The 144,179-nt window shown below is 34.9% G+C and overlaps 2 protein-coding genes across 2 annotated transcripts; both read left to right on the top strand.

The window, feature by feature from the left end:
- The first annotated feature begins 22,084 nt into the window (after window positions 1–22,084).
- Window positions 22,085–61,443, top strand: LOC100930577 (short-chain dehydrogenase/reductase family 16C member 6-like). Its single transcript, XM_012541314.1, is given in 7 exon segments — window positions 22,085–22,405; window positions 43,987–44,118; window positions 45,184–45,283; window positions 47,351–47,495; window positions 50,260–50,385; window positions 61,322–61,405; window positions 61,407–61,443. Coding segments are annotated over 7 exon segments (945 nt in total).
- A 5,377-nt stretch (window positions 61,444–66,820) lies between these two features.
- LOC100927996 (epidermal retinol dehydrogenase 2) lies at window positions 66,821–92,617 on the top strand. The gene is made up of 7 exons (XM_003759763.4): window positions 66,821–66,912; window positions 75,657–76,003; window positions 79,789–79,920; window positions 81,704–81,803; window positions 84,531–84,675; window positions 88,762–88,887; window positions 91,991–92,617. Exons 2-7 carry the CDS (start codon window positions 75,683–75,685, stop codon window positions 92,082–92,084), a joined length of 918 nt encoding a protein of 305 aa, XP_003759811.1. The 5' UTR covers window positions 66,821–66,912; window positions 75,657–75,682; the 3' UTR covers window positions 92,085–92,617.
- The last annotated feature ends 51,562 nt before the right edge of the window (window positions 92,618–144,179 follow it).

Raw genomic sequence — 144,179 nt, forward strand, 5'->3', positions numbered from 1 at the left:
GCTTTTAGCAGATTCTCAAGTACTTTCACACATTCTGTCATTATTTTAAAGGGAATTTCTCTATCCCTTTTAGATGAGTTTTATTGATATTATGCAGAAATACTAATTATTTGCATGGATTTATAATGCATTTTACAACTTTTCCAAAGTTATTGTTCCAATTAATATATTTGACCCTGGGCTTTCTAAGGACAATATCTGAAAAAGTGATGACTAACATTTCTTCTTTATCTTTGTTTATTCTATAGATTCGTTTTTCTCCTCATATTGTTAAAATGAGCATGTCTAGTAGTACTATGTCTGATAGAAGTACTCAAAATGAACAGGCTCATTATACCCCTTGAACTATTTGGAAAGAATTCTCATTTATATGCAATGCATATAATGTTGGCTCTTGGTTTGAGATCTATGTTATCTATCATTTTAAGGAAGGGTCCGTTCATTCCTCTTTTCTAGTATTGTTAACAGTAGTTAACAGACATGGGTATCATATTTTGTCAAGAGCTTTTTTCTGTATCCATTAACATAATCACATTTTTGTTGTTTTGATTATTAACATGTAATTTAATTTATAGTTTTCCTAATATTAAATCAACTCTATAGTCCTGGGGGAAATTGGTGCCTAATAATACTGTATAATCTTTCTGATATGTTGCTATAATTTCTGCTTATATTTTATTTAAAATTTTTGTATCATTGTTCATTGAGGATATTGGCATGCCAGATAGAATGCTCTTTGAGGGTAGAGATTCTCTTTTGCCTCCTTTTATAATATTTAATGATTGATTGGTTATTTGATTGGAATCAGGAAGACCTGATTTGAACTTCCTTAGACACTTAAAGCTGTGTGACCAAAAGCATTTAATCTGTTTGCCTCAGTTTCCTCAACTGAGGATAATAATAAGCATATATCTCCTAGAGCTGTTGTAAGGATCAAATAAGATAATACTTATAAAGCATCTAATACAGGGCCTGGGGCATAATAAAACTATATATAATTTATTATGGTAATGATTATTTTGACTCATTAATATAGATACCAAAATCATATTTATGCCACAGAAAAAACTAGTAGCCACTCCTTTTTCAATGCTACATGTCAAATGATTCCAAGCCCAAAAAGATTTCTTAGAAGAACTTTAAAATGATTTAAAAAATCAAATAAGAGAGATCAAGGAAAAAATTAGAAAGAAGAATAAGAACAATCCAAGAAAATTATGAAAAGAAGTCAACCAACTTGAAACAGAACCAAAAATTTAGGAAATAAAATAATTTCTTGATAACTAGAATTAGGCAAAGGAAACTAATGACATTCTAATTCACAAAGAAATAATAAAATAAAATCAACAGAATGAAAAAAAGTATATGTTGTTGCTTTTTGTCCTTCATTCTTGAAGAGGACCATAACATCAGGGACTGAGTGCCATGACATGCAAGTGAATTGGATTTAAGTGCAAAAGGGCTCTGCAAGGTCACCAGTCTCACTTTCTTCTCCAGAGCTATCTGAGTCCACTGGCCAGATATAGATCAGGACTGGAGATTCTCCAATTGGAGTGCTCCAGTTTCCTTTTTGATAAAATTGAGTGAGTCCTTCATCAAAGGAGCAACATACTGTGAACCGAACCATGGGAAAGGAGCAATCTAAGGTAGCTGGTTCTAAAAACCTATATAGTATCCTGAATAGGCTAAAGAATTGGGATGAAATACAGTTGACCAAATGCAAAAGGAGGTTTTTAAAAAGCTAAATGACAAAAATAATTCAGGAAAAATTAGAATTGGAGAAATGGAAGTGAATGACTCAATGAGAAATATCAAGAATCAAACAAAACCCAAAAAGTGAAAAATATAGAAGAAAATGTAAAATATCTCACTGGATAAAAAACAATGACTTGGAAAACAGATCCAGGAGAGACAATGTATGAATTATTTAATTACCTTAAAACCACGATTAAAAAAAAAGAGCCTGGACAACACCTTTCTATTTTTTTTTTACTAAAGCTTTTTAATTTTCAAAACATATGCATAGATAATTTTCAACATTCACCCTTGCAAACCCTTGTGCTCCAAATTTTTCCCTCCAGCCCTTCCCTAGATGGCAAATAATCCAATAGATGTTAAACATATACAATTCTTCTATATATATTTCCACAAGCATCATGCTGCACAGAAGTCAGTTCAAAAAAGGGAAAAATGAGAAAAAACAAAATGCAAGCAAACAACAAAAAAAATGAAAATACTATGTTGTGAGCCACACTCAGTCCCCATGGTCCTTTCTCTCTAGGTATAGATGGCTATCTTCATCACAAGACCATTGGAACTGACTTGAATTACCTCATTGTTGAAAAGAGCCATGCTGGACAATATCTTTCAAGAAATCATTATGGAAAGCTACCCTAATATTCTAGAACCAGATGGTTAAAATAATCATTGAAAGAACCCATCAATCACCTGAAAGAGACACCAAATTGAAAACTTAAAGAAATATTGCAGTTAAATTCCAGAATTATCATATCAAAGAGAAAATACTGCAAACAGTCAGAAAGAAACAATTCAAGTACCAAGGAACCACAATCAAGATTACCCAGGACCTAGAAGCTTCCACATTGAAGAATTGAAGGGCCTGGAATATGATATTCTGGAAGGCAAAAAACAACCAAGAATCAACTACCCAGTAAAACTAATCAATATCTTTCAGGGGGAAAAGATGGACACTCACTGAAATAGGGGGTTTTCAGTCATTTTTGATGAAAAGACCAGAGCTGAACAGAAAATTTGATCTTCAAATACAAGACTCAAAAGAAGTATAAGAAGGTAAAAAGGGGAGGGAAAAAACTATGTTTTTTAAAGGTTAAAATGTTCCCTACATGGGAAGATGATACATGTAACTCTTGAGAACTGTCTTTTTCAGGGGTGTACTTAGAAGATGTAGGTATAAGTTCACTTTAACGTGATGATATAAAACAGAAACTAGAAGTGGAAAAGGGATTGTACTGAGAAAAGAGGAAAGAGGAGGTAAAATGGGGTAAATTATATCACATGAAAAGGGACAAAAGACCAATTACAAATGAGGGAAACAAGGAGGAAGATGAACATTGTTTGAACCTTAATCTCATTGGATTTGGCTCAGAGAAGGAATGTCATACATACTTAGTTTGGTATTGAAACTTGTCTCATCCTATAGGGAAGTAGTAGTGGAAAGAGAAAGGAAAGAAGAGGCTAATTGAAAGGAGGGGCAGAATTTGAAGGAAGAAGAGATAAGAAAGGGGGTAAGGGCTGAAAAAAGGAGGGCAGATTGAGGAAGGAGGTGGTTAGAAGCAAGGGTGAAAAGAGAGAGAAAAGTATAACTTGGGGAAAATAGCCTGATGGGAAATACAGAGTTAGTAATTTTAACCGGAAATGTGAATATTGATGAATTCTACTATAAGACAGAAGTGGATAGCAGAGTGAATTAAAGATCAGAATCCTTCAATATTTTGTTTACAAGAAAAACATTTGAAGTAGAGAGAGATATACAGAATCCACTATGGTTAAGCTGAAGTTTAAAAAAAAAAAAAAGAACAGATCTAATTAAAAGAGATAAAGAAGGAAACCACATCTTGCTAAAGGATACCATAGATAAGTAGGTAGTGTCAATACTAGATATAAATGCACCAAGTAATATAGCATCCAGATTCCTAGAGGAGAAGTTAAAAGAGTAGCAAGTAGAAATAGACAACAAAATTTTACTAGTGGGGTATCTCAACTTCCCTCTATCAGAAGAAGATAAATCTAACCACAAAATAAACAAGAAAGAAGATAAGAAAGTGAACAGCATTTTAGAAAAGTTAGAGATCATAGATCTTTGGAGAAATTTGAATGGGACTAGAAAGGAATATACCTTTTTCTCAGGGATACATGGCACCTACACCAAAATTGACCATGTATTAGATCATAAAAACTTCACAATAAAATGTAGAAAGGCAAAAATAGTAAATGCATTCTTTTCAGAGCAAGATGCAATAAAAATTATATGTTAAAAAGGTCCATGAAAAAATAGACTAAAAATCAATTGGAAACTAAATTACTTAACTCTAGAGAATGAAGGTCTGAAACAACAAACTATAGAAACAATCAATGATTTCATCCAAGAGAATGACAATAATTAGACATTAGACAACATACTGAAATTTATGGGATACAGCCAAAACACTTCTTAGGGGAAATTTTCTCTCTCTAAATGCTTACATGAATAAAATAGATAAAAGAGAAGATCAATGAATTGAGTATGAAATTAAAAATGCTAAAAATAAAAAATTCAAAACCCCACTTAAATACCAAATTTGAAATTATGAAAATAAAAACAGATTAATAAAATTGAAAGAAAGAAGATTATTGCACTAATAAATGAAACTAAGAATTGTTTTTATGAAAAAATAGATAAATCTTTGGTTAATTTGATTAGAAAAAGTAAAGAAGAAAACCAAATTACCAGTATCAAAAATGAAAAGGATGCTTACCAATAAAGAGAAAAGCAATAATTAGGAGCTATTTTGCCCAATTGTATGTTAATAAATCTAATAATCTAAGTGAAATGGATGAATACTTATAAAAATATAGATTGCCCAGATTAACAGATGAGGACATTAATTACTTAAATTATCCCATTTTAGAAAAAGAAAATTTTAAACAAGCTATTAATGAACTCCTTAAAAATGTGGCCGGGGCCAGATGGATTTACAAGTGAATTCTTTCAAGCATTTAAAGAATAATTAATTCCAATACTACATAAACTATTTAGAAAAGAAAAGGCATCCTATTAAATTCCTTTTATGGCACAGATTTGATGCTGATACCTAAACTAGAAAGATCAAAACAGAGAAAATAAATTGTAGAACAATTTCACTAATTAATATTGATGCAAAAATCTTAATTAGCATTAACAAGGGGATTACAGCAATTTATCACCAGGATAATACACTATGACCAATTAGGATTTATACCAGAAATGCAGGGTTGGTTCAATATCAGGAAAATTATTAGCATAATTGACTATATCAATAACCAAACTAATAGAAATATTATTATCTCAAGGGATGTAGAAAAAAAATTGATGAAATACAATACCCATTCCTAATTTTTTTTTTTGCTGAGGCTTCTTAAACATTAGTTCTGCTACAAATTGATAATACCCAGCCTCAACTGGGATAAAATTGTTTAATGCCAATATTCTTACTCATCTTTTATTGCCTCTCTCCACATATATCTCACTTCCAACAGAAGATTTCACCTCATATTTTGCTGGGAAAATGTAAAACTAAAACTATCTGTCAGGAATTCCCTCTCATGCCCTATTCCACATTTCAATTATCCTCTCAAAATTATCCCAAGTCATCTCTAGATTTGCTCCAGGCTCAGGAAATAAGGTATCTCTTCTCCTTTCCAGTGCAAATACCACTGTCTATGCCCTTGATGCCATCCCATCCCATTTCCAGAAGCTGGCCCTCTCAATCATTCCCCCTTGCTCACTAACTTTCAATCCCTCCTTATAAATTAGGTCCTTTTTACTATTTATAAATATGCCCCTATCCTTAAAACTCTTCAATTGGTTTTCTGATCCCCTGAACTATTTTCCTATATCTTTTCTCTCTTTCACAGTAAAATTTCTAGGGGAAAAATACACACACACACACACACACACACACACACACACACACAAATATATATGTGTGTATATATATATATATATATATATATATATATATATATATACTTATTGCTTTTTCTTTCTTAGATTTCACTTAATTCTAAAATTCTTACTATCTGGCTTTTATAACTCAACTGAAAATACTTTATCCATAGCCATTAATGACTTCATTTTGATAAATGCAATAGTCTTTTTTCAGTCTTCTTCATTCATGACCTTTTTATGAGTTTGAGACTATTGAAAACCCATTACTCTTAGATACACCCTCTTGCCTGGATTTTCCTAATACTAATGTATTATAGTTTTCCTTCTTAAAAGAGATCAGTCATTAGATGAATTATTTAATCAGTCCTTCTCTGTCTTCTTTACACATTCTTTCTCTATGTCCTGATCTCTTGTGTAGGTATATGAAAGACCTGTGTTGGGTCAAGTTAACAAGTTTATGTGTCAGACACAAAGACAGGAATATGCTGGGTCCAGCTCATATTGGCAGAAAAAAGCTGACTGTTAAATGTTCAGGGGGACCATTTTATACCTAAGAAACTGACAAATACTACAAGTCAAGACTTATTTTATTTGGTAAGAAAATTATGAAGAAAATGTTAATAATTCAGATTCAATTTAAAAGTGCATTTAGCAAATATGGAAAGGAGGAGGAGACCCAGGTGTTAAACATTTACTATGTTTACTATGATACATTTCTTACCTTCAAGAAACATATTCTAATGGAGGAATTCAACACATAAAGAGAAGCTGGGAAAAGATGAGGTGAAGGTATTGGAGTAAGAACATTATAGAGAAACTCTTAAGTCAGGATAGACTTTTTTTTGTTTTGTTTTGTTTTTGTAATATGATGCCCAGTTGCCTTGATTTGCAATTAGCACTTTCCTGCTGAGTACAAATAGAAACAGACGCTTCTCTGGTTGATTCTCAAGCAGGAATTCAGGAATTCAACTATCAACAAAGATCTGAAAATTAAATCTAATCACCTTACCTCACTTCTCTTTCCTCTAAAACTTGGATCCACTATGTTTCTCTGAGTGAAACTTAATTTCAATTAAAGTCAGAATGACAGGGGTACTAAGTAGCTATACTGGAATTAAAGCCCTAGCTTGCTTATTCCAAATCTAGCAATATATGATTCCATGAACAGGAAGGAAAGAAAGTAGTTAAATGAGGATAGAAGGATCAAGGGAAAGCTTTTTTTTTTAGAATTGTGAAGACCAGAACACATTATTAAGGCATGTGAAAAAGCTAGCAGAGAGGACAATATTAAAGATGCATGGAAGAGAGAAATAAACTAATGATGGCTATAGCAATATAGAATGGTATCAAAGAAACCTAAGATAGAAATCAGAGATGAATAGAGATTACTCCCTTCTCCATTTGTAAACCTGATTAGATTAGTAGCTGTCATACTTTCTAAATGATATATATATATATATATGTACATATACATATATACATATACATGTATATGTACTTGCACATATGTGTTTTTTCCTTAAAAGGAATTATTATTAGTAAGTGGACCAATATTATACTAATGCAGCTCTCATTCTAAATATTTACAGAATTCCTACTCTGGATATATGAACATATACACATATCTACACATGTATATGTACACACATACATATTCATATCATGTTTTGCAAAGTCTAAAATGCTATCTGAATAATTTATCATTGGAGCCCATTTGTAGTTCATTTTTATCACCCCCTCAAAAATTTTTACCCAGTTTAATCACTTCCTGTATTCACTAATATAACCTCCAAATAACATTTGTTGTTTTTGTTGGTTTTTTCCAAAAGTGAAATCCACCAAGATTTTACACAGTGAGGAATATCCACAGTAGGAGTTCCATAAATATTTAGAATGAGAGTAGCATCAGTACAATGTGGGCCCACATACCAACAATAATTCCTTTTAGGGAAAGAATATTTATTTATATCCATGGGTCCTAGTATATTTGTTTCAAAATAAAGAACATACAACACTTGTAAAAGAACTTCCTTTTTTACAACTATGAAGTGATTCATGCAAAAATATTCCACTTTTGCAGATTAAAAAATTGTGGCTCAAACTGTGGCTTAAATGATTTACCTGAAATTGGATTACATTTGACTAATAAAGGGATTTAAGAATTTCAACTAAGGTGATCTTAAATCCAAGCTTGTACTATACCTCTTGTTTTTATCCAGGAACAAGATTAGTCATAGAATTTAGTATGAGAAATTTGGTATAGGTCTTTCCTGATTCTTGATTCTTTATAGGTATTTATGGTTAGTTATTGACTCTCTCCATTGCCTCTGAAAAATGAGAGGAGGTAATGAAACTTTTTGTTTATTTGGATTTAAGGATAGATATTCCTTAAAAACCAAATAAGCAAAAAGTTTCACTACCTCCTCTCTATTCCTTAAAATCAAATAAGCAAAAAGTTTCACTACCTCCTCTCATTCTTGGTTCAACTGTTTCAGAAATCCTCCAATCTTCTTACTTCCCTGCATGAACTCTTTGAACCAGCTACCTTGGCCTTGTTGTTTCATACACACCATACTTTATCTCCTAATTCTATGCCTTTTTACTGACTTTCCCACACCTGGAATATTTTCTCTCCTCACCTCTGAATCCTTTTATCCTTGCCCTCCTTCAAATCTCAGCACAAATCCTACGTTCTGCAGGAGGACTTTCATGATCGTCCAGCTACTAGTGCTTTAGCCTCTGAGATTACCTTCTGTAATGGGCCAGAACTCTGGAGAAATATACTTGAGGCAAGGATTCTTACAAGGTCTTAACTCAGTGGAATTGATAATACAATGATTATCTAGTTTAGCATGGTGATTAATGGTTCTCTAGTGTAATGGACTGAGGCTTGAGTTGATGCACTGAGGTCCCAAGCACGTGAGGCTAAATAGTAATTGGACTATACTCTATTAATATATATGCTTGGAGAAAGAATAGCCCCCGCCCACTCTCTGTGCAAGTCCTGATGTGTTGTATAGGAAATGACATTTTTGGTGGGTGGAGGCAGAGGGGCAGGAAGAGAGGTGGAGAGAGACTGCTGGCTGGGTTCTGCTCTGGTGACTTCTGGTCTCGTGGATTCTGGTCTGGCTAGCTTCTTGACTCAGCTGCACACATTGCTATTGCCGATTCCCTTCTACCTCCAATCTTTCTTCATGTCTACTGAGAATAAAGATTGAATATTTTCCCCTAACCTGAATTCCTGACTCCGGCTGATTTTAAAATACACGGTCCTCACACTCTAGTTCAGTATGATTGATTTAATCTTACACAAATAATGGTTCCCTAGTGATATAATGACTGGCTTATACTCAGTGTGATGAATGGATTTAATTGTAATAGAGTATTTAAGAGGTCAGTCAGGCCTAGAGAACGACTTCAGTAGTCTTGAGGACAAAGACCTTGGTAGTGGCTGGCCTGCCCTCCTTCAAAGTCTGTCTCTTTCACCTGGGGCCAGGCTAGCTTAGTGAGGGACCTTCAGATGGGCCTTGGTCTTAGTGGAGAAATGAAGGAGAACAGACCAGCCACCACAAGGGTCTCTGTCTTCAAGTCTCTTCCAGTCTAGCCTCCAGTCCTCTGTCTTCTCTGTCTATCTCTGAGTCTGTCTTCCTTCCCAGATCTCTTAGGTCTTATATATTCTATTACAAGTACATCATCATAGGTGTTAATCTTGTAGAATAGATGTTAACTCGTAGAACTATACTAAGTACTAAATACATGTAAACTAGGTAATCATTATCTTAATTCTACTGAGTTAACATCTTGTTGTAAAATTACTTATTTCAAGTATACTTGGTCCTCTACATCTGCCACTTTCTCTTGGTTTAGAACATAGGTGGTCACACCCTCCCTGCCATCTAAGGAAGGGAGGTGAAAACACCAAAGGGAAATGGGGAGTCAAGCCAGATATTGTTAATGGGTTTCTGAAGGGTCTCACTTGAAACATAAATCCATCAGCATGGGAGGTATTACACAAGCACATAGTAATATAGTAGTGATGGCTCTAGCCACAGTTGGCACAGGCTCAGTGTGATGTAACAAACATGAATTGTACATGCAAGTAGTGCTATAGCAAACAATATGAATCAGCATGGTATTGTAAAAGATTTCAAGAAGTCCTAGAAAGAGGGTATGTAAACAACAATCACATATGCCTCCTTCAGCAGCCCAAAGATAGTCCAAAACCAATCTATTGTCCATTACTTCATGTGTCAGAGAATCCAATGATTCATGCAAGTTTTGAAGTCCTGCAACACTTTTATCAACTATTTTTAATCTCAGGGAATCCAATGATTCCTGTGAGTTTTGAAGTTCTTGTTTTGAGATTTTATCTTAATTCCACTGAGCTAACACCTTGTTGTAAGACTACTTGTTTCAAGTACACTTAGTTCTCTACAACCTTCCATCAATTCTGTTTATATATGATATGTACATGATTGTTTGCATCTTGCAAATAGTAGAATCCATTTGAATATGCACTCCTTGAAAACAAGTTCCACCATGTTCTTGTCCTTTTTTATATCCCTGGAACCTAGCACAGTATCAAGTAGCAAATAATAATAGCTTAATAAGTGTTCGTTGACTTAACAATAATATTAACAACAAAAAGAAAATAAAGACTATAGAATTATAAGGACTATCTTTGGCCCCAAAGACAAGATAAAAAATGTATATACTTTTGTAGAGATAAGGGACTATAGATATGGGATTGTACATATTGCAAGACTGGGTTAATGTGTTGGTTAGTTTTGCAAAATGGCTTTTTTTTCTTTCACTACTTTTTTTTATAATGAACGATTTTATGAGTAGGCAGAAAGAAAAATGCAAAATTAGAAATGAAAATAATTTTTGAAAGATATTCATTTTAAATAGTAGGTACAATAATAAGGAAAAATTTGAAACATTGTATCATCCAGTATTATTAAGTCATACATCAAGTAACAAATGCTTCAATAACCACAGAAACTAGATTTTATTATATCTGAAAATTATGCAGGAATGTGCTGGTTATAGAAAGAAATCATGTGAAGAAGTCCAGATGGTGAGCTGACAGTTTTAATTAAAAGCCCTGCTTTGAAAAATAAAAAATGAGCAATGTGATGGTAAAATACCAAAAGAGATTAAGAAAATGTGACATGTGAGGGTTAAAAAAGAGTGAAAGGAGTTTCACTTCTTTATGAGAAACATCTCATAAAACTAGATGTAAAACACTAATTCATACACTCAATTACTAACCCAACTAGCTTCCAAGTACTGTTGGCTAATCAATTAATGGATGGCATAGCAAACTAAAATCTATAAAGACTTCTGACCATATATCTCATAAAAATGGTATCTGTTAGTTTTAGATTAGATTAGTCTCTCTTAAATGAAACCTAGAATGCTCATTGAAATATGAACATATATAATTGATGGATAGAACAACAGAAAAGGTAGGGAGAAACACATATTACACCTTAAGCATTTATTGTATCAGAAAGTTTTCATATAAAGACAAAAATTCCATGATTTAATACTTTCTGTCTTAGGTCACCAATATCCATTCTTTCCAAAATAAAACCTCTTTTATCTTAAGTCTCATAGAGCCTGCAAGAAATTGTCTAATTCAGCCTTCTCTCTTCAGATAAATCAGAGTCTATAGTCTGTTTACTCTGTTTTTAAAGATCTATTGGAAGAAAATTCAACAAGGATAAATCCCAGGATGAATCAACATTGCAGGCAAAAAGTTCCTTCCTCATATATAACCACTTTCATTCCATATGATTTAAGTACATCTTCTCTTCTTCAGATCTATGTGGAGATAAAAAACTAATCTGCTTCATAATCATTATTCATACACTTGAATATAGTTGCCATTACCCTTTATCCTTACTGCATCTAGGATAAACACCACTAATCTTTCTTCATAAGACAAGTTATATATTTTTAATCATTTTTTCATCTCCAGACTGTTGAGTTTCTTTGAAATATTTTATTTTTAAGAGCATAGTTTAAACTTGGTCACAGAATTCTGATAAATTCTTCCCCAAGCAGAATATTACAACACAAAATATTCATTGCTTTTTAACAAACTCAACAGGACCTAGTCATATTCAGAAGATTCACTATGATTCTAGCTGTTTTTCCCTATCAGTTGAACCAACTGTCAATGTTACCCCATCCTGACCTGTGTAGTTTATTTTATTAAAAAGTTATATTGTCATATATTTGATCCAGAATCTCAGTCTGTTTTCAGCATATTCTCTAATTCTTTATCAAGTTCATTTTTCATCCTAAGCAGGAGCCCTGACAATATTAATTGTATTTATTTGCAAAAAAAAATTGTCATAACTGGAATATTTAGGAGCAGTTCTAAGAAGCTAGACTCCCAAGGGTAAATGAACCCTAAAGAACAAATCTGCCACTTCCAATCCAGAGGCTGTATCTGTGATGATGTAAGAAGTGAAAAGACCATATTAAGATAGTCATTTAATCAGGCCCTTTTAAATTATCAAGGCAAAGTATAAAGGAGCCTCACTACTATAAATCCTGAATATTTCCAACAAGAATAAAATTGGGATTCACTACACATAGTGAACAGTGAATAACACCAAAAAATGAAATTGGTTATATTTTAAGAGACAGAAAGCTATGGTGTTCTTTTCTATAATATAATAAGATTGTTCTCTGGGAGGAGGTTTTCTGGAGACAGCCTTAGTTTCAGTTCAGATCAATAATCACCTCAAACACAGTCAGCTGATAAAATCCAAATGTTTATTTTCTCCTTCCAAATCTTGTCTCTTTCCTTGGGTCCTGTTAGCTTTCTTAGAGGCCTCTCTCCCTCCTTGGTTCCAATAGCTCTTGCAGCTTGTCTTTTGGCTCTTTCACTGTCTGCCTCTAGCTCAACTCCGACTCAGTCTCCTCCACTGACTGATTGACTGACTAACTGACTGACTGACTGACAAGCTCTTTTTATGCTCTTTTAGAGGTGTAAACTCAGAGGTTAACTACTCCTCCGAGAGTGGGATTATGGGAGGTGTAAATTCATGAATCTCATACTGCATACTGACTTGTGAATCTCCCAAAAGTGTGAACTAATGTGTGTGAGCTAATGTGTGAACTCTCAAAGATGCAAACCCAAGCACACAAGCATTGCTTCCATCAATTCCAATGAGTTATCACCTTGTATCAAATTCTGGCTCATAACAGAAAGCTATTAGTAATCTATATGAAAGTCATTTCCATGCTCAGACCACTGACATGTTTAAGCAAAAATCAAAATCAATACTAAATTAGAAAAAAAATTATAAATAAGAAGAACCTATGAAACACAACTGAAGCAACTCCAATGTAGTGCTGCTAACCACTGGGGAAAGGACAAAAGAATAGACACAGAGTCTGTTACTACCTCCAAAACAAGTATAACCATGTAAACCAGTCACCACAGTGAGAAGAAGTCTAGAAAAACCCTTAATCAGCAGCCATTTAACTTCCTGGTTGACAGGAGCTTTGACAGTCAAGAAAAATATTATTTTTATATATAAAGTCATTTATAAACTCTTATGGAGGAAGATACTGGAAAAACTATGAGAATGAGGAGAAGAAAACAAGCTTGCAGAAAGCTTAGATTAGCCAGGCAGTTTTGTTATTATTATGAGTGCTGGCTTTGGAGTCAATACTCATCTTACTGAGTTCAAATCTCACTTCAGATACTTACTGGTTGTGTTACCCTCCCTCCTCACCTCAACTTATTGGGGATGATGAAATTAACAGACTTCTTGGTCTTCCCATTGCATGGTGTTTGTTGACATGTTTCCTACCCTTATCATAAAACCTATATTCAAAATTGGAAGAAAACTCTGCCTTTAGGGTTAACTCATTAAGCATGCGCTACCCACAACAATCTCATCTGGCCAAGTTCACTCTCATTTGCATGGGGGTCTGAATTTCTCTAGGTCCTTGTTATCATTCTCTTCTTTTTAATAAAATCTAGCTTGGGTGAAAATTTTGGTTTTCTTTATCCTGCCCTTGCTATGTTTCTTTTAGATACAAGCCAATTCAGATTGCATAATCTAAAGTATCACATACACATAAAATTGCAGTATGCCAAAGACCATGTAGAGTAAGAAGAAGTTTATATACACACTCATCTTTCTGAAAATATGCTCAAGGAATCAAAAGGTTGGTTTTTTATTCATGAAAGACTTTAAATAAAGTTTAAATAAGCCTTAAAGCCCCTGATCCCTGAAAACTTTCTGATTTAGGATTAGACTCAATTAGATTCTAGTTAGCATTAATTAGAATTAATTTTAAATCTATAACCCCTTGAATTACCCTAGCAACTCCACTCACAACAATGCAAAGGAATAAAGCTTCACTTAAACCACATTATAAACCAAACATGCAAATTAGCCTACAGGTATAAACAAAACCATCTAGGGCAACTGCATTCCAACTCTGTACTAAATATCTGTTGATTTAAAAACATCCAGAAAACAAAAAGACCAGAACAATGAATGTGAGCAGATCGTATCTCATTCTGAATCCTTAAATCTTTCATATTCAGCTTGGGGTTAGGTAAGAGTGTTGGACTTAGAGTCAGAAAGCTAAATTTAAATCTTGCCTCAAATATTTACCAGTTATATAACCCTAGCTAAGCCAGTTTTAAAAAAACAATAGGGTTGTGGCTAGTAGTATTAACTACCAACTTCAATCACAGTACTTTCTCTTAATAAAATATTCCAGTTACATAGCCAATCAGTAAATATGAGCAATTAAAGTTCAGATATTGCCATCTTCAATGCTTCCCAGCAGTGACTCTAACAATGATGAGATGTCAAGTTCATTTTCCTTAGATTAAAATTCAAAGTGACTACCAATATTCCACAAGTGATGTTTCTATTCATCATGCCTATGCTATTGAAGAAGACAAAGTAGAATAGTAACATTCTAAGCATGGAATCAGATGAACTCCATTTCAATTTCTTCATCTGTGGCATTGCGACTACAAGAAAGTCACTTTAACCTCTCTGACCCTCAGTTTCTTTATCTATAAAATAGGAGCAATAATAATAATAATAATACCCTCCTTACAAAGTCATTGTGAGGCTAAATAATATCATTTTTGCAAACCTTAAAATGCTATGTTCATACTCAAATGGGTCTATGAAATCAACAATGCAATTATTCCCTCCAAGAATACAAATCACAAACATTCATTTTTGTCCATTCTGTAGGAATTTTGCTTCTGTGTCCCTGTAAATTCACTGCAGAGGGCCCAAACATAATGTTGAAGATCTTCCATGTTGTCTGTTGGCATCATGAGAAAACCAATGGAGCATAAGGGTATCCTTTGTTTCCTTCACCTTTGTCACATATTAACCAATGTTTTTTCACTCCTACGTTTCAATTTGATTATATATTTCATCCTAGTTACCCTTAGTAATTTATTGTTTGTAATGTGTTACAGTCTTCTCACATTCACTTAATCCATTGTCCTCTAAGCAATACTTAATTCTTTAGAGATAAAGGGATTTTTTTGTGAGATGAAGCCATTTAAGAATGATTATAGAATATTAATACTAAAAACATAGGTCTTCATTTCATGAAGAAGTTTGGATCATTAAAGAAAAAAACAACCTTAAAATTTCCTAAAAAGCATTCTTGCTTACTTTCCTCACATTCAATGCTGCACCTAAAGTATTGTCCATTTGGACTGTCTATCCAAGGAAGATATTTTTCATTCACTTAAGACAGGGTAAGATTGTATCCACTTTGACAGAATGTGGATCTAATTTAACTTTTGCTGCAACCAGCACAATGTATTAATCTGCCAATAGGAACTTTTGGAGGACTTCATTATCAAGAAGGAAACCCTCTTAAATTTGTATTCTGGGCTGAAATTCTTCCATGCAAATGACAATCACCTTTCATGAGTCAGTTTTTTGCTTCACCTGATAATAAAGAAAAGAAGGATACCATATAAGGTTCTCTCTTGTCATAGTTTTCGAAAATTAGTATAATTTTGTTGGATGGACCTTATTATAGAGAGATCTTTAAGCAGTACATTGTGTTATCAAATCAATTTTTTTTCTGTCTAACAAGCAAACTCTAAACACAATAGTAACTTATGTTCACTATACCGTTAAGTCAACTGTACAGTGGTTAAAATGTGACCTATTGTGAAATATTACTTATTAAAGTCCACAAACCCCTTCTAATTCCCTATGTAAATTATTGTAATAAATATTTCAGATAAATAGCAAAGTAAGCATATAGGCCTGTTTATGTGGGAACAAGTAAAAAATCAAAAAAATTTCCACAGCTTTGGTACTTTCTCTTTCACATATTTCGAAAATCAGTTCTTCAGTCCCCTCATAATCATGGGAGCTTAGTCCTCCTCTATGTTTATTCTTTTAAGTTCGGGGGTTCATTCTATTTTTCTTCTCTTCAGTACTATTTTTATTCCTTTTCTAGGTATTCCTTCTCTATCTTCATTCCTTCTCATCAAAGGCTGTAAGGTTAAAGTTCAAGTGTGGGTTTTCCATTATCTTTGATGGTGAAACATTTTCTACAAAAGTTTGGTAAGTTTTTTCCATCTTTTTCTTTTTGTCCTCTGCTCAGTATCAATAGCAGTTATACCTATTATTATTTTTCTCTTCAGGAAATTGGGGTTAAGTGGCTTGCTCAGGGTTGCACAGCTGGGAAATGTTAACTGTCTGAGGCCAAATTTGAACTCAGGTCTTCCTGACTTCAGAGCTGGTACTCTATCCACTGCACCATCTAGCTGCCCCTATACCTATTATTTTCAAATGCCTATTAATTAGAGGTATAGAATTTTACCATTGAATCTATTGCATTTAATTATATACATATATTTACATATATATATATATATATATATATATATGTATGTGTGTATACATGAGTTTAATGTGCAACAAATTGAAACTGTCTCAGGCATACCAGAATAGCAACAATTGGAATTAACCAACATCACTCTGTGAGCCTGAAACTATCAAAAAAGACTCAATAATTTTCAGGACAAGTTTAGGTGAAAAAAATTGGAGTTAAGAATGCTCTTTATCCTTATCAAGAGCACCTGCAGTATAATTAATGACTCTATCAAAGGTATATTGGAAAGAGCAATGGATTTGGATTCAGGTGATCTGTGTGACTCAAGTCAATAAACTTTTCTGTCTCAGTTTCCTCAGTTGTTAGATAAGAAAGGAGCATGATCCTATTGTGATCAGAAACCTTTACTCTTCTCCTTACAAAATTGATGATAATCTTGCCTGAAAGCATGAATTGAAATTGGTAGGAATAGAAACTTGTGGATAATAGAAGAGAAAAAGAAGGGAGAATTGGAGAGTGGGAAATGTAGCAGCAAAAAGAGAAGACAAGTAGAAACTCATTTTGTACTGAGAAGAAGAAACCAAAAGTATGGATACTAACTTTCATTTGGTCTGAAAAACAAGGGAATTGTGGCTATCCTATGGAGCCTTGAAAGGCAAGAAATTCTTGAAGACTTCAGTCAGAGAACTATTTATATTTGTGTCTGTAAGAGGATGAGAATTTATATTCATCTTCAAAAATGCTGGTTGTTCACTTAAAGTTCTTTATTTTGATTACCTCTTTTTTTCCACAAAAAAAATTCTTTAATGATTTTATGATATTAAGCCATCAAGTGGGTGTGCACTTCATTATTAAAAGGGTCTCAGACTCTAGGATTGCAATAGTATTCTATACTGCTCCATTCACTGTTTCACCAATTTGACCAACTTCTATCTGTACCCACCTCCCTACATATTTTTAGAGCCTCCTAAGCATTACAGAGGACCCCCTTGAAAGACAAATGAGTTTGCAATGGGATGAAACTTAAGCATATGCTTCAATAACCAAGAACCTTATAGCAAGATGAAAATTGAGAGACCTTTTATTCCAAAAATTATCTTTGAATGAAGATTTTGGACTTTTGGAACTTCGGCATAATCATGAAGATATAGCAAATGAAAAATAAAGACCATAACCTTTTAAATAAAAACAAAACAAAAATAAAAAACAAACCAAAAACCACCCTACACTTGTTGATGCATCACATTTCAATCATTTTCACATGATCATAAATCTAAGGGATGTCAGAGACTAGTCTAACTCTTCATTTCACAAATAAGTAAAATGTTTATTGACTTGCTCAAGGTCAGAAGTAAGCAGACAAGGTAAGAAACAGGATTTGAATTTAGTACAAGTAAGACTGAAAGAAATGTGCAAAAAGTGAATAAAACGTGAACATTGTCTTTGGAGAATTTGAAATCTAGACTCTTCACTTAGAGTAATTTTCTAAGAGAACACAGTGTACACAAAGAAAAAGCAGGAAGGCCTTGACTTTTATTTGCATTGTTTGTTTTTTTTTAAATCTCACTATGTGAAAAGCACTTTGGAAAGTTATAAAGAACATTCCCTGAATGTAAGAAGATTTAGCTGAATGAGAAACATGGCCATAGAATTTTCCACTTGGATTTAGGAAATAACAATCAAATGCTCAAAATAGAAAAGAAAGAAACCTGTGACAGTGACAGTATCATCATTTACTGGGGTAAGTTAACTCCAGCTGTCTTTTATATAGTATCTTCTCCAATTGGAATGTAAGTTCCTTGAGAGTAGGAACTGTCTGTTTTGCTTATATTTGCAACCCCAGTATTTAGCATAGTACCTGGCACAAATTATGTGCTTAATAAATGCTCTGTCTACTTATGAAATTAAAAATGTTCTTTAATTTAAGAATGTGCATTTAATTAATCCTTTTTCCCCCTCTGGATCCATTTAGGAAATAGAGCAAGAACAGATAAGAAGTCCTTCATATTTGGCTGAATAGGAATGTATTCATAGGTAACACCTGGATATTCAATGTAACTCCCACATCAAGGCCACTCCCTTATTGGGTAGTCACATGGAAGAAAAAGAAGGAGGCAAAACTCACTGCCAAAATAAATTGTTCTCCCAAGCACATTATACTGAAGGCTCACAGCTGCCCAAAAATGCTTTAAGGAGATACCAGTTAACAGAGATTGTGCTGCAAAAATTGTGGACTTCACTGAGTGACTGCTGTGCCACACCAAAAAGTTATTGGTAAGATGGGTGGTTTGGCCAAGGGCAGGATGGGGAGAGAGAGAGATGTCCTGGGTTTGAACATTCAAGAGCAGCCTTCACTGGAATGTGTCACTGGGAATTCAAATGTGACAAAGAGTGGCTTCCAAAACAGGGTACTGGGACACTTTGTTGTATTGAAAAGAGCTCCTGCTGATTCATGATCCTCAGAGCATCTTATTTTCTGTCACCACTATTTGTTATTGTTTGTTTTTAACCAGAGGATGGAGATAATAACCCATCCATTGTAGGTAAAGAAGGTTCATATACATAATAGAGGAAAGGAGGGTGCTTATCATAAGCAATATTTATGTATATTAAAGGTATGTGTAGAGTATGTCTAGACCTATAAGTGGTTGGAATAAGATTAACTATTCAGATCTATACCCTTCCTTCCACTATGCTGTTTGTCCCAGAAAGTTTATATTCCTGCTTGCATAAGTAAAAAATATTTGTTTCTATTATATAAAACATACCTGCTGCTCAAATGCAAAGTGCAAGAAAACAGTCACTCATTCTACACAGCAGTTCTTAACCCTGGAACACTACACAGTACCTACCTGATTGACCAATAGGTCCACCTTTTCTATCTGACCATGACTCAGGAGTCCACTTAGATCAAGACTAAGAGTTAAGCCAGTTAAGCATAAAGCAGCATTCTATTCCAAAAAAAACCCACAATTTTTTATTGGCAAACTCAGTATGCATATATCATTTTCAGGATTAAAACATTATATATATATATATATATATATATATATATATATAAAACACAGTTATTACATATTAATTTTTACATATATTACTTGAAAGTTTACAAAAGGAGGTTTCCTGAGAACTTTTGAATTTGCATGTTTTCAGCGGCTAAAGTAGCTCTTTCCATTACTCAAGTAATGATTTATTACTGATTTATCAGTGGGATTTCAAACTTATTCTGTGTGTATATGTCTCAAAGAATAATTTAATCTCATTGCAGTCAATGAAGTATATATACAAAGGATCTGAAATTCTTATTCTTTTTTCATCAAAATACTAAATTGTGCACCTGAAAGCAAACTTTCTTCCACTTAATGCAAAAGGTGTTGACCCTTCCTGCTGAACTTGTAATCATGATTCCTGAGCTCGAATCCCAGCTCTGCTATTTACTACCAGTGTAACTTTGGACAAATCTGTTAGACTCTCCCTCGGCCTCAATTTCCTGATTTGTAAAAAGGGAAGTTTTGGACTAGGGAGGCTGGATGGCACAGAGGATAATGTGCTTGTCCTTAAGTCAGAAATGCCTAAATTCAAATCTGGTCTCACATACTTATTGGATATATGACCCTGAGCAAAAGACTTCATCTGTCTCAGTTTCTCAAATAGCATCTACCTGCCAGAGCTGTTGTGAGAATGAAATAAAGAACCACTTGTAAAGACACATAAAAGGTACTTAATAAATAGCTCTGTCTTCCTTCCAAATCTCAATTCAATCTCTACAATCTCTTCTTCCAGAAGCTTAAAGCCCCATGAATCACAACTCCTTCCCAAACCATAGTTGCAAGTGAAGACATCACTAATTAAAAGGGAGAGGGAAGAGAAGGAAGAATAAGCAGAGTAGTGGTTCTACTTTTCAAATTTTGATAAAATTCATAATAACAAAATATTGTTGAGCCAGATTACTCATATGGACATCTGCCTAGATTCTCCTAGAACCCTAGATGCTATCTAGGTATAAGTCTAAATTTTTTGGAAATTACATTAATTTTTACATGTCCCTTAACCATTTTTCCTCTGGAGTCACTGGCACCTTTAGTAGCTTGAAGTAGTAATGCTTGTCATGGAGTCAGTGGATCACCATATTAGTAGCCAACAGGTATATAGAACTTCATTGTAGTGCCTCATTTGGTGTCCCCTATGTTGATCATGGAAGACAGATGTTCATATGTTGTCTGACCCAGAGGAATGACTAATCGTGAGACTTTCAAACTAGGTCAGAAGTAAAGACAATACCACAAAAGGCTAGTGTGTGAGAAACTTTGGGACAGGTAGGTGTTTTTCAGATCTTTCAAGTAGTATCAATCAATCAGTCAATAGTCAACACATACTTATTAAGGATTTATTATGTTCTAGTCACTGTGCTAGGTGCTACAATTACAAGTAGAAAAATGGGAAAGAGCTTATATCCTAAAAGAGGAAGACAGCAAATAAAAGGAAGCCAAAAAGGAGGTGGGAGAGATACTAAAAGTGCCTAAAAAAGAGGCATGGTAGAGAAAGTTCTGAAAATATCAAGGAGTTAGATATGACTAGAGTGGTCACTTTCTTTAAATAAAGGTTCTGATAAGTCATTCAATCAGAGGAAAAGCCTCAGATATAGAGGGTATAGTTATCCCTTCCACATTACCAGGTTTAGGAAAGCAGCACCCAAAATCTGAAAAATTCATGTAAAAATTTTTGATTCTCCATCGGGAGAATGTACTAAAGAAACAATCTGAATTTTTTCTTTTTCTTCTATATAGTATTTACAGTAAATATTTACTTATTGTAATTTGAGTTTTTAGTCATAGGCTCTGGGTTCTCTGCTGGCCTTCTAGTGTTGTCTGCAGTTTCCATACCCTTCTACCCCCCCAAAAAAAATTTTCCTTTAATTTCTTATACTGACCTGAAATATATCAAAACTGAAATGGGGAAAGTCATGATGTGGAAGGGATAACTATTTTTCTCACCCAGCTCAAGAATCTCCTGAAATCTATGTGCAGAAGCTCTATAGACCCCAGGTTAAGAATTCTTCTTTTATATAATGATCACAGGCACTATAAAAGAATAGGAAAAGCACTGGACTAAAAGGGGAAAAGGTCCATATTCTAGGGTTCTGCAGTTTACTGATAATCTCACATCATCTTTGACTATTTTCATGAGTCTTTAATTTTTCATTTATAAAATGGATGAATAATACTTGCCCTGCCTACTTCCTAGAATTGTTATAAAAATTAAATGAGATGGAAGTACTTTTTAAATCCTTAAGTCCTGTGTAAATTAAAATAGAATTATTATTACTATTTGTGGGATTTCAAAATACAAGCAAAATTAATCTTAAGCAACTCACACTAACCCTGTGAAGTAATAACAAGTGATGATGTTTTCTTGATCCAATTAAAATAATCATCAAAATAAAGACATCTCATATGCCCATTTTGTAACTTCTTTTGCTCTAATAATGCATACTGACTTTTGCCTTTCTAATTATTAGGAAACATCTTTCTTCAAACAGCTGACATGAAAGACTTAGCTGATCTAGCCACATTTTTGGGGAAATTTTTCCATTACTTTGTTGAATCTCTACTCTTCCATATCATTCCAAAACCTAAAAAAAATGTTGCTGGTGAAATTGTGCTAATAACTGGAGCTGGAAGTGGCTTGGGAAGGTTATTGGCCTTAAAATTTGTCCGTCTTGGAGCAATTGTAGTTCTCTGGGACATTAATCAAGAAAATCTTGCTGAAACATGTAGGGTAGCTAAAGAACACAGTTCTGCAAGAGTATATGGCTACACATGTGACTGCAGCAAAAAACAGGAAATCTACAAAGTTGCAAAGCAGGTAAGACCTATTGTACCTCTTACCCACTAAATCATCATATCTGATCATATGATTGTATTGCTTGGAAAGAGGAGAAAGAGTTATCAAAAATCATCTAGGCTTTTTTCAGGTTGGGGAAAATTTGTGCCAGCTCCCTGGATATTATTGAGGTTTTTATAATGTTTTTAATATATATTTTAACATTATTTTTTTAAACTTTTAGTTCCAAATCTCCTCCTCCTTCCTATTCCTCCTCAACTCATTAAGAAAACAAGAAACATAATATATAGATTATACATGTGAAATCGTTTGAAACTTATTTCCATATTAGCCATGTTAAAATAAATAAATAGCAAGAAATTGAGAAAAGTTTGCTTCAATCTGTAATCAGGATTCACCAGATCTCTCTCTGGAAATGTGCAATGTTCAAAAGAACAATCCAAAAAATCTGACATATTTCAAAAAAGGAATTTATTAGGTCATTTGGTAAAGGAGAGAACCAGAAAGAAAGGTTGATTTCCTCTCCCAGATTCTGGAGGGTTTACATGATGTAGAATCTTGTCAAGTATCTCAGTACACAAGTCACACACAAATTATCTGACAGAGGTATCATATATGAGTCATTTATGAATTCATGAATGTTTTGGATGGATTCAAGATATGGGAGAACCCAAAATTACCTTAGCCATCACCAATATTCCTAGAGTAATACTTAGATCAGGATGATATTTTGAGTGTGATCTCCATTTAGATTTAAATAGTATAGTAATGAATAAGTTTCCCAAACAAAATAATAAAGCATTCTTTCCACGATAGCATTTTTCATCATGGGCCTTTTAGAATTGTCTCAGCTCATTGTACTGATCAGAGCATCTAAGTCTTTCACAACTGATCATGGTAGCAATATCGCTGGGTTTTTGTGCAAAATTTTTTGGATCCTGATCACTTCACTTTACATCAGTTCATATTAGTCTTTCCATGTTTTTCTGAAACCAGCCTGCTTGTCATTTCTTATAGCACAATAATATTCCATCACAATTTGTTCAGTTATTCTCCAATTGACAGACATTCCCTCAATTGTGAATTTTTTGTAATCACAAAAAAGAGTTGTAAATATTTTTGTACATATGGATCCTTTTCCCTTTTCTTTGATCCATTTGGGATATAGATCTTGTAATGGTATTGCTGGGCCAAAAGGTATACACAGTTTTACAATCCTTGGTGTATAGTTTCAAATTGTTCTCCAGAATGATTTTGATGAGGTTAATGGTAGTGAAGAGATGGGAGAATTGGGGTGGGAAATCCCCTCTGGTCGGGGAAGATACAATGAAAAATAATTCACAAACCCAAAATCTGTGTGACAGAAAAAAATTTTATTGTTCACTAAGAAGGAAACTTTCTTAGTGGGCAAAATTCCTGATTAGGAATTTGGCAAAGGTGGGTTAATAGACTCCTAGTTATATGGGTAAATGTTGGCCTGGGGCTAGGAGCTGTCTGGGCTAATCAATAAAGGACCATCAGACAGAGCTCTCCAATTGAATGAAATCACTTAACTGGGAGTTTGAAGGCTTTCCCCAGGGTCTGGAAACAAAGGAGATCCAGTTTCCTGGCCCCCCAAAAAAATATCAGTTGCATTCCCCCACTTGGGCCTCTTTCAGAGGAAAGTTGGGACAGTTTCAGGGTTCACCCCCATCATTTCCTCCCTCAAACAGTCCAAGCATTCTGTCCAAATTCATTTGGGGTAACAGGATGAAGTCTCATCTTCAGTGACTGCTTCAAGCTGACAAGGGTCGTAGAGCTGTCCCTAAGTTCACTGGGGGTTCAGGCCAGGAGGGGAAGTATGAAAATTGAAGATGCAGCAGCTCAGGCCAGGAGATGTGGAGTGTTCCAAGATCTTCAGGATGAAAGAGTAGTTAGAAGTTCATAGCTTGAAGCCTAGAGGAAACAAATCTCAGGAGCAGATTAAAGGTGGGATGTCATCCAGCGTGGAGATGGTGATGTTTGGGAATGGGGCCTTTGCAAAAAATGCATCAGGTCCCATCTGTGGGATGCCTTAAGGACGTTGATGGCCGGCCCAACAATGCTGAACACCCCCACTGCTTAGCTGAAAGGCTGAGAAGGAGTTAACTATTGGCAGGGGCTGTAGAATGCTAAGGAGTTAACTGCTGGCAGGGGCCATGGAATGGCAATCAAGAAAAGTAGGAGAGAAAATTCTAGGAGCAAAATTTTCATCTGTGGAGTGAGAAAAATTAGGTAGAAGAGGGAGAGAGAGAGAGAAAGAAGGACCCAGACAATTTCACCCTTCTTTCCCCAGAGTGCTCACAGGAGTACTCTGAAATACCTGAGAAGTAAAAAGTAGATTATTTGTCTTTTGGAAGGAGCTAGGCAGGCTTAGCAAGCACCTTGATGCATCCAGAGCCTTCTCAGTCCTGCAGGGAAAAACTTCTTCTACCCTGTTAGTAAAGGTGTCAACAAAACCGAAAGCGGTTTGAAATCCCCTGCAAGGAGGCGTGTGCTTAGAGTCTATTTGCCAATCTTCCCCTGGATTTGTGCTCCTTCTCTGAACAGGTTTCAGAGAGGTCTAACAGCTCCCTCGGGGTATTCACTCAGGCACAAACTGGGTAGGCCTGGCAAACCTGTCTGAGTGCTTCTCCCAGCTTGTTACCAGTGAAAATGCTGTTCACCAGGGATTGAAGAGCATTTCTTGCCAGGTGTGTGCCTGATGGAGACCAAAGGTTAGTTTCCACTGACTTGTCTCTGGGATCAAGAGTTGGTTTGAGGGTGTTTGAAACCAGTCAAAAAGAGAAAGGATGTTCCTCCTTTGTTCTGCAAGGGTTTTTTCCTATGACCTATAGGAAGGGGTATAAGAAGCCATGGTCAGGAATAAATGAGAAGCATCTTTAGCAACTAAATCTACAAACCTATTTCCCTTGCTCTAAAGTGAAGTGTCCTTTACAAAATGTGACTGAAATCTCCCTGGATTTGTGGACAGCTTGCAATAGCTGTAGAATTTCTCCTGCATGTTTAATGAAAGAGGTTTTTGTTGTCAAAAGACCCCCCCTTTTTCCAAATAGCCCTGTGAGCATGCAAAATATGAAAAGCGTATTTGGAGTCGGTATAGATGTTCACTCTCATTCCCTTGCCCAGTTCCAAAGCTAGGGGTGAGGACAATGAGTTCAGCCTTCTGGGCTTCTAGGATGCCATTGAGTCACCACAGAATAACCTACCTTTCTTTCCCCATTTTCAAGAAAGCTCGACCCATCTGTGCCCAGGAACGTGTGTAGCTGTTTCTTTGAGGCAGGATCTAGAAGGCCTAAAATGATCTGTTTTCTCTTTTCCGTTAGATAGCGAGAAGTAGGGGTAAGATTGTGGCCTAAATATGTGACATACTGGCAGGCAATGTGGACTTTAGGTAAGAGGACCCTGTAGCCTCAAGGCTAAGAAATTTAGGGTTTTCATGGCTGTATTTAGGGACTACTCTCTGGTAGTACTTCAGATTAAAATATCATCTATGTACTGGATGTGAAACAGCTCCAGCTCCCTTAAGAAATAGATGACCAATCTGGGATCACCCAAAGCATGATCCTGCCTATGGGAAGTGCACATCAACATAAGACTGCAGTTAAGAACTCCAAATCTCTTAACTCTCTAGTTTAAAGTTTGTGCTTAAGAAATCTCTCAATCGAGTAGTTTGGAACTATGCTCAAAAAGTTATCAAACTGTGCATACCCTTTGACCCAGCAGTGTTACTACTGGGATTATATCCCAAAGAGATTATAAAGAAGGGAAAGGGACCTGTATGTGCGAATGTTTGTGGCAGCCCTTTTTGTAGTGGCTAAAAACTGGAAACTGAATGGATGTCCATCAGTTGGAGAATGGTTGAATAAATTGTGGTATATGAAAATTATGGAATATTACTGTTCTGTAAGAAATGACCAACAGGATAATTTCAGAAAGGCCTGGAGAGACTTACATGAACTGATGCTGAGTGAAATGAGCAGGACCAGGAGATCATTATATACTTCAACAACAATACTATATGATGACCAGTTCTGATGGATCAGGCCATCCTCAGCAACGAGATCAACCAAATCATTTCTAATGGAGCAGTAATGAACTGAACTAGCTATGCCCAGAAAAAGAACTCTGGGAGATGACTAAAAACCATTACATTGAATTCCCAATCCCTATATTTATGCACACCTGCATTTTTGATTTCCTTCACAAGCTAATTGTACAATATTTCAGAGTCTGATTCTTTCTCTACAGCAAAATAACGTTTTGGTCAGGTATACTTATTGTGTATCTAATTTATATTTTAATATATCTAACATCTAATGGTCATCCTGCCATCTAGGGGAGGGGGTGGGGTGGGTAAGAGGTGAAAAATTGGAACAAGAGGTTTGGCAATTGTTAATGCTGTAAAGTTACCCATGTATATATCCTGTAAATAAAAGGCTATTAAATAAAAATTAAAAAAACTAATAAAAAAAAATCTCTCAATCTTGACTGTGGCCAGAACAGAGAAATCTATTTTCCCCCAGATTTCAGAGGAAATATAGGAGAGCTTTGGGAGCAGTACAAATAGACCATCTGGAGGTTGAGAAGAAAAAATTAGGTCCCCAATTTCACCATTAAATCATGTCCCAATAAGGGAGCTAGATGGAAAGAATAATAACAAACGAGCATTTAAATGACAGGTCACCAAGCTGGTGAAGCAGGAGAGGTCTCAAGGCAGCTTCTAAATTCCCCTGCAATCTCCACTCTATGGGGGGAGGGACAGGTGAGACCAGAGTGCCCTAGCAACAGTGAAGGAGAAGCCCCTCCCATAGCAAAGAGAAATTCAATGGTTTTACCAGCCACCAGGTGTTGGGCTGTCGTGGTGGAGCAAGGAGGCGCTTGACCAAGCCCCAAACTCCTACTAGAGGGCAGAGCATGGGGGGGAGAGGGTGCAGCTCGTCTCCGTAAGCAGTCTCCCCTCCAGTGTTGCTCCTGCTCAAACTCAGGACAAGGACTGAGGAGTCTCCACGGGCAGAGTCTATGACACCTAAAGCATGGACCCTTGTGATTCCTGGCAACGTCAGCAGCCAAGAGTAGGGACTTTTCTCCAAATTTTGATTTAATTCAGCAGCCTCTCTCCCCAGCTACGGTTTTATCCCTATCACTAAAGATTCCAACAGCTGCTTCTAACAGTGGGGTGGGAGAAATTTGAGGGCCCAAATCTGGGGCAGATTGTTCAATATTAACATCTCCCCAGGACAGATCAAGGAGGGCATTGGCTTTAGACTCCTCAAAAAGTTGGGTGGGGTCTTCAGAGTAATGGCCAGGTTTATCAGGCCAAACTTCCCCCAGCCCCCCGCCAAGATCTGTTGACTCACTTCTTTGCAAAATGTCCAAAGCAAGACTATGCCTTATCCCTTGGCATAGCTGCCTGTCAGGACCCCTGCCCTCTGTGAAGACATTCTCTTCTCATTGGAAAACCTTTTGTTATTTCTCTGCCACTGAGGAAGTCAGTCTCCTAGCAAAGCTGACCTCTGCAGTGCCAATAAAACTTCCTTTTTGCCATTAATATTTCAGATTCATGAATTCTTTCATGAAGGACCTGTGCCGATTAAAAGAGAATTCCCCCAACTCTCTGACTGCCACTAGAACCCTATCACAAGTAAATGCTGAATGATCATTTTGGGATATGCTAGGAAGGATTTATTTTATTATTATTATTGTTATTATTATTAGCAATAGGTCAGGTCAGGTAGGAGGCCCTGGTGGTCTCCCACCAAGCCACTGATGTCCTTTGGTTTCTAAAATGCTCTGGACCCGGTGGAGAGTTAAAACAGGTAATAGCTGTTCCAAAGTTAGTTGTGAGGCTTTTTTAATTAAAAAGGCTTTGGCAGCCACTGCTCTAAGGCAGAATGATCACACCAGAGAAACTGAGGCCAGTTTTAAAATGTATGGGATAAGCATGTTTTCTGAAAGGGCTGGCAGTTCCATTTCCGGGATGGGCATGGTCCTGACTGTCCCAACGGCAAATCAAGATAAGTCTGCCAGTAAGCTTCTCAAGATCTCCTAACTTTCTAAATAAAAGTTCCTTCATGAAAAATTTCTCTGGAGGTCTGGGAAGAGAAATATGGATAAATGAGCATTTAAATAACAGGTTACCAAGCTGGGAAGACAGAGGAGAGATCTCAAGACAGGTCCTGAGTTCTCCTGCAATCCCCACTCTCTATGGGGGGAGCGGTGCCAGAGCAAGAGTGAAGCAGAAAGAAATTCAATGGTCTTACTGGTCACTCTATCCTGGGATAGCAAGGATTCTGCTGTGGAAGTCATGTTGGGATTGGAGCAAGGGGGAGCTTGACCAAGCCCCAAACTCCTATCATAGGGCAGGGCACTGGGGGGATGGCTCCCGTGGGCACTCTCTCCTCCAGTGCTCCTCCTGCTTGAACTCAGGGGAAGTACTGGGGAGTTTAAAGCACAGACCTCCATAGTTCCCGGAAACAGCCAAGAGTAGGGACTTGTCTCCAGATCTCACTTTAATTCTGTGGTCTCTCTCCTCAGCTAAAGCCTGGTTCCTGTTATTAAAGATGCCAACAGCTGTTTTTAAGGGAGAAATTTGAGGGACCAAATCTGTCTTCTGCAGTTTCCTCCATATATCTGGGGCAGATCAAGGAGGGTGTTGGCCTTGGACCCTTCAAAAAGCTGGGCAAGGTGGCCAGATTTCTCCTCAGTCCAGGAGAGATTTGACATTGAAAGAGGCACCTCTGCTCTGAGTGTATCTCCTAGAGAATCAGCTGTTTCTGCCAGAGGACAGAGGATAGAGAAAAAAAAAAAAAAAAAAAAGGTCCCACTCCATGTGTTGAGGAGTGGGGTCTGGGAAGTTTCAGGATTTAGTTCAGGTTTTAGTATCTTCCTGATAAGGGCTATATAGAGATGCAAAGGGAGGCTCCTTTGTCCCTAGAGGGGCTTGAAGGAGGGAGTTTGATTTCCTTCCAACAGGTTTAAGCAGCATCTTACATTGCTGTTCTAGTTTAAGCTTTCCAGTTTTGAGATCTTTCAAGCTGAATTTGTCTCTCTATAGCTCCTCATCCATCTCTTGATGTCTCTAGAGATGGAAAGATAACAAAATGCTTTTTGTCAGAGGACACAGGTATTCTCAACCAGGCGTCCCTGAGAGAATACTACTTGAGCCTGGAGCTCCAATGGCTTAAATCTTCCCGGGTATTTGAGTGTCTAGCCATAGAATAAAACAACAAGAAAAGTCTTTACCTCGTCCAGGTTTTGGGGGGTTCCCGGTTGGTCAGGGAACCAAATGATGGAGTTCTAGTGGCAGTCAGAGAATTGTGGGAATCCCCTTTTGGTTGGGACAGGTCCTTCGTGAAAGAATTCATGAACCCGAAATATTACTGGTAAAAAGGAAGTTTTATTGGCACTGCGGAGGTTAGCTTTGCTAGAAGACTGACTTCCTCAGTGGCAGAAAAATAACAAAAGGTTTTTTGCTGAGAAGAGAATGTCTTGACAGGCAGCTATACCAAGGGACGAGGCATATTCTTGCTTTGGACATTCTGCAAAGAAGTGAGTGAACAGAAAACTACTTTATGAGCAGATCTTGGCAGGGGACGGGGGATGGGGGGGCAGTTTGACCTGATTATCAGATCAAGATCTTTTTCAAGAATCTGGAATTTCCTGAAGAAGTGGCACCCCAAAAAGATCAATGGGGTGCTTTTGACCAAGATTTCCAATTGAATAACGATGTTTAACTTGGCTGGGAAGATATGTTCTCTCTCAGACTCTATGGACTCTGGGAGGCCAGGAATCAAAGGGGACAGAATTTCAGTGTTAATTTTACAGATCAAAATGGAACACAGTTTTACACCCTGTCACTTGGATATCTCAAATGAAAGGAAAGACCACTCCCTCCAAAGGCAAAGAACTTTGGGAAAGTTCTAATTGTTATAAAGTTCTTCTTTATAGCCATTTTTTTTCAGCTTACACTTATCACTGCTGCTTCTGTCCTTTACAACCAAATATAACAATTCTTAATCTCCTTTTCATTGATAGTCCTTCCTCAATAGGTCTCCTCTTCTCTAAGTTAAATATTCTTTGTTTATTCAATTGATCTTCACTTAAAGTGGACCATCCATAGTTTCCCTCCTGCAGACACTCTCCAGCTGATCATGGTCTCTCCTAAAATGTGGGAACTAAAACCAAACACCATAACGCAGACATGGTTTAGCAAGGATATCATATTGCAGGATTATCATCTTCTTATGCTTTGCTTTTCTTATGCAGTCTAAAATATCAAGCTTCTCTTTCTGATGTCTCTTTTGTGTCCATACTACTTGAGACTGGGGTATTCGTGTGAGAATTGGATGAGCCCTTTTTCAAGGCTGCTCACCCAACTTTGATGTCCATCTTCCACCCAATTCTGGCCTGTGGCTCCAAGTGGCTACAACCTGGTAAAATCATCTCAGCAAAAGGGCTAAACCAGGTTGAATGTAATCAATAGGCCTCTTATTGGTAAGTTCGGGTAGAGTCATTGTATTGTAATTTTGGACCTGGGGGACCAGGAGAAGACATTCTTTAGTGTAGAATAGCAAAATTCTCGGGGTGAGAGGTGACTTAAAGTCCTAGAAGGATGAATATCCTATGTTTGAGATAGAAAAATAGGTATTTGTCAAATCTAAAGAGCAACAAATTAATGTGATTATGTATAATAGGCTATTTTCTAAAATGTTTTATGATTACAAAGCACTTAGAGGTAGTTGATAGAACACCAGGCCTGGAGTGAGAAAGACTTACATTCAAATCTGGCTTCAGACACTTAATGGCTATGTTACCCTAACATAACAGGTTACTTATCCTTCGTTTGCCTCAGTTTATTTAACTGAAGAATGGGAATATAAATAGCACTTATCTCTTTTGTGAAATATTAGCTTAGCATGATTAACAGTGCCTGGTACATAGTACCTACATAGTAGGTATTACATAAATGATTATTCTCTTCCTTCCCACTGTTATATTTGATTCTGCAAAACTATCCTGTAAGGTCTATAGTATAAGCATTATTTACATCTTACAGAAGTGAAAAGTGATATTCAATACAGATTAAATAACTTGTCCAAGGTCATAAAAATAATAAGTAGTAATGATCAGATTCAAACTCAGGTTCTTTGACTCTGTCAAACTACTTGCTGTACTCCTTTTTCCTTTTAATAAAATTTCTATATATTCTCTCACATTTTTCTCTCATGGGAATTTCTCTCTATTTTAGGAACTTATGAATCATAAAAAATGCAAATATCAGGACCAACACTATATCTCCTACTGTCTTTTCTTCTTGCCCTCCACCCTATGGGTAAACCTTTGGTGGATAATCTAAAATCTACAATCCTTCTGAAATCAAAATATTTGTCATTTTCATCCACTATCTTTCTTCCTTAGGTCAGATCCCTTCAAATCACAATAAACCTGGAAACCAAAGACATCTCAGTCAAAGAAATCACTGGCATTATCATAATAATAATAACAATACAATAATCAGAGTATATTAGAGTTAGATAGCTGGGCCTAGCAGAAGGAAAGCTTGGGTTCAAATCCTGATTTTGACATATTCAGACTTTGTGACCATTTGTAAATCACTGTTTTTTAAGGTTTCAGGCAAGTTTCAGGTTAAAAACTCCAGAGCATATATTAGCTTACATTGGAAGAGATTGCCTCTTTGAGAGTTTCCCATACTAATGAAATCACAAGTCTAGTCCAAAATCCATCATCAATAATAATAATCATTTATTGTTCAGTTATTTTCAGTCATGTCCAACTCTTCATGACCCCATTTGGGGTTTTCTTGGCAAAGATACTGGAGTGGTTTGCCTTCTTCTCCAGTTCATTTTACAGATGAGGAAACTGAGGCAAACAGACTTGCCCAAGGTCACATAACTAGTAAATATCTGAGGCTGGTCCTGAACTCGATCCTCCTGACTCCAGGCCCAGTACTCTATTGGACAATCATCTAGCTGCCCAATAATAATCATAATTAATAACTATAACCCAGTCATAAATATAGTTATATAATACTTTTAAGATTGTCAAAGAGGGCATTATTTAATGTTCTTGAGATAATAATCAGAAGATGTTAAATTGTAAAAATTTATTTCTGAAGGGGTATATGTGCAAATTTATGAATTGTGCATAATCCTGAAGAAACTTCTGGTCACTTAATAAACTATAGTAAAGAAACTTCACAGTCAACCAAATCTCAGAATTAGCATAATTAGGTTTGCTTTCATTCTCAATTAAATCTAACCTTTTTTTGAGGCAGTTGGAGTTAAGTGACTTGCCCAGTCATACAGCTAGGAAGTGGTAAGTGTCTGAGGTCAGATTTGAATTCAAGTCCTCCTGACTTAGGACTAGTGCTATATCCACTGCACCACCTAGCTGTCCCATAAGTCTAACTTTTAACATTTCTTCTGAGGTAATTCAATTCTGATTTGTTCATACAGCACAGTACTTCTCTGATGAGGGTATGCCATGCTTCGTGGTCCTATGCCAGCATCTCCTACTTCATACAATTGATTCTAAAGTTCTTGAGACCTTGAGATGGACAGAATTAGAGAAACTACCCCAAATGTTCACAGAATCTATTTATGTCTGACCTGTGTCAAAGCATTCTAAACTCGTTTTGGTCTGACACACTAGTGATGTCATTTTGGTCCTCTTTGAAAATGAGAACATTTATAGGGTAACACAGTCATAAGTCATTAGGATCAGAAGGGAAATTTAGGTGTCATCTAGTCCAAAGTTACCTCCCAAATAAGGTATTTTTATCCATAATAATAATTGTATATCAGTATGGCAATTTTTATATCTGTGTTATACAACCCCATACAATTATATTACTCTTAAATCCCAGATCTTCTTTCTTGACAGGCAGCTGGAAAAATGCCTCTAACTAATCCCTATGCTATCTCATAAAACAAGCTGGTTCTTTTCATTTTGTTTTCCCTGTGAGTCACAAATTATGGCTATGTTACCCTACATATTAGGTAAGATGTACTATGGGGATAGTTTGGTAATGTTTCTTAATCTTTTTTTTTTTGGTCAGGCTAATGAAGTCTCTGGGCTCCTCAGATAATGGTTTTAAAGTGCATAAAATAAAATACAGAGGTCTGCAATGAAAACCTATTAAACTGAAGTTGTAAAGGGCTGAAACTCTGAAAAAGTTGTGCTTGAATCAGGCAACCAAGCACTTAAGGCTAATTACCTATTCAATATAAGACAATGACTCTATTAGCATATGTTTGGGAAAATGGCCCTTCTCACCACTGGTGCTGGTCAATGTCTGGGGTTAAGATAATCATAGGCAAGGATTAGAGGGTGGGTGAGACAAGCCAGATTACTGGGTGGCAGGATGAGGAGGAAAAAGGTGGAGATTCTGGACTCCAGAATTGAGAAGAGATCTTTGGCAAAATTGGCAGTCTGCCTGCTTCTCCCCCTAAAGACCAAGGACTTTTACTTATCCTGACTCTGGCTGATCCTGAGGCCTCCAGGGAGCTAGTCAGGACTTAACAGGAAGTAGTCACCAAAATATTTTTTTTAAAAAGATATAACCCTAAGACTGGATGACATCTAGGGTTCCTTCCTGCTCTCACATTCTAATAGCTTAACAGCAGATTGACCTGCTGTCAAAAAAAGCAAGACAATAGAATCCTATCATCTGAGACTAAAAGAGGCAGATGATCAGTGTCACATAGTGACAGAGTTCTTGATAGATACAAATGATTCCCTGTCTGCTGATGGCCTTTAGCAATACCTCTAGGAGCCTTAGTGATGAACAATAATAGTTTGGATAGGTGATTGATTTATGAATAAATAAGAGATAACAAAATTAGGTATAACAATAAAGTATATTATGTATGTATATATATATAATATATATACATATAATGTATATATCCATTACATTAAATTAAAAAGGGGTTTTATAAATAAAATAAATATAGCCAAGACCAGAAGAAAAGCAGAAAATGGGGGGTTACAGGGTTTATAGACAATTTCTCAGAAAAATGTATCTCAAATACATAAAGAACTCTGTCAAATCTATAAGAATATTATTCATTCCCCAACTGAGAAATGATCAAAGAATACAAATAGGCAGTTTTCAATGAGTAAATCAAAGCAATTTATAATCATATGAAGAAATGCACAGTCATATGAACAAATGTTGGATGCATTATTTTATGAAATAATAATTGTCTTGTTAATTCATTTTCTAAGGAAAAACAGAAATAGGTCATTTTCATTTGATTTACTAACAATTTAGTTATATAATATTGGTTTTGTGTGTGTGTGTGTGTGTGCATGCATGTGTGTTTTGTTTATATTAGACCAGTGACTATTTCACTAGTATAGGGAACTCTCAGTGAGGAAAATGACTTTATGCAGATCTATCCATGCCCTGCGATTTTTAGTTCAAGAGTTTCCTAGGATATTGAGAAGGTAAGTAACCTGACAAAATCAATCATTAGGTTATCAGAGACAGGATTTAAACCCAGGTTTCCTTTTTTTTTTTTTTTTTTTTTTTTTTATTTAATAGCCTTTTCTTTACAGGATATATACATGGGTAACTTTACAGCATTAACAATTGCCAAACCTCTTGTTCCAATTTTCACCTCTTACCCCCCACCCCTCCCTAGATGGCAGGATGACCAGTAGATGTTAAATATATTAAAATATAACTTAGATACACAATAAGTATACATGACTAAAACATTATTTTGCTGTACAAAAAGAATCAGACTCTGAATTATTGTACAATTAGCTTGTGAAGGAAATCAAAATGCATGTGTGCATAAATATAGGGATTAGAATTTAATGTAATGGTTTTAGTCATCTCCCAGAGTTATTTTTCTGGGCATAGCTAGTTCAGTTCATTACTGCTCCATTAGAAATGATTTGGTTGATCTCGTTGCTGAGGATGGCCTGATCCATCAGAACTGGTCATCATCTAGTATTATTGTTGAAGTATATAATGATCTCCTGGTCCTGCTCATTTCACTCAGCATCAGTTCATGTAAGTCTCTCAGGCCTTTCTGAAATCATCCTGTTGGTCATTTCTTACAGAACAGTAATATTCCATAATTTTCATATACCACAATTTATTCAACCATTCTCCAACTGATGGACATCCATTCAGTTTCAGTCTCTAGACCACTACAAAAGGGCTCTACAAACATTCGTGCACATACAGGTCCCTTTCCCTTCTTTATAATCTCTTTGGGATATAATCCAGTAGTAACACTGCTGGATCAAAGGGTATGCACAGTTTGATAACTTTTTGAGCATAGTTCCAAACTACTCTCCAAAATGGTTGGATTCGTTCACAACTCCACCAACAATGCATCAATGTCCCAGTTTTCCGCATCCCCTCCAACAATCATCATTATTTTTCCTGTCATCTTAGCCAATCTGACAGGTGTGAGTAGTATCTTAGAGTTGTCTTAATTTGCATTTCTCTGATTAATAATGACTTGAAGCATCTTTTCATATGACTAGAAATAGTTTCAATTTCTTCATCTGAGAATTGTCTGTTCATATCCTTTGACCATTTTCAATTGGAGAATGGCTTGATTTTTATAAATTAGAGTTAATTCTCTATATATTTTGGAAATGAGGCCTTTATCAGAACCTTTGACTATAAAAATATTTTCCCAGTTTATTGCTTCCCTTCTAATCTTGTCTGCATTAGTTTGTGTTTCTACAAAACTTTTCAGTTTGGTATAATCGAGAATTTTCTATTTTGTGATCAGTAATGATCTCTAGTTCTGCTTTGAGTCCTAAAGACCTTCCCTTCCACAGGTCTGAGAGGTAAACTATCCTATGTTCCTCTCATTTATTAATAATTTCATTCTTTATGCCTAGGTCATGAATCCATTTTGACCTTATCTTGGTGTACGGCGTTAAGTATGGATCAATGCCTAGTTTCTGCCATATTAGTTTCCAATTTTCCCAGCAATTTTTATCAAACAGTAAGTTCTTATCCTAAAAGCTGGGATCTTTGGTTTTGTCAAAGACTAGGTTGCTATATTTGTTGACTGTTTTGTCCCTTGAACCTAATCTATTCCACTGATCAACTAATCTATTCCTTAGCCAATACCAAATAGTTTTGGTAACTGCTGCTCTATAATATAATTTTAGATCTGGTACAGCTAAGCCACCATCATTTGATTTTTTTTCATTAATTCCCTTGAAATTCTTGACCTTTTGTTTTCCATATGAACTTTGTTGTTATTTTTCTAGGTCATTAAAATAGTTTTTGGGAGTCTGAGTTGGTATAGCGCTAAATAAATAGATTAGTTTAGGTAATATTGTCATCTTTATTATATTTGCTCGCCCTATCCAAGAGCATTTAATATTTTTCAATTGGTTAGATCAGACTTAATTTGTGTGAAAAGTGGTCTGTAATTTTGCTCATAAAAGTTTCTGATTTTCCCTTGGCAGATAGATTCCTAAATATTTTATATTATCAGTAGTTACTTCAAATGGAATTTCTCTTTGTAACTCTGACTGTTGGATTTTTTAGTGATATATAAGAATGCTGATGACTTATGTGGGTTTATTTTATAACCAGCAACTTTGCTAAAGTTGTGGATTATTTCTAATAACTTTTTAGCAGAATCTCTGGGGTTCTCTAAGTATACCATCATGTCATCGGCAAGAGTGATAATTTGGCTTCCTCATTGCCTATTCTTATTCCTTTAATCTCTTTCTCAGCTCTTATTGCTATAGCTAGCGTTTCTAATACAATATTAAATAGTAACGGTGATAGTGGGCAACCTTGTTTCCTCAGATCTTATGTGGGAATGGTTGCAGTTTGTCTCCATTACATATGATGCTTACTGATGGTTTTAAATAGATGCTGCTGATTATTTTAAGGAAAAGTCCATTTATTCCTATACTCTCAAGTGTTTTTAATAGGAATGGATGTTGGATTTTATCAAATGCTTTTCTGCATCTATTGAGATGATCATATGGTTTTGTTAATTTGGTTATTAACATGGCCAATTATATTGATAGTTTTCTAATATTGAACCAGCCTGCATTCCTGGTATAAATCCTACTTGATCATAGTGTATTATCTTGGAGATGATTTTCTGTAGTCTTTTGCTAATATCTTATTTAAGATTTTAGCATCAATATTCATTAGGAGATTGGTCTATAATTTTCTTTCTCTGTTTTCAGCCTACCTGGTTTAGGTATCAGTACCATGTCTGTGTCATAGAAGGAATTTGGTAGGACTCCTTCATTCCCTATTTTATCAAATAATTTATATAGCATTGGGGCCAATTGTTCTTTAAATGTTTGGTAAAATTCACATGTAAATCCATCTGGTCCTGGGGATTTTTTCTTAGGGAGTTGTTTAATTGCATGTTCTATTTCTTTTTCTGAAATGGGACTATTCAACAATTTACTTCCTCCTCTGTTAGTCTGGGAAGTCTATATTTTTGGAGTAGTCATCCATTTCACTTAGGTTATCAAATTTATTGGCATAAAGTTGAGCAAAATAACTCCTTATTATTTCTCTAATTTCCTCTTCATTGGTGGAAAGTTCTCCTTTTCATTTTTAAGACTACTAATTTCATTTTCCTCCCTCCTTTTTCTAATCAGATTTACAAAGGCTTATCTATTTTATTGGCTTTTCATAGAACCAACTCTTAGTTTTATTAATTAGTTCAATAGTTTTTTTACTTTCAATATTTTTAATTTCTCCTTTTAATTTTAGAATTTCCAATTTAGTATTTGATTGGGGTTTTAATTTGGTCTTTTTTAGTTTTTTTAGTTGCAAGCCCAATTTATTAATCTTTTCTTTCTCTGTTTTATTCAAGTAAGCCTTTAAGGATATAAAATTCCCTCTTATTACCGCTTTGGCTGCATCCCACAAATTTTGGTACGATGTCTCATCATTGTTATTATCTTGAGTGAAATTATTAATTGTATCTATAATTTGCTGCTTCACCCAATCATTCTTTAAGATGAGATTGTTTAGTTTCCAATTACTTTTGGTCTATTTCCCCTAACTTTTTGTTGAATGTAGTTTTTATTTCATCATGATCTGAAAAGAAAGCATTTATTATTTCTGCTTTCTTGCATTTAATTTGAGGTCTTTATGTCTAATATATGGTCAATTTTTGAATAGGTTCCATGAACTGCTGAGGAGGAAAGTATATTCCTTCTATCTCCATTCAATTTTCTCCAAAGATACAACATACCTAATTTTTCTAATATTCTATTTACTTCTTTAATTTCTTTCTTATTTGTTTTGTGGTTTGATTTGTCTAATTCTGAGAGTGCAAGGTTGAGATCTCCTACTATTACAGTTTTGTTGTCTATTTCTTCTTGCAACTCTCTTAACTTCTCCTTTAGGAAGCTGAGTGGCATACCACTTGGTGCATATATGTTTAATATTGATATTGCTTCGTTGTTTATGCTACCCTTTAGCAGGATAGTTTCCTTTCTTATCTCTTTGGTAGTTTCCTTTCTTATCTCTTTTAATTAGATCAATTTTTACTTTTGCTTGATCTGAGATAAGGATGGCTACCCTTTTTTGACTTCACCTGAAGCATAATAGATTTTGCTCAGCCTTTTACCTTTACTCTATATGTATCCCCCTGCTTTAAATGTGTTTCTTGTAAACAACATATTGTAGGGTTCTGACTTTTGATCCAGTCTGCTATCTGCCTCCTCTTTATGGGGGAGTTCATCCCATTCACATTTACGGTTAGAATTACTAAATCTGTATTTCCTGCCATCCTAATAACCCCAGATTGTGCTTTACTTATTCTTGCCTCCCCAACCCTCTTTCCCCTTTTAAACTTATGTACCCCTCTTGTATCACGATCTTATCCTCTTTATAATCCCTCCCTCCCCTTTGAGTCTTTCCCCTTCCTTCCCTTATTACTCTTTTCTTTTCCTTTTCCTCTCCCCCGTTTTTAATGAGGCGAGAGAATTTTCTCTAAAACAAATGTCAATTATTTTTTCTTTGAGCCAACTCTGATGAGGTAAGATTCACACAATGTTCCTCCCCTCTCTAAATTCCCTCAGATATGATAAGTTTCCTTAGCCTCTTTGTGGGATGTGGTTCCCTCTTTTATCCCTCCTTCCCACCTTATTCTGCCATCATCCCTTTTCCATATCTACTTCCCTTTTTTATGTTATATCAGTACAATCAAATTTTACATGTATTCTTTTTGTATATCCACAACAGAAATACAATTCTCAAGAGTTATTTTTACCTTTTCTGCATCTCTTGAGTTCTATTCTTGGAGATCAAATTTTTGTTTAATTCTGGTTTTTTCTTCAGAAACAAATGGAATTCATTTGTTTCATTAAATGTCCATCTTCTTCCCTGGAAGAAAATGCTCAGCTTAGCTGGGTAGTTTATTCTTGGCTGCATCCCAAGTTCTTGTGCCTTTGAATATCATATTCAGGCCATTCTTTCCTTTAATGTAGAGGCAGCCAGATCTTGGGTGATCCTTATTGTGGCACCTCAGTATTTAAATGGGTTTTTGGCTGCTTGTAAAATTTTTTCCTTAATCTGATAGTTCTGAAATTTTGCCACAATATTCCTTGGGGTTTTATTTTAGGGTTTCTTTCAGAAGGTGTCAATGAATTCTTTCAATGCTATTTTACCTTCTGATTCTATTACATCTGGGCAGTTCTCTTTGATGATTTCTTGTAAAATAGTATCTAGGCTCTTTTTTTCATCATAGTTTTCGGAAAGTCCAATAATCCTCAGATTATTCTCCTAGATCTATTTTCCAACTCTGTCGTTTTTGCAAGTAGATAATTCATGGTTTTTTCCAGTTTGTCATTTTTTTGTTTTTGCTTGACTGATTCTTGCTGTCTCAATGAATCATTAGTTTCAATTTGTTCAGTTCTAATTTTTAAAGAATTATTTTCTTCATTAGCTTTTTTTCTTCTTTCTGTATATGTCAATTGAGTTTTTGAATGTATTGTTTTGGTCTGTGGAATTTTTTCCATTTCACTAATTTTTTTAGTGAATTATTTTCTTTTTCCAATTCACAGATCCTACTTTCTTGAGTGTTCTTTGTCTTTTCCAATTCACAAATCCTACTTTCTAGTGAATTCTTTATTTTTTCCAATTCATATTTCAGGAAGTTGTTGCTCTCTTGTAAGGCTTCTCTTTCCTTTCCCCATTTATCTTCTAACTCTCTTTTGAGACTTTTAATGGTTTCTTCTATGAGAGCATTATGTAAAGGAGGACAGTCTGATGCATTTTTGCTGTTTGAGGTCTCTTCAGGTTTGCTGACCTGCTCTTTTTCTGCATAGAAGCTGTCAATCGTTCTTTTCATCTTTTTATTCATGTTTTAAAGCCTTTAGGGTAGGTCTCCTAGGCAAGGGGGTTACCAGCTTCCTCTGCAGAGCAGGGAAAGATGAAACCGATTTCCGCTCGAGGTATGGGAGTGCTCTGGTGAGAGTTTTCCTTCCCCAACAGGAAGGGGATTCAGCACTGCCGAGCTATCAAACTGCTTAGTAGGGCTGAGTGGATTAGCGATTGCCCTCGGCTAGAGACTAAGAGGTGAAAGTGTCACTGCCCCAGGCCGGAGCCTCTTGTGGGACTGTGAGTTTTAGCAGCTGACTGCAGACCACAGACCGCAGACAGCAGACCGCAGACCGCAGACCACAGACAGCAGACCGCAGACTGCCACAGACTCTGCCCAGCGTCTCTGCCTGATGCAAATCGGCCCTGGAAAAGCTCTATGGCCCCAAGCCGAGCTCCCCACTGCGCAGATTGAGGCTAACCGGCTCGTCCTCCTGCTGTGCAGGATCACAACTGCCCAAGGAGAAGCCCCGTACTGCGGGTTGGGGCTGCGCGCTTGTGCTGAGATCTGTGCCTTCACCCTCGGTTTGAGACTCTCCTCGGAACCTAATTTCTCTCCCTGTCTGCGCCGATCTCCCCCCTGGCCCCGGAACCAACCTTTTTTGGCGAGACTGCAGATTTTCTTCGGCCGGTGAGTTGTTCTACTTCTTATCTTTACGAATTGTAGCAGTCAAGACTATTTTTGAGTCTCGATATAATATTGATAAAGAGGGTAAGAGAAGAGCTTAGAAAGTCGCGTGTGTCTTCTCCGCCATCTTGGCTCCGCCCCTAAACCCAGATTTCCTTAATGTGTTGTTCAGTCATTTTTCAGTTATGTATAACTTTTCATGACCCCATTTGGGATTTTCTTGGCAAAGATACTGGAATGGTTTGCCATTTTCTTCTCCAGATCATTTTACAGATGAGGAAACTGAGGAAAACAGGATTAAGTGACTTACTCAGGGTCAAACAGTGTCAAAAGCCATATTTAAACTCAGGAAAATTAGCCTTCCCGACTCTAATTCTGGTGGTCTATCCGCGGTGACCCCCTAGCTTGTTAAATTATTATATAAGAAATAGTTTATATAATTTTAGTTAATATATAATTAATATATAATTTTTCCTAAAGGTATAATTACAAATTACTAAATTGCTGTATTTTAAATAGACAATGGCATCTTCGTTTTCTAATTGGACTAATTAATTAGCATCTATGTCAGGCATTGATATTATGGGCTAGAGATACAAATACCAAAAAAACAAACAAACCAAGCAACCAACAGCAATACTTTGTATCAAAAGATACAAAGACCAAAAAAAAACCCACATTAAAACCTGCTTTCTTTTGAGGAAGCTAAGAAATATATGTGTACACACAAAATAAATATATACAGAAAAATTATAAAATAAACAAATGTATTTAGGAAGCTAGGGCACTAGCAGCTGGGGGAATCAATCAATCAATAAGAATTTATTAAGCTCTCATTACCTTCCAAAAACTGTGCTAAGCACTTAGAATTTTTTAAAAATACAATAAAAATAATCCCTGCCCAGGGTAGCTGTGGCACAATGGATAGAGCACTGACCCTGGATTCAGGAGGATGTGCTTTCAAATCCAGCCTTAGATACTACTTTCTGTGTGACTCAAAACAAGTTATTTAATCCTTTTTGTCTCCATTTCTTCATTTCTAAAATGAGCTGGAGAAGAACATGGCAAATAATTCTAGTATCTTTGCCAAGAAAACCCCCAAATGGGGTCACAAGGAGTTATATATACATAACCAAAAATGACTTTAAAACAACAAAATAGGATATGGAGTATCATGTTTGAGAAAAAAGATGCCAATTCAGGTGGGCCTAAGAGTAAAAAAAGATGAATAATGTATATTGAAGTTGGAAAGAGAGATTGGAGCCATAGTATGAAGAGCTTTAAAAGGCTGAAAGGAGAGTTCATCTTATATCCTGGAGACAATAGAGATTTTGATTTTATTGACTAGGCAAGTAGGATTGACTCTGACCTGCATTACTGTAAATCACTTTGGCAGCTCTATGGAATACAGACTGAAGTAAACAAGGAACTTGAGGCAAGCAGATAAATTAAGAAGTCATTGCACTTGTCAGAACAGTTGGTAGCATTCTCAGCTACTATAAGTATTCAATTCAATTTAATTCAATTCAATCTTATTATTCAGTGTACATCCATTAAGGCCACACTATATTAAGATTTAGAAATAAAATTATGAATTAAAAAATAAGTTATTTCAATAGTCTGGGTGTACTTGAACTAAAATGGTAGCTATACAAATAAAGAAAAGAAATAATATATGATAGAACATCTGTGGATAGACATAGCAAGCCTTATCAGTTGTTTAGACATATGGGATAGGAAAAGTAAGGAATTGGTATAACATTAAGATTACAAACCTGGGGGACTGGAAGATTTGTAATATTGCCAAAAGAAATAGGTGCACTAGGGAAAGGGAGAATTGATTAGGAGACTCCTGATTAATTCATTTTCTTCCATGTAATTGATAAAGTCAGTCAGTTAATAAACATTTATTAAACACCTACTATGCCACATGTTCTGTGCTAAGTATTAGGGATAGATGTACAAAAAAGAAATAACATTTCCTGACAAAGGGAAACTGGAAGTGGAGAGAAGGTAAAAAAGAAGGTATCTGGTTCAGAGGCATTATAATGGCAAAGTCCAAAAGAGAGACCGATTCTAGTCATAAAAAATATGACAGCCTAGATAATATACTTCGGGTGAATTCTCTTTTCCAACTGATGCTGTATTCAAGTTGGAAGAGAATGTGTCCTAGATTTACAGTGGGACTCTTTGGTTCTTATTGATCTCCCAACATCAGATCAGTTAACTCCTTTGCTATGAAAGTCTACTGGTTACCTAGGAAGGTAAGTAGATTACTGGGAATTTGTGAGCTCACTCTTTAAGAGCATAGACCCACTAAGTACCTTGATTCTAGGGATAACTCAGCCTTATGACCTTTGCCTTACAATTGTGAGTTGGAGAGATGGCTCAGAAGGATGGTATATCAGGGAACTTAGGAGAAGGGAGTCTTGGGGGAGAAAGTCTTGGGAGAAAGATCATGAATTCTGCATGCTAATCCTGAGATTATGGAAACTGTGTAGCAAGATGATAAAATCTTGAAACAACAAAATTCAAAGGCTACAATTTATATAAATTATTGGGGGATTTTCTCCTATTCAGGTTAAAAAAGAAGTTGGTGATGTTACCATCCTCATCAACAATGCTGGAGTTGTTACAGGAAAACAATTCCTTGAGACCTCAGATGAACATGTGGGAAAATCTTTTCTTGTAAACTGCTTTTCTCATATCTGGGTAAATTTCATATTTCTTTTTTAAGTTATAAAGATTGTATAGCTAAATGCATTTCTCCAAATATCTATTTATATCCATTCATGAAAAATCTAATAAGGTTACAATTAGTTAGATTGACAGACTAGTTACTAGTGATCTGGTTTGGCCACATCCTTATTCAATTTCATCTGACTCCTAAAGACTTTATTTCATCTTCCCAGTTCTAAACTCTTCTGGTCTAGTCCCAAATATGATCCCCTTTCCCAAATCCCTGTAATCAAGTTATAATTTTTCTTAGACTAGCTAGAAATTCCCTGGCAAAAAAAAGATGTATCTATTTTATAATAGTTATTGTATGAAAGATATAAAATATCTCAGAGATTTTATTAAATGATAAGGAAATAGATGCTAGCAGTAAGTTAGTAACAGTACAAAAGAGATAATGTATATACACGTGCACATATAATGAACATATATCTAAATTATACACATAATACTCTTTTGTATGGAATAGAAATAATGAAAACAAAGAATAAATATTTGCAAAGTGAAAAGATATCACCATAATTTTAAATGAAAGAATGAATAAACTGCTTTAAAATAGCTAAAAATATTTTGTATGCAACTATTCCAAATCATTTGACCAAATGGCCAAGTCATTTTTCTCCCTGAAAGTTACCTTCCTCAAGTGTGCTTTCCTTCATTTTGCCTACATAGCTATCTATTTTTATGGTGTCTTTGGTCAGATTTGGGGAGCCCAGGAGTAGAATTAAATGTCATAAGAGTATCTGAAGTCCAAATGAAAAGATATGCGTTAGCATATTAGAAAATTAAGTCACTTTCTAAAAACACAAACTTAAAATGTTCCATTGATTCAATTAGTAAAAATTTCATTTTTTATTATTGTTGTTGCACTTACTTAATGAACATTTGACTAAACTGAAAGTTTTTTGAGGGAAAGGTCCACAACTTACATTTCTTAGCACCTGCCATGGTGCCTAGCATAGATCTTAACACACAATGAGAATTCAATAATATCAATGAAATACTCATAAAATGTTGGGGTTGTCTATTTATGTTTCTTAGACTTACATAGCCTTCCTTCCTAGCATGATAGCTAATAATCATGGTCACTTGGTCTGTATTTCAAGTGCAGCTGGACAGATTGGCATGAATGGACTAGCAGGTAAATATTTTATGTTTTTGACTTGATCCAGGGTGAAATGGACCCTGTAGTTTGGGTCCTGCCTAAATTTATGAGAAAATCTCTTTAATGAATTTTAATTAGTCTCCATTCAGTATAGATTAAGCCTTCTCTGTCTTCTCTTTTGTTAACATGGGATTGCTTAAAAAGAAAAGATTAAACTTACACACTTGGTTTTATAAAAAAAAATTTTTTCTCAAACTTTAGGGAAAGGTTTGGTTATTTGGGTTTTAATATTCCCCTCATATTGGAAGTTTCTAGAGGGATAAGGACAAATAAATAAATTTGAAAGTGTATATTCTAATATGGATTAATGGTACTTTTCAGAGAGAACAGAAGGTAAGAAACAGTGTGATATGAATTAGGGAAGAAGGTTCAGAACTGGTGCAAATAAGGTTGCCAGTTCAAATTGGAGATAATGAACAGAGAGAAGGCACGACTAACATTAAAGGTAATTGGAAAAGGTTTCTTGTAGAAAGATCTTACCTGAGATTTGAAGGAAACTAGGGAAGCCAGGAAATAGAGATGAGAGAATTCTAGGCAGGGGACAGTCAGTGAAAATGTCTAAAGTCAGGAGTATCTTGTTTGAGAAGCAGCAAGGAGGCCAGTGTCACTGAATTGCAAATCTGTAGACTACATCATGGGCAAAGAATAGGAGATAGGACTGGAGAAGTAAAATATTAAAAAAAAATGGAACAGTAGAAAAGACCAGGTTATGAGAGGTTTCAAGAGAGACAGACAGACAGACAGATATAGATACCGAAACAGAGAAAAAGACAAAAACAGAAAGAGGACAGAGACAGAGTAAAACAAAAAAGTTAGAAGAGAGGGAGAGGGAGATGTCAAATGAGAGAGACACAGACACAGAGAGACGTACCAAGAGAGAAAAAGAAAGAGATTTATATTTTATTCTGGATGGAATAGGGAGTTATTGAATAGGAGAGTTATGTAATCAGACTTATGCTCTTAGAAGATCAATTTGGTAGCTGAATGATTGGAGTAGTGGGGAGAGACTAGGCAGAAAGACCAAAGAGAAAGCTTTTACAGCCAGTCCTGTAATGAAATGATTAAGACCTGGACCAAGTAGTATTAGTAGGTCTTCCTATGGCTTGACTATTCCATCCTTATGCATTACTGTGGAAATGAGAGACAGACTGACGGACAGACGGAGAGAGACAGAGAAAAAGAAAGAGACAGAGATTTTGGAGGCAATAAGGAGTTATTGAATAAAACTTACTCTCTTGGAAGATCATTTTGGTAGCTGAATGATTAGAGTGGGGATTAGGGAGACCAAAGAGAAAGCTTTTGCAGATAGTCCTGTAATGAAATGATTAAGACCTGGACTAAAGTTGTGGTGGTATTAGAAGGAAAAAAGGAGGCATATAAGACAGATATTATAAAGACACAATTGACAGAATTTGGCAATGAATTAGATGTGAGAGTAGGAGCAAAGAGGGAAAAAAAGTGAAGAGTAAAGAATGGTGCCTAAATTATAAGCCTGGATGACTGGGGAAATGGTGGCACTTTTGACAATAACAGGAAAGTTAGGAAGAGGGGAGGGTTTGGAGAAAAAGATGCCCCAATTTGGGGCATGCTAAATTTAAGATGTCTATGAAACATCTTATTAAGAAGTTCTTGGATTCTTCTTGGCTTCAGAAGACAGAACTAGGAGCAATGGGTGAAAGTTACTGAGAAGCAGCTTTCAGTTTGATACAAAAGAAACGTTCAAACAGAAATATCTGAAATTGAAATAAGAATACTTCTGGAGATAGTGGATTTCAAATTTCAAGAAATTTTCAAGAAGAAATTGGAAAGCCACTTGCTGGAGTTTTTGTAGAGGAGGGAAGAATACTTGTATGGCTTGTAGGAGAGGATCTTTGAGGTTCCATCCAACTCTGAAATTCTGTGATTCTTCATTCCATGGTTGTTATGTAATACACCTAGAGAAGATCCACTCCCTAAAGTAATCTTTGAGTTAAAAAAAAAGTTTCTAGGAAATAATTTTTAATTTCTATCAACAATATTGTTGTCATCTCTTCTATATTTCAGATTATTCAGCAAGCAAATTTGCATCATTTGGATTTGCAGAATCCATTTACTTTGAATTGAGACATTTAAAGAAACATGGAATTAAAACCACTATTGTCTGCCCATATTTCATCAAAACTGGAATGTTTAATGGTTGTTTAAGCAAGTAAGAAACTGATTTTATTTTCATAAGAGTCTTTATATATTCCAGATACTACAAAAACTAAGGCAAGCTAGTGCGCTCTAAAGAGAAATGGGTGAATAGATAGCCTGAATTAGAATCCCTATTCTTCAGTAATTAGCTGAGTGACCCTCAGCACGTCAATGCACCTCTATAGACATGTTTCTTCATCTGCGAAATAAAAAAAGTTGAACCAAATGATCTTCAAGGTTTCTTCCAGCTCTAGGATTCTTGATGAAAAATAATCATCTAGACTTCTTTAATGCTTCAAGTATCCATAATTTTATCAGAATGGGTACTCCTATCATTCCAACTACTCCATGCCTTATCCTTCATGAATTACAACTGGAAAAAATGCCATCTATTAGCCAACCTTCTGCAGATGCACTTTTCAGGGTGCTACCTTAGGATTGATCATAGAATCATATACTGGGAACTGGAAAGGACTTTGGGAGTTATAGAGTCCAACCCACTTGTTTCTAAACTGAGAAAACTCATTTAATCCAAAGTGACACAGACACTACATGGGAGAAGTGGGATATGAGCCCAATTCCTCCTTAGACAATTGATCTGTATTCTGTCACCAAGTCCATACTACAAGCCTTTGCTCATCATACTGAAAATATCTCAGATATAATAAAGTATTTCATTTCATTATCATCAGTGTCCATCACAAATGGACATTAAATGAGGACTTTAGAAAGAAAGGGAAATTCTGGATCTCCCTTAATCATTGGTTATTAATAATCATTTCTTTCACTCCAAAGCCAAGAAAGATAGTTTGGACCTAGGATGTAAAGGACTACAAAAGCAAAAAAGAAAAGTTTGTATTTGACCCTAAAAGCAATAGGAAGCCACTGAAGTTTATTTTGTCCTAGTCAAACCACATATGGAATGATATGTTCAATTCTAGGTGCAACATTTTCAAAAGGTGATTGATAAATTTGAGAGTAACCAGATAAGGGCCATTAAAATGATCATATCACACAAGAATAAAGGGGGAAAAAAATCAGCCTTCAGGAATTTTGATTCTAAAGGGGGGAGGGAATTCAACATATAAAAACTGTTAAGGCTCAAATTGGGGAGAGAAAGAATGAAGAGGTACCCACAGGAGCATAGTAGAGAAGGTCTAAGAATCAGGGGCATAGCCTGAAGAAACAGGATGACAAGGCTAGCTAAAATATCCCTTTTGAAATGAAGGTTCTGGGAGGAATCAGTTAATCCTAGGGAAAGGTTACAGAAAAGTTCAGGGGTGTGTTCAAACTTCCGGGATCAAGCAATATCTGGGGACATAATAGAGAAAGTCCAGCAAGTAAGGAGGGCAGCCTACAAAGAAATAAAGACATCAAATGAAAGGAGGAATAATGCCTTCAGTGAATTCAAGAATACATACACACACACACACACACACACACACACACACACACATACACACACACACATACACATACTTAAATGTGTTTGAAGAAGATCTGGAAAGAAGAGACAGACCCAGAGAAGCAAGAAATGCATACAGGAACAAGATTTTTCATTAAGTTTCTCACTTATCCAGAATTTATTCATTTTTAAATAATACATTTTTCAATTTTTGTTTTAAAAGAGATATTTCAAGCTGAGAGGCTTCAAGAAATGACATGCTTAATTTCTACTAAGAACCAACCTTATTAAATTTCCAAGGTTCATCTCTCTGTGTCTCTGTCTCTCTCTTTCCCTCTTTCTTTTCCTTCTTCTTTCCCCCTCTCTCTCTTTCTCTCTCCCTCTCTGTCTCTCTCCATCTCTGTGTGTTTCTGTCTCTGTCTTTCTGTCTCCCTCTGTGTCTTTCTCTCTGTCTCCCTCTTTCCCTTTTTCTGCCCTCCCTCCTTCTCTCTCCCTCCCTCTCTGTCTTTCTCTGTCTCTATGTGTGTCTCTCTTTCTGTGTCTCTGTGTTTCTGTGGGTCTGTCTGTCTCTGTATGTGCGTGTCTATCTGCCTTTCTCTCTCTTTGTCTCTGTCTCTCTCTCCTCATTTGCACAATAATGCATGAAGATGGCAAAGCCAAGCCATAAAAAGAACTTCAATCTGTATCAATATAGGAAATGCTTATTTTAAGGAAACCAAAATACTTGAAATATTGATGACATGATAGAAAATTAGTGATAGATGCTGAGATAATAGCAAGTGGTTGAAAGATAATCAAAGTAGAAGGAGACAAGTAATAAAGAAATGTAAGGAAGACACTGCTTTGGTACTTTTGTGGCACTTTATTTACATTCTCACCAGGGTTCAAGTTCTCCTGATTTGATTGAACTCATTTCATTATCATGTTAGTTCTTCTCAGTACTCCCAGTGCTTTGTGAATGCACTATCTAAAATGAAGTCATGCTTCACATGGATTCCCCAGAGAGACCTTTCTCTCTTGAACATTACTTTTATGCTTTCGGAAAGGATTATTTATTGAAGCTGTTTGCTGGGCAAACAGGAAACTATAACACAACCAATAGGGAAATGTTTCTCCCATTGACCTCAACACCTTCATAATCAGAAATCATAAAACCAAGTCAGGAAATGTGTTATACGAAAATGAGACATGAAAATGAGTCCAATACTGGTAGAGGTAAAGGAGGAAGTAAATTGACTTCTACTTTCCTCTTCTTTTAATGTGCATGACTATTTAAAGCAGTATGTGTTATTAGCATGTCTGAAATAACCAATGAGTCATCAAGAAAATGATTATTTTTTTTTATTTTGTGTTGTTTTGTACTGTTTTACAGGTATCCAACCTTATTGCCTATTCTGGAGCCCGAATACGCAGCCAGTAAAATCATAAAAGCTATTCTGGAAAATCAGGTTTATCTGATAACCCCCAAATCAATAGCCATTGCATTGGTGTTGAAACAGTAAGTTAGTGTGCATTTTTAAAACTTTCTATATCCCTGGTTACATGTCAACAAAATAAGCCTTCTACTTAAGTCCTGCTCCAAGGGATTGTGGTGATATGAACAGGACCTTGAGTTCTCAAAAACTATACCAGCCAATTTCAAAGTCTGATAGGTCCCAAAAATGTGGATAAGCCTGACTAAACACACAAAAAAGCTTGCCATCAGAAAGCTGGCCACTAGATTACTAGGATTTTGAGGTTTGGATTTCGGTTGCTTTATTTTGGCTATAGCAACTCATGAAAATATGTACTATACAGTATAGAGGGAATTTCAATTTGTATTAGTAGAAGGAGAATTCACATCAATAAAATCAAATTCCTTTAAATATTACTTAGAGGGCGGATCCAAGATGGCGGAGAAGACACACGCGACTTTCTAAGCTCTTCTCTTACCCTCTTTATCAATATTATATCGAGCCTCAAAAATAGTCTTGACTGCTACAATTCGTAAAGATAAGAAGTAGAACAACTCACCGGCCGAAGAAAATCTGCAGTCTCGCCAAAAAAGGTTGGTTCCGGGGCCAGGAGGGAGATCGGCTCAGACGGGGAGAGAAATTAGGTTCCGAGGAGAGTCTCAAACCGAGGGTGAAGGCACAGATCTCAGCACAAGCGCGAAGCCCCAACCCGCAGTACGGGCTTTTCCTTGGGGCAGTTGTGATCCTGCACGGCAGGAGGACGCAGCCCGGGTTAGCCTCCAATCTGCCCAGTGGGGAGCTCGGCTTGGGGCCATAGAGCTTTTCCAGGGCCGATTTGCATTGGGCAGAGACACTGGGGCAGAGTTCGGGGCGGTCTGCTGTCTGTGGTCTGCGGTCAGCTGCTAAAACTCACAGTCCCACAAGAGGCTCCGGCCTGGGGCAGTGACACTTTCACCCCTTAGTCTCTCTAGCCGAGGGCAATCGCTAACCCACTCAGCCCTACTAAGCACTTTGATAGCTAGGCCAGTGCTGAATCCACTTCCTGTTGGGGAAGGGAAAACTCTCACTCAGAGCACTCCCATACCTCGGAGCCGGAAATCGGTTTACATCTTTCCCTGCTCTGCAGAGGAAGCTGGTAACCCCCTTGCCTAGGAGACCTACCCTAAAGGCTTTAAAACATGAATAAAAAGATGAAAAGAACGATCGACAGCTTCTATGCAGAAAAAGAGCAGGTCAGCAAACCTGAAGAGACCTCAAACAGCAAAATGCATCAGACTGTCCTCCTTACATGATGTCTCATAGAAGAGACCATTAAAAGTCTCAAAAGAGAGTTAGAAGATAAATGTGGGAAAGGAAAGAGAAGCCTTTACAAGAGAGCAACAACTTCCTGAAATACGAATTGAAAAGTTAAAAATTCCCAGGAAGTGCAGGGAAACAAAATTGGTGAATTGGAAAAAAAAAAAATCTCAGGAAAGTAAGAATTGTGAATTGGAAAAAATAAAGAATTCACTAGAAAGTAGGATTTGTGAATTGAAAAAGACACAGAACTCTGAAGAAAGTAGGATCCTGAATTGGAAAAGACAAAGAATAGCAAGAAAGTAGGATCTGTGAATTGGAAAGAAAAATAATTCACTAAAAAAAAAATTAGTGAAATGGAAAAAATTCCACAGACCAAACAAATACATTCAAAACTCAATTGACATATACAGAAAGAAGTAAAAAGCTAATGAAGAAAATAATTCTTTAAAAATTAGAACTGAACAAATAGAAACTAATGATTCATTGAGACAGCAAGAATCAGTCAAGCAAAAACAAAAAATGACAAACTGGAAAAACCATGAATTATCTACTTGCAAAACAACAGACTTGGAAAATAGATCTAGGAGAGATAATCTGAGGATTATTGGACTTTCTGAAAACTATGATGAAAAAAAGAGCCTAGATACTATTTTACAAGAAATCATCAAAGAGAACTCCCCAGATGTAATAGAATCAGAAGGTAAAATAGGCATTGAAAGAATTCATCGAACACCTTCTGAAAGAAACCCTAAAATAAAAACCCCAAGGAATATTGTGGCCAAATTTCAAAACTATTAGATTAAGGAAAAAATTTTACAAGCAGCCAACAAAAAACCATTTAAATACCGAGGTGCCACAATAAGGATCACCCAAGATCTGGCTGCCTCTACATTAAAGGAAAGAAGGGCCTGGAATATGATATTCCGAAAGGCACAAGAACTTGAGATGCAGCCAAGAATAAACTACCCAGCTAAGCTGAGCATTTTCTTCCAGGGAAGAAGATGGACATTTAATGAAACAAATGAATTCCATTTGTTTCTGAAGAAAAAACCAGAACTAAACAAAAAATTTGATCTCCAAGCATAGAACTCAAGAGATGCAGAAAAGGTAAAAATAACACTTGAGAATTGTATTTTTGTTGTGGATATACAAAAAGAATACATGTAAAATTTGATTGTACTGATATAACATAAAAAAGGAAGTAGATATGGAAAAGGGATGATGGCAGAATAAGGTGGGAAGGAGGGATAAAAAGAGGGAAACCACATCCCACAAAGAGGCTAAGGAAACTTATCATATCTGAGGGAATTTAAAGAGGGGGAGGAACATTGTGTGAATATTACTCTCATCAGAGTTGGCTCAAAGAAAAAATAATTGACATTTGTTTTAGAGAAAATTCTCTTTGCCTCATTAAAAACGGGGGAGAGGAAAAGGGAAAAAGAAAAAGAGTAATAAGGGAAGGAAGGGGAAAGACTCAAAGGGGGAGGGAGGGATTATAAAGAGGATAAGTATCGTGATACAAGAGGGGTACATAAGTTTAAAAGGGGAAAGAGGGTTGGGGAGGCAAGAATAAGTAAAGCACAATCTGGGGATTAGGATGGCAGGAAATACAGATTTAGTAATTCTAACTCGTAAATATGAATGGGATGAATCCATAAAGAGGAGGCAGATAGCAGACTGGATCAAAAGTCAGAACCTCACAATATGTTGTTTACAAGAAACACATTTAAAAGCAGGGGATACTATAGAGTAAAGGTAAAAGGCTGGAGCAAAATCTATTATGCTTCAGGTGAAGTCAAAAGCAGGGTAGCCATCCTTATCTCAGATCAAGCAAAGTAAAATTGATCTAATTAAAAGAGATAAGGAAGGAAACTACATCCTGCTAAAGGGTAGCATAAACAATGAAGCAATATCAATATTAAACATATATGCACCAAGTGGTATGGCACTCAACTTCCTAAAGGAGAAGTTAAGAGAGTTGCAAGAAGAAATAGACAACAAAACTGTAATAGTAGGAGATCTCAACCTTGCACTCTCAGAATTAGACAAATCAAACCAAAAACAAATAAGAAAGAAATTAAAGAAGTAAATAGAATATTAGAAAAATTAGGTATGTTGGATCTTTGGAGAAAATTGAATGGAGATAGAAGGGAATATACTTTCTTCCTCAGCAGTTCATGGAACCTATTCAAAACTGACCATATATAGGACATAAAGACCTCAAATTAAATGCAAGAAAGCAGAAATAATAAATGCTTTCTTTTCAGATCATGATGAAATAAAAACTACATTCAACAAAAAGTTAGGGGAAATAGACCAAAAGTAATTGGAAACTAAACAATCTCATCTTAAAGAATGATTGAGTGAAACAGCAAATTATAGATACAATAATAATTTCACTCAAGATAATGACAATGATGAGACATCATACCAAAATTTGTGGGATGCAGCCAAAGCGGTAATAAGAGGGAATTTTATATCCTTAGAGGCTTACTTGAATAAAACAGAAAGAAAAGATTAATGAATTGGGCTTGCAAACTAAAAAACTAAAAAAGACCAAAACCCCAATCAAATACTAAATTGGAAATTCTAAAATTAAAAGGAGAAATTAAAAATATTGAAAGTAAAAAACTATTGAACTAATTAATAAAACTAAGAGTTGGTTCTATGAAAAAGCTAATAAAATAGATAAGCCTTTGGTAAATCTGATTAGAAAAAGGAGGGAGGAAAATGAAAATTAGTAGTCTTAAAATGAAAAGGGAGAACTTTCCACCAATGAAGAGGAAATTAGAGAAATAATAAGGAGTTATTTTGCTCAACTTTATGCCAATAAATTTGATAACCTATGAAATGGATGACTACCTCCAAAAATATAGACTTCCCAGACTAACAGAGGAGGAAGTAAATTGTTGAATAGTCCCATTTCAGAAAAAGAAATAGAACAGGCAATTAAACAACTCCCTAAGAAAAAATCCCCAGGACCAGATGGATTTACATGTAATTTTACCAAACATTTAAAGAACAATTGGCCCCAATGCTATATAAATTATTTGATAAAATAGGGAATGAAGGAGTCCACCAAATTCTTCTATGACACAGACATGGTATTGATACGAAACCAGGTAGGCTAAAAACAGAGAAAGAAAATTATAGACCAATCTCCTAATGAATATTGATGCTAAAATCTTAAATAAGATATTAGCAAAAAGACTACAGAAAATCATCTCCAAGGTAATACACTATGATCAAGTAGGATTTATACTAGGAATGCAGGGCTGGTTCAATATTAGGAAAACTATCAATATAATTGGCCATGTTAATAACCAAATTAACAAAAACCATATGATCATCTCAATAGATGCAGAAAAGCATTTGATAAAATCCAACATCCATTCCTATTAAAACACTTGAGAGTAGGAATAAATGGACTTTCCTTAAAATAATCAGCAGCATCTATTTAAAACCATCAGTAAGCATCATATGTAATGGAGACAAACTGCAACCATTCCAATAAGATCTGAGTGAAACAAGGCTTCCTACATCACCGTTACATTTAATATTGTATTAGAAACGCTAGCTATAGCAATAAGAGCTGAGAAAGAGATTAAAGGAATAAGAATAGGCAATGAGGAAGCCAAATTATCACTCTTGCCGATGACATGATGGTATACTTTAGAGAACCCCAGAGATTCTGCAAAAAGTTATTAGAAATAATCCACAACTTTAGCAAAGTTGTGGTTAAAAATAAACCCACATAAGTCATCAGATTCTTTATATATCACTAACAAAATCCAACAGTCAGAGTTACAAAGAGAAATTCCATTTAAAGTAACTACTGATAATATAAAATATTTAGGAATCTATCTGCCAAGGGAAAATCAGAAACTTTATGAGCAAAATTACAGACCACTTTTCACACAAATTAAGTCTGATCTAACCAATTGAAAAATATTAAATGCTCTTGGATAGGGCGAGCAAATATAATAAAGATGACAATATTACCTAAACTAATCTATTTATTTAGCGCTATACCAATCAGACTCCCAAAAACTATTTTAATGACCTAGAAAAATAACAACAAAGTTCATATGGAAAAACAAAAGGTCAAGAATTTCAAGGGAATTAATGAAAAAAAATCAAATGATGGTGGCTTAGTGTACCAGATCTAAAATTATATTATAGAGCAGCAGTTACCAAAACTATTTGGTATTGGCTAAGGAATAGATTAGTTGATCAGTGGAATAGATTAGGTTCAAGGGACAAAACAGTCAACAAATATAGCAACCTAGTCTTTGACAAACCAAAGATCCCAGCTTTAGGATAAGAACTTACCGTTTGATAAAAATTGCTGGGAAAAATTGGAAACTAATATGGCAGAAACTAGGCATTGATCCATACTTAACGCAGACACCAAGATAAGGTCAAAATGGATTCATGACCTAGGCATAAAGAATGAAATTATTAATAAATAGAGGAAATAGGATAGTTTACCTCTCAGACCTGTGAAGGGGAAGGTCTTATGACCAAAGCAGAACTAGAGATCATTACTGATCACAAAATAGAAAATTTCGATTATACCAAACTGAAAAGTTTTTGCACAAACAAAACTAATGCAGACAAGATTAGAAGGGAAGCAATAAACTGGGAAAATATTTTTACAGTCAAAGGTTCTGATAAAGGCCCTATTTCCAAAATATATAGAGAATTAACTAATTTAAAAAATCAGCTCATTCTCCAATTGAAAATGGTCAAAGGATATGAACAGACAATTCTCAGATGAAGAAATTGAAACTATTTCTAGTCATATGAAAAGATGCTCCAAGTCATTATTAATCAGAGAAATGCAAATTAAGACAACTCTAAGATACCACTACACACCTGTCAGATTGGCTAAGATGACAGGAAAAATAATGATGATTTTTGAGGGGATGGGAAAACTGGGACATTGATGCATTGTTGGTGGAGTTGTGAACGAATCCAACCATTTTGAGAGTAGTTTGGAACTATGCTCAAAAAGTTATCAAACCTGCATACCCTTTGATCCAGCAGTGTTACTTACTGAGCTTATATCCCAAAGAGATTATAAAGAAGGGAAAGGGACCTGTATGTGCACGAATGTTTGTGGCAGCCCTTTTTGTAGTGGCTAGAAACTGGAAACTGAATGGATGTCCATCAGTTGTAGAATGGCTGAATAAATTGTGGTATATGAAAATTATGGAAAATTACTGTTCTGTAAGAAATGACCAACAGGATGATTTCAGAAAGGCCTGGAGAGACTTACACGAACTGATGCTGAGTGAAATGAGCAGGACCAGGAGATCATTATATACTATACACAACTAGATGATGACCAGTTCTGATGGATCAGGCCATCCTCAGCAACGAGATCAACCAAATCATTTCTAATGGAGCAGTAATGAACTGAACTAGCTATGCCCAGAAAAAGAACTCTGGGAGATGACTAAAACCATTACATTGAATTCTAATCCCTATATTTATGACACATGCATTTTTTATTTCCTTCACAAGCTAATTGTACAATAATTCAGAGTCTGATTCTTTTGTACAGCAAAATAATGTTTTGGTCATGTATACTTATTGTGTATCTAAGTTATATTTTAATATATTTAACATCTACTGGTCATCCTGCCATCTAGTGGAGGGGTGGGGGGGTAAGAGGTGAAAAATTGGAACAAGAGGTTTGGCAATTGTTAATGCTGTAAAGTTACCCATGTATATATCCTGTAAATAAAAGGCTATTAAATAAAAAATAAATAAAATAAAAAAATAAAGTAACTACTGATAATATAAAATATTTAGGAATCTATCTGCCAAGGGAAAATCAGAAACTTTATGAGCAAAATTACAGACCACTTTTCACACAAATTAAGTCTGATCTAACCAATTGGAAAAATATTAAATGCTCTTGGATAGGGCGAGCAAATATAATAAAGATGACAATATTACCTAAACTAATCTATTTATTTAGCGCCATACCAATCAGACTCAAAAACTATTTTAATGACCTAGAAAAATAACAACAAAGTTCATATGGAAAAACAAAAAGGTCAAGAATTTCAAGGAATTAACGAAAAAAAATCAAATGATGGTGGCTTAGCTGTACCAGATCTAAAATTATATTATAGAGCAGCAGTTACCAAAACTATTTGGTATTGGCTAAGGAATAGATTAGTTGATCAGTGGAATAGATTAGGTTCAAGGGATAAAACAGTCAACAAATATAGCAACCTAGTCTTTGACAAACCCAAAGATCCCAGCTTTTGGGATAAGAACTTACTGTTTGATAAAAATTGCTGGGAAAATTGGAAACTAATATGGCAGAAACTAGGCATTGATCCATACTTAACGCCGTACACCAAGATAAGGTCAAAATGGGTTCATGACCTAGGCATAAAGAATGAAATTATTAATAAATTAGAGTAACATAGAATAGTTTACCTCTCAGACTTGTGGAAGGGGAAGGTCTTTATGACCAAAGCAGAACTAGAGATCATTACTGATCACAAAATAGAAAATTTTGATTATACCAAACTGAAAAGTTTTTGTACAAACAAAACTAATGCAGACAAGATTAGAAGGGAAGCAATAAACTGGGAAAAATATTTTTACAGTCAAAGGTTCTGATAAAGGCCTCATTTCCAAAATATATAGAGAATTAACTCTAATTTATAAAAAATCAAGCCATTCTCCAATTGAAAAATGGTCAAAGGATATGAACAGACAATTCTCAGATGAAGAAATTGAAACTATTTCTAGTCATATGAAAAGATGCTCCAAGTCATTATTAATCAGAGAAATGCAAATTAAGACAACTCTAAGATACCACCACATCTGTCAGATTGGCTAAGATGACAGGAAAAATAATGATGATTGTTGAGGGATGCGGGAAAACTGGGACATTGATGCATTGTTGGTGGAGTTGTGAACAAATCCAACCATTTTGGAGAGTAGTTTGGAACTATGCTCAAAAAGTTACAAAACTGTGCATACCCTTTGATCCAGCAGTGTTACTACTGGGATTATATCCCAAAGAGATTATAAAGAAGGGAAAGGGACCTGTATGTGCACGAATGTTTGTGGCAGCCCTTTTTGTAGTGGCTAGAAACTGGAAACTGAATGGATGTCCATCAGTTGGAGAATGGTTGAATAAATTGTGGTATATGAAAATTATGGAATATTACTGTTCTGTAAGAAATGACCAACAGGATAATTTCAGAAAGGCCTGGAGAGACTTACACGAACTGATGTTGAGTGAAATGAGCAGGACCAGGAGATCATTATATACTTCAACAACAATACTAGATGATGACCAGTTCTGATGGATCAGGCCATCCTCAGCAACGAGATCAACCAAATCATTTCTAATGGAGCCGTAATGAACTGAACTAGCTATGCCCAGAAAAAGAACTCTGGGAGATGACTAAAAACCATTACATTGAATTCCCAATCCCTATATTTATGCACACCTGCATTTTTGATTTCCTTCACAAGCTAATTGTACAATATATCAGAGTCTGATTCTTTTTCTACAGCAAAATAATGTTTTGGTCGGGTATACTTATTGTGTATCTAATTTATATTTTAATATATTTAACATCTACTGGTCATCCTGCCATCTAGGGGAGGGGGTGGGGGGGGGGTAAGAAGTGAAAAATTGGAACAAGAGGTTTGGCAATTGTTAATGCTGTAAAATTACCCATGTATATATCATGTAAATAAAAGGCTATTAAATTAAAATAAATAAATAAATAAATATTACTTAGAAAGTAGCTTCCTATTTGATGGAGAAAACTGTATTAAATGAATACATTTTGCAATGTAATAAAAATTTATAATACCTTTACGAAACAATAAGACATAGTGGAAAAAACACTGGAATTAGAAGGCAAAACGGGGTAGATTTCAACCCCAGTTCCACCAGGAGTTAGCTCTATAACTTAGTTTTCTCATCAATAAAATGACAATAATAGTTGTGCTACTTTTCTTACAAAGAAACCTTGAGAATTAAATGATGTGACATATGAAAATCATTTTATGACAGAAAATAATGAATAAATATATTTATTAACTTGTTTTTATTTAGAGTTGTTGCTGTTTTTCTCATATGCTTTCTTATGCTCAAGTAAACTCATCTAGAGTGAATTAAATATAAAATGTCATCTTTTAAAAATCTTGATTTTCATTGAATTATTTAGGTAATTTAACTGAAGTAAGGTTATGATAGGAATATTTAAGGACAAAAACCCTCAATATTTTGCTGAAAAACTATAAAATATAGTTGATGGATAAACTTTCTTTTACAATTACAATTCTGCCTATCTATTTTTGTGACATAAGTGATTTCATAGGATCATAGATTTGGGACTTAAAGACTCTTAGAAGCCCTACATTTTACAATTGAGTTAACTGACAGGTTAATTCATTTCCCCAGAGTCAAACATATGGTAAACATCTAAGGCAGGATAGAAACTCAAATCTTCCCAATTCCAATCCTATCACTCTGTTGGGCCATCTATCTGCCTTACTTTTTTCCCCATGAGAAATAATCAAGTTTACATATTTACATGGTATTTTAGGCTAGTTTTCAAAACGCTTTTCTCATAAGAAGTCTAAGTTAAGAAGTCTCACAATATATTTATACCCATTTTACAGGTGGGGAAATTAAGTTCAACGTGACTAAATATCTTTTGTCTATAATCACATAGTTTGTCAATATTGGTACCTGGTCTCAAACCTATATTTCCTAGAACTAAGTCCAAGGTTCTTTTAATTGCAATTCCCTGTCTCTACATGTCCCTATTAACTTTCCTTTCATCACATAAATATATTCTTTTATAGTTGTCCCTAATCAAAAAACAATTCCTAGGCCTTTCCTTCAAGGATCTGTGATTTTATCAGGGTATCTACTATTCTTCAGTATCTTAGTAGGGGATTTAATGAGTTTCCATGGAGATAACAATTCATCTCCTGATGATGGCCTCTGAGTTGATGATAGGTCCCTCTCAGACTAGCTAGACTGGTCCTCAGACTGCATTAATTGTGCATCAATAAGCCTATACAAAAGGCTTAATGTGAAAAACTGAAAGGATCAGTAGGATCTGTTATAGTTTAAATCTCATAGGCATAGCCTATGGACAGTCATGTCCAACTCTTCACAATTCCACTTGGATTTTTCTTGGCAAATACTAGAGTAGTATTTTCCTTCTTTAATTCATTTGAAAGATGAGGAAACAAAAAAAAAAAAAAAGAGTTAAATGACTTGCTCCAAGTCACAAAGCTATTAAGTGTCTGAGTCAGATAAATCTTCCTTACTCCAGGTCTGGCACTTTGTGCACAATGGTGGCACCTAATGGCCTCATATAAGCATATTTTTTAAGATTTGCCAAATGGATGAGTTTGGTGAAAAAGCACACTCTCTCTGCAATCAGAGGACCTGACTTCCCCTGAGTAATTCACTGGCCCTTCCTAAATCTCAATTTGTTCATATGTAAAATGGCCTCTAAGATCCATTCAAGGTCCAGATCTATAATTTTATTATGATCCAGATTGTTACCTACAACTGTGATTAATAGTTAATAGATTTAATAGATTTTTCTCACAAGAATAGTAGGGAACTCTAAATTGCTGTTGTAAACAATATTATTTCTTTGTTTTCTTTAGAATAATATCTGCAAAAATGAGTCTGGCACTCGGTGATTTCCTTGGAGCTTTCAATTCTATGGACACTTTCCAAGGTAGAAAAGAGAGAGAAAATTCAAACTGTGTCAATGATTCACCAATAGCTCAAATGCAACAGGATAAGGAATACAGCAAACAATGAAGAACAATTCTGCAAGAGAGCTATTGGCTATTTCGTAGGTGCCTACTTTATTCCCAGAAGTTTCTATGTTCATTTCTATAGGTATTCAGAATTTCATTATATGTCTTATTACTTCCCATGCTATAGCCTAACTACCTAATTACTACTTCCATTATCTTAGTGAATTATGTTAAATCCTAAAAAGTAAAATAAAACGTTTTAATTATTTTCATTCACTTTGATTTTTTTTAACACAAGACATGGAAAAAGGAAGGAGATGCCACAAAAGCAAACAAATTATGTCATAATTTTAAACTATTCTAGATAGAATTCCTAATAAAGTAAAATTCTTTATGAATCAATGCCAGAGAAGTCTAATACTTAACCTATTCTAATTCTTAAAGTAATTCTAATACTTAGAATATTCAGTGCTCCTCCCCAACTAGCCTCCCTGCAGCAAATCAGGAGACATTTCCTAAGCTTGTTTAAGGCCTGACCCTAGAGGAGAAACCCCCAAAGGCTGAAGTGACTAACACTAATCATCTTCCATCTACTCAGTAAGTAGCAGAAGGGACTGATTCTGCACAGTCACCTGAAGGAAAGGATGAGAAAGGAGGGAGAAACCAGAAAGGGTGTCAGCATGGGTGATTAAACTGGACCTAAAGGAAAAGTGGAGTATGTGTTTAAAAGGAATCAGTCTTATCAAGACATAAACCCTGACTAGCAAAGGTTACATCTTCTAATGATAGGAGAATGAGGCAGCCTCAGGGACCTTCTCACCAGAAAAAAAAAGTGGGATCACAAAAGTGAAATTATTAGTGAAATGTTTTTAAGTTGAAAATATCAAAAATATCAAGAAAAGCCCAGGAAAAGTGCAGTATGCCAACAGATAAGGAGAAAGGACACTAAACCAGCTGGAAGAATGATTAAAAGACAAAACAAGAAATATAAAGTTCTCTTCACAAATATAATACAAAGGGAAGTGACTTGATGCCTAATGAAAATCAAAATCCTGTGAGCGCCTTACAAAATACAAAATAACAAAATAGTAGTAGAATATTTGAAAAGAAAATTAAATTCATTTAAAAATGTAGGTCAGAAATTACAGTTCTCAACATAAAATGTAAAATCACAATTAGAGGATTAAAAATAATAACTTCATGATAGATAATCTTCTTAACAATGAGAAGTTATATATTTTGACAAAAAAATATTTATGGAAGAAAATGTTGGTAGAAAAGAAGCCAAAGATAACAATGTTAAAAGAACACATAAATTCTAGACAAATCAAAGTGACAATTCTTGAAGATGGAATGCACGGAGAACTTAGAATTTAAATACACACAGGTGTATATTTAATTTTTAAAGTTTATATGTAATTGGGAATATTTAATGATATAAATAATTTTAAAAACAAGTAATTCAAGGTGATCTTAAAACTTGAATAGATCATCTTGATTACATGAAATTGAGAAAATTTTTTTTCATGAACAAAACTAATGCAATTAGAAAAGGAACAGGAACTAGAAATAGAATAGGAAGGTAAAAAGTTTTGCATCAAATTTCTTCAAAGGGCTTCATATCCAAGATATGGAAGGAACTAAAATAAATGACTTAGACTAAAAGTGGCAAAAAGTTATGGACAAAGAGTTCCCAAAAAAATTTTAACTATTTGCAATCCTATAAAAGAATGTTGCAATTATTAATAATAAGAAATGAAAATCAAAACAAATCTGATGTTCTACCTTACACCTGATTGATGCTGGTAGACAAAGTCTGAATTTTTTAAGTAAATGGCCTTTTGCAGGGACCATTTAGTATTGTTCTTTGTTTCACCACTGGCAAAGAATCCATCATCAGTTGGTTAACCTCTGAACTTAGGTTGATTCTCAAAAAAGCACTCAATTAAACAATTAATGATAACATATTATAGTCAGGTGTGAAATGGAACCCCCCCTTTTTTTCCTTTGCATTTCTTTTTGTTATTAACAACTGGAGCATTATTTTATATGATTGCTAATAGGAAGCAATTAATTTTTTTAGCAATTCTTTTTTGAGAAGTATTTGATCATACCTTTTGACCACTTTTGGTCTATTGCACTTGCTTTAATTACATATCTGCATATCTTAAGAATTTCCTTTCTATTCTATAGAAATGGCGGCAGATAGGTAGGGAAAAAAGATAGAGGTTACTAAAATCACACAAATTTTAAATCATTTATAAACATCAATTGAGTTTTTGGAACTATAAATGTGAAATCTTTGTCCAGTGAAAAATACATTTAAATATTATTGGAGGAACTGAATTATATTAATCTTGATTTTCTCTCTACAAATTAAAAGACAAAAAAAAAGACATAGCTAAATGGAAGGATGAATCAGTTTTTCCTTAGTGAGATAAATAAAAGAGTTGGTTTTATTGTGTTTTCAAAGATAATATCAATCATCATTTCATGGGACTTTGGTTATTTCCTATTGCAACTGGTGATTTCCATATTTGCAAGACTACTAAAATAATCACAACTCAAACTCTATTATCTGCTGCCAGAAATGAAGTAGAGAAATCCTATGAGGAAGTTGATTAGATACTTCAAATTAAATTTACATATATTTTGAGTTCTGATGATTTTAATACAAAGATGAGAATAGGTAAGGACAGTGAATGCTGAAAAATATAAATCAGGAATAAGAACTCAGGCAGCTGAAGGATACAGAAAAGATAAAGAAAGTGCACAGGTAAAGATAATATTAAAATGTATTAAGGATTACATATTTTAATGCCTACTTTTTAAGTTCATAATAAAAAGAAAATTTACATTTAAAAAATATATAATATATAAAAATTAATATAACATGTAATACATTACAAATACTACATGTTGCATATTACATCATAATATGCAAAAATCTAAAAAATCCTATGTACATTGTAGATACAATTTCCTCTTTTCATGAAGGAAAACAAAAGTCAATTGGCTTTTTAATATAAAGAATGAGAGAAGTCACATGAAGACACATACTAAATGCCATTATGAGAAATATTATTGTTCTAAAAAAAAAATTATGAACAGAATGCTATCAGAAAATCCTGGAAAATCCTCCACGAACCCAAGCAAAGTGAAATGTACTGTATACATAGTAATAGTAAACTTGTGGAGTGTTCAGCTGTGAATGACAGCTATTCTCAGCAATACAATGATCTAAGACTACTCTAAAGGATTTATGATAAAAAATGCAAAACATAGAAAGACACTGAGAAAGAACTGATTGTATGTGAATGCAGACTGAAGCATATTTTTTTAACTTTCTTTTTTTTCCTTGAAGATTTTTTTAAGGGGGGTCTGAGCTATGTTTTCTTTTCCAGCATGCCTTTTATGGAAATGTTTTGCATAACTTCAGATGGGCCTTCTCAATGGGGAGGATATGGGGAGGAAGAGAGAGAATCTGGAAGAGAGAGAATCTAGATCTCAAATTTTAAAAAACAAATGTAAAAAAAATCGTTTACATGTAACTGGAGAAAATAAAAAGTAAAACAGGCAAAAAAGAAAGGATGAAAAGAAAGACACATATCAAAACTTAGGAAGGAAGGAAGGAAAGAAGGAAGGAGGAAAGGAGGGGGGAAGGAGGGAGGAAGGAAGGAAGGAAGGAAGGAAGGAAGGAAGGAAGGAAGGAAGGAAGGAAGGAAGGAGGGAAGGAAGGGGGAAGGAGGAAGGAAGGAAGGAAGGAGGGAAGGAGGGGGGAAGGAGGGAGGAAGGAAGGAAGGAAGGGAAGGAGGGAAAGAGGGAAAGAAGGGAGGGAGAGAGGGAAGGAAAGAAGGGAGAGAGGGAAGGAGGGAGGAAGGTTTTAAAAAAATTTCACAAACAAATCATCATGGGAATAAGAAAGTACTCTTCCTTTAATGTCACCCAAGATTTTCTACAGGACTCAAAGATTGCTACAGCATCTCTAAAGTCACATTATGTCAACTTTTCCAGGAAAAAAATACTCAGAAATAAAATATCTCAAATTATTTCATGCATATGGAGGGTGATTCTGTTTAGAGGAATGTCAGCCTGATTTTTAAAAACACCTAGACAAAGAGGGTATGGGGAGGGGAGGGGAGAGGGAAGACGATTTGGTTTTCAGACTGTTGATGAATTTTTAAGATATACATTTTTGTAAATCCAGAGACTTCAGGGTTTTTTTTTCCTTCACTGAAGCATTCAAGACATAATTATCCCATAGTCTAACTTCCTTACCAATGAAAGAAAAGTATGGTTCAGTGAAAAGACTGAGAGGATTACAAAAGAGTTCGATGGTCTGGATTAAGATTCTGGCTCTAAATCTTGGTTCTAAATCACTAATTACTTGTATGCTCTTCGACAAGTCACTCCCTTTCTGGGATTCTGTTAAAAGACAGTTATTTTTTTAAACTATCGATGAAACATTAAAAGAGTAGGCTTAGTGAATGACAAGAAGAAACATGCAATGATACAATGTAGTTGGAGAGTGAAATTTCAATCTCTTACTTTTTTAAAGGTGGCATAATTCCTATAGATGATGAGATCTAAAGTATAGCCATGTTAAAGTCCTTATTCTTGCCTACACAGAAACTCATTCATCTCTCGTAGGTGTTTAAATGTCAGTGTTTCTCTTGAAGTGTAAGGTCTCCAAAATAAGTAATTCAAATCATAGGTTAATGTTTGCAACAATCACTCCCTTTTCCTTCTCTAATTCAGAAACAACAAGCGTTAGCAACACAAATGAGTCCTGAGACTCTTCTAGCTGATCTTCCATCTCTCTCGCCACGGGTACCACTTTATTTTCTCTTTCCTCTCCCCTGTCTTCCTTTTTTCTTCTGGTTCTGGTTTCTTTTTTCTCTTCTCCCCTAAAGCCTTAGGCCAGCCAGTGCCACCCAGTGGCTCTTAGGGGCACTGCGTGGCCCCACAGGTGATAACGCAGAACTGAGGATTTCCTCCATAGACGTCTAGGCTTTGTCTGTTTTGAACGATATTTACGGGCGGATGGGGGTGGGGGGCGAGGAGACTTGAAGGAAACTCCCTCGTGCTGGCTGGATGTGACCCAAACCTGCCCAGTTCTACCTTTCCATTGAGTTCTTGTCTGCCCCACCCAAAGAACCAAATTGCTTGTTTTCAAAGATCCTTGGGGTGAGGGGGGAGAGAGAGGAAGAGGAAGGAAGAGGGAGAGAGATGGGGACGCAGGAGATGCTAAAAAGAGGTTTTTGGCAGTTCAGACGGTGCGCGCCCTCTGCTGCTAGCCCAGCCTGGGGAACTCACATGACCAATAGTTCCCAAGTCCAAGACCAACAACTTTAGGGCGCCGATTCCAAGGCAACGTTCCAAAGCTAAAGCGCAGGCGCAGGGCGTCACAGCTTGGGGTGTATACAGTCTGAGTTTTGCTTCCACTGGGAGGGCTTCGGGAACAGTGCGTCCAGAACTTCCAAGAGCTGCAAGTAAGTGGCATTAAGTGGATGTGGTGGAGAAGGTAATGAGCAGCCGGGACTAGCTTCTCTTGAATCGTGTGCCGTGTATTTGTAGACAAAATTAATGATCTTAATGCCTCTATTCAGCTAATTTGGGGTTTCTGGGCTGAGGGAAGAACTCTTTGACCATATGCAAAGGAAAAACGGAGAAGGGGAAGGGAAAGAACAGAAGTGGGAAATTCCTGTTCTGCTTTTTCTTCTACAAATCTGAAGTTCTTCACTTCAGGGATTGGTTTCACGGTTAAATTCTCAAAGCTGCTTGGATTAAAGACAGAATGGGAGTTGCCCAGTCCTCCAAACTTTTAGTTTTGCTAGTTATGCCGGTTTCAGAATCGCTGTTTGCTGAAAATGTCACCCAAGCATATTGAGTGAAAGCAGAAATAACCAGGAGATAATTTAGTGAGTGTGTCAGGGAGAGGTAGCTAAACAAATGACGAGAAATAAACTTGAGTGATGTGGAGAGGCTAGTCTTTAAACTTCAGTGCTACACACACATACACCTCCCTTGTATATCTTCTTTAATTTTGAAAGCTTATAGTGCTTTCCCTACAGTTTAGTTAGGTGGAGGCAACAAAGGAATGCTGTAGAGAAAAATTTCCCAACTAAGATGACCTTAAAGAAAAAAAAATCTCCCTGTGCTGCAGATGGGCAGAATGAGTTGAAAATTCTATCTTTGGAACGAGTTCTTTGCTTCCCCAAATTTTCTTCTCTATCCCCTACCCACACACCTACTATCTCCTTCACTCACAGAATGGGTGGCTTAGAGCCTGAATTTTCTTTTCTTTTTAAATTTCTTTTCTTGTTTGTTTTCTTTTTTCATTTAACAAGCATTTATTTTCCTTCCCTTCTTACCTCTCCCTTCTTCAGGTCTCCCCCTTTTTCTTCCTTTCTTTGTGTCCCCATCTACTATCCCATTCTCTTATGGCTTTCTGCAAAGGTGCTTAGAGGGATTGTAAATCATCCACTAATTATGATAGCAAAGTAGTTGAAAATTTGGCAAAGAACCCTGTTCTGTTCCTAACCAGAGCATACAGAGTAACCGGTGGGGATGGAGACTAACTGATAAAGCTGAAATTTCAATGGACAAATAGCTGAGATTTAGCTTTAAGGAAGTCAATTTTGGGGCCTGTGTTCCTTCTGTAAAATGAGAGGATTTATTCAAAAAGTGTTGCCTCAATCTGCACTTAGATGTCATAATATAATTGGGGGACTATAAATATAAAAAAAATTTTAAGACTATTGTGGGACAAAAAGAAAGAAAATTAAGTATTAAACCCATACTTTGTACCATATCTGCATTACACTAGTTTGCTAGGTTCTGTGATTATACAGACAAAATCAGGACAATCCCCAACCTGTATTTTATTAGAGGAGTACAGTATGTATTAGTAAGGAAGAGGTTACACTGATAACTGGGAGGAAATGAAAAACACTTCTAGAAGAAAGCATTGAACTGTCTTAGAAGGAGCTAGAAGAGGCAAAGTTTGGAGGGAGAACATTCCAAACATACAGAAGAGTTTGCAAAAAGCACAGAATTAGGATATGCTAGGTCATGTTTGGAGACTCAACAACAAGCATTTGTTGAGCACCTACTAGATCCTAATCTTTGTAGATTCAAAATCAGACCTTGCCCTTGGATGCCCTTGCATCAATTCAGGAGAGTAAATATATGTGTATGTAAATAGGTAAAAAAAAAAATCAAAGTGTCCATGAAAGGCTTCATATAGAATGTATCACTTAAACTGAATCTTGAAGGAAGCTAAGGATTCTAACAGGCAAAGGTGCAACAATGAATCTCAAGCTTGGGACACTGACAGAGAAAAGGGCTGGAGATAGGAGACAGAGAATATAAGTAACAGTAAGACAGTTTTGTGTGTGCATGAATGGGAATAATGTGTGCTAGAAAGACAGGTTGGATCCAGGTTGTAAAATACTTTAAACACCTAACAGAGCAGTTCCTAACCAAACCAGAGGGGTTTCTCTTTTATCCTGTAAGCAATAAGGAACCCTGAAGCTTCTTGAACAAAGAACTGAGAGACAGGATTGCATCTCTAATTTGTCTACACCCAAATGAACAGATTTAAAAGATGCTGAGATGATAGCAATGAACTCTATCCTCTTTCTTTTCAAGCTCCCTAAGTATATTGCTACATCCCACTCAGATACATAAAGACAATAATCCTACTCTTCTTCTACCTACTTCCTATATTAGGCTATTTCTACCTATTGTCTTCTGGATGCCCAAAAATCACCCTGGATTCCTCAAGACACTTTAGCTATCCCTGCCATATGGAAGCAACATTTGAAGATCTCTATACTAGTAATTGCTAATTCAGTGGTAGCTAGGTGGCACAGTGGATGGAGTGCCTGGCCATCTCATTTTCCTGAATTCAAATCGGGCCTCAGATATGTACTATCTGTGTAAGCCTTGGCAAATCACTTAATCCTATTTGCCTCAGTTTCCTCATCTATAAAATGAGTTGGAGGGGGAAAAAATGGCAAACCATTCCAATATCTGTGAGCCAAATAGGCTCACAAAGTGTTAGGCATGATTGAAAAGACTAAACAGTTCCCAATACAGCTCAACCAGGGATTAGAAAAGCATCTGAAAATGTGTGAAAGTTTGTAAAACTAATAGCAGTCAGTCAACAAACATTTATTAAGTTCCTGCTATGAGAAATTCTGCTATGAAAATGTAACATGGATCCTTTCATTTTTTGTGTTCTAACTCATCAACTACTTCATAGTAGTACATGAAGACATTGCAACAAGAAGTGAACATCCTATTAAAAAAAAAAGTATAGTTTTCCTCAAACCACAATGTGGTAATAAAGCTTGGTTACCAAATTTGGAGCTAAACATCTATGAAACCTTTGACCTATAACTTCTGATTTTATGTGGGCACTATGGTGTGGGAACTGTCTCCACCAGGACATGTCATAACATGTGTTTATGTATTTCCAGGGTTTTCTGGAAGTAATGGGAGGTTAAATGATTTGTAGAGAGTAGACAAATAGCAAGTATGTGTCTTAGATCAAATTTGAAGGCTAGCTAACCCTTTATCCACTCCACCATTTTGCCCTCTTTTGAAGCAACAGTTAATCATTATTAATAATAGTTAAATCCCTTTCTTAAATTATATCTGATTCTGATTCGCAAAGCCTGACATATAATATGCAAATTCAATGATAGATTATTTTATTCTAAATCCATTTTATTACTTTCACAGAAGGTTCTCTGACTTGTTTCATGCTATCTTGTGAAATCTTCCTGAAATTAATTCCCAAGGACTAGTTCTTTAGGGGAAAAAAGCAACTATAACCTATACTATTTTTTCCTTCTAGATGATTTACAGAGTAATTAATATTACTAACACCAAAAGATGTATAAAGAACCTCTATTGTTTTACATTTACTCATTCTCAAAAGTATTATTCTCCATAGTTTTGGGTTTCCTATTTTTGAGTCATTTACCTCTCCAAATTAGCCCCTACAATTTCATGTTAATTTGATTTTCATTAATTAATATAGCCTTGTCAAAAAACATTTGTAAAAACTTAAATTACTATTCAGTAATTTACCATTACCCTGCTCCTAAGAAAATGTGACACCCTTTCAGAAAAAAAAAGGAAAATATGACTTGATAATGTACTTGCATTAAATCTTGATTATTCTGCGATTCATTCAATAATTCACTTTTTTCTCATCTTAAAATACATTTTTGAGCATACCTCACTCTAGATACATTCTTTATTGAATTAGTACATTTTCACATTTTATTTTAATTTATACAGGAAATATATTTCATATACAGTAAAAACCACTCAATTCAATGTAAAGGAATTGTTTTGTTTTTAATTTTAAGAAATGCAATTATGTTACTTTCAGGCACGTACAAATAAATGAAATTCTAAAAAGTATACCTGAACCTGTTCTTATTTGGTGTTAAAGGGGGAGGGGAATAAGTTTAATGTCATTAGCAACAGCATTTCTATAGGCTCTAAGATACCAAAATTCTTTAAATAAGTTGTTTCTCCCTTGTGTTGGTGGAAGATGTTCCTTGGAATTTTGCTTGTCTATCACAGGATCTGGAGAAATTTCAAAAGGCTACTACAGGCATCCTTTCTATACCACTTTTGATAGATGGTCCATCTAGAAGGACTTCTAGCGGGAGTCTATTATACTTTTGAGTATCTTCAATTGTTAGGAATTTTTAAAATAATTTTGAAAACCTAAATTTGCCTCTTTGCAATATACACCTATACACTTACATATTATTCATTCTACATCCAGAATCCTGAGGCAATATAGTATTTTTATCAATTTAATTTTCTTCCTCATTGAAACTTATTTTTTTATTGAAATTATTTCATATTAGTTCTTATTGGAAATATATTCCCCAATTGGTAATAGCACACATTCCTGCCTTAGTAGAATGTGTCTAATCCTAGAATCAACATTTGCTTCAAACCTCAGCATGGCCTGGTTATTTGACTTTAGGCAAGTCATTACTAGTATGTTATTATGAATAAGTATATTAGTCAGGTGACTCCTCTTTTGTCTCTTATCTATTTTTCTCCCTTGATTTCTATGTGCTGTTCTTCCACTATTTCCATACTCTCCTTTTTCTCCTGTCCTTTCCTTTCTTCTTCTTTCCTCTCCTTGCCAAAAATATTCAATCAGGAAGCAAACATTCACTAAGCACTTAGCATGAATTAGACACTGTGGCTAGAAATGTAAAGACAGAAAGTCCCATCTATCAAAGATTTTACATTCTTATGAGTGAGACAACCTGTAAATCACTAGTCACATTTAAGTTCTAAATGAAGGAAATGAAAGATTCACACTCTGAACTTGATGTGTTTTTTTTTTTCATTCATTCTCAAGACTATCCTATGACAAATGTGTTATTTGTGGATCCCAATTAGTTGGGTCCCAAGTAATTGAAATCTCCCTCAAATTTTATTGGCAAATTCTTTCTGTGCTCTTTTAGAGTGGGAAAAAGAAAAGAAGGAAAGAATGGAAGATCCCTCAGATTACTGAAGAAAAGATTGTGGCTGAAAAATAGAGTTTGAGAAATTAAATTCCTGTTGACAGGGGCAGGTATTTATAAGACTTCATAAAGAGGTCCTTTTATTAGAAAATAATCTAAGAAAGAAACAGAAATGAGCAACAAAACAATAAACAGGTAAAAAACAAAAGTAGAAGAAAGTTATAGCATTGGAGGTAAAGGAAGAGAGGATGCTAAGCTTAAAGGACAGAAAAGTAAATCCCCATAAAGACATAAATATTAGAAAGGTGATAGAATATCTAAGGTCAAACAGAAACTTTGACAGTTAACCTATGCTGAATATATTATCAAGAAATCATCCGGAAAACCATGAACTTCAATATGTTGGGCTGAAGTTTTGACAAAAAATCTAAACTACTTATGTTTCCTGATAACTGGTAATAACCTTTTGTGCACATCCTATCTAGAAGCCATGGAGTAGTGAATAGAGATTTGGAGTCAGTATGGCCTGAGTGCAGACACTTGGGTTCAGTGTGACACTGTGAAACTTACTTAAAGTCTCTAAACCTCAGTCTCCTTTCTGAGTAGAAGGTAATGTATAATACTTCCTTCACAAGATGGTTATGGAGAAAGCACGTTTGTAAACCATAAAAAAGAAATGTAAGTGGGATTGAAAAAGCAAATCATTGATACACAATTCTTGCTGTGTTGACTGGCTTCTTTGTGCACATGTCACTATGTGGTCAAGATTGTTTCTCAAAAATGTGATTTGTGAAAACTTCCTGTAGGAACCTTATCCCCATTTTGTGTAATAGAGTATAAACATAGCTACTATCAAAGCTACCCCTTCAAGATTTCTAGTTTTCTTACACCTTACTCTCTGCCACATAATCTGATTTGAGAACTCAGATCTCCTGGCTGTTTCACTAGACACAATCTTTCAGCTCCAGACATTTTCATTGGCTGTTGCCGAGACCTGAAATATTCTCCTTCGAAATCTTTCCCTACAGCCTTATCTAGATTTTTTTCAAGTCCCGATTAAAATTTCATCTTCTATAGGAAGCCTTTCTCAGTCACTCTTAATTCTAGCATCTTCACTCTGTTAATGATTTACTATATATCCGGAATATAATTTGTATATGTTTGTTTGTTGCCTTCCTTGTTTGATAGTGAGCTCCTTTGAGGCCTTTTGCCTCTTTTTGCATCCCTATGTTCAGCATGGGGCAGATAGGTGGTGAAGTAGACAGAGAGCCAGGCCTGGAATCACGAAGTCTCATCTTTTCTGAGTTCAAATCTGGCCTCAGACACTTAACAGCTGTCTGATTCTGTACAGGTCACTTAACCCTGTTTGTCAGTTTTCTCATCTGTACATGGAGCAGGAGAAGGAAATGGCAAATCTTACCAAGTAAACCCCAAATGGGGTCAGGAAGAGTTGGACATGATGAAAAACAAAAGTATTTAGCAGAGTGCCTGGCACATAATAGGCATTTATTAAATGTTTATTGAGTGAGTGAGTGGAACCACAAAAAACAAATAAGCCTGAAACATCCTGAAAGGCAAAATATTAAGTTTCTGATTATTTAAAAATTTTGCTAATATTGAAAGGAATATTTGATGATTCATTCAACTCCCCTTTAGCAAGAAATATGTACAAAAATATGTACAAAAAGAAATATGTACAAAATATGTATTAGGCACTGAAAAATAAAAAAGATAGTTTAAAATCTAGTAACAAATTATATTTATGTGGATGAAAATAGCTCATATGGTATATATGGAAATCAGCACTTGGGTAAAACAAACAATCATGTGCTAGATAAAGGTTAATTTTAAATGGGTGGTGACCATTACTCAGGACTAAAGAAAGAAAAAGAAAGCAATCTCCAAGAGTATATTCTGTGTGAGATGGGGGAAACTAATGAGTAACATGGCATATAGGTCATTATTTTGTGCTAAATCAAGTCATTTGTGTACACAGAAGATTAATTGCCTCCTATAATGCTCCCAGAGTGTGCAACTTTCTCACCTAGAACATAGGAGTGCCTTACTCAAATCTGACTGATCCAACTCAGACTCAAAGAGAAATATTTTTTTAAGCTAGAGAATTTTCACATATTTTCTGGAGATTACAAATTTCCACTTTCCACACTTTTCTGGAGATATGAATAGGCTATGGATATAGTGCATCATTGAAGTCCCTTTATAAAGTTCTCTATACTGTGAATTAGTAGCCTCATTGTATGTATAAAATTAATGCAAAAAGCTATAGAGATCTTGAAAATTTCGGCTCTACTTTTAAAAGAGGATAAAGGAAAGGAGAATGTACAACTTAGTGAAGCATACCAGCTCAGTCCTTTTGACTTCAGCAAAAATATCTATCAACTTTTTTCTGAATAACCTGCTCCATTCTGAAACAAATTTACTATGCTCATTTATAAATATTAAATGTATGGTATTAAATAAGTTTTGTGTAAATTTTTGTTACATGACATTGTTTTCCCTTTGAGCTAATTTTCTTATTCCTCAAATTTGCCACTTTATAATAGTATGCCCAACTCCAGAGAAAGTTAGGACAATACTAAAGCACTCTCAATGCTTTAATGATACATAATGACTTTCTCCCCTTAACCTATGCATAGCCCCAGCCCTGCAACAATTCTAAGCCTCAATTGCTCCTATCCCATCTCCAAGAGTACTTTTTAATATATTTCTATTGGACCATGTTCTCCAAGAAAGACTAAAATTAAGGACTTAATTATTGTCATCAGCTACAAAGAGGGTAAAAGCCAGACATAATTTTGTTCAGAGAGGTTGACCAATAAACTTAATTTCTCATTGGTTCAAGTGGTTCTGCTCTTCATATCCATCATGAATCCTCAAATTTCTGACTTGGAAAAGGACCTCAACAGTTTTTCAATACCTAAGTAAGAATCCTCCTGATGTTGTTCAGTCATATCCAACTCTGTGACCCAATTTGGGGTTTTCTTGGGATAGATACTGGAATTGTTTGCCATTTACTTATCTTGGAAGAGGATATGAAGAAAGAGGGGCACATAGAGTTAAATGACTTCTCAAGATGACAGCTAATGACTGAGGCCAGATTTGAGCTCAGGAAGATGACTCTTCCTAACTCCAGGCCCAGCACCTCTAATCCACTGTACCCAGAATCCCTTATACAACAAATTTGGCAAGCAATTATTCAGCCTTCTTTTAAAGCTCTCTCATCTAAACCAAAACAATAAGCAAAACTTACTGTTATAAAAACAAATAACAAATAACTGGTCCTATTATGTAAGAGGGAATCCAATATCTCCTTAGTCAATACTTTGGGATAGCTTTAATTATTAGAAAAATTTCCCTTACATATGAGATTAAAATTTGTCTCTTTGCAACTGCTACTCATTGCCTTACTTCTGCTTTCAGAAATCAGAACAATCTCTAAATCTTCTGTATGTCACTTGAAGACAGCATTCAGGTTACCTCCAGGGCCTTCTCTTCTTCTAGATAAATATCCCTAGTTGTTTCACCTACTATATAAATAGCATGATCTCCTAATCCTTCATCATTCTGGCCACTCATCTTTGGAAACTTTACAATTTGCCCAGTCTGTCAATGTCTTTTCCAAAATGTGACACTCAGTTCCAGTTTGTCAATCAATGGCTTTCCTAAAATATGGTGCCCAGTAAATTCATCTCTCTTTGTAGGTGTTTGCTGAAATATCTCTTCTAAAATGAAAGCCATGGTGGATCTGCTCACTTTTTTTGGCAAATTTATATGTGGCCTTTTGGAGGCTTTGTTTTACTTCATAGTTCCAAGGCCAAAGAAAAATGTTGAAGGTGAAATAGTCCTTATAACAGGAGCTGGAAGTGGAATCGGACGATTATTAGCCTTAAGATTTGCCCGTCTCAAAGTTATCCTCGTTCTTTGGGATATCAACTCAGAAAGCAATCAAGAAACTTGTGAATTGGCCAAAAAAGCTGGTGCATCAAACGTGTATACATATACCTGTAATTGTGGTGAAAGGCAAGATATCTACCGAGTAGCAGATCAGGTAAGTCCCATATATTGTTCAGTTTCTTTATCTAATAAAATTCTATCAATCACCCAGTCTTTGAGTTAGTGATTTACTCAAAATTTGCATTGAGATAGTTCTCTATAATGTGGTAATCTAGTTTGGCAAACATTAAGTTAACTATATGTGAGGCACTATATAGTTATCCCTTCCACATAAGACTTTCCCCATCATGTTATATCTCAGGTCAGCATAAGAAATTAAATGGGAAGTTTTGGGAAATTTTGCAGAATTTGCAAACAACATGCAAAAGCCAGCAGACAACATAGAAAAGATTTAGAAATTCAGAAATGCATAAGTATTATATAATATAAACATCTTGTGTCTTTTAATAGCATAATAATTCAGACTTCTCTGGTATGAAAGGAATAACAAAAAATTTTACTAGGATTTTTCAGATTATGGGGGTGCTACACCTCTAACCCTCAAGATGTAAAAGGGATAATTGTATGAGGTGATGGGTATACAGTTAGATAGTGAATGATACAAGCGATGTCCTCAACTTATAGCTAATTCATACTTATTATCCTTCTGCCTTTAGTTTCTAAAATTATTTAAATTCTTTTGTTACCACATGGGTATTAATATCTTTAATCAAATCTGAATAATTCTTTTAGTCAAAAATCTCCTAAACCACTTTTATTTCTAGACAAGTCATTTACAGGAAAGGAGAATATCCCTGTAGAACAGGGACATAATTAGGTAAAGCACTTTGCTCTCTTCCTTTCTCATAGCTCCATTTATCATTATCCTATACCTTCCTCCTGTATACCCAGTTATAATTAAAAGTGCAAAGCTGTGTGAAATGTTATTTTACCTAATCACATGGGTGCTCAGTTATAGTGAAAAGAAAAGAAGCTAACAGGACATAATTCCAACTGTGCAAGATCTCTTCTTTCCAACCCTATGCTGGACTTCTTTGCTACTTCCTTCTATTTCCAGTGGGAAGAAATCAAGTAGCTAACTAGTCCCATTGCTATTTAAGTTTTGTCTTTAATTCAAATGTTTTATATTATATATTTCTAATATATCTATCTAATCTAATATCTAATCTAATTATCTAATATATAATCTAATAATATATATTATATATTTCTAATAGTCAAATTTAACTATAGAGCTCAATATAGTACCTAACATATACATAGTGGTCAGTGCTTAATGCAGGTTCTTTGACTAACTAAATATAGATCAGGATTGAGCATCTGAAAGGCACTTGAATTGTATCAGCAACAGTTTTCCTTAAAAATTAAGCTGTTTCTACTTTGTATGTCTCCTAGACTTTTGTTCATACTGGAAATCAGAGGTTTGAACAATGGATGTATGACACTATTGATGATAACCTCTATATTCTTGATTCACATATAAATACTACCAGTAGTCAGATGTATTACAGAAACTGGCATAAGTTGTAAGGTTTGGGGTTTTTGTAATATTTCTTATTTCACTTTATGTATTCAAAATTATATTTATGCTTCGCTTAGAAAACAATTAAATATAATACAGTTCTTTTTATTTTTTTTAAACACACATTCTTTTCTTCTTTGGAACCTAGGAAAAAATCAGCTATGTTTTTACATCAATTGTCTATTTAAACGTGTCTCTTCCTCCCATCTCCATGCTATCCCTGGGCAATTGACTATGTTGTCCTACAAAAGGACCTTATAATTTTATCCAGTTGAGAACTTTTTATATTTTAATGTAAATTTCTCTGCCATCTTTAGCATGCTCTGTTGGAATCTTTACAAAGTGTTAAGACATTGGAGTTGATAGAAACAATAGTTATCTGATTTGGCATGGTTCGGTGTGATTGATTTGATCTTAGAAAGAGATATTTTGGGCCAGAACTTGAAACTAGGTACTAAGTGGAACTGATAGAACAATGCTTGTGTTCACACCTTTAGAGAGCTCATAAGTATCTAAGTATTCAATGGAGTTCACACGTTTGGGAGGGTGCAGGGCTTAGTAGGGCTTAGTCCAAATTCATACCTCCCTTAGGGCCAGAGAGCACTCTGGGAGATAACCCAGAATCCCTCTCCCTCCAGAAGGCGGAGTTAACCTTTGGGAGATCACATATATAGGGAGCTTTTGAAGCTTGAGCTTAGTTCTTCTTGTGGGACTGACTGGAGTTAGTTACTTGAGGAGTTACTAGAAACTCTGGGAGCTCGAGAGAAATTTACCTGGAGTTGGAGAGAGCTCTTGGAACCCACAAGCCCTATCTTTGAGGCAAGAGATTCATTGCATCTTCTACCTTGGTGCTGGCTGGAAGCTGAAGAAAGCAGAGGCAGAAGCCAAGGACAAAGCTGCAAGATCTCTTGGAGCCAGGCAGAGAGACTGGCCTCAACTAACCGGGCTAATTTGGAAGGAGAAATAAACGTTTGCATTTTTACCAGCTGGCTGCGATTTTGGAGTAATTATTTATTTCAACTAAGACTAAAGCTGCCTCCAGAAAATCTCCATAATGCTCATTTGATAATCATGTCTTCTTTTTCTTCATCCAAGTTATTCATAAAAATGGTGAACACAATAAAGCCCTGTGACCAAGCACTAGAGATTTGCCTCCAGGCTAACATCAGTTCATTAATCAAAACTCTTTTAAAATGATCATTTAACTAGTTACACATTTACCTAAACTATTATCTAGAAGAACATTATAGTTATGTTCCTTTCTAAAATCCAATTATTTTATATCCATAAGCTTTTAAACCCTGTTCTGTCAATATAGTTAATATACCAAAAAGGAATTTAGGTTAGTTTAGAATGATTTCTTCATAGAGAAGCCAATATAGCTAGTGATGATTGCTTCTTTTTCTGTGTGCTTATGAATCATAACTCTGATTTTCAAGTCTAAAATTTTTATCAAGATGATTGTGAAGGTTGTGCATTGATCTGCTTTTCAGAATTGATCATTTATTTCTTTCTGAAAAGTAAGAATGTTTTCCTTTGTCCCATTTTCCAAAACTTTAACCATTCCCCACCAATTCCTCAAAGATTACTTAAAATATCTCTTCAATGGATTCCTTTTTTGTCCTGGGTTGCTACCTCTTATATTTGAGTACTACAAAATTCTTGCAGCACAAAAGTAAAGAGAGATCTTTCACTTTTTTTTTCTTTTTAACAGATTCTTTTCTAAGTAATATTTCAAGGATCTGTGATTTTACCTATATGATTACTCGTTCTACCAATGCAGGCTGCCAGCATGGTTCAGTGAAGAGAAAAGTAGTTCTGGAATCAGAAGATGAGTTCATATTCAGTTTCTGATGATTACTACATGTGACCTTAAATAACTCATCTTGGGCTTCAGTTTGCTCTAAAATGAAGGGATTAGATTAGATATAGCTTCTGAGAATCCTCCCAGCTCAAGTTCTAAGACTTTGTGATACTATGAATTCCATCTCCAATGCCATAGTAAACGTTTTCATGAGTTACCATAAACAGAAAAATTCATCTGCTAGTAGCCACCCTCTTGATACTGAGACTCTGGATTCAACTAAACTAATCCTTAGACAGCATATCTCTTATCTACTATGGGGCCTATACTCAGGACCTTTCAGGTTTAGTAGGCTCTGCCAGAGAATTCATGCTCAAATAATAACCTTTAAAAACCAGAGTCATCTCAAATCCATGATAAAACATCAGAATAAGAATTGAGTGGAGGGCATTCAATTCTATTCTACTTCACTAGATAATGAAATCATAAAAGACTAAGAAAATGAAACTCATATTGTATAACAAATTGCTTCTTTTTGTTTTCTCCTATCCAGGTTAAAAAAGAAGTTGGTGATGTCACCATTCTTATTAATAATGCTGGAGTTGTAACAGGAAAAGATTTCCTTGAGATTCCAGATGAATGTGTGGAAAGATCATTTGATGTGAACGCTAAAGCACATATCTGGGTGATTTTCTTCATGTTCTCAATTTTTACAAAATTATCTTAGAATTCAAGTTCCCTTTTATAAATTAGATTAGTCAGGTTGTTTTAAGCAAATAATGATTTGTTTTCTGGCATTTGGAAATAGTTTCAACACTCTGAAGATGGCATAACTTTTTAAATTAAGGATTGGTTCTAAATTATAGCATTACCTCATCTCAGGTACCATTTAAACCTCTTTGAGTTTTTTTTTTAATGTTTTGTGTTTTAGTTTTGGTTGTTTTTTTTTTTTTAACCAGAACTATGATTTCACTGGTATAGAGAACTTGTAGTGACAAAATATTATTCTGTTAATTCAAATGCTTTACTAACCCATGTTTTACAATTTGTAAAACCTACTGGGGCAGTGGGAGAGTAAGTCACTTAATTGGGGCTATATAATCAGAGTGTGTCAGAGGTAGGACTTGGATCCCAGTCAAAGGTAGTCTTATCCTTTATAAAGCTGGGTGCTAGCTTTGGTCTTAGAGTCAGAATGACCTCAGACTCTTCTTAACTGCATGACTCTGGACAACTTATTTAACCACATTCAGCCTCAATTTTCTCATCAGTAAAATAATAATACTGCTTACTTTACAAGATTGTTCTAAAGCTCAAATGAGATTAAAGAGAAAAGGGGGAGCAAGACAGAGAGACAGAGACAGGGTGAAAGAAAGAGACACAGAGAGACAGAGAGAGAATATATGTATAAATCTAGTATCTTACAAACCCTTAATCAATAAGAATAATAAATCATATCTGCATTGGCACTTTATAGCTTTCACAGGATTTTCCCATATTATCTATCTGAGATTTTTTTCTGGTTCCCCCACTTCTTCCCATCTTTCAAGTCTCTGTTCACCTGGATAATAATGTAGTAAAACAGATAAGTATCATAGAAAGAACTCTGGAGTCAAGAAACAATCATAATCTTTACCCTTCATAAATAGACCATGACTTTAGGCAAATTATATAATCTTTTTCAATCTCAGTTTCCTCATCTATAACAATAAGAAGTTTAGACTAAATGATCTCTAAGATTCCTTTTTTAAGATTCCTTCTGTTCTAAGATTTCATTTTAAAGCTGCCCTCTTTTTATCATTTCCTAAACCATATCATCTTATTGTCATTAAGACTCAATTCATCCAATCCCTGCCAGAAAACCCTCTCACTATATAACCAGTTTGAAATGTCACTTTATTATAATTTAAACATCTAAGTTATTTGTGTGATTGCTTTATGAGGGAAACTAAATTATTTGCAGACTGAGCCTACCCAAGTATAGAGAAGAGATTAATTTTTTTAAGTGCATTAACATGCTGAATTAAAAATGAAAACTTATTGTTAAAGTTCATATATCTATATCATTAGCTCAATTATTTCTGGATATGATATCTTCAATTTGGTTTAAAAATAGGTAGCATTTCTCATTTTTAAGTCTTAAACAAAATTTTTCTCTGTACTTTTGTTAAATTCTCTTTTCTCAATTTGCTAATGGGGTGATCCATTTGTGTGTATATACATACATACGTATATTATGTATTTTTAATACATGCTTATGTGAATCCACAAGCATACTTGTTTTCTAGTTGTTCTTAATCATAAATTCTTCCATGGAAAAGACTGTAATTTGATCTATACTTTGTAAACTCAGGAACATCTTTTGATACCTTTTTTCATTTTTAGCATAATAGAAATATAACCAACTAAGGGAAAAGGAATACTATATTTAACTAAACATTTATGATATTTTATTTTATCTTGCCTAACAGACTTACAAAGCCTTCCTTCCTAGTATGATTGCTAATAACCATGGACACTTGGTGTGTATTTCAAGTTCAGCTGGATTAGTTGGTGTAAGTAGGTTATCAGGTAAGTATTATATAGATTTAAATAATCAATGTTAAGTAATATTTTGTCTTGCAGAGCCTTTTACAAACTTTAACTTAGTTACATAATAGCCTTGTGTAAATATTGACCTAATTTCACAAGGAAAGCAAATTAAGAAATGTAGTTAATGGCAAAATTGGAATTAGAAATCTATTCCCAGTTCTTCAAGCTTTCAGTTGGCAAATACCATCTATTAGATATGTTTGCATAACTTAGATTAATCTTTATCCTCTCACATGATTGCCTTGACAAGAAACCAATATATAATCTACACAGTTTTTTGTCTTCCCAATTAGTGAAATTTCCTAATGATTATAACCATCCAAAAATGGCACTGAGTACTCTTCACTAAAGGTTTTCAAGCAAAAACCAGATGACTACTTGTCAAATGTATGGCAAAAATGAATCTTGCTCAAGAGCAGTTTGAATTACAAAGCTTTAGGGTGGCCTTTCAGACTGAGATTCTCGGTCAGTTTCTTATCATTCTCCAGAGATGTTTATCACTATTAACAGACTGTGAAGATTTGTTGGGAAATGTTTTGTTTTGTTTGTTTAATGAGCTATATATGTTTACCAGAACTATAATATCTTCCTTTCTCCTTTCCCTTAAATAAATAAATTAGCACATAACCTCACAATAAATAAACAATGAGCTCTTGAATATTAAACTGTATTTACATCACAGAATAAATAATATTAATCTAAAATTTCAGTGGTCCCTCATTGTAATAAGAGTGACAGGAATCCCCTATCCCAAGTAGCATAATAATCACTGCCCTATTACCACTGTGTAGCAAATCTTCCAGGATCCTCAGAGAAGTATGTCTCTGCTTCAGGCCTACCTCCCTATAAAGCAGAGGTTCTTAACCTTGTGTGTGCCATAGACCCCATTAGCCATCTGGTAAATCCCGTGGGTCCCTTCTCATAAAAATGTTTTTAAATACATAAAATAATATGCATGGCATTACAAAGAAAAGCAATTATATTAAAATGGAGTCATCAACTATGTTCAGTGATCCCTTAAAATCTACATACAGGTCCATGGATCTGAACCTCTGACTTAAGAGGAAGAAGAATAAAGGAGAAAGGATCCCTCCTATCACTAAGGCACCCTTCCAAATATACCATATCATTTTGCACAGGTTTCAGTAAATTATCATTGATTCTGTAGCTATACCAATGATAAATTATCAAATAACTTAATACCTATAGAACTTTATAATTCCATCACCTATAATGCATTCCTGTACTGTTTTATTCTAGTACACTCATAATGAGATTTTTCCAAACCTCCCGCACTACCAAAAATGAGACCATTTTAAACAAGCATTCAATGACCATCTCCTGCTAGCTGCTCTTCATCTTCTCTGTTATCACATATCTCTTCTCTCGCTAAACTCCAGTTGCTGATAATCCTTTTTCACCAATTCATCTATTCACATCTCTCTTGGTATACTCTATAAGCAAAACCATTCCCTTTTCACTCTAGAAGCGCAGCATTTTGAAAAGCTATGAAAACTACCTTAGCTGTTCTCTTTGTAATCTTTCCCATCAAATGAATTGCGATTTCACATATTTATAACAAAGGGAACCCTGACAATAGGAAAGAGTGTTTGGAGCATCGTAGGTAATCCATTCTGCAAAAGAAATGAGAGGTGCTATGGCTTGTAAATGAAAAGGTGACTAAGAGCCAGGAAGGTTTAAGTCTTGTCCCTACCAGAAACTGCCTTTGCTACTCTGGGGAAGTGACATTTCTGGTGTAAAGCCCCTTTTGGGGATTGTTAATCCACTTTTGGTGGCCACCTTCACTCAACTCTCACTTGTGGTCCCAAGAAACTATTAAATGTGCAAGGGTAAAATCCTCTTGGCAGACAGGTTAAACTAGGTTGAGGGTAACTGACAGGCCTCAAACCCATCAGTGAGTTAGGAGAATGTCTATTCCAACCATATGAATACATCATGGTCAACTACTGCATCTTGGCTTTTGTCTTGTCACTATACTTCAATGACTCTGGAAGAGAGAGTGAAGTTGAAGACTTTGTTCAACTCTGGTTCACTTAAATCCAATTCATGTTCAAGTCAGCTACTCCATGATGTCATTGATGCTCTTCAAAAATTAAAGTCAAACAACAACAGCAGCTCTAGGCATCTCTCTAAGTCTATATATTGTAGAGGAGATGCTTGACTACAGTGGTAGAAGGACTTCATTCACCTGGAAGTTCTTTATATCTATGAAATCACAGGTTCAATTTCTATCTCTTACAAAACATTTTTAGAAGACCATCAAGCCAAGTTAAACCAAGAGATTGACATGACTAGAAAGGATACCATTTTGGTGTGGACTGTTTAGAATGCAAAGTATTTAGGGCCTGGACCAATAAATTAAAGGTGTCCAGAAAAGATGGACAATTGGTGGGATAAATCTAGAGCTTTGCTGACACTTTTCCCATCCAGGAATCTGCAAGCATCCTATCCCTTATTCATTCACCAAAACACTACTTTTTATCTACTAGTATCCCTTCCTCCTTATTCCTTCTTATTTCCCCAGTGAAGACATGCTGATTCATTGATTGATATAATATCTTAGATATAAAAACATTTGAAAAACAAAGAACACACCCTGTGAGTTTTAACATTTAAAGTGAACTTTTATTTTGTACGTTTAAAATATTCTTTTAAGTACATTTGTGTTGGATTTTCTTCTCACAGAATATTGTGCAAGTAAATTTGCAGCCTTTGGATTTGCTGAATCCATATTTTTAGAAACATTTGCCCAAGGAAACACTGGGATTAAAACAACCATTGTTTGCCCATTTTTTGTAAAAACTGGAATGTTTGAAGGTTGTTCTACTAGGTAAGTATTTTCATTTTAAAGGAAATGTTAATTTTATGAATGAGGAGCATTGGGCTAGGAATGTTTCTCCTTCCTTCTTAGGCTCTCTTTCCTCCTTTCCTAATTCTGGTTTTGTATATGTTTAGCGATGGCTTAGAGATGCTTCGAGATACTTAATGTCATGGAGGAACCAGAAGGGAATTTGACTTTTGTCCCATTTTCTTTTCTCTCTCTCCCTTCTTTCCTTCTTTCCTTCCTCCTTTCCTTCTTTCCTTCTTTCTTTGCTTCCTTCCTTCCTCCCTCCCTCCCTCCCTTCCTTTTTTCCTTCCTTCCTTTTAATCTTAATGTTCACTATGAGTCAAGTAGCCTGCCAAAAAAAATTAATGTGTTAACTTCTAGAAAAAGAAAGGCAGTATTTCTTTGGTGCTCTGTACTGAGTTCTATTTGTATTTTTATTTTTTCCCGAATGTCATTAATATAGGAGGTTCCAAGCAGGAAAGTCCCTCTATTAATGCCAATTAACAATGGCTTTTACAAGTTATGGTTTTTACAAGTTATGGTCTTAGAAAGTACATTGAGACATTAAGCCATCAAGGGACATACATAGAGCCAGAAAACAAGTATATTTCATAAATCAATGTTTTGAATTTAGGTCTTCCTGACTCTAAGGCTGCCTCTCTGTGCACTGGTTATTGTGCAAAATTCTAGATGCTATATTTTATGATGGACTTCAATAAAATGGAATTAATCTATATACTATAATCAGGATCATAATATCATAGATATAGAGCTGAAAGAGACCTCCAAAGTCATCTAGTCCAACTTTCTTATTTTGTAGATGAGGAAAATAAAGCCCAAAGAGAGGTGACTTGCTCAGTATCATACAGGTAATAAGCAAAGGAAATTAGTTTGGAACCCAGATCCTCTGAATCCAAAGCCAGAGTGCTTTTTCTCCTCTAGAGATGAAGATCCATTGAAGGCACTAGAGAAGATTAGCTTAGAAATAATGTCAAAGGAGACATGACAGCTATCTTTGAAGTACTGTCATATCAAAATAAAACAAATTACATATTCTGCAAAGTTCCAGAAGGCAGTACTAGTGAATGTGTGGATGTCATAAAATGATTTAAACTCAATATGAAAAGAATTCTCTAACTATTAGAACTTTCCAATAATGGAAATGGCTGCGTTGTGAGATTGTGAATTCCCTCACTGCAAGTTTTCAAGGGGCAATTAAAGGAACATCTGTCGAGGATATTACAGAAATGACTCATACATTAAGTAAGAAGCTACAATGGATGATCTATCAGTCTCTTCCATCTCTAAGATTATGAATATCTTTGAAATTTAATGTTTAAACCTTAGAGAAGCTTTCATCTAACTATCAACTATCCATTGGGACTTCTGTAATTCTTGTAATTTCACTTACTTTCTTTTTTTCTGCACTCAAAAAATCTTTTGTTTTAATGTACTTTATTTTAATTCTTTTATTTCTTTTTTCTATTTCCCACTCCAACACACACACACACACACACACACACACACACACACACACACACAAACACACACAAGAAAAAAAAAAGAAAAACCCTTGGAACAATATATATATAGCCAAGCAAAACAAATTCTTATATTGTCCATGGAGAAAAAAATCTTCTTCTGGACTATCACATCTCTATCAGGAGGTCATTAGCATGTTTCATAATCTATCTTCTGGAATCATTAATCAGTTCCCAGTTGCTTTAAAGTTTTTTTTATTTACTCTGTTATTATTGCTATATAAATTGTTCTACTGGTTCTGCTCACTTCACTCTTCTACAATTCCCAGATTTGTCTGAAACCATTCTTTTCATCATGTCTTGTGGCACAATAGTATTCCATAACACTCATATGCCATAATTTGTTCAGCCAATTGCCAATTTAGAGACATGTCCTTAGTTTCCAGTTCTTTGCCACTGCAGAAAGAGCTGCTACAAATATTTCAGTTCATATTTTCATTGAACTTTCATAGAATCCCATCCCCTTATTTTCATCTCAGCATTCCACCCTACCTTTTACTTTTTACTCCCACCCACAAGAATATTTTTCTCTCTCTTTACCCTCTCACTTAGTGATGCCATTCTCTCCTATGTAGTTCAATTATCATCTCTCTGCATCTCTGCAATCATCATCTCCAAGTCTATATATTCAGTGTGAATATCTGTCCCAAAGTCTAGTCTTATATCACTAACTGCCTATTTTGAACTAGATACCTTAAAGGCATCTAAAACTCAATCATTATTTTCTATTCCTTCATCCTTCCTCTAATTTATACCATTTCTATTTCAGTCAAGTACACCACCATCCTGTTACCTTAGTCCACAAACTCAGAATGATCCCTAATTACTCATTTCCTCTGTCTCTATAGATCATCAAGCCAGTTACCAAGTCTTTGCAGTTCCATTTTCACATCTCCACCACTATCTCCTTAATTTAAAGCTACCACTTTACTTCAGATTTTCATTGATGATCCTTGAGATGATTACAGTCACTCCTTAATTGGTTTCCCTTTCTGAAGTCTCTTCTTTCTCTAACCCATCCTCCAGATAGCTGCTGCAGTGATATTTCTAAAGCATAGGCTGACAACAACAACTATTGATAATTTATTTTGCATTTGCTTGTCTTTGTACATGTTATTTCCTCCCTCCCCCAATAGAATTAAACTCCTTCATTTTGTCCCTGCATATCCAGCATTTAGCACAGTTCCTGGCATGTATAATTTGTGTTCATAAATGCTTATTAAATGAACTGGATAAGAATAACATAAATATTCAATTGTCAGATCTATAGAAGTACTAGGCACCACTTTCAGTTAATAATTTTAGCCATCTCTGAGTTAAAGAATCTGGTTTACTGACTTAATTCTGTTTTTATTTTCTAATTTCCCAAGATCTGGCTATTGACCTAGAATTTTTATTTTTCCATTTCAAATTCTGCTTTATCATATTTTTTGTTGAGAATAAACAAAGAAATGGAAGAAATGGGGACATCCGTTTACCAACAAACATTTACCAAGTATTTGCTATATGCCAAATATTGTGCTAAGTGGTAGACAAAAATATTCCAAATGCCTTCTCTCAAGAGGTTTATACTTTATCAGGAAGATAATATATATATATATATATATATATACAAAATAAATGCAAGTTAATTTGGGGGGAAGGTTCTGGCAGCTGGAGGGGTGGTATCTAGCAAGGCATCTCTTAGGAGATAGCACTTGATCTGAAATTTGAAAGTAATTAGGGATTCTAAAAAGCAGCAATAAGAAGGAAATGGGTTCTAGGCAGGGGAAACAGACTGTATGAAGGATTAAGTAATAGGTATAGAGGAAGACATCTTGAGTTCAAATGAGTTCAAATCTGGCCTAGGGTACACAGCTGTGTGATCCTAGGAAAGTCATTTTTGTCTCATTCTTCATCTATAAAACGATCTGGAGAATGAAATGGCAAACCCTAAATGGAATCATTAAGATTTAAACACATCTAAAAGCAATTAAATAACAACAATAAATATTGAGTGTCAGGTTGTGAGAATGAAAAGATCATTTTGACTAGACTTTAATAGCTATAGAAAGGAGTGATATATCATAAGCTTAGGAATGTAATTTGGAGTGAGATTTTAATCTTTAAATGGTCATTTAAAATTAAATTGAACTCTTTAAATACCAAACAGAAGTTTATATTTGATCCTAGGAGCAATAGAGAACTACTTGACATTAATGAATAGGGGAGTGATATGGTCAGATCAGATTTTAGGGATATCACCTTGGCAACTGTATAGAAGATAAATTTAAAAGAGGAGAGGCTTGGAGCAAATACTAAGTGATGTTGGCTAAGTCACTTAACTATTGTTGTTCTAAGACTCAAACGAGGTAATATTTGAAAAGCACTTAGCACAGTACCTGGAACATAGTAAGCACTATATAAATGCTAGTTTTTATTCTTGCTATTGTTATTGTTAGTGTTATTAACAAGGATTCTTTTCTTAATCTAACGTAAAAAGCAGTTTGTCTCTAAACTACCATTACTGATTCTTATGTTAGACTAAATTGTTATTTCTGTTTTCCAGAAATCCTTTAGTGTTGCCAATTCTAGAGCCAGACTATGTAGTCAATAAGATAATTAATGCAATTCTAGAAGAACAAGTTTACCTGTTTTTACCACGATTTTTATATTTTGTATTATTTTTAAAAAGGTAAGCCTATCTCTGTTTTCCCCTTTTTATGTCTTTAATTCTGCTAATATATCACTTGCCCACTTCATGTTTGTATCTTACTGGTTACCAAATATTAGAGTTTGTCAATAAGATCCACTAATGCAATGCTTTTTATTATAATTATTTCTTGTATTAAGAACAAGAGGTTTTGCCTATGAGCAAGGGGTTTGTGAAATAACAATGCATTTCCTCCAGGATGTTAGCTGGAACTTTCTCTTCTATAACTGCTCAGTGTTTCAGTATCATGGAGGTGAACTAAGGGTTAAGTGATGAAAGTTGACTGATCCATTCACACATAGCAGTAAAGTTTCCAAAGGAGTAATTTTCTTTCAAACAATGATGACAGACAAGTTAAAATGCAAATTAGATATTGGGGTCCTGAGTAAATTATTAAGTATCCCTTAAATTTTCTCAGGAACATCTGCCTTAAACAAAAGGAGCTATGTTCTCTAGGATTTCTGAGATAATGTTAAATAATAACAAATAATAATAAATAAATAGGTACTTAGAGAGTGACATGTAAAGGAAAAAATGATTAAAAACTTGAAATTCTAAACAGATAAGTTTCTCTTCTTCAAAAATAATTACCTTTTAAGGCATCTAGAAAGCTAAAAGACCTGTACTCATTCCTTTCCTTCTTGGATTTGTCTATTGAAGGACTAACAACTACAGTATGGCACTTTCCTTAAACCTAGGGCTTCTTAAACGTTTTCCACTCATGACTTGTTTATGCCTAAGAAATCTTTACATGACCCCAGGTATATAGGTATATAAAATAAGTATACAAGTCACATATTTACTGAATTTTGTAACCACATTCAGTTATGAGATCCCATATGGATTGCAAACCATAGTTTAAAAAGCTGAGCCTTAAAGGATATCAATAAAGTCCATTAATGCAATGCATTTTATTATTTTTATTACTTCTAGTATTAAGAACAAAAGTACAGAAGATAATAGGCTGAAGATCATAAAAGGGATTTAATAAGTCATCTTTTTTCAATATCCCTATTTCATAATGAGGAAACTGAGGCCATATATAGTTTAATTAACTTGTCCAAAGTCACCTAGATTGTAAGTAATATAGTGGGGATTCAAACTCATCTTTTATAATTTCAAATTCAGAAATCTTCCTGTATTACTGTTTCCTTAATTTTTTGCCCTCAATTTTTATTTTTGTAGAACCATTAAATACACAGTAGCAATGGTCTAAACAGCTGTTCTACAAACATGTAGAAGTTGGAACAACTACCATCTTTGGAGTTCTTTTTGACGGGAACTACAATTGATAGTTTCTATCTCTGTACCTTCAAATGTTAGATATTGCTGAGAAAGCCAACCACCATAATAATAGTGATGGTAATAATATCTCCTATCTGAAGTATTTTGGTTCATAAAACATCTTATAATCATTTCCCTTTGTTCCCAAAAACAATGACTTACACTGGACAGATAAGTCTTATCCATCTCCATTTTAGAGATGCTAAAACTGAATTTTTGAGATATTATGGCTTGCCAATGGTTATACAGCTTGTGACTAGTAGACCTGAAACGTTCTCCAAGTTATTGTTCTTTCTGCCATATGAAACATCCATTCTTGGTTTGACCTACTCTTCTTTCTTATTTGTTTAGGCTTTAATAATACTTTATCATGCCCCAAATACTTATAAAAACAATTTTAACATATTTTTAAAGTTTTGAGTTCTAAATTGTGTCCTTTCTCTCTCCTTCTTCCTCACTAAGATGGTAAGCAATTTAATATAAATTATATGTGTATAATCATGTAACACATTTCCATATTAGTCATTTTATGCAAAAAAAAAAACTAAAAGGAAAAGGGGGCGAAAGGAAAGGAGAGATGGAAACATGGAGGGAAGGAGGGAAGTGAGAAGAAAAGAAAGGAGTCTTTCTGCCCTACACTCTTTCCTTAATTATTTTCCTTTCTATCTGTGTTTGTGAAAGGAGTTATTTATACTCACAAAGTAGTTCAATGATTTTTCTTGCCTTCTTAGAATTTAGAAGGATTTTTATTGGTAATAATTTAGATAGAACAAATTTCTCTTAAGAAGTTGTATAAGGAAAATAGAATTGGTGTCTTTTTTTTTCTTTTCCTTTTAAATGTACCTCTTTGTAAGTGTATTTAAAATATATCTATTGACCTTAAAGCAAGTTGTGCTTTGAAAAAATAGCCTGCAGCTCCATTCCCTGTGACCACCAGATGGTGTAGTCATGTATAGTGAGTGTGGAAAGAGGGATTCAAGGCACAAACATAAAGATACAGTTCTCATTAAAGCAGCTTAATGAATGGTGTGGTATATTGAGATTTTGTAATAATAATATTAGAACTAGTAATAGTTGCTTTTAATTTCACAAAGTGCTTCACATGCATTAATTCATTTGAAACTCCTAAGAAGCCCATGACCTTATGAAGGGAATATTTACTTATATTATTACCTCATCTTACAGAGAAGGAAAATGAATTTCAGAGAGATCTTTAAGTCTTGCCCATGGTCATATCTCTAATGAGTGTCAAAGGTGGGACTCCTGACTTCAAGTGCAGAACTCTATGCACTATACTGTAATACAGCCTCTGACATAACACAATGATTGGCTTGGCTTGTTATTTTTGTTCTTGTTGAGTAGTTTCAGTCATGCCCAACTCTTCATGACCCCCCATTTAGTGTTGTCTTGGCAAAGATACTGGAATTTTTTGCCATTTCCTTCTCCAATACAGTTTTACAGACAAGAAAACTGAGGCAAACAGAGATAAGTGATTTGCCCAGGGTCATACAGCTAATAAGTGTCTGTGGATGGATTTGGATTCATTCCAGGCCCAGCACTCTATCCACTGTACCATTATCTGCCTGATGGCCTGGCCTACTAATCCAGAAATCCTTGGTAGATCTGAGATATGTGAGAAGACCAGTTCTAAGAAGCTCCCCAGAGGGAAATTTCACAATATGTATGTGCCTGAATTAAGCAAAGTAGGAGTTCAGAAAATGACATTTATATTCATCTGATCTGATTAAAAGTATCATGTTGAGATATAACAAGAAATTTTTTCTTTGTATATCCCCTTTAGCTTTTTACCAACCAAGTCAGGATTGGCTCTGTGTGAATACATGAGAATTTTTGATGTAATGAATAAGTTCAAAGGACAAGTAAAGAAGGACTGAAAATCAAATTCTAAAGAAGATATAAGTAATCCATATCCAGTGCTGCCAAATATTTATTATTTCAATGAATAAGTGACTAATGCTATTTGACACAATTTCTGAATACTTATGAAATACACATGTTACTACTTAGACTAATACTTAATTTTACCTAATCATTCTACTACCTACCTATCCTGAAATATATATATATATATATACATATGTTATATGATATTTTTTCTGTTCTAGGAATGGGTTAATATTCTTCTTTTCAAAGATCTAAGCCCAATCTTGATATGCCACTTGTACTCTGTTTTGGGGAGGAAGGAGAAAAAGAGGATATCACATAGATATCAGATAGCCTATTCTTAGTGATTCTTTCCCTCATCCCAATGTTTGAGTGACTTGAAGGAGGATTCCATGTGAACCAGCCTGCATCTGGCTACAGTGGGGTTAACTAAGATCCAAAATGTATTTACATAGGTGAGACCACGCTTGCTCCCCTAACCACTTTTCCTTTTTCAGCATGCTTAACCTAGAACATTTTGAAACAGAAAGTTGGTCTTTCATCTTCTCCTCCTAAAACATTAACACAAGGATGCCGTCTATTTGCCCATCACTATAACCTAGTCACCTGAGGAACCAAATGAGTAAATTTCAAATATATCCAACCAAACAATTCAAAGCTACCTCACATTAAATACATTTGCATAATTTTAGAAAGGTCTCTTAGGTAAAAATACCTTTTATTCTTCTAGAAAAGGGATCAGAAAGAATAACTACCTCCCACTCCAGAAATAAACCTCACAATAAGATTCAGGCCTTTCTATAGGGCAGTTTCAGAATAGTTATTTTTTTTTTTTGCTATTTTAAAATGATCCCAAATTATTCTGTGGCATTTAGTTTAGTATTTAAGCTACTAGATCAATCTAGTGTTTGTAATTTAAAATTTTCTCAATTTTTTACAGAGAATAAAAAAATTGTATATATTCATAATCTTCAATAGTGTTATGCTGTCCAATTGATTTATTTTTATGCCAGTTTGAAACTGCTCTTCATCTCTATAAAACTCTTTACCATCAGGAAAACTTTACAGCTCAGCTATTTATTGATGGCATCTTCAAGACAAACTATACAAGACCTATTTTAAGTTCCTTCCATTCCTTTCCCCTGCCCTGACATTTTTGGTAGAAAGAAATAAAGAATATCATAGAAGATCCTTAGTAAAATGACAAGATTTGAAAATCAATGGTCTTCCATCAGTGGTATGGAAGTGTTTGGATGATTAGGAAGTAAACTGTTCCCTGCCTGTGATTTGTAAAGCCTTAGTCTTTTGCAGCTTGTATAACTAACCTTTATCTTCATTTACTTGTATTTTTCTCTGTTCTATCATCTCCTTTACATTGTGTTCATTGTGTAACTTGGGATCTTGATTAATAACTGTTGAGAATCTGAGAAAATAAAGGTAATATACAATACAAAACAGGAAGGGGTCTCTTTTGTGCCAAAATATAAAAAAGTGTTTTATTTCACAAGAAACCTTCAGTCATTCACTCAAGAAACATTTTCTAAGTGCCTTATTTTTGCCAAGTACTAAGCTAGATGCTATAGAGACAAGGTCATTTTCAGTCAAATCTGACTCTTCAAGACTCCATTGGGGTTTTCTTGGCAAAGATACTGGAGTGATTTGCCATTTCCTTCTCCAACTCATTTTGCAAATGAGGAAACAGGCAAATAGAATTAAGTGACTTGCCCAGGATCACACTGCTAATAAGAGTCTGAAGATAGATTTAAAGTCAGGAATATGAGTCTTCCTGATTCCATGGACCATCATGATTCTGTCTACTGCACCATCCAGCTGCCCAGAACAAACAATATTATAGTGTAAAACAACAACAACAAAAATCAGTTGCCCTTTCCAAAAAATAATGTGGGGGTGGGCTGACTAATGTTCCAATTTCTTCAGTTGCAAAGTTAATTAAAAACAAACCATAATATCACTCCTATATTACAGTCATTTATTATGCTACTCTTAGGACCTATTTATTTAGTTAAGGAATGAAGGCAGAAACTAAAGAAATGGAAGCTAACAAAAGGCTAGGGAACATAGTAGGCATCCACTACATCATAGCACAGCTTACAACAATTATTTCTAATTAGAATTGCTGCAACAAAATCGCACAATTCAATTGCAGCTTCACAGTGCCTATAAAATTGTCTAAACAAATTCAGATCCTACTTTAGAAAGCTCATATTCAAAAGTGAGAGACTACATGTCACATACAAAGATTGACCAAATCATAAATATTGAGGTAATTTAGTGCCACTGGCTACCAAATGAACTTGGCTTGTGTTTTACATTTTCCATCCACGGGCTCATTCAAAATGAGTAGGGATAACACTTATACACATACACCACACTTCCCAGAAAGGAATAAGGCAATGGGACTCAACAGTAAAACTTCGTACTTAAGTGACACCCTTTCTAGTTCCGAAATATGTATCATCAACAGACATTGTCCTTTCCTTCCAGAACCACACCATACAATGGTGACAGAAAAAGCAAGATACTTTCTTCCTGATATAGTATTATTGATTGTAGGTGAGAAATTGGACAGAAGTGGTATGACCTAGTGGTTTTGGGGTTTTTTATTTTTTCCACCTCAAAGAAAAGCCCCAAAAAACACAGGGAAAACTTGTCAACAATCCGCTTTTCATTTCCCCAGAGTCTAGCAACCAGTATGCTATCTGGCACTGAGAGGACCTCATTCTGAAAATTGGAGAGAGTGTGGATGGACAAAAGTTGCAGAGAGTTAGAGCCTGAGAGAGTGAAAACCATGTATCAGAAGGACAGAAAAGCAGAGGAATGAGAAAGGACAGCAAAAAGTTCTTTGAAAATGATAATTTCCTTTCCCACGGAATGGGAATTCTATAAGCATACATGCTGTAGATAAATCTGAGTATAACAAATAGACAGGCAGTTTAAGTCTTTTCCAGCATTTTCTTGGCATTTCCAGCCAAATAATAGGAAAGGATTTCCCTAAGCTGAGCTAATTTGTCCCAATCATTAGAGAAGGGAAAGAAGATGGATATTTGTTCCCAAACTTGTATTCTTAAAAAAAAAAAAAAAAAGTAAATAGTCCTCTTTAAAAAATTAGTAGGGAGAGAAGGGGGGAGTGAATAATGCTGGCATATGGAAGATAATTTAGCCTTATTTCTTGGTTCATAAATGCTGCCATCCTGGGTAAAACAAGTGATCCTTCCAGTATACTATTCTGTTTTTGACAGAATATTCTGGAGGAATATTTTGTGGGAGATTATGATCTATCATGGACAACTAAGTGGTACAGTAAGTCATGTTCCTGAGTTAAAATCTAGCTTCACGTGACTCTGGGCAAGTCATTTAACCCTGTTTGCCTCTGTTTCCTCATGTCTAAAATTTGCTGGAGAAGGAATAGCAAATCACTCCCTAATGGGATCACAAAAAGTTGGATATGACTGAAATGACGACAACAATTCTTCATGGTTCTTCAAGACACTGTGCTAAGTATTGGACCAAAGATTCTTACTGATAATATCTAAATGTATCTGTAATGTCATTGCCATGAGAATCACTTCTAGGAGACCAGCTCCTATCTAGCAGATTCTCTAATGGCTAATAGAGTGTACAGGGACTTGTACTTGAAGACTAGATTTATTGTCTTATGTTAGACAATAGTTTTGTCACCCTCAGTAAGTCACTAAAACGCTCCATGCCTCAATTTCCTTATCAGTAAAAGTAAGCATTTGAACTTTATGGGCTCTAAAGTCCCTTCCAGTTCTAAATCTATGATCCTGTGATTTAAGTCTTCATCCTGTGATATAAGTTGTTTCAGCTTATACAATGTCTTGGGGTGCTTCTTTCCATATATGTGTTTTAAGCAGTGTAAATGTCACAAAATTGCCTTTGAGAAAGTCCCTAATTTTTGAGCAACCCTTCCTGCCCTTCCAATATTTTCAGAGTGAAAAACCAACAGCTCTTCAGATTTTGCTTGGAGAATAATGTACAATTTAAGAGGGATATCAGCCAATTGAAGAAAAGACAGAGAATGATGACAAGAATGTTGAGGTATCTGAAAAAAAAAAAGTCATATGGGGAATATTTGAAGGCAGTTATTATGTTGAACCAGGAGAAGCACAGACTTAGGAGGCAAAGGTTGTTAGACTTTGGGCAGCTACAGAGGACAGAATGAAGACAAATGGATGGAGATTGAAGGAGACAGGTGGCAGATTCCATAGAATCTTTAGATTCTGTGGAATCCATAGAAAGAATTTTCTTAAAAAATAAAAAGGAATGTCCTGTCTTTTAAGACAAAACAGCAAGATTATGGGATTATCAACTAAATTAGTTAAATAAACTAGCCTTAGTTCTCAGCCATGAGAAAAAGTGGTCAGATAGATTTTTGTAGGCAGAGAGCCTGCATCAGTTTGGAAATTGATTTGGAAAATCTCCATGGTCCCTTTCAACACATTCTAAAGAGGAACACCTATGCCCTGCCCCATAGCTGGGCATATCCCCAAAAATTAAATCATGGGTTTTTCTATATGTCCCCTATTTTGGTAATTTCATCAACTATCACTGGCTTAAGAGGAGGCACACATTTATTAAGCACCCATTATATGCTAGGCACTGTGCTAAACTCCTTGCAAATATATCATTTGACCTTTTCAACAACAAAGTAAAAGCTATTATTAGCCTTGTTTTACAGTTGAGAAAACAGGTGGTTCGACATCAAGTGACTTGCCCAGGATCATGCAGTCCTACATTACCAGCTAGAAACCAGTTAGACATGTCCAAATGGACACTCCACAGATTGCAAACATAATATGTACAGAATGAAATTTATTATTCCCTCCCTAAAACTCCTTTTTCAAACTTTCCTATTTCTATTGAGGTCACATCCTTCTAGTCACCCATCACTCAATCAGTGAGGATTGATTTAGCTCTTGTTTTGTGCCAAACACTGTTCTAGGCACAAGGAAACAAAATATACAAAAGAGAGCCTCTATTCTCAGGTATATTACATTCTTCTAGAGGAATACAACACATAATTAACTAATTGTTCTCAAAAAATAGTAAGGGTTACCATAAAAGGGGATGTTACTGGCCTCCTATGTGTCAAGTGCTAAGCTAAATCCTTGAGATAAAAATATAAAAGCAAAGGCAGTCCGTCCCTCAGAGCTTATACATTTGTAAGTTTGTACAACATTATTTTTCATTATTAATGATTTAAAAGAAAGAGTGTTTATGAGTGATGATTAATTGGTGAGGTGGTTAGTATTTTATTACGATTTAACTGCCAACATTGAATTAAAATTAAATTCACCCTTGTTACAATCCCAGGTATTTTGGAGTTGGGAGAAGGAAAAAGAGGAAGGGGGAAAAAGAGGATGAATGAGAAGAAGGCATATTTATTGTTGTACTAGTTTGTTGTTGTTTTGTTAGGGTAATGGTGATGATGGTTGTGATTATGATTATTGAAGTTATTTTCTCATGCAAAGGGACAGAAAGAGTAAATGATGATTAGAGAGAGAGGTAGGGAAAGGGAGAGTGACTGGGGAGGGAGAAGTATAGTAGAAAGAAAAATGTGCTCTGACAATGGATTTGGGATCTAGGAGCCCCTAATTTAATGCCACATTTGCCACTGAGTTCACTTGGGCAAGTAAAAAAAATCTCTCTGATCTTCCATTTTCCTCATCTGTAAAATGACCCCAAAGGTCCTTTCCAGCTTTAGAACTATGATTCTGTGATCTTCATTTTAAACTAATAAAGTTATTAAGTCCTTGTCAGAAGGTGCTGTTTCATTATGTTGTTTAGAAGTAAAAACAGTGCTCCTAAAATACAGTTTCTGTGTTTTTTCTGTGTTTTGTTTGTTTAACATAATGTAATTGGGGAAAGGCCTAGTGAGTATGGGGAATCGCCAAACCTGAGTCATATCCTACAATGTGCATTAAATGGCCACATTTTGTTGTACTTACTGGATGTTTTACATACTACTGTATGTTACTCACAAGGTCTTGCACAGTGAAATGCTCTGGCCAGTAATGAGGATGACTAATTCATTAACCTTAATGTAGAGGCTGAATTCTTTTGAGAAACTTTGCTAAATAAACACAAATGAGTTTGCAGGGACATGTACAGTGTGGGTGAGTTCGGGGTGTGTGCCTTTCTCCTTCCATGGATGTTGTTTAATATTGTGAAACCTGTTTTGAGGAGAGGTATTCCAGCTTCCCCAGGCAATCATTTCAATAAAGATTTAATCCAATCAGGCCTCTGATTCTTAAAAAGAACAAAAGCTCCACTCTTAAGTTGTGAAACAGAAAACTTTTGTTTCAAATTTAGGAACCATGGAACTAGTACAGAAAAGTCAGTTGTAAGATTATTAATTTCTACCCATAAGAGAAAAAAAAAGTGGTTTTTTTTTTTTTAGCCCCAGAATAAGACTATCATTTAAATTTTAAAAAAAGGAAGAAACAAATTAAGGACCTAAAAATTAGATTCTCTTTTGTTAATACACATGGACCTTTTCCCTTAAGAAATGTATTGCTGAAAGGATGGTGTTTTAATACAAGGGGTTTTAACCCTTTTTGTGTCATAGACATCTTTGGCAATCTGGTGATGCCTTCTCAGAATAATGATTTCAAATGTATAAAACAAAAATATATGGAGTTACAAAGGAAACCAATCATATTGATACACAATTATTCCAAAAGGCTAAAAAAAAAACCCAAGCAACTTCATAGAGCCCCGGGATAAAAACCCCTGCTTTAATAATTCTTAAGAGAGAGAACTTCATTTCTAAATAAAAACTATCACAAACCTTTTTTTTTTTCAGCTAGAGGGTCACCTTTTTTCACCTATTCTCCCTTTCCTGAGCTTAGAATTAAGTTTACTGTATCATGCTTCCTTATATAGTGACACCTTTGGTGTCTCCTCATTTTGTTTAGTATAGGGTCTCCCTAAACCCTAAGGAAGTATGCTACAATTGATAGAAAAACAAGTGCCTTGAGCCACATCTACAAGGAAAACATTACCTTCTTCCTTCTTCTTTCTCAGGGATACACGAAACCATATTTTACCCTATATATGCCTGAGTCATCAGGCCAACGTTTGCCAAGTACCTATTTCTAGAAAGCACAAGGTCACAAACCAGAAAGGAGCTGTAGCCCCAAGTGTGCCAGATGGAGATCAAGGATACTTACCCATAGTAAAGCTGCAATGATTCTGTTAAGTGACTCCTCTCTAGGGCAAGAAGACCCTGGACCTGAGGTTTCAGGGATTCTGAACCTTATTTATGCCCTGGACTCCTTTAGCTTTTCTACTGAAGCCTATAGATGATACCTTGTCTGCCTGAAGGTTTTAAGATTACAAGATTACAAAGGAAAGTTACTGAAATATAGTTATCAAAATATTTTTTTAAAGTTCATGACAGGCAGTTTTCAAATGAAAAAATTAAAGCTACCCTATAGTCATATGAAAAAATGATCCAATTCACTATTGATTAGAGAAATGAAAAACTAAAATAACTCTGAAGTACCACCTCAGATTGGCTAAAATGACAGGACAAGATAATGATAAATGTTAAAGGAGATGTGGGAAAACTGGGAAACTAATGAATTGGTGGTGGAGTTGAGAACTGTTCCATCCATTATGAAAAGCAATTTGTTTCTCAAAATGTTATAAAACTGTGAATACCCTTTGATCCAGCAGTGGCTCTACTGGATCTGTATCCCAAAGAGATCATAAAAGAAGAAAAAGGACCCACATGTGCAAAAATGTTTATAGCAGTTCTTTTTGTGGTACCAAAGAAGTGAAAAATGAGTAGATGTCCTTTAATTGGGGAATGGCTGAATAAGTAGTGATTTATGAAGGTAAAAGAATATTATTGTTCTATAAAAAATGATGACCAAGCTGATTTCAGAAAAACCTGATAAGGCTTATGTGAATTGATGTTATTAGATAATATCATATGTTTGTGATCTTTACTTAAGTAAAGTGAGCAGAACCAAGAGAACACTGTATACAATAACACTGAATGATCAACTATGATAGATTTAGCTCTTCTCAGCATCACAGTGATCCAAGACAATTCCAATAAACTTGGGATAAAAAATGCTATCTGCAGACAGAGAAAGAACTATGGAAACCAAATGTAAATTGAAGTATATTTTTTTCACTTTATTTTCGCATTTTTTCCTTTTGTTTTGATTTTTCTTTCACAACATAACTAATGTGGAAATATACTTTAAATTATTGCACATATGTTGTAATATGGAAAAAACTGAGGCAAGCATGAGATTAGAGAGTTTTCAATCTTTTATTGGAAAGGGAGAGATTGTGCCGAGGGCATGTTGCCCCCAGGGCTGATGTCCAAAGCATCCAGCCACTAATATGTGCTTCCCATGAAGAATATATACATGTGGCTCCAAGCTACCAGAGAGTAGACCGAGGCAGGGGCAGAGTCAGAGCACTGAGATCAGGAATGGACTATCAATCCGGTTCTGACCCGGGGAGGGGGAGGGGGGGGTAGAGGAAGAGAGGCACTGGACATTCTGATATTATGGAATCAAGAAGACAATGACAGGATGAGGGAAGGCAAAAGGTTTTTCTCCTTATCTAGATCGTGATGATTATGAAGGAGGGGTGGTGTTGCAGAATTGAGCAGAATAAATTAGGAACTGAGGCCAAACAATTCAGGAAAACTGAGGCAGGGCAATTTAGGGAAACTGAGGCAGGACAATAAAAGGGAACTGTGGCACAACATTTTACACTCTCTCTTCTGAACTTTCAAATCATTGAATTACCTTCCTCTGGATACCTGGAAGGTTTTAGCACCATAATTTTGACCAATCCTATGTGAAGCAAATAAACCAAAATAAAACTAGAAAAATGCAAGGACTTATGGCAAGGACAAAAAGGCTTCCTGTTGCTAGCATGTCAGGTTCTCTGACATCTCAGCTCAGAGAATCCAGTTTGAGATGGACAGTTCCCTGTGAATTAGATGGTCTGCAGTCATTTGTGCACCTGACTCATCCTCTGCTTATAGAGCAGCAGGGCTCCAGACAGTCCTGCTGCCCATCCTAAGAGGAGTACCCCAAATCTGTTAGGGACTCAAAAGGGGGAAAAAGTGGGGCCTGAAGTATCTCCACCTGTCCCCACTCAGAAGAAGAGAAGCTGCTACTGGGATATAGAAAGGATCAAGATTTCTGAGCAGAGTTATCAGAGAATGTACAATTAGACCATCAAGTCAGGCAAACCCCAAACTTTTAGAGGTCTGATACCAAACTGCAATGTCGTTTGAGAATGCTGAAATACTAATTAATGAACTGGGATTTACAGATCTGGAGAAACAGATCAGAGAGATTTCCAGTCACAAGGTGCCTGTATCTTGAAGATTTCCTTAAAAATAGGCCCCAAAACTGAATCTGTCAGGGCAATTCCAACAGAATAAGAGATTTTAAAGTTAAAGCATAGTAAAAATGAAAAAAAAGACTGCTAGAAGGCTTTAGGAATGAGAGGTTCCTATTTTTTCAGGTATTGAGAAAAATCTACCAGTTTCCCCAATTTCCTATATCTTCCTCCCTTTTTTTCTCATGGAAAGAAATTATCAAATAACCACCCCACATATAAATCCCAAGATTTATCAAGAGTGAATCAAAATTACTATATATCAGACTAGTATAGTAAGATTTCCTAAAAATCCTACAAATATAACAGCAATAGTTACACAGTTTTAACAATTTCCATCCCAAATCTGTAACACACAATAATAGAGTTCCATCCCAAATCTTAAAACACACAGTAACAGATGATCCAGTCAGAGTTTAACAGTCCCTCATCAACCACTCCCAAATTCCCCCAAAACAGACCAAAGTACACTAGGAGCAGGGGCAATGCTCTCTTATTCAAAAACTGCTTCAGGCTGAAGAGAGTGGAGATGCTCAGTCCAGAGAGGGGGATGGGTGTGTTGTGGCGTGCTGACAATCAAAGCTGATCTAAGTCCCAGATATGGCTTTAATTTGACGAAAACCTAGGAAAAAAAAAAAAAACACAAATCTAACAAATAAAGATTAGAACAGTCTGAGATAGGAAGACTGGTCCACAAGGACACTATAAGATGTGGGGAGGCCAAAATAGATTGGCTAGCAGCTTCCTATGTGAAGAGATGCTTGTCTCACAGGACAGGCAAACAGCTGTCAGCTATAGTCCCAATAAAAAACTACAATTAGGTCTCATAGACCACTATGCTAATTATCCTCTCATTAGCTGAATATCTACAGACACAATATCCAGTAACAGATAGATGACCATGGTAAATACTCATTTGCCCAAGCATTTAGGATATAATGATTACATATAATCAGATTGGAAACAGCAGGTATGACATAATTGAATTGCTTTAATAGTTTCTGTTGACCATTGTTCTGATCATAGAAATCAGTTACAGGAGGAAAAAATGCAGGGACATAACTACAATATAACATAAGCAGTTAAAACTCAACCTTCAGCACATACAGGATAAAATAGCATTAACCCAGTTTTATTCCAGTTAATTGTCCCACTAACTGTCAGAGGGTGGAGCTTTAAAACTCCCAAATAGCATTAACTGTAAGTCCAAGAAATGTTACCTCCAATAACAAGTCCCATTAACCAAAGTTTCAGATAAATCCTAAACAGGTATTTACCATGACCTTATATTGATAACAGTAAGAAATTTGTCCCAGTAAGTTCACATCTTTCATACCCAAATGGATATAAATTGAACATCTATACAAATCATTTTGCTTTAAAAATACCCAATACATAGAAAAAATTCCAAATTGCATATTGTCCATAACAGAAACATTTTCAAAAGGACAAAGGGAAAAAAAAAAAAAGCTATTTTCAGAGGCCCTTTAAATAACCTCAGGACGACCCAATACAATCAATTAAACTTATACAGAATATCCAAATACCACATAAAAGAATCTGAGAGAGTCTTAAAAGTATTAAACTTTTAGAAATAACCCTACCAAATTATAGATCATATTTATAACCATATTCCTTAACCAAGGCAATTATGTATCTAAAGAAACAAATATTCAGACCATTAACTTAAAACAGGCCTATCTCTTAAAATCATTTGCCAAAGCCAAGCCACTGCAGAAAGTGGCTGGAACACAATTAGTGGGGGGAGGGGGAGAGAAAGCAGGGAGGATTCCACATGGCCACCTTCTATATCAGACTTAATTGGGGGAAGGGGATTTCACATAGCCTCCCTTCCGCCTTTCCCCTATTCCACATGGCTTTTCTCCTAACTCCTGACCTCTACTCAACATTTTTCCATCTTTCCATTAAAAACTTTCCTCTTTCTTTTCCTACTTTCATACTTCTCTTTCCTTCAGCTACATGCCTTAAACAATCTCCAACAACCTTTCTAACTAGATGTTCCATTGCTAAAGTAGCAGAGAGCAGTGGGGCAGAGAGGGGAGTTTAATCTTCACCTTTGAAGACAAAAGATCCTCTCCTGTTTCTCCCTCCCCTACCTCTTCTTTTCTCCTTCCAAATACTTTCCCAATATTTCTCTCTAAAATCAGCCAAATTTCTTAATTATTGTTCTTAAAACTTAACAGAGTTCTTAAATTAACAAAACAGGCAGACAAGTAACACAGAACACAAATCACACAGACATAGACTGCACAATTACAACATTAAACAAAACGTTTAACACATAGAACCAGAGAGTGCCCAAAAAGGTTCTCAGAATAAGATCGGACACCCAAACCAGAGGGGATCATCCATCGTCCTGGAATGATACCCTTCTCAGAATTTAATGCCCATTGGCATTTTATTATTCTGAGAATCTAGATGCTAGCACAGACAGACAGATAAACAGATTAGATTATGTCCTAAAACATCTAGACTTACTCTCTTGTGGCCAAAATGGAGTATGCACCATTGGGCGTGGCAGTGGCTGAAAACTGTTCTTTCCTGGAGGCTCTGGAAAAAAATCCAAGGGACTGGCTTCTCCAAGCCAAGAACCCAGATCCCCAGTTGCCCCAAGACCTAAGGCAGAGACCCAAAGGTCTCTAATCTCTAATCCTGCTCTCATATTTCACTGGAAAGCCTCCAAAATGTAATGCCAAAGAAACAGAGGCAAGATAGAGATTAGAGAGTTTTTAACATTTTATTGGAAAGGGAGAAATTGTGCTGGGGGCATGTTGCCCCCAGGGCTGATTTCCAAAGCATCCAGCCACTAATATGTGCTTCCCATGAAGTATATATACATATGGCTCCAAGCTACCAGGGGATAGACTGAGGCAGAGGCAGAGTCGGAGCCCTGAGAGTGGGAACGGACTATCAATCCGGTCCTGACAGGATTGGGGGAGGTAGTGGACATTCTGATAAATAGGGAAGAGCTGGGTCATGATGTCTAAGAAAAAAGGTCTTTCTCCTTATCTGGATCATCATGATTAGGAGGGAGGAGTGGTATTGCAGGATTGAGCAGAACAATTAGGAACAGAGACCAAACAATTCAGGGAAACTGAGGCAGGATGATTTAAGGAAACTGAGAGAAGACAATAAAAGGGAACTGTGGCATAACAGTGTAACCTATATCAGATTGATTTTTGTCAGGAAGAAGAGTGAAGTAAGGGAGGAAGGGAGAAAAAATTTGGAACTCAAAATCTTACCAAAATGAATACTGAAATTATTTTTACATGTAATTGGAATTATTAAGGAAAAAAATAAATAACTTGCAGACCAATTATATGCTACACAAAAGAGTAATTTGCATGCTCACATTTTAAACTGAGAAACAGGTTCCATCAGAAGAAAATCCAGGAAAAGCATAGGCATATGTTATAGAGAAAGAATGAATCTATTTTCTGATGTGATCTGTTTTCAAAACAGCTGCTATTTACCACTCTTCATGGGAGCTAACAATGGGATCAAAAAATGAGTACATTCCATTGGGGAATGATAGAAAAGACTGTATTTCATAAATGTGATAGAATATTATGTTACATGAATTGGGAATGAAATTGGGAATATAATAATAACTAGCATTTATAAGCATAGAATTGTTGAGTTTTACATGGTATTTCATTTGATCATCATAACAACCTTGTGAAGTAAGCACAATTATTGTCTCCATTTTACTAATGAGAAAACAGACTAAGAGATGTAAAGTTCATCGAATGAGGGCTAGTAAATATCTGAGCCAATATCTGAGTTTTGGTCTTGCTAATTCCAGATCCAACATTTAAATCACTGTGACAAATAGCTGCCTTGCTGCTATGATTAAGGAATACATCTTTAAAAAAAGAGATTTAAGGTGCCCCCAATGTGTAAAGAGCTTTAAGATCTTTCTCTTCTTGGGAGGGTAATATAATTCCTTGGGAGGTGGCCTTCACTTGTAATGTAAATACCAATGATGGGTGTGAGTGCTGAGGGGAATCTTTCACTCAGTAAATAATCTCACCCACTGGTAAGTTGCTGAAAGGGTAGGTGCAGGTATATGAGAGCAAATATGTATATAAACACTTAACAAAGGAATATAAAAGAATAGTCACGTGATTCATCTGAAAGGCTACCACTCATTACCCACTTCTTTCTGTGAAGACTTCCATCTACCCCAAGGGATTTATGTAGTCCAGAGGATTTTAAAATTCACTTCAGGTCATTAATGTCTCTGTTTTTACTCTCCTATATATCAGCTTCCAGATGGCTAATGAATACAATCACCCAGTGACTGAAAAGGTTTATAAATTCATGAATTGGGAGGATAGAGGAGGAAGAGAAAAGGGGAAAGAAAGTAGACAAAGGTACAGAGACAGGGAGAGGTGGGAAAAGAGAGGAGAGGAGAAGGAGAAGAAAGGAGAAAAAAGAGAGAACATGAAGAAGAAAGAAGAGGAGAGCAAAGAAGAGGAGAAGGGAAGGGGAAGAGAGGGAAGGTGAGAAAGAGAGGAGAGAAGAGAGGAGGGGGGAGCAGAAGGAAAGGACAAGAGAAGAGAGGAGAGAAACAGGAGACAAGAGGGGAGAAGAGAAGAGGAGAGAAGGGGATAGGAGAGGAGAAAAGGAGAGTAAGGGAGGAGAGGGGAGAGGAGGAGAGGAAAAAGAGGGAAGGAGAAGAGGGGAGGAGAGAGAAAAAGAGGGAAGGGGAGGATGTGGGAGGAGAGGAGAGGAGAGGGGAATCATTAATTTGCCACTTCCTCATAAACATCTTGGTTTGGGGATAGATGCTTTTCCAGGACTAATGCATTTTCATCAATTTTATCCACAATGATAACATTAATTAGATAGCGGTTAAGGGCCACTCATTTTCTTGTAGATAATGGGAAGAAGATAGCATGATAACAGAGAGGAAAACAAAAAAAGTAGATGGGTACAGTTTATTACATATACAGATATATATATTCCAGTTCCAAATAATTATGACTACAGGAGTAAACATGATTATTTAATTAGATTCCCTCCTCTTTAAGTTGAGAAAGAAGAGCTCAAAAGTTAAAGAAGCAGTGTTTCTTAGAGTTAGAGGCAGGGGAGATGGGTAATGGTTAAGTGTTATTGCTAGTTATTACTAGGCATTATTTAGTACCTTTTTATCAGCACAGCAAAACACTCAAGCTACAACAATGCTGCATCATATCATGGTCTCTTTGAAAGGAAGAAATGAAGAAGAGAACATTTGTCCCAAATATCTATCCTTATTGTACTAAGATGGAAGATGCCAAATGAATTGTAAACCTGTTTATTTACTTTTTCTAGCATCTTTCTTCCTGAATTCTCTTCAAAACAGTCCTATATTCACCAGTCCTGCCACATAAGTTCTGATGGATTCTAGGGCAGCACTGGCATGTCAATACAACCAAACAGAAACATGGGGAAAATTGCATGAACTGCTTCAAAGGGAATAATAACCAAAAGAATCATATACTTAATTACTACAGATTGTAAATAAAAGATCATTAAAATAAAGTCAAACATTGAATGATTAAAGAACCTGAAATGGTACCAGAGAATAAAAAAATATAAGACTCAAGACAAGCATAAAAATGTAAGCAAGAAAGAAAAAATAAATTTTTTAAGCTAAAATTATTATATCCCTATATGGGAAGATGATACTTGTAACACTTGAGAACTGTATCTTTGTCAGAGGTATATTTAGAGTTTGTCACTTTGATGTGAAAATATAAAAAAGAAACTGAGTGTGAAAAAATAATTATGCTGGGAAAAGAAGAAAAAGAAGGTAAAATGGGATAAATTACATCACAGGAAGAGGTGCAAAAGACCTATTACAGTAATGAACATTGTTTGAATGCCATCAGATTTGGCTCAAAGAAGGAATATCATACATACTTAGTTTCATATAAAAATTTTTCTCACCCTATAAAAAAAAATCATCGGGGAGAAAGAGTCAACAACCTGGGAAAGGAAGCAGAAAGAATATTGAAGAAAATTTTTAAAAACCAAATAGACCAAATGGTAAAAGAGGTACAAAAATCAATGGAAGAAAAGAAGTCTAAAAAGCAAAATTGATCACACAGAAAAAGATTCACAAAAATTCACTAGAAAATAAACTCCTTAAAATGTAGACTTGGTCAAATGGAAAATGAGGCATAAAAGTAAATTTAAAAAATGATTCCTTTAAAATTAGAATTGGGAAAATGGAAGCTAATGACTTTATGAGACATAAAACAAAATTTTTTAAAAATTTAAAATAGAAGAAAATGTGAAATATCTCATTGGAAAAACAAATGGAAAATAAATCAAGGATAATTTTAAAATTATTGGACTACCTGAAAACTGTGATGGAAAAAATATAACCTAGACATTATTTTTTGAGAAATTACTAAGTTAGAGAAATGCAAATTAAAACAACTCTGAGGTACCAACTCATCTGTCAAATTTTTAATATGACAGAAGAAGAAAATGATAAATCTTAGAGAAATGTAGAAAAATTTAAACATTAATTTACTATTGATGAATATGAATTGACCCAATCATTCTGAAACTATGTCTAGAGGATTATAAAAACATATATAACATTTGACTCAGAAATACTGGGTTTTTATCCCAAAGAGGTTTTTAAAAATAAGAGAGGACAATTTGAAGAGCAAACCATACATACCTTTGACCCAGTAATACCTCTACTAGTTCTGTATCACAAAGAGATCATTTAAAAAGGAAAAGGACCAATATGTACAAAAAATATATCAACTCTCTTGATGGTGGCAAAGAATTAGAAATTGAGGAGATACTCATCCATTGAGGAATGACTGGACAAATTGTCATATGTGATTGGATTGGAATATTTTTGTGCTTTAAGATATGTTGATCTGGCAGATTTCAGAAATATCTAGTAATAATTACATGAATTGATGATGTCTTGGAACATCATCATGACGATGAACTGAAGTGAGTGGAATCAAGAGAACTTTGTATACAGTAATGGCAACATTGTGAAAGGATCAACTATGAATAGTTTAGCTCTTTTCAACAATATAATGATCCAAGATAATTACAAAGAACTCATTATGTAAAATGCTATCCACATCTAAAGAAAGAATTGATAAAATATGAATGCAAATCAAAGCATACTATTTTCACTTTCCTCTTTTTTTTCTTTTGACTTTTTCTTCTTTCACAGCATGATTAATATGAAAATATGTTTTACATGATAACACATGTATAACCTATTTAATATTTTTACTTTTTTAGGAAGAGGGGAGGGAAAAAAGGAAAGGAAAAAAAAACTTTGGAGCTCAATTTTTTAATGAATGTTAAAAATTATGTTTACATATGAGTGGAAAACATACTATTAAAAAAAGAAAGAAAGAAACTATCAAGGAAAAACCAACTTGATATTCTAGAACTATAAGATAAAATAGAAGTTGAAAGAATCCATCAATCACCTCCTAAAAGTGATAACAAAGTGATATTCTGAAGAGCAAAGAAACTAGGGTTACAACCAAGAATCACCTATCAAAACTGATTATAATCTTTCAAGAAAAAAAGTGAATATTCAGTGAAATAGAGGACTTTCAATTTTTCCTAATGATAAGATCACAGCTAAATAGGAAATCTGATTTTCAAATACAAGACTCAAGAAAAGCACCAAAAAAGGCAAAAAAAAAAAAAAAAAATTTAGGAAAGAGAAATCATATAAGATTCAATAAGCTTTAAATGTTTGCATTACTACAAAAGAAGATGGCACTTGTAACTCCTAAGAACTTTATCATTGTTAGGGCAGTTAGAGGATTTACTCATAGACAAGGGGAATAGATATAATTTTAATATTTTGGGATGATAAATAAAATAAATAAATAAGGGATGAGAAAGAGAAATTCACTAGGAGCAGGGAAAAGGAGGAGTGGAATGGGATAAATCATCTCACGTAAAAATAACATGAAAGCTTTTACAGTAGAAAGGAAGATGGGGGTGGTAGGAGAAGTGCTTGTGCTTGAAACTCACTCTTAGCAAAATTGGCTAAAAGAGGAAATAACACATACACTGAGAATTCTACCCTAAGGAAAGTAGGACAGGAAGAGAAGATAAAAAGGCAGGGGGGAGCTAACAGAAGGAAAGGTAAATTAGGGAAGATAACAGTCAGAAACAAAACATTTTTGAAGATGGACAAGGTGAAAGGAAAAAGTAGGATAAATAAGAGTGGGGGGATTGGATGGAGAGAAATACACAAGTAATCATAACAGTAAAAAATTATGTTAAATCAGATTTCTTGGATGAAGTCTTCATATTTCAAATATATAAAGGCTGGAGTCAAATTTGAAAGAAAAAAAAAGAGCCATTCCCCAACTGATATATGTTAAAAAAATATGAGCAAGAAGTTTTCAGATGAAGTTATCAAAGCTATCTTTATTGATATGAAAATCTAGTCTAAAACATTATTGATTAGAGAAAGGCAAGTTAAAACAACTCTGAGGTACCATTCCATATTTATCAGATTGACTACTGTGACAGGAAAGGAAAAAACAAATGTTGGAAAGAATATGGAAAAAAATGAGTATTAATGCATTGTCAGTAGAGTTATGAAGTGATTCAACCATTCTGGAACTATGCCTAGAGAGTTATAAAAACATATATAACATTTGACTCAGAAATACTGGGTTTTTATCCCAGAGATTTTTAAAAATAAAAGAAAAAGAATCTATACATACAAAAATATTTATAGCAGTTCTTTATGTGGTGGCAACAAATTGGAAATTGACTGGATGCCCATCAATTGTAGAATAGCTGAACAATTTATGGTTTATAATTGTGATAAACTATATTGTAGTATAAGAAATAATGAGCACGATGCTTTCAGAAACACCTGGAAAGACATGCATGAACTGATATAAAGTGAAACAAGCAGAACCAGGGAAACATTGTTCATAGTAATAGCAATTTTGTACAATGTTCAAATGTAAAAGATTTACTATTCTCAGCAATAAAATGATCCAAAATAATTCCAAACAATTTATTATAAAAATTATCCATATTCAGAGAAATAACTGGTGGAATCTAAATGCATATTGAAGTATCATTTTTTTATTCATGTTTTGTTCTGTGTTTTCTTTCACAACATGACTAATATGGAAATATTTTGCATAACTGCACATGTAGAAATTGCTTGCTTTCAAGGGAAAGGGAGGAAGGGAGAGAATTTGGAATTCAATTTTTTTAAAATGGATGTTACATTATATGTAATTAGGAAAAAATGAAATGTTATACAAAACTGTAAATCACAGTAAAATTTCTGGCCTTCACTGGTAAGGAAGAGTTTCCTCATCTTGAAATGTTCAATATCAATGAAATGACAGGTTGCTCATACTTATCTCCTATTCTTAAGTGCAAGCAACTATGCTAAAGGCTGGGGATGCAAGAAAGAAAAGAAAAGAAAACCTAGAACAGATAATGTAATGTATCTTTCTTTTTCTGGGAGGGAATGAAAAATGGATTGAATTATAGAGGCACAATGTTGTATACAGTGTCAAATAAAATCACCATATTAGATATTTGTATTTAGATGATTTTCTTTGTTGAATGGGAAATTTCAAGCTATAATCTGAAGAGAACGGGGATAGAGAATATTTCCCAAAGTAACTATAATGTAGAAATAAAAAGCATCAATAAAACTTATTTTTTAAAAAAAGACTGTTATTTTTCTGTGCAGCTAGAGGAGGTAGAAGAAATCACAAATTCTTTAATTTCTATAGCTCTGCCATATGAAAGTATACTTTTTGTAATATAGACTATATATGATATATATACTTCATATTATATATATCTTTATATTTATATATATATATATATATGTAACATACTTTATATGTACCACTTGAATATGCCCAGGAAATAATCTAGAATCACAGAACTTCTGAGTAACAGTAACCTCAGAAGCCATTTAGCCCAATTTATACCTTTAAAAAGAATCTCTCACTATAGAGACTGAATATGAATCAAAGCAGAGTATTTTCATATTTTTTGTTGTTGTTTTGCTTTTTTCTCATTTTTTTTACCTTTTTATCTGTTGGGCAGCATAACAAATATGGAAATATGTTTAGAAGAATTGCACATGCTTAACCTATATTGGGTTATTGGGAGGAGATGAGAGGAGAGAGGGAGAAAAAGTTGGAACACAAGATTTTTCAAAGGTGAATGTTGAAAACTATCTTTACATGTATTTGGTAAGATTAAAAAGCTATTAAAAATGGAAAATGAAACAAAATAAAATGACCAAAGGAAAAAAGAAGGAAAGAAACTTTCTACTATATACCTGGCTCATGGTCATCAAGCCTCCACTTGATGGCTCTTAGTATCACTTGATACTTAGGCAGCTCATTTCATTTCTGGATTGTTAAAAAGTTATTCTTGTTGAGCAGAAATCTAATCCTACTTCTCTGTGGAGTTAAGTGAAGCAAATCTAATCACTCATCTATCTGACAGCCCTTCAAATATTTAAACATGGAGAATATATCCCATGTCCTTTTTCTTCTAAAGAAAAATCCCCCAGTCATTCAACAGTTCTTCAGACATCATAATTTCATGTTATTTTACCAAACTAGTCACTCACTTTTAAACATATTTCTTTTTTGTCAATATCTTTCTTTAAAATGTGGCATGCAAAATTGAATGGAATAGTCTAGATGTGGTCTGACCAGGGCCCAGTACAACAGAAAGATTATTTAGACACTATACTTTTCTTAATGCTGTCCAAGATTGATTCACTCTTGGCTTAGATGAAATATTAATTCATAACAAATTTGCAATCCTACAAAATCCTTAATTCTTTTTTACATAAACTGCTATCTCATAACATGTTCTCTGATTATCCTTCCATATTTTTTTAATTTTTGAACCTAAATGTAATGTACTTTTATTAATTTTCATCTTATTAGATTTAACCCATCATTTTAGCCTGTCAAAATCTTTCTGAATCTCATTTATGCAAATCAATTCCTTAACTGTTCCTCCAAATCCCACTTTCCTATCACCCACAATTTTGTTAAGTTTGCCACCTATTCTTTTATGGATTTTTTTCATAGAAATAATGGATAAAAAAAGTTAAATGGAATGGGGGTAAATAAAAATGGAAATCTTTCAAATGACATCAATCTAGTCATTCAATCAGTTCCAAATCTATCATCTGGAAGAACACATTTCTGTATTGTGTCATAAAGATGCCATTGGAATGTTTATCAAATGCTTCATTGAGATCCAGATATACTGTATCTAATATCTCCTAATCTGATAGTCTTGCATCTTTGTCAAAACAGGAAAAGAGCATGACTTGTTTTTAAAGAATCCATGCTGACTCAGAGTGATTATTACTGCTCTTTCTTAGGTTTCCACAACCATCTCTTTGATAATCCTTTCTAAAAAATTTTTTTTTCTGAAATTTCCTTCAAACTCACCTGCTTGAAGAATCTATATTCTTTTTGCAGTTTGCAGAACTTACATTCTTGCCCTTTTGGAAACCAAGATATTTGATTTTTCACTTATCAAGCGAATAACTCTCATTAGCCTTTTTATATTCTATGTTGTCCTGGTAAACGGTAATTTATATAGAACTAAGTTTTGTGAATACACACACACACACACATAAACATACAAACATAGACAGAGTCAATAAACATTTAAAATTATTACTATGTTTCAGGCACTGAGCTCTTGGGGATTCCAAGAAAAACAATCAAGTCCCTGCTCTCAAGATCTCATAATATAATTCTCATAAAAGGTGAGACTTTAGCTGGAACTTGAAGGAATCTAGAGAAGCCAGAAGAAAAACACAAGGAGGGGAGAGCATTTGAGATATAGGGATCAGCCAATGAAAATTCACAGATTTAAGAGATGGAGTGGCTTATAGGAAGAATATAGGACGTCAGTGTCACTGGACTACAGAACAAGTAAAGAGAAATAAAGGTGACAAGACAGGAAAGTTAGGAAGGGGTCAGGTTGAGAAGAATTTCTGTCAAATAGGGAGTTTTGTTTTGTCCTGGGGCAACAGAGAATCACTAGACTAGGATTTGTTGAAAGGGATAAGATCTGTATTTTAGAAAGCTCAATTTGACAATTGATTGGAGAATGAATTAATTGGAGATTGGAGAATTGGTGGAAAGAGATTTGAGGCAGGGACATCAACATATATCCATTCACATATTTTTGTATGTATAAATTCCCCATCTGAAACTACTCCCACAACATGGACTTACACATTTATGTCCAGAGAGGCAAATAAGATCTCTTGCTCTAGAGCTCTCCTGCAAGGTTGCATCATCTCCACCTTCTATTCCCCTTGCTTTTTTTCAAAGTTAACTGACTCACACCTATTGCAACTTTTTTTTTTCTGCTGTAAATGCCCTTGCATCATTTGAGCCTGGCCCTTTCAAATATGAGCTCATCACAGAGCTTTCCATAACCATGTAAATCTCTTTACAACCTTCCCCTTAGGGAAGTCATAAGATTGTGAATTTTTCAGCCACTGAAACTCTTGAAGACTATCCATTAAATTACAGAGGAGTTACATATAATTACATCTATGTATTACCAATTCTGGAGACATTGAAGCACTATATTTGAAACTCACAGAAACAATGTGTATGTATATTATCTCTAGATTTCAACAAAGCACTTAACAAAGTCTCATATTGTCTGTGTAGAGAAGTAAAGAGAAAAGGAAAAATGAAAATATAATTAATTAGGAATAGAAGTGATAATAAAAGATAACAGAATTCATTTCGATCATATGAAATTGAAAATTTGTGGAGACAAAATCAATGCAACTAGGAAGTAATCAATTGAGAAAATTTTTTACATCAGATATTTCTGATAAGGGTTCAATATTCAAGAAACAACATAGGGAGCCACAATTTTGGATGTCACTTTGATCATCTGATAACAAGATTTATGATTTATGGTTATTATCAAGTACCTTAGAGCAAGGATTCTTAACTTTTGGCAGTCTGGTGGAGCACAGATACTACTGTGCCTAAGTCAAATTTTGGTGAGGCAGAGCAACATGAAGACATCAGCCTTACTCTCTGAAATTTCTTGAGCTCAGGTCAGTCTCAGACACTTACTAGCTATGACTCTGGGAAAAACCACTTGACCCTGTTTGCCTCAGTTTCCTCTCTGTAAAATGAGCTGGAGAAGGAAATGATAAACTACTCCATTATCTTTGCCAAGAAAATCCCAAACTGGCTCAAAAAATAGGACATGAGTGAAACCATTGAACAACAGCAACACAAAATCATTTATGTTTCTTTTTCCTTTTTATCTTTACCCAAAACCTCTCCATCATGTTTCTCCTCTTATCCTCTGCTCTGTTCCAGGTTCCTGGATTTCCCCAGAAGTATATATTCCCATTTCATATAACATTACTAGAGCACTTCATTGTTATTCTGTTATTGTTATTCATTAGTGTAATAAAAAGAAGCTTATTATTATTTTAATAATTTAAAATTTAATAATTAATAGATAATAGGCAGCCTTGTAAGGCTTACAAAGCATTTCTTGTACAATTTCTTATTTTTATATAATATACACCCACTACTTTGCCCCTTTCATCATTAGTTTTGTCCTACAGATCTGAAATTCACATGCTTATAACCACTTCTGATATGAGCAGAAATATCTATGCTGCATATAGGTACAGAAAAGTTCACAGAAGATGTCAAGAACACAGCTTTCTCTGACCTTCTGACAGTTTCATTCTCAAGCTCTGCAGTGTTTTTTGTGACCAAGACCTCTATTTATAGCATAATCCAGCACATGACTCCCCTAAGGACAAATTCAAAACATAATAACTTACATTTATATAATTTTTTAAGATCTGCAAAAATTGAAAAAAAAATATCTGCAAATCACAAAACATCTACAAAAATAACAGCTACATGACACTGTAGATATAGCACTGGGCCCAGAATCAGGAAAATTCATCTTCCTGAATTCAAATCTGGTTTCAGATTCTTACTAGCTGTAAGACCCAGGGTATTTAATCCTGTTTACCTCAGTTTCCTCATCCGTAAAATGAGCTAGAGAAGGAAATGACAAACCATTATAGTATCTTTGCCAAAAAGGAAAAAATAAATGAGGTCACAAAGAGTTGAAGATGCCAAAAATGACAGAACAAAATTTGTGTGTGAATATATAGATATATATACACATATATACATGTATGCACATATATTTATACATATAACCATATGTATATATGCAATTTGTGTATATATGTGTATATATGTGTGTACACAATTTGTGTATATATGTATGTTTATATATGATACATATTATATTCATGTTTATGAATATAAAAATCAGATTTTTATAAAATGCATATATATAAAAATCTGATTTAATCTTCCTAACAGTAGTGTAACATAAATAATATAAGTACTATTATTCACAGAATTACAGGATTCAAGAGTTGAGAGGAATCTCAAAGGCCAACTAATCCAATCCATCCATTCAGGTAGTCAATAAATATTTAAATGCTTACAATGTTCTATCACTGTGCTAAACCTGGAAGATACCAAAAAAAGGCAAAAATAGTCCCTGCCCTCAAGGGACTTATGTTCTAATGAGAGGCTATATTTAAATAACTAGGTGTATACATGAAACTCTCCCCCATTATAACATACCCAACAAGAGGAATATGTTTTACATACTAGTCTCTGCTGTACCAATACATATGTAGAAGCCTCTATTTGTAGGCCTCAACCTTTGGGAGGAACCAATTCCAATTTTTGGACAATGTTAATTAAGAAAGATTTTCCCAAAACCAAGTCTAAATTTGCCTCCTTGCAACTTTCAGCCCTTGTTCCTGGTCTGTCTTCTGGGATCAAACTGAATGAGTCTAAATCTGTCTCCACAGGACAATTCTTCAAAAACTTGAAGACAACTATCATGTCATCTCTGAGACCTCCCTATTTATCTTCAATGTTAAGGATTCAGGGCCCATCAATAAATACCCTGGTCGCCCTCTTCTGGACATTCTTCTGCTTATCTATATCCTTGCTTTATCATGCGGAACTAAACACAATACTTTAGCTGCTGTCTTGTTTTTGGAAATTAATATACTTCTTTATGCAGCCCAAGACCACCTTATCTTTCTCAACTGCTTTCTCACACTCATATTGAGCTCACAGAACACTAAAAGCACCAGCACTCTGTTATCCAGATTGTTCATTATCCCTTCCAGCTTTAGGTCATCTTAACATTTGATGAGCTTATCATATATGTCTTTATCCAAATCACTGATAAAAATGTTAGAAAACAAAGGATCAAGCATATATCCCCGGAGTACTTCACTGGAGCTATCCTGCCATACTGACATTGAACCATCGATAGTTCCTCCTTAAGTCTTTAATATGGCTCAATGAAAAAAATCATTTCTCTCTCATTTAACCTTCAACAAAAATATCCTCTATTGTGTTTCCTTGCTCTGATTCTTTAATTTACTCATGTGTATACTTTCTTAAGATATGCGGCTTCCCCCAAAGAGATTTTAAAGAAGGGAAAGGGACCTGTATGTGCCAAAATGTTTGTGGCAGCCCTGTTTGTAGTGGCCAGAAACTGGAAACTAAGTGGATACCCATGAAGTGGAGAATGACTGAATAAGTTGTGGTATATGAATATTATGGAATATTATTGTTCTGTAAGAAATGACCAGCAGGATGATTTCAGAAAGACCTAGAGAGACTTACATGAACTGATGCTAAGTGAAATGAGCAGGACCAGAAGATCATTATTTACTTCAACAACAATACTATATGATGGACGTGCCTCTCTTCAACAATGAGATGAACCAAATCAGTTCCAATAGAGCAGTAATGAACTGAACCAGCTATGCCCAGTGAAAGAACTCTGGGAGATGACTAAGAACCATTACATAGAATTCCCAATCCCTCTATTTTTTTGTCCGCCTGCATTTTTGATTTCCTTCGCAGGCTAATTATACACTATTTCAAAGTCCGACTCTTTTTATACAGCAAAATAACTGTTTGGACATGTATACATATATTGTATTTAATTTATACTTTAACATATTTGACATGTATTGGTCAACCTGCCATCCGGGGGAGGGGTGGGGTGAAGGAGGGAAAAAGTTGGAACAAAAGGATTTGCAACTGTCAGTGCTGAAAAATTATCCATGCATGTATCTTGTAAATAAAAAGCTAAAAAAAAAAAAAAAAGATATGTGGCTTCCTACCTCATCCTCTCCTTACTTTTCATTTCTTTTGAATAAGATCTGTCCCTCCCAAACCATATTATAATTACAAAACACAAAAACATATTTCATCCCATCAAGTGTCAGTGATATCTAGGAGGTCAAAATTTCCTCTCAGTATAAAGACATCTTGTAATTCTAATTTATTGCCTAATTTTTTTGTATTGACATACAGACATTTGAGGACATAGGCTACCTCCATTCTTGGATTTTGTCTCCTGTGAATTCATGACTATCTCAGCTACCATTTTTATTTCTTATTTGTGGTTATTCTCATCCCTAGAGTATCTAACTTGAGAGACATACATAATTTTTTTTCATTCTTTAAATAAGAAAACATGCTGAAAGATTGTGAACTACCTAAAGGTCACAAATACTAAATGATAGATACAATATTCAAACTCAGTCTTTCCAACTCTGTCACTGATATAAATAAGCCCATAGGCAAAACAGTCAGCTACACATCAGAGGCTCTAGATCAAAGTGTTCTGGGATAAAGCTTTCACTTATGCTCTCCCTCCTTCCAAGAGAACACCACTATAAGTACAAAGATTCTAAATGTTTTCTCAAAGTTTCTAACTTTTCATGTCTTTATCAACTAAATATGGATAATTTCAAAGTGAGAAAGAAATTTTTATCATCTTCAACACATTATCTGTACCTGCTTAGAAGTCCCACTAACTCAGAAGCCTTTATCTAATAACAATTCTTGCAATTGGATAATAATTATCCATTTCCTTCTACTAATAACAATCCCTTCGACTAATAACAATCTGTTCTTATTCCAACTCACCCCCTGACTTGCAACCCCAAAATCTTTTTTTGTCTTTCTCATGACTTCCAAACCCTCAACCCCTCATTTCTTTATGAGGTTATCACCCCTGTGTTAACTATACTTTCCTCCCTTCCCTACCTTGATCTTTAAGTGTATAAGCTCAACTCTACACTGTCCTGTTCTTGTAAGTAGCTTAATCTCTAATTTTACCAAAGATTTTTGCCCTGCCAAGCTTTAGCCTTGAATTATTCCCTGTTTCTGCTGCCTTCTCCCCAACTCACCTACTATTGAACAAAGATAGAGAAAAGTATAAAACCATACTTATTAGATCCACTCTATAGTTCTGCTACATAGTCTTAACTGGGTTCTCACTGCAGTAAGGCAATCTTTTTACAAATTCCTTATTGGCTTCTTATCCCCCACTCTCCACAGCAGCACCCATGGATTCAATTATTATTTCTATGCAGATAATCTTCAGTCTTCATTTAGCCCTACTATTTTTCTGACCTCCAGTCTCACATTTCCAATTGTCTAGTTGAGATCTTGAATTAAATGTCTCATATAGATCTTAAATTCAACATGGCTAAAAATGAACTCGCTTTCTTTCCCCTACCAAAAAAAATAAAAAAAAATAAAAACCTGTCTTTTTCTTTTCAACTTTCCTATTAATGTTGAGGGCATAATCATTCTCCCAGTTACCCAGACTAACAACTTAGGTGACATCTTTGATTCCTCTCTCTCAGCCACCATGTGAATGACTACTAAATATTTTTCCTCAGGAATTTAATTCTCAGGAATATCCTTTTATTGAATTTAAATCACATTTAAATTTTATAGAGACAATAGATCAAACATGCAGAATAAGTGATACATTTTTGTATATGGTCAAAATGGTAATTCATTTTGCATAAACACCTGTTAATTAAAAAGAATTTTATTTTTATCTTTTCAGTAGAGAAGGAAAAAATGCTTTTTAACTGAAAAAATAGCTTAAAATCTTTGTATAACTTTAAATACTCATTGACTACCTAATTTTTTTAATCTGCATCTGTCTTATCTCCTCAATTAGAGATAAGGTCACTTTGATCCAGCATTATTGGACTTCTAGATCCTAAAACAGAAAACAGAATGGTCCCATCAGTTCTACATGAGCAAAGACTTCTTCCAAGGAACAATGAGATTCCTGAGAGGTATTCCATTCTCTCCCCCTGCAAAGTGACAATATTCTTTAAAGGGAATTACATATTTTCCCATTACTAATGCATTTGAAGTTATTAGAGACAATTATTTTTATTACTACACATATGGATTTTTTTTATGTTTTAGATGTTTTAAACTGTTGATAACTTAAATGTTTTAGAAATTAATTCTTTACAATCACTAAAAATTTGAATTGGTCTCATGTCTAGGCTCTCTCCAAAAGAGTTTATTAACAATAGCATTCCTGCTAGAAATGTATTGACTGTTCAAAGTGGAACAGGTTAAGTGGCTATTTATATCCTCTGCCACAAAATAAATACTTAAAACACAAAGTAATCTTAACTACTGACAAATATTTAGAATATGAAGTATGATCTATCCCATAACTTTATTCCCTTCCAAGAGGTTGGTACTTAATACATTAAAATAGGAAACACTTCATGGGATTGCTGAGCAGGTGTTTTACTTTTATCTCAGCTCTGTTGTGTCCTGACAACTTGTTCTAGATTCATATCTCCTGGCATGGATTGAGCTTATCTTACCATATAAGCAATTATTTTGCCTGAAAAATATGTAATTGATAAGAAAAATGAAATAAAAAAACTCTTGCTACTAATCACTTAGACTTTTGATTGATTCCAGGGTTTTTGGATACTGATTGTAGTTATCAAAAATTGAAAGGTCCATTTCCAGATTGTTGGTTACCTGTGCTCAAAAACAAAGAAACACAAAGCAGAAGAGACCAGAGTTTTGCTGTCATTCTTGTGAAGATCGGTATATGCTCTCATTGCAATGGACAAGTCACTACCACATCTGTCAGAATGGAGAACAGAAGAACAAAGCCCTTCCCTCCACCCTATAATTCCAAGGGACAGTTATCTTGTGGTCAAGCCACATACCCAGAAGAGAAGAAGAAGAGGAGAACAGAATTTTTCTCTCCCTTTAAGCTCTACTGAACTGGCAGTTCTCAGGGCTCAAAGAGCAGTATCATGGACAGGGTTTAGTGGCACATAAGGAACAACCAGAAGTCTCTTTTTATAATATGTCTTTATCAAGAATCCAAAGAAACGTATTGAAGAAGTAACCATGGTTCTTACTCAAAACTTCATGGAAAGGTTTTTTTTTTTCCTTTCTTAAGGCAGCTCTTTTAATTATTTTTTCTTTAATATAGAGGATTAATGTCTTTATAGAAATAGGTACATAAAATTTTAGATATCCTGAGTGCAATATTACAAAATAAATATCTATATTTATTCAGAAAGATAATAATAAATTCCATTCAGTAGATGCTAACAACTCCCAATACAATCTTGAGAAATTATTTAGAGTTCTGAGACATGCATTAGGAAAGCATTTCTAGCAGTTTGTGAAGTATTCATTTCTATTCCATCATTCCACTTATTTCTGTTCCATCAGAGCATATGTTTCAGTGCTCAGGACACAAGCTTATTTGTAGACATGGGATGATTTATGGGATGGCTACTGTTACTCTGAGACCAGCCATGTAATGATTGATAAGTGCATTACAAGGGATGAGGAAATCCCTGTTGCTTAGAAAACATCCCTTTTCCCTTCTTGATGAGGAAGGTCTCAATCATTTAAAATGTTATAGCCTTGAAAGTGCATAACCTTTATCAAGCATTTGCAATTCTATGTAAATGAAATAATACTCTCTGCTTAGGTTTTGATTTAAACTGGGGATGGGACAGACAACTCTATTCTTTCTTTTTTTAATTAAAGCTTTTTATTTTCAAAACATATGCATGGATAATTTGACAATGATGACCCTTGGATGGCCTTGTGTTTCAGATTTTCTCCTCCTTCTCCCTACCCTTTCCCCTAGATGGCAAGTAATCTATTCAAGTTAAACATGGCAAAATATAGGTTAAATCCAATATATGTATACATATTTATACAATTATCTTGCTAAACAAGAAAAATCAAACTAAAAGGAAAAAAATGAGAAAAAAATAAAATGCAAGCAAACAACAACAAAGTGAGAATTCTATGTTGTAATCCACACTCAGTTCCCCACACTCCTCTCTGGGTGTATATGCCTCTCTTCGTCACAAAATCATTGGAACTAGTCTGAATTATCTTATTGTTGAAAAGTGCCACGTCCATCAAAATTGATCATCACATAATCTTGTTGCTGTGTACGATGATCTCCTGATTCTGCTCATTTCACTTAGCATCAGTTCCTGTAAGTCTCTCCAGACCTCTCTGAAATTATCCTGCTGATCATTTCTTATAAAACAATAATATTCCATAACATTCATATACCACAATTTATCCAACCATTCTCCAATTGATGGGCATCCACTCAGTTTCCAGTTTCTTGCCACTACAAAGAGGACTGCCACAAACATTCTTGCACACGTGGGTCCCTTTCCCTCCTTTAAGATCTCTTTGGGATACACTGTCAGTAGTAACACTGCTGGATCAAAGAGGATGCACAGTTTTATAGCCCTTTGGGCATAGTTCCAAATTGCTCTCCAGAATGATTGGATCCGTTCACAGTTCCACCAACAATGTATTACTGTTCCAGTTTCCCCACATCCCCTCCAACATTGGTCATTATCTTTTCCTGTCATCCTAGCTAATCCAAGAGGTATGTAGTAGTACTTCAGAGTAGACAACTCTGTTCTTGAGGACTTAAACCCTAATTGTAGGCCAGGAAGAACTCACCAATTTCTTTAATTCAACTAGTATTTACTAAGAGTCTATTTTATGCAGGACACTGCATGAGGCTCTGGTTGCCTATAAGTGAACAAGAAGAGTTCAAAAGCCTAACTGGAAATGCTGGCAGTAACACACACACACACACACACACACACACACACACACACATATATATTTTATAGTGAAATCAGAGGCTGAAGGAGGCAATGTCCCATCAGACTGGGGACATTTGAATCGATCTTCAACAGAACAGAGAAGACAGAGAAGAGCATAAAGAAGGGAGCCAAAGCCAAAGGTAAAAAAAAAAAATCAGGTTGCAATAGGAGCAACAGCAGGAGCTGTGCTCTACCAATCAGGTCCTGATGGTTGTCTGACAATTGCAAGCTCTGAACAAAGATGTTAGGGTGGGAGCAGCTAGTTTTAACTATCCCCTTAAGTACCAGGAAAATCTGAGAAAGGGTTGACTCTTCCTAATTGGTGACTACTGCTAGCAGGCATTTCTATATTATTATTTTCTCACTATTTCTTTTCTTTTCTTTTTTCTTTGAACAAGTCACTTAGAATCTCCCAGTCTCAATTTCTTCATCTATTAAATAGAAATAATACTAATACCTTTATCACCTGTTGTGAGGATCAATGAGATAAAATATATAAAATGGTTTGCAAACTTTAAAACATTATGTAAGTAATAACTGTAATTATAATTATTATTAACAATAATTCTGAGCCATGGACAGCAAAAATGGAGAACAATGACAAATGTAAACATACAGAATTTAACTAAGTCTGTTCCCCCTTCAAACATAAGGAGGTTGCCTTTTTTGTTTCTGCACAGTGGACAGAGTACTCAGATTGGAATCAGAAAGACTCCTCTTCATGAGTTCAAATCCAGTCTCAAATACTTACTGATTGTGTGACCCTGAACAAGTCACTTATCCCTGTTTGCCTCAGTTTTCTCATCTGTAAAATAAACTGGAAAAGAAATGGCACACCATTTCAGTATCTTTTTTCCAAGAAAACCCCAAATGGAGTCACAAAATATCAGACATAATTGAAAAACAACATATTCCTATATGTTAGACACAGGGAAAACCCAAAATTTAAATAAGATACAATTGAATTATTAATTCATTATATACATTCTTGAAGCAGGAAGAGATAATGTGATGAATGTTGCATTGTTGTCATTAGCAGGAGAGACCTGAGTTTGAATCCCACTTCATTTTCTAGTTTTTTTGTTATTAAAAAATCATGTAATTTCTCTAAACTTTAATTTTCTAATTTGCAAGATGGGAATAATAACATCTTTAGTACTTACTTCACTGGAGATAAAGTATATAATGCATTTTATAAACCTTAAACTACTATATAAATGTCAGTTCTTCTTACTATTAGAATTGGCAGGGATCTCAGAGGCCATTTAATCCTTCTAGCTGGAAAGGAATTCCTTTTATGCATAGTCATTCAGGTCCTGCTTGAAGGGCTCAGTAATGAGGAAACTCACTATCTAAAAACAAACAAACAATAAACCTCACATTATCTTTATACAACACTACAGCAGACAGAAAATAGATTTTGTAAAATGAGGATAATGTAACACCTACATCCCTATGTTGTCCTGAAGATAAAATGAGATAATATTTATTATGTTTTGCAGATATGAAAGTCCCCTAAATGTGTTGTTATTATTATTAATCATCATCATCATCATTATCATCATCACTGTTATAATTAGAAATTCTTATATTCAGTCAAAATATGTCTCATCTAACTCAACTTTGATTCTATAAGTGTGTATTATTTGCTTACTATGTCTACGCACAAGAAAAATACAAAATGTAGATAAAATCCAACACTTGCTTCCTTGAATTTTTAGTCTGGAAAAGATATCACACTTTGATAGTAAGTGAAACAACAAAGTTATATAGTACTCTTATAATTAGGTATTATGTGAAGCCTATGGAAATAAAATCCATTATTACAGGAGGTGGGAAAGGAAGAAGGGGCAATCAGGGTAAGCTTTCTGGAGGAAATAATATTTGAATTAGGGTCTGATAGAATTCCACAGATAGAACAGAAGAACATATTCTGGACAACAAATACTTGGAAAAGTGAAAACAGACTATGTATAGCAGACAACAAAGAAGATTTTCTGGGTTCTAAAAGAACTCTGATGCTTTACAAGAGGTGTGAAGCAAGTCTCTTAATCTCTTGAGGTTTCAATTTGATGATCCCTAAAATGAGGATCATGATAATAGAAGTATCTGCTTCCTGAGGTGGTTACTAAGCATACCTTGAAGCTTTAATCTAATCGAATAAAAGTTGCTGTTGTTGTTCATCCATTGAACAACTTGAATTAGCATAGTTTGGTAAGAACACAGTGTACAAAGAGTAGCATGAAATGAGGTTGGAAAGGTAAAGTGGCATCTGATTGTGGGCACCCTTGTATGTCAGATTAAAGATCTTGAATTTTATTCACTAAGTAACAAGATTTTACTAAAAGGGTCTTTTTTTTAACCAGTATTTTTTTCCAATTATATACGTAGATAATTTTTACAAATTTTGAGTTCTAAATTTTCTCCCTCCTTCCCCTCTTCCTATGATGGTAAATAGTTTGATATAGGTTACATAAAACAAATTTCCATATAGCTGTGACAGAAAAAAACAGACCAAAGGGAAAACACACACACACACACACACACACACACACACACACACATACTCAAAATAGTATGCTTCGATTTGTATTCAGAATCTACTGTTTCTTTATTTGAATATCATTAGCCTTTTCTATCATGAGCCTTTTGTAATTCTTTTAGATCATTGCACTGTTGAGGAGGGAGAAGTCATTCATAGTGGATCATTAAACAATGTTGATGTTATTATGTACAATATCCTCCTTATTCTTCTGATTTATTTTGCATCAGTTCATATGTCTTTGCAGGTTTTTCTGAAATCTACCTGATCATCATTTCTTATTGTACATTAGAATTCGGTTATATTCATATATCACAGCTTATTCAGTCATTTCCCAGTTGATGGATAGTCCTTCAGTTCTCATTTTTCTCACCCCAAAGAGAGCTGCTATAAATATTTTCATACACTTAGGTCCTTTCCCCCTTTTTATGATCTATTGAAAAGTTTTGAGTAAAGGAATAAGTGACCACATTAAAACATACAGAAAACAAGGTTAGATTTCTATGTAAGGATAAATTCAAGAAAGGAGAGATTGTAGAAAAGTTTATTATGAGGCTATGGTTACAGTTCAGGTGGATTACAAGGATCCATAGTAGGAAAAGAAAGAAGTGATGAAAAAAATATCACGGAGGAAACAAAGTATGCAGGCTTTTTATCAGAAGAAATTTCCTCAGGATTATAGTTATCCAAAAGTGGTATAGGATGCCTCAAGAGTTAATCAGTTTATTGCAGACCTTCAAGCAAAGGCTAAATTACTACTTGTCAAGTATTCTGTAGAAGAAATTCTTTTTGTTAAGTATGAGTTGGACTGGATGGCCACTGAGGACTGTTTGAATGCTGAAATTCTTTGATACTGTGAAATCAACTCTTAAGTGTCTCTGAAACCAAGTCTCAAATACACTGGTTCTACTATAGAGCTCAATGTCCATATACATTGGTTTATCCTGTTCTCAGGTGAACTCATATTGAGTATATTAATCTTAGAATAACTACTTGCCTGCCCATTTTATCCATGTTACCAATTCTCACACCTCCCAAACTACCAACCAATGTTGTACACTAGTTTTGAGGCTACTTACTGATACTTCTTAATACCACCATCATCCCCATTCAAGAAACTGAAGGCTCTGGCCATAGCTATAATCACAATTGCTAAAGATGGAAAGAAAATCATCCAGAGAGAACACAACTATTTTTCTTGTTCTTCCCCTTAATCCCTTTAGCTTTACCTCTCATCTGTCTCTTTCATGTATCATATACTACAGGTAGATTGAATTATTAGTTATTCACTAAACTTTGATATGCTGTTTCCCTCCTTCAATTGTAGGCGATCTCCTCTGTCTAAAATGAACCCTTCTTTTTATCTCTTTTTGTCAAAATGATTTTCTTCTAGCAAGCAACAACAAAAAGAGTGAAAATGCTATGTTGTGAACCACATTCAGTTCCCACAGTCCTCTCTCTAGGTGTAGATGGCTCTCTTCATCACTCTCTTCATCATCAAACAATTGGAACTGGTTTGAATGATTTTCTTCTTTCAAGGTTTAGGTCAGGTGTTAACTACTTTATGAAATTTTTCTTAATTGCCAATAATTAAAAACATTCACTTGCTACAAAATTTTTCCTACAACTCTTTGTCTGGACCATCTTCCATTGTTATTAGCACACTATGCATTGTACTATACTTAACTCTATATACTACATATCTCTCTCAGTATAGCTGAAACTACTTAAAGAAAGCTTATATCATTTTTTCATCCATATCCCCATTGCCCAGTATAAAGAAATACTTAATACAAATACTATATGTTGAATTGAAAGGCAAAGTAAGATGATGGAGAAAGTGTTAGATTTGTAATTCAAGAAGCTGGGTTGAGCCTAAACTCTTATACATAGTGTATATTAGACTTTTGCCAAATAATTTCACCTCTTCATACCTCAGATTGCTTATCAGTAAAATGAAGAATTCCTAGTAGATCAGTGGTCAAAAAAATATAAACAAAAGAATGGCAGATTACAAATAATTACATGAAAACATGATCCAAATCAGTATTAGTAAGAAAAATTGAAATAACTCTGAGGTTTTACCTCACACTATATCACTTGATAATACTGACAAAAAATTGAGAGAATCTGGAGCAGCTAGATGGTACAGTGGATAAGAGCACTAACCCTGGCCCAAAAGAATCTGAATTCAAATTCATCCTCAGACACTTAATACTATTGATCTATGTGATCCTATGTAAGTCATTTAATCCCAATTGCCTCACCAAAAAAAAAAAAAAAAAAATGAGGAGAATGAATATATATACTCCCAAGTCAAAGACAGAAGCAAAAACAAATGTACTAAGTGTGCTAAAATATTCATGGCAAAACTCTGTATGGCAACAAAAAACTGAAAACAAATTGTTGCTTGTTGCCTGAAGAATGGCTGCAGAAAACTATAATATGTGAATGTAATGAAACATTACAATCAAGTGAAAGATATGAAGAATTTTAATTCAGATTCATATTAAGCAGAATTAAATAAGCAAAACCAAGAGAGCAATATTTTCAATGACTACAAAAATATAATTAAAAAGATCAATAAATGGAAAGCAAAATTTGAGTAACCAAAAAACTGATGATAGTACCATGGAGCAGATGATAAATAGTCCAGCTATTTTGTCATAGAAATAGGAGACTTCTAGAAAAAAATTTTCAAATACTGTCACTGTTTTTAACATTTTACTTGTTTTTCTTTTCCACAAGAAAGGATTCAATCTGTAAAAGAATAGGAAATTATTGTGATTTTAAGACCAAAAACTACAATATTTTAAAAATAAAGATATTAAGCTAGATAATCTCTAAGGTTCCTTTAAAATTAAATCTATGATTTATGAATTAAATCAAATTAAACTGAAGCTATAGGTCTGACATGCCAGAGATTTGGGCATCATCTGCATAAAGGTGGTAGTTTCTCTGACCGCTGGCACTAAAGGGTCTTTAAATTAAAAGACAGAGAGAAATGAATCCAAATTTTCCTGCTAAACTAGATGCTGCTGAAGGCAAAAGATATGATTTACAACAAATAGCCCGAGCAGAACTCAGTAACTCCCAAGAGACAATGATGAAAAGAAAGACAGAAATTACATTTGTGATATACATGTGTAAGATTAATCTAGGTTCAGAATTCATATTCAACAGGCATAGTCTTAAAGCATTTAGGTACAAATTTATTAGTGCTTAGAACCTTGATTTAAATAAGATATAAGAAAAGAGGAAACTTATGGCATAAAAGTAATACACAATTAATAAATACAGTGATCACCAAGACAATATAAGAAATAAACAGACAACAGAAAACAGACAACATACATTGTCACTACTACAAGGAATCACCAACATAAGAATTCCAATATCTGGGAGAACCCATGTCACAGGTATCCAGAGTCTCAAGGCAAGTTTTACCAGATCTCCTGACTGAGTTCTCAAAGTCTCTCTCCACTAAGGGATTTTTCTAGCTGAGAACAAAGAAGGCATTGCACTAAATATTCTCATTTGACACATGATCCTAGAGGCAGAACATTTCCCCTTAGGTACAGGGATGTTCTATCACAAGAGATTCATCAAAGAGAATATTCATTTATTCCTTTAGGGAGATTATGTTTGCTCCAGGAGTTGGCCAGGTTTCTGGGGTAAACACAGGCTTACCATAAAGAATATTCATTCAGCAAGACACCAAGAAGATGGCCAAGCTTCCTAATCTTCCTAAGGTCTATTAAATAATTGGGAGCACATTCCAAAGTTTTCTGCATATAAATTGACACAAAGGCATGCCTCAGATTCACTGGGATTCCTCACTGGGATTTCCTACATCATGATATGCATGATATGCCGATGCTTATGTATCAATGCAACCAGAAAAGGTAATAAACAAGATGAACTAAAGATTTTAATGTAGGGTGGCAAACATGACCTGAGAGATATTACCAAACTCAGTAGGTTGTGACTGATGACAAATGTAACAATTGAAAGGTACACACCATTCAAGAACACATTAGGTAGAAGGTAAGTCAAACGAATATTGTAGATTAAAAAGATATATTCTTCCTGGAATGTGTTCCTCTCTCTTTGCTGCTTATGGAATTGCTGCCCATCCTTTAAATCCCTTCTCCAGAGGAACTTTCCCCAGAAATCCCTTCCTGATTACCTTGGTCAGGAATGACATCCCCACTTAAATCTCACCAAGTATTGTTTTGCAACTCATTAAGACACTGATCATCATCTAATGTTGTATATTCATAGCTGCCTATGTCTCTGTCTACTAGATTATAAATTCCACAAAAGGAAAGTCCATGTTTTATCTAAAGTGATCTAACCCAAAACTTAACAAGTCATTTGTCCTGTAGGCAGCTAGGTAGCCTATGGATAGAACATAGAGGACAATCACCCTGGTCAGGAATGATATCTCCACTCAAGAAGACTTAGCCTCATAAATTCAAATCTGACAATAGATACTTATTAGCTGTGTGACCTTGGGCCAATAATTTAATCCTGCTTGCCTCAGTTTCCTCATCTATAAAATGATCTGGAGAAGGAAATAACAAACCAATCCATTGTCTTTGTCAAGAAAACCTCAAATGGGGTCATAAAAAAGGACATGACTGAAATAATACAGCAATAAAACCTTATGCCCAGAGTTTACAAATAGCTTCAAATGGCATTGGGATCTTCTTCTTGATCCTCAAGGAACAGTGGCAAACAGAATAGGCACTACAGAATTGGATATGTCTTGTTTTCAAACTCCCCCCCAAAAAAAACAGGTAGCTTTTAAACTGAACAATGATAAATATAATGTTGATTCCTGAAAAACATTTTGGGCAGATTGCTGTAAGGAAACTTGTGAGTACTTCCCAATTATAATTCAATTTTGTTGGGCTTAAAAATCCTTTATAAACTGACCGGATCCTACCTTTCCAGTCTTCTTACTCCTTAATCCCCTTACATGTACTCTGTGATCCAGTGATACCAGCCTCCTTGCTGACATGCCAGAGATTTGGGCATCATCTGCATAAAGGTGGTAGTATCTCTGACCACTGGCATTAAAGGGACTTTAAATTAAAAGACAGACAGAGAAAAATGAATCCAAATTTTCCTCCTATTCCTCACACATAATATTCCATCTCCTGACCCCAAACATTTTCACTGGTTGTTCTCTATAATTGGTATTCTCTCCCTCCTTATCTTTGTCTCCTGGCTTTCTATAACTCTGAGCTAAAACTTTTCCTTCTACAAGAAGCCTTCCCCAGTCCTCAATCTCAGTGCCTTCCCTCTGAAAATTCCCTTTTAGAGTGCATATTTTTTGTTTGTACATAGTTGTTTGCATGTTGTCTCACTCATTAAACTATGAGATCTTGAGAACAAGGTCTGCTCTTCTTGCCTTTCTTTATATCCTCAACACTTAAACAGTTTCTAGCACAGAGTAGGCACTCAATAAATGCTAATTGACTGACTGTCTGAACTAATCATATATTAGCCTAGTTGTTTTGCTTTTGTTTTTACCTGATAAATTCATTAAATTATTTTGTTTGTTTTTCACCACTCCCATGACTTCTAGAGATAAGAAACTTCCTGAAAGGCAAGAACTTCTGCCACTGTAGATCTGCAATTGAGAATTCATAGGATCATAGATTTAAAGTTGGAAGGGACTCAAGGTCACTGAATTCAACTCCATTTTACAAATAGTAAAACTGAGGCCCAGAAGTTAAGTGATTTACCCAAGAATGTAAAACTAAGTGCGTGTCAGTGTCAGGCTTTGAATTCAAGCCTTCCTGACTCCAAATTTAGTACTCTTTCCACAGTTGACACTAGAATAATATTTTCATTAGTTACAATTAGGATGAAATATCCTCAAAAATTTACAATTGTTCAATAATCACATCTATATCAATGTCCTAGGATATAATCCATCCAATGCAGGTGACTTAAATTTATTCAATGTAGCAAGGTACTTTTACTATTTATTCACTTAGCTAGCATTTCAATTCTTCTTAAAATTTTTGTTTTTAGTTCTGAATTCTTTCTTTCTTCCTTTTTCCCTACCCATTGAGAAGATAAGGGGAAAAAGTTATAGTATTCCAATTCCCTTTTTTTTTAAGTTATGTGTATCATTTTTAACATATATCCACATGAGTTATATCAGGGTAAAAAAAATTAAAACAAAAGGGAAAAACCACAAGAAAGAAGAAAAAAAAAAAAGGTAAAAATAGCATGCTTCATTCAGTTTCCATAGTGCTCTGGGTGTTAAATGGAATTTTCCATCCAAAGTTTATCCAATTGCCTTTTAATAATTTTTGTTTAATTCTTTACAATCTAACAATCATTCTCCTTAACTGAAAAAAATAGGAAGAAAAGCAAAACAAAGTAATTTTATATTCTTTCTGTTAACTGTCTTTGTCCTACCATCCATACTAATCAGTGAACCTTAAACTTTGACATTCTTTTTCTATCTCATATAACTAAAAAGCCTTTTTGTTGTTGTCATTGGCCTTTTTTTGTCAAGCCCTTGCTTTTGTGTGTGTCAAGGCCTTGCTTTGCCTTCCAGAAAATCTTACAAAGGTCATATAATTCTTTTATATTCATCTTTGGTTAAGTCCTGAAGAAAGAAAAAAGCATGGTAGAAGTGATTTGAAGCCATCTCATCAATAGATTGATTGTTATTTGTCCTTTGTTCTCAAACAGTACCAATGACATCAGTAAGGTGATGATGTCGTGACTTGCAAGTAAATTGAGTCAGACCTGTGCAAAGTCATCAGCTTCACTCTCTCCTCCAGAGTTATTGGAGTCCAGTGGCAAGACACAGGTCAAGATGACTGCGATGGCCCCAGATGTAGTGGGAGACCTTGGCCTTTATAAGCTAAGATCTTTCCTAAGTCTGGATTGGTTAAAGAAGCTAAAAATATTTAGCCTGAAGAACACTCAGAAATAACAAAATGTTGCCCTCCAAATACAATAGTCTAGTGGAAAAGTAATTAGATTTGTGTTCTAAGGCTTCAAAGGGAACAACTATGTTCAATGAGTAGAATTTAGAAGAAATATATTTTGACTCAGTTTAAGAAAAAAAAAAAACAACTATTAGATGTGCTGCCCCTAGAAAAGATCAGGGTATATAATTTTTTGAGATTCCATCAAAACAGAGTCTTAGAATCAATGATTCTCAGAATCTGCTCTCTGATTATTTGAAATCTTTTTAACTTTAAATCTACAATTAAACAACTTTACAATGAAATGTAAACACCATGATGTCATGGAGTGGTGCAACAGGATGCTTGTACACTTGACCTTCACTATTTTTCCCCTCCTAGCAAGTCCAGATCTCAGCAGATGGTGACTCCTTTAGGTATCCCGATGCCACCAATTTCTCTTGTCTCAGAGAAAAGACTAAGAATTAGTTTATCTAATTTGTTTTCCTTTGACTTTCTTCTTTTATTTCACCATACCTTTCTTCCCTAACTGCATATCAACCTTTTAGATATTTCAAAGAGATTCATTGTGAGGCATTTCACTGGGGCACAAAGGATAGGGAGGAAGAGGAATCATTCAACTTAATTCTGATATTCTTCCATTTGTCATTGCTGTTCAGTTGTGTCTGAGACTTCATGATGCATCTGGAGTTTTCTTGGCAAATATACTGGAATGGGTTGTGACTTCCTTCCCCCACTCATTTTACAGATGAGGAAACTGAGACAAGCAGGGTAAGTGACTTGCCCAGGGTCATACAACTAGTAAATGTCTAAGGCCCAATTTGAACTCAGATCCTTCTGACTTCAGGGCTGGTGGTATTTTATCCAATTAACCACCTAGCTGTCCTTATGAGGTTTTTTCCAAACTCTCAGATTATGATTAGTGATTTAACTAAATTGATAGATGATGTACCCAAAGGCCAACAGAGAGTAGATATCTCCTAATCCTTAGTTGAATATCCAGTCATTGATCCAAAATTCACTGTTCTGGCTTATTTATGCTTATTTTCTTAGGGGTGTCTGATTCACATTGCACATTGCTATTGCAATAAGAATTTATAAGCACATCAAAATATCAATATATTATTGATATTCTTCCCCCATAATTGGAAAGGACTGTCTCTTTTTATTGATTTCTTTTAATTATTTTTTTCAATAAATAAATATTGATTTTATATCCTTCCCACCAACTTTGCCCTTATCATAGGGGTGGAGGGATTAAAAGAAACAAGAAAAGTAAAACCTTTGAAACAATTATTCAGAATCAAGCAAAACAGATTAATGCATCAGCCACGTCCAAAAACTACACATCTCATTCTGCACCCCAAGTCTATCACCTCTCTATCAGGAGGTGGATGCCATACAGCATTATCTATTTTCTAGATAGAATCTTCATCATTGCATTGATCAGAATTCTCAACTCTTTACATTTTTATTTGTCTTTATCATGTTATTGCTATTGTATAAATTTTCCTGTGGTTTCCTAATACCTCCAAGATCAAATATAAATAATGCTTCATCTCCCTACTTTTCTTTGGCTTTCCTCTATGCCTGGAAATTTCTCTCTCCTCATCTATACTTCCTGGCTTCCTTCAAGTCTCAGATCAATCCTCAACTTCAAGAAGTCTTTTACAATCTTCAATTTTAGTGTGAGCAATGGCTAGTGGTTTTTTTTCTTTGTTTGTTTTCATATCTCCAGCATTTAGATAGCACCTGATATACTTAAATGCTTATGACTATCTCATTCACTCATTTCATTCTGTGTCAGTTTATTCAAGTCTCCCCATGTCTGTATCATTTCTTATCAAACAATAGTTTAGAATGTATTCATATACCATAATCTGCTCATCTGTGTTGTACAGGAACATTTCATCTCAGGCTTAAAAGGAAAATATTTTAGAGAGATGCAAAGAATGAGTTTATTTTCCTCCTTAATCCAGGTATTGACAGGGTAGGAAATAAGAAAGGGATGAAGGGTTAAAAGGAATGGGAGACTGAAAGGAAGACAATAAAAGCAATCCACCCACTTCTTAGTTTTGCCTGGGACAAATCCCTCTTGACAAACAGACCCAGCAAGATCCCATGGAGGAGCCAAAGATGCTATTAAAAACTTGGACTGCTACTAACTCATTGTGTGATTTTAAGGACAATTAACCTCCTTGAGACTCAGTTGCCCAAACTACAAAACAGGGATTAAAAATATCTTACATGCCTGAAGGCAGTAGTTGAACCAGATGTTCTTTAGAGGTCGCTTCCACTCCAATACATTCTGTATTTCTGTGAGTCATTAGAATGGGTATAGTTGTCGGATTCAGGAAGACTGCAGCTAAGTAGAACACCACCAGAAGGCAGCATGGAGTTGAGTTATTGCCTTGCATAGAGAGAAAGAATTTCAATTTGACTATCACTGAACAATACAAAAACAACAACAACAAAAAAAAAAAAAAAACCTACCCCCATAAAGGTAGTAACAGCTGGGTTCATAGGATTCTCTAAAAGACTCCAACCCTAGACTATCAGTTAAACACATTATGTACTGATGAGGTAAGTCAATGACTAAGTTATGTTCCTATCCACAATAGTTAAAATCAAACAACAAAAATTAAACAAAGACTAATATCTTTAGCTGTCTAGAAGGAGTTCTCTAATAACATTATAGATACACATTGGTTATGTAGCTACACATAGTTATGGTTGTCAATAACCAAAGAAGTTCAGATGACTACATAAAATTATTGACAAGGCTATTCTCAGCCACGTGGAGAATGGAGAAAAGACACTGGTAACCTGTTCAAAAACATTTATGCTGCTGAAATACAATAGTGTTTCCCAGATCAATAGAGAGCTGTATGCATCCTCAGTACCTTTCAATATCATTTAATGATGGATTCAGTATGGTGACAAATCTCATTTGAGTAGTCCAAGGGGCTTCACAATAATTAATTGCTGATCTGAAGAAGTCAGCCTTCTTCTTTTGTAGCTCTTAATAGGAATAACATTGAAACAATCTGTCATAGATTAAAATACTGTAGCTAAGTCTCCATGAATCTATTCATTGTTTAATGGGGCCTACGTCCTTCAAGGAGGGGGTCACAAATTTACATAATGTCCCCAAATGCTATAATTTAAGCTTGGCTCTTAGATTTAGTCAACAGATGTGAAAAACATATGTATCCAAATAACTCCCTAGAAACTATGCATATGAAGAAGCTGAAAACAACAAGTTATTCCAGCTAAGGTCAGCATTCACTTATACTTCAAATTTCCTCTGATCTGCATTTTTATGATGATATAACATGGCATGGTATTGTAGTTATGATCACACCCCTTTTTTTGGAGAGTTGCCCAATCCAAATATGTATTACATGTGAATCTATGTTAATTAAAAACAAATATTCCCCAAATCACTTTTTTAAAAGTAATTACACAATTATTTCAAGTTGAGGAAAACAAACAACAACAAAAAGCTCACTACTAAAAAAGACTAATCACTCTAAGATCAGGTGATGGGGAAACTGTTTTTAATGAGAAATATGCTTAAAGCACCACTGGAAACTTTTTAGTTAAGTTAGCCATTTAGATGGAGGAGGGTCCTGTTCAATACATGATCAAATTGCCCCGTGGAGCATTTGAATATTTAGGGGATTTTGAAAACATCTAAAAAATGTTGTATGACAAGCAAATCCCCTTTCAACAAAGCTCATCTCCAGGACTGCTTAAGGCAAAACTAAAGTGGGCAAAGGTCCTTCACAAAAATCCTTGTGCCTTTCCCTTTAGCTCCCCACGTCATCCACTCTATAATGAAGAGTCTTAATTATGAATTTTTGTGCTGGAGGGAGGTAGTAAAGACTGTTTCAGGGCAGTAGCATATAGTGTCTTAGTTGAGTTGAATATTACTTCACAGTAGGGACTCTGATAGCTTCCTATTTTGAATTATTCTTACAAACTAGGTGCTTAGCTCTTCTTTTAAACTGCTGAAGGATTGCAAGAACTCTCAGTGTCCTTGAAATCCATAACCTGGATGAAATGCTCATCACTGCATCCTGTTTATAATTCTTATTCTACATATATTCTTTTTAAATTTTTTTTATTTTTCCCCAGTTATATTTAAAACAATTTTTACATTTGTTTTTAAAACTTTGAGTTTCAGATTCTCTCTCTTATTTCCACCCCTAACCCCCATTAAGAAAACACTTGTGAAGTTATGCAAAACATTCCCATAAGTCATCTACATGTATACTTAAGACACCATAGAAGAGGAGTGGTGGGCATGGTTTGGGGTACTATCTAAGATCTTCTAATCAGAGGACCAGTCCTACTACTTGCATAATCTAGTTTAGAAAAGAAAAAGATGATTGTTGCAACATAATTTTGGAGCAAAAGAGGGCAGAATATGAATAAATCAAAAATAAAAACACAAAGATTTCCTTAAAAAGAAAAAAATGTAATAAAGGTAACTGAGAAGGTAATAAATATTTTTTATTTAATATCAACTGTGTGCCAGATAAAGGACTAAGTAATGATTACAAATATTATCTGATTTGAGTTTCACAGAAACAGAGGTTTAGTGACTTGCTCACACAGGTAATAAAGTTTCTAGAGGCAGAAAACCAGGGTTTTCTGGACTCTAAGCCCAGTCTTTTATCCACTCTACCACTGTTTATTTTGGGATTTAGGATATAGTAGAAAAACAGTGAGATACAGGAAAGCTTTTTTTTTTCCTTTTAGAAACTGTCATACTAAACAGAAGAAAATATGAGCAGCTAAGCAAATCAAAGGTAATTAGAGACTAAGTTGCAAAATAGGATAGTAAATGACTTAATAAAATAGTTAAGCATTTCTATTACCTCTAGAAGCAATAAATGAAGCATCTCAAAATACTATAATTAAAATTCCCAGAAACTGAGTTCTAGCAGGAATAATTGTTCAAAATGGACTTGATTCTACATGGTGAGTAACTTTTTAGCCATATTTTAAGTGTTACAAAAGCATTATAATTGGTTTAGATTACTAGGGCCTCCTTTTCAAAGTGTGGTCTGTAGACCAATAGTGGTATGTGAGAATTCTCCAGGTGGCTGATGATCTTGTTTTTATAGTATTCATGTTTTTACCCATAGTTTTATTTTTGTTTCTGCCATGAATTAATACCCTTGCAATGAGGCTGAATCCCTGCTCATGCCATGGAGCTTCTTTATTGGTAAGACTATCATGCAATAAAATCCTTTCAAATATTTCAATGAATATAGTTCAGTGAATTAAGAGAAACTGAATTTAAAGTTGGAGAGGACCATAAAGATAATCTAATTCAGCTATCCCTCATTTTACAGATTTGGAAACTGAAACCAAAAAGAAGATGATTGACTTTCTTCTTTTTTAAACCTTTCTTTTTCACAGTCAATTTAGTCATTAATAAATACACACATTTCAATATACAAGGGAGAGAAAGAAAGAGAGTAGTATTAAGGAAAAAACTGTGAAGCTATATACATAAGGATTTTTTTTTTTAACAGATAGTATGTCCCAAAAATCTTAGTGCAATTTAAAACCTGAATAACTTCAGAAATACAAAAGCTACTAACAAAACAACATTTGAAAGGTTAATTATTTACAGTATTTAAAATATTGACTTCTTATTAAAAATTCAACATAACAACTATCCTCTGCTGTGCAGAGCTCTAGTTGATTTTGAGATGTTATAAAACTTTCATCAACTGCTTTTCAGTGATTGAAAGGAAAGAATTTGTAATCCTCCCTTTAAGATAATTCAAAGAATGAGGTTTTGCTATAAACAGGAGAGTATTGATGTAACCTCATAAGAAAATAGATCATGTATGAAAAATGAATGTGAACCACAACATAGCATTTCCACTCCTTCTGTTATTGTCCGCTTGCATTTATGTTTTCCTTCTCAGTTTATTTTTAACATGTCTAAATCCAATTTTTTGTGCAGCAAGATAACTATATAAATATGTATACATATATTGCAGTTAACGTATACTTTAACATATTTAACATGTATCAGACTAGTTGCCATCTAGGGAAGGGAGTGGGAGGAAGGGAGGGAAAAGTTGGAACTGAAGGTTTTGCAAGGGTCAATGCTGAAAAATAAATCATGCATATGTCTTGTAGACCATGTGATCGAGGTGGTCAAACAAGAGGATTTTTCTACTGAGCAGTCTGAGAAAATGTCAGAAAAGAAATGCTATAACTACAAAACATAATGAAAAGGTGTGCTGTTTAAATTGAAATTAAAATCTTATTATTTAAAATTCACAAAGCCATATAAGTAGAAAATAAATTTAAATAATTAGATTTTCAAATGAAATCTTTTGTAAGTTTGTAGCATTCACATTTCTGAGGTTATTCAAGTTTAAAATGTTACTACTTTTGGGTCACTCTGAGTGTGTGTGTGTGTGTGTGTGTGTGTGTACACACACACACACACACACACACACACTCACACACATATACACACACCAACAAACTTGCTCTGGATATTTATGTGCCCTTCTGTACTTTTTTGTTTTCCTTTGTTTAAATTTTATTTTATTAAATTGTCCCTCTTACTACCTTCTATCCCTCTTCTCCATCCCTATGAAGTCAATAAAAATTGGAAAAATAAAGCCCTCAATACTATACAGACTATACAGTCTGGCAAAACAAATTCCCACATTGGTCACATTTGAAAATGTATATATGGCTGACTTTCCTAAAATCATAATCGCAGAGTTCAGATTCAGACACAAATCTTCTCTAAACCTGAAGTCTCTTCATCTTACTAAACTTCCCAGGGTTCCTCACTGGGGCTCTATGTAGTAAAAATTGGGCAGACCCAGTGATAGGCAGATGTTCTGTACAACTGTGGGTTTTACTGCAATCTTAGCCCCTGAAAATGAAGGACATTATAGGGAAATTTTCTTGATTTATCCCATTGTTATCTCTTCAAAAATAATACCCAAAAGTTTTAGTTTATGGTTTGTAAAACATATGGTTTTCTTAATGTGTGGGAGAAGATAGGATAGATGACTTCCATGTTCTTTTCCTCATCTAAAGATTTTGTAGAAGTGATACAATCTGAGAACCATGGCTCCAAGTTCTATTCACAGGCAAAAAACAAACAAGCAAACCAAGCTACTTCCATGAATAATATTCACTAGTCAGTCAATTTTATTCCATCCTATCTTCCCTAAAAATTTCTTAACATCCAATTTGAAAACTCCTGGTCAAGAATTTAAGAAAAGTACAAATTGGTTTTTAAAAAAAAGAATAGAATAAATGATACCAGAAAAATAATCAAAATCAAGGAATTTCCATTCTTTCTAGCAATTGACAATATTCAACAAATAAGTTGAAAACCCAAATAAGGGTTTTATTTCATTTATAGATGACAAGGGGTCAGAGTGGAGAGAGAACTAGAGCAGAAGTTGGAAAGCCCTGAATTCAAATCCTGCCTCAGACATTTATTAGCTGTGTGACTCTAGGCAAAGTCCCTTAATCTTTCCCAATCTGTTTCCTCATCTGGATAAATGAAGAGAATAATAGAAACCACATCACAGGGTAGTTGTGAAGATGAAATTAGTAAAATGCTTCACCAGTCTTAAAAATTCTATATTAATGCTAGCTATTCTAGTCGCTATTATAGTTCTAGGAAACCAGGTGGAAAACAGGTCAGTGACTAAAAAGTACCCTGTAGCAAGTTTGAAACAAATACGGAACCACAAATTAAATCAGCCCCACCTTCTGTCCCTAGCTCCCTGCTCTAGTTGTTTCTCTCCAGCATCCAGCAGAATGACTTACAATATGCATACTGAAGGAGTTTAACTGATGTTTAATTGAATTGACCTGAATAAGCACAACCTAGGTTGTGCTAAACTCTTGATTCTGCTTTTGCATCATTTGATTTGGCAATCATTTGCCAAAGATTTAGGATTATTGGTCCTAAGACATTCCAGCATTAATATATGCCCCATACATTCTGATTTCTTACAAAATCCTATTAAAATTAGAACAATAATTAAGAGTTATCTTGCCCAACTATATGCCAATAAATTTGATAATCTAAATGAAATGGAAGAATACCTACAAAACTATAGATTACCCAGATTAACAGAAGATGAAATAAACTATTTAAATAGTCCTATTTTAGAAACTCCCTAAGAAAAAATCTCTAGGACCAGATGGATTTACATGTGAATTCTACCAAACATTTAAATTAGTTCCAATACTATTTAAACTATTTGTAAAAATAGGAAAAGGAGTCCTAACAAATTCTTTTGATGATTTAAATATAGTGTTGATATCTAAACTCTATAGGGTCAAAACAGATAAAGAAAATTATAGAACAATATTAATGCCAAAATCTTAAATAAAATATCAGCAAAGAGATTATAGATATGGTGGGAACATCCTGAGCACCATTTAGAAAACAGCATCTTAAATCACTTAAGGTCTTAGTGAAGTTGTAACAGCTTTTAAAAAGACTGAAATTTACCAACTGAACTCAAAGCCTACTGCTATAGACATGTGTCCTATCATGGAAAGGTATTTGCATTCTCTATAATTCCTGTTCTTCTCCTGTTCTCCCCATTGATAATCATAAAACCAAATAAATCAAAAGTTTATTCTCAGTAGAGAAAAGCTGGTGTCTGCTACACAAGACCTTTGTGAGAAAAGGAACCCTTGGAATCTCATTCAATACCTATAAACATTTTTTTAAAAAAAATCCTTGTATCTCTGCTTCCATTTTGTTTCTACTGAAATGATATTTCTCATAACTGTCCCATTTTTACTACTCAAATGTTCACCATCCTAGTTCAAGCCCCCATTCTCTGGTGTCTGGAGTACTTCAGTAGCTTCCTAATGAATACCTCTGTCTCTGATGTCTTCCTACTCCCATATATCCTCTATATAGCTGCTAAATTGATTTTTCTTTGGAACTCTAACAATGTATCTTTCCCATACATTAAATATCAGTGGCTCCCTGTTGTCTCTAGATCATATATAGATGTTAAGCTTGAATGGACCTTATAAGTCATTTATTTCAACCCCTTCATTTTCCAGAGGAAAAACTAAGTCCTAGAGAAATGAAGTAAAGTGACTTTTTCAAGGGCAAACACTCAGATACTAAACAACAGAGTTGGGATTTGAATTTAAATATTCTGACTTTGATATTAGATAATGGAGAAGTTGGAGCTTGCTTGGATAATGTACAGATCACCTAACGTGGAGGTACCCTTCTTTACACTTCCTTGCCAAGGTGACTAGCTTGCAACATCTCTCCTGGAATCCCGTTTTCAACAACTCCATGGCTACAATTCTCATTATATTTGTGTCATATAAATTCTTTTAAATCCCTTCATATCCCTTCATAATCTATCCCTAACTTGTCTTTTCAGTTTTATTATAACATCACATCCCATACTCAGTCAAACTGATCCTCTTACTCTCAAAAAACCAAAAAACCTCCCATCTCTCTGACTTTTGCACTTCCACTTCACCTTAATCTCTTTGAATTATTTATTTCCTTCAAATCTCACTCAACTGTTGCCTTCTAACTTAAAGCCTTTCCTGATCCTCTTCCAGATGATATCAATTCCCTCCAAATGATTTTACTTTTTTGTTATGAGATGGGGTGGGTGATGGCACATGTGTAGAGTGCATCAGTATAATCTGCTAATATAGATTGCCTAAGTGAGAGAGGCTACAGTAGCTGCTTCAGAGAGTAGGCTCTTATTTTGTGAACTCTCTGAAAAAATGAATCTATTGTATCAGGAAATCTGGGAGGGCAGAAAAAAAGCTATCACATATAACTTTTTTTATTTGTTTATTTGCTTCCTTGGCCATCTCCATACCAGGCCAATGTCTCCTTTTCCTTTTCTAACACTCTGAATTCTGCAGAGTGGCCCTGAGATACCAAGCTCTGAGGGGGGGAGCCATGTCTTTCTCAGCCCTTGGTCTCCTTGCCACTTTTGGACAATTAATTACATCTACGACTTCCTTGTAGCTCCCATTTGTTTTTCCCATTAGAATGTAATTTCTCTCTGTGTCTGTCTCTGTGTTTGATTATCTATCTGTCAATCTGCTCTGTCTCTGTCTCTCTCTATCTCTCTTTTCTCCTCTATATGTAAACACACACACACATAGAACAATTCCTACAATGATGCCTGCTGCCTTGTTTTTATTTGTATTATTATTATTCAGTCAGCTTTGGTCCAAAATTAAGTGTTAAAAAAAAAAACTATAATCAGCTTTTCAAACTGTAAGTTCATATGCACACATTTTTCCAATGTTTAAAATTATATAAAACACCGAATGTTTCTTCACATTCTCTGTGTTCTAGCCAGAGTGATCAATTTCTGTTCCCCATAATTAATATTTCAGCAGTTCATGCCTTCATGACTGGCCATTTTGCTTAGAATTCCTTGCCTCCTCACCTCCTCACTTCCACAACTAAAAGAGATGGTTCAACTCTTGCTAAAATTTTTGCTACCCCTCCTACTCCCTACCCCATGTTGTTAGTGCTCTCCAAACTCAACTTATTTTGCATGTTCTTTGTAATTATTTATCAGTGTACATGTTGTAACTTGATCTTAGAATATTAATTCTTTGAATGAAGGAACTATTTTTCTTTCTTTCTTTCTTTCTTTCTTTCTTTCTCCCTCCCTCCCTCCTTTTCTCTCTCTTTCTTTCTTTCTTGCTTTCTTTCTTTCTTTCTTTCTTTTTGTGTGTATGTGTGTAGCTACTTTTTAGTTCCTAGGAGAGTACCTTGCACCTAGGAAGTACTTGATAAAGATATAATGAATTGATTTAAATTGAATGTTTATTTGAATCCATACATAAGATCATATATGAGATAGAATCAGGTTTTTTAAATTTTTTAAAATTTTAATTGATTCAAAATGACAGGTGTATGTCCTTTTAAAATGCAGTTACTGTATTCATATGGCTAGAGATTGTCAAAGACTCCTATAAGGAATTTAACCAAGTAAACTCAGTATTATTGAGTTTACCAAAATATATATTTACATGATAAACCATCGATTTGTAGTTAAAATAGAAAATACATTTTTTAAAAAGTATACTTGTTAGTCAATTGAGAAAATAATACTCTAATACTGAATCAAACTTGTTTAGAACAAACAAGAATCAACTTTTTTCTCATTTTAATATGTCATCTCAATGCAAGAAAAGGCACACAGATAGATAGATAGATAGATAGATAGATAGATGACTGGCTGGATGAATAGTGATTAGGTATATATGTGTTTGTATAATATATGTATTTATATTCATAAGTATACATATTTATTTTAATTACATATGTAATATTTCTATATTTGCATATGACAGTCATGACTATCATTCTTTCCCTCAGTTCTACAAAATAGTACAGTTGAATATTTTAGCACAGTGAAGATTTTAAGCCAACAAGCTTTAAATTAACAACTGTTCTATAAAATGTTTAGATATGAATTAAATTTCGGTATATGCCCAGGCACTGCCTTCCTCCCATTCTTGATCTTTTTCCTCTCTTGATCCTTCTTCCCACAAAACATAAACCTTCATTAATTTTTTTCCTGTTTCAAATATTACCCAAGGAAAATTAACCCATTAGCTAAGTGGGGAGAAAAATTTTTCAAAGAAAATCGGAAAAAAATGCTAAAAAAAAAAAATCCTGCAAATTAGAAAGGGTATAGAAGAGAGTAATGCTCATAGAATCACTGACTTAAAGCTGAAAGGAAGCATGAGTATAAATAACCCTTTCATTTTTATAATTAAGGCAACTAAGATCCACAGAAATTAAGTGACTTGCTAAAAGTCATATCAGTAGAGAACTGAGATTTGAGCTCAGGTCCCTTGACTCCAAATCTAGAGGTGTGTGATAGTCTTAGGGAATACAATGGATTCATCTCTGCATCCTCTTTTTTTTCCTGCTAAATTGGCCATGATGTTAGAAATCAGATGTGGGAAATGAATTGCGGTATTCTGAGTATAAGCTATAAGCTCA

This window comes from Sarcophilus harrisii, chromosome 1 (assembly GCF_902635505.1).
Source record: "Sarcophilus harrisii chromosome 1, mSarHar1.11, whole genome shotgun sequence".
NCBI lineage: Eukaryota > Metazoa > Chordata > Mammalia > Dasyuromorphia > Dasyuridae > Sarcophilus > Sarcophilus harrisii.

Excerpts from the sequence above, each read along its gene's own strand:
- LOC100927996 (XM_003759763.4), top strand. The coding sequence starts at position 75,683 with ATGAAAGCCATGGTGGATCTGCTCACTTTTTTTGGCAAATTTATATGT. Across the intron at positions 76,004-79,788 it reads TCTACCGAGTAGCAGATCAG|GTTAAAAAAGAAGTTGGTGA; the intron begins GTAAGTCCCATA and ends TCTCCTATCCAG. Across the intron at positions 88,888-91,990 it reads TTTGTATTATTTTTAAAAAG|CTTTTTACCAACCAAGTCAG; the intron begins GTAAGCCTATCT and ends TATCCCCTTTAG.